Below are 143,019 nucleotides of genomic sequence, written 5' to 3' on the forward strand. Positions count from 1 at the left end.
CAATCTGAAAGCTTCTCTGACAGTTTAGCATCAATCTCTCTTTCCTTTGAGGTTTAATCCACTACATATAAACACTAGACACTTCATAAACTCCATCAGCACAGCTCAAAAAACATAAAATGCGTGACAGCGTGCTTTAAAATCTCTAGTATGTGCCTTTAAAAAGAAAAAGAGAACAAACATGAGAGCATACTTTCCTATTCGCCTTAGCCCAAAAGGAAACAAACAAATCTACGTGGAAACATCCTCCTCCTTTAGCCACAACATCATCAAGCTGATCCTTTAAGACAGGCTGCGAGGCCTCCGTATGGACCTGCTCGTAACATGTCCGGTCTCTGCCAAACTTCCACATCAATAATTTGAGAGAAAAGCACAGAAAATGTGCTTGGTGGTCCAGCTAAATGCATCAGGTGGGGCTTTTATTTTAGGGGATCGCATAAGATCTTATATTTAGAGATGGAGAGAGGCCTGATGTCCGTGTAGTTATAGTGCATTGCTGGAGCTCGAGACTCTGCTCGTCTCCAGTGTTGAATTTCGTAATGGAATGTGAACTGCTCATCCGGATCCGTCCTCTCCTCCCTGCCTTTAAAAAAAAAAGGCAGGAGGAAACTTCTTTATTTGCCATGACCCCAAAACTAGTTTTGGTCATCTAACGCGATTGGCTGATCGGTGCTGGGACCGTGCATTACTTGACCAAGTCCGCTCCAGACTGGAGTAGGTAAGCGGCGCGAAGTGGAAGCAGAGCATGGATTGGGTTTTTTTTGAAAGTCGGAGATGTTTCTCTGGAGGAGTGCACAATGGAAAACCTGGAGCGGAGCTGGAAACACGAGATTAAAGAAACTCCTTTTGCTCCGCGTTGCTCACAACACACCGTTCCAGAAAGGTCTGGATGCTTTGGCTTAACTTTATGCGTTTGGAAACTCTCTGAATAGTGCGTTCGTTATTACGACGCATCGAAATATCGTTCAAAAAGGAAACAGAACCTGGAAGAAATCTAAAATCAAAATACACACAAAAAACTATCGTGAACAATAACCCTAAATGATGAAATATACTACTTTCTACCAATTTATTTGCCCTCAACCAAATGTTAAGACTTGCTTTCCTCTTACAGATACTTATATTATCTACACACCTTTCAACATCACGACTTTGTAACTTAATCTAAGACGAAAATAAAAAAAATCCAAAATGACTTAATTCCTCACAATCATTTCCTCACATAAAGGACACAACAAATATATCCCAAAATAAGCCTATTCGTGAGTCACTCGATACAAGTCACGCAATATCATTCAGAAACGATGCTTAATTTTATCAATGATTCCCAGAGGCCTCGTGCCTATCCTCGCTTAAACACCAAGACGCTTTCGACCCCGGGAAGAGCATCTTAAAAGCGTGCAGACACCGTGATGCACAAAATGTGGGAGTGAATTGCCACGTTTACCTTCGTCTCTCCTAAGTTTCTGCCTCACCGAGGAGGGGCGGAAAAGAGACGGAACACAAAATGCCTAGCAACCATTATCTAATCCATCATCCATTCCTTCAGTTCACGACGACGGAGTTTTTAATAAACTCGGCGAAACACTTCTAAAAGAAAAGCAAACGACCCGTCGCCTCCACTTCACGATTCGCAAGCCAGCGATTAAACAACGTGACAGAATCACAAAACGCCTTCGACGATAAAAACCAACCGACGTTACTTTACTCGAATTACCTCAGCGACTACCTGAACGGTCTCGCGGCCGCAAACAGGCCATCTTTAAAGAGATAAACAAACTTTGTGACGCAACAGGTCGTTGTCGAAGTAGACCGAACCAACGAAAAAGCCGACAAAACGAGCCGAGCGCATCAAAAACGACGGCGACCGAAGCGTGGCGATCGAAGTGATGCTCCGCGGCGCGTTAGCTTAACGCTAGCTAACAGCAGCGGACTTTGAACCCCATCACCGCGCGAAACAACTTCCACGCCGCTTTAAAAAGTTGGTAAACATAACCGCAAAGTTGCGCGAGCGCCAACACGCCGATGTCTTTAAGAAACGGCGTCGTTCGGAGCAGGTTTGGGCATCAGGTCTCTCTCCTCGCGCAACGAGGAAGCTGAAGTTGGGTGAAAAAAAAAGCGTCCTCTTACTCCGCGTTAACTTTCCCACCGACTCCGACGCGAAGTTAACGTCAAATAAACGCACGAAACCAAAACAGCAGGCCCGAGAGAGAGCGTTTAGGAGAGCCGAGAGACTTACGTTTGACTTTGTTGGGGTTGGGTTGCTTTCGCCGAGACATGGTGATGATGGTGATGATGAGCTGAGGAGAGAGAGAGAAAAAAAAAAAACAGAAAGAAGCTGCAAAAGTTGTTCCGGAGAGGAATCAAAATGGCGTTTGCAAAAGATGTGCAAAGTTCGTTAACTTTGCGTTTGAGTTCCCCACTCTCCCGAGTTCCCCCCACGCCGAGATGCTTTAGGGAGGAGAGAGGAAAACGCTTATTTCGTTTTCCTCCCACCGCGTCTCTCTCTCTCCTCTAAAGCTGATAAGTAAGGCGGAGTATCACGTGTTGCTCCTGCTCTAGTCTCCAAGGGGACGTGTGTTACTGAAGCTGCAGACACACACAAGCATCCCACACACACACACACACACAAAAGTTAGCCTGCTCTTTCACGAGTGCTTCGAAAGCGATACTAAACACGTAAAAGCGCGTCTTGTCGGCTTCGACGTTATATCGTGCGCGTTAGGAGACGCAGGAAAGTGCATTAAAAATACGCAAAGTAACCAACAAAGAAAAAACTATTGGATGTCATTTTTTAGTATGCATATAAATATAAGCAAACTACCCGCACCCATATGACTAGGAAGGCTCACAAAAATAATTCAATTATCAGTAATATATATATACACACACACACACACACACACACACACACACATATATATATATATATATATATATATATATACACACAGTATTTAGTAAGTAAATAAAATAAAAATATTATTAATATTAATGAATGAATATAATAATCAAAAATGAATTAATTAGTTAATTAAATTAAAATAATAACCACAGTCAAAATATGGTAAGTCAAAATATTAGCAATTAAATTATTAGATTTTAATGCATATTTATAATGACAATATTATTATTAAAAAAAAAAAAACAACTGTCAGTAAATCTTGGCAAATTATCTGTATTAACATTATTTATAAAGCAAACAATGCAAATTATTATTTTGTTGTTGATGTGAAATTACAAAATTCGCTGAAAACCTGGAAATAAATAAAATATAAAGAATATTATCTATTATTATTATTATTATTAGATGACCTTGTATAAATGAATGTTTTATAGTTCCGTTTTTTTATTGGCGTGACAACTATATGCGTTCATATCCATCTTAGCTGCACACGAAATGCTAAGAAAACGGACGCAAAATACACAGGAAATGAAAAGTTAGTAAAACTTTAAGAACGCTGCATTGGGAAAGTTTTCGTTCTGGCATGCAACGGGCCGCACTGAGAAATAAACGCCAACTGACTCCAAACGGCAAAAGACGTACAGCACGATGCTCGCATTTCGCACGGTTTCGTTTTATCGTCGGCGAGGTTTTGTCTGCTGTCGGTGGTTGAAGCTGTGAATTCCTGGTGGTGCTGATAGCAGGATATTAGACCCTCCCCGTCCCGCTGCCCTTCCTCCAGCTCAGGCTGATTAGACCGGCCAAACCTGCCCCAGCGACACCCGCAGACAAGCATCTTTCCATTGTGATACTGGATATCATAATTGACCCGCTACCGAGAACGTTATCATTCTTCAATTCCGATCAATTACTGCACAAAACTCCAGCTGCGTTTGCTCCGCTGGCATTTCCGTAGTGGCTTTTTCCCCCCTAGCTTTGACTGGATGGGTTAAGGAGGTCTGGTGGTCTCTGTGCGGGTCAATGAATAACTTGTTTAGGGAGTTTATAGCTTCCTCCCAAAGTCTGCAAGGTAGTCGTGCGTCTTCGAAGAACTCCACCAAAACTTCAGTTTACACGATTTAATCGATTAGCAGTTTAAAGCGATGGTTTGCTTCTCCAGTTACGGGGTCATACGGCGGTTTAAAGGGCGTCTCTGAAAGGCCTTCAGCGCGCGGTTCACAAAGTAAGACAAGATGCAGCGAGACCTCCATCTCCAAACTAGCCGAAACTTGAGAGTGATGTTATTTATTGACCGTTACCTAGGCTTCCAAATGCAACCCTGTTGCTAGGGAACAACCTTTCACAGCAACAAAAGGTTTCCTTTATCCTCTGTGAACGAGCCTGAAAGAATACCTCGGCAGCGGCGTGGTCTGAGGACAGCGACTCTGAAGCGTCCCACGCCGCACCGCAGGCCGCTCCATCACAGGAGGCGCCGCGTTAGCCGTATGTGAGACGAAGTGGTGGCATTTGCACAACCTAAAAATGAAAACGTCTTAAAATCGGACCGTCTGGGAAGCTCCTGGACAAATGATGGAAGGCAGGACGAGGCCGGAGTGAACAACACGCTGCTCTTTTCGCGCTCGAGAATACAAAAGTGCTCGCTTTAAAGAGAATATTGCACACTAACTTTCCAAAACCAGAAAAGCTGCAGCCCTTTTTAAATAAGCCCACTACGTAGGTCGCATCTGCAGACTCTTTAGCTTCTTCGAAGATACGGGTGGTTGGAGAAGAAGTGAAAAAACAGGTTTGCCATGGTGATGGATGATTCTTGGCCAACAGTCGTTTGTCCCGCTGCTCCCTTTATGTTGCTGTGTTTGGTTACTGTGGGCCCGAGGAATTAATTCAGTTATCTGTTTATGAACAAACAACATTAATGACATCACGCCTGTGCATTCATCAGCCGCTCAAACATCATTGTCTTATTAAAACAAATAACCTTTGCTAAAACCGTTTAAAGCTTCATAAAGTTGTTGATCCTGTTAATATAGCAAACTATTGCTAAAAAAAACTAAACTAAACAATCTTACCAGTTGCTTGCTAAAAACTGTAAAGAAAATGTAGCGTAAGAATATTTTATTAAAGTTCCTGCTAAGTTATGAAAACATTCATTTAATGTTATCGCTTGGTTTTATGAATGTTAAGGATTTTAATTTTATAATTATGAGAACATAATGTTATTTTGAATGTTCTCTGAACAAGCAACATATGTGTGTGTGTGTGTAAAAATAAATAAATAAGTAAATATATATAAGTAAAATAATAATAAGTAAATATATATATATATATATATATATATATATATATATATATATATATATATATATATATATATATATAAATAAATATATAAGTAAAATAATAATAAGTAATATATATATATATATATATATATATATATATATATATATATATATATATATATATATACACACACATACATATACACACACACACACACATCAAATATAAACTACATACTTTTTTATCTTTAGGTGTCTTTAAATGGCTCTTATTTTCGAAGCTGTCTCTCTAAAGCTTTGACCACAGACAATAAAAGGCCCACTCTGTATCATGAAGCCAATTTCCCAAACCGGCCTACACTGACATTTTCATTTTCTCAGAAAGTGAACGGTTTACCGACGTACAGGCATGCGATGTATAGCTCAGAATGATTACGCCATGCTTCTTCTGGGCTTTCGTAATTGGTCAGGGTCAGGTCTATATGAAGCACAATGAGTGATGTATCTGAAATAAGGACGGAGGCAGACCTGATCTCCGAGGACGTGAGAAGACACTGGCATACGGACACTTCAACCAGACCTGCCCGTTTAATATTTCATGTGTGCATTAGGACTGTATGTCTCTAGATCATCAGCTCTCATCACTGCAGATGAATGGGAGCTATGTGATGAATGTAGGTGCTGTCAGCATGAACTGTGCATTTGTTCGCGTTGCTTGCAATTAAACATGTTGCGCAACTGAGAAAAGTTCATTTCATCATTCACTTCGAAAATTAACTTTCTATGCGTTCTTAGGAGAAAATCCAAAACAACGCAAGAAACAACAATGATTTAGAAGAGGATGCAGGGCAGTAGATTGATCCTCAGCAGTGCTGTGAGAGTTGATGGCTCCATCTACTGGTGACAGTCAGAACATCAGCTCAGATGGAGATCAGTGGGGAAAACCCTCACATTTAGTGTGTGTGAACTGAAGAGGAGCTTTCCTTTTTAACTATCACTGAGATACTAAAATACTTTGCATGCATATTTTGAAACATTCTCGACAATTTGAATGTCTTTTAATGTTTTTTTTAATTATAAGCAATTTAACAAGCGTTCCAGTTTTATTTGCATATTTGTATTGAAATACATGAAGTTAAACTAAATGAAAATAAAAATAAAATAGAACGTTTTATGATACACACACACACACACACATCTATACACATACACACACACACATATACACACACACACACTCACATACATATATATACACACACACACACATATATACACACTCACACATATATACACACACATCTATACACATACACACACACATATATATATATATATATACATATATACACACACACACACATCTATACACATACACAATATATATATATATATATATATATATATATATATATATGACACAATCTAGATTCTTGGGTGAATTAACCCTTTAAGATCATGTTAATTGTATTTCAAGTGATTTATGAATTAATTACCTTTAATTTTTACACAATTATAATAACCCTGATGCGAAGCGCTGACAAAATGACCCTTAAACTGTAAATATTAGATTGCATAAACAAATGAAGGCAAAGTGCAGCTGGGTTTATTAGTCTGACTGTAAAACAGAGGCAGTGGTGAGAGTTTGGGCCGCACGCATCACATCGGTTTCTTTTCTTACTGTTATCTTTCTGTAAAGTCAGTGTAATTTCCAGTCTAACTCCTACCGTGTGTTGTGTTTCTGTGAATTTTTTTTGGTCGTGGTTTCGCTAATTTCACAGCCGGGCATTTTAGGTCTCCCAAAATAATTAAATAAATGTTTTTGAGGAAATTGCAGCTTGTTTGAAAAATGAAACCTAATAAAGATGCGCTATGTGATACTAAAAATCACAGATACCGTCTCGTACTGTATTATAATCATGCCCTTCACTGAAAATGACCTTCGTAGTATTTTTTCCTTTTCAAACAATAAGTTTCGCAAAACAAATATTGAAATGAGCACTTCTTCATTCTTTTTGTATTCAGTTTTTAATGGATTTTAAAATAGCAAAGATCGGGAACCATGGCAAAACAATAAAATGAAAGACTACTGTACAAACACCAACTGATCTCTTTAAAAATGCAGCAATATAACAACAACCCCTCAGTTTAACGGGCGTCAATGAAAGCTGAGGGTTGCATTCACGCAGGCGATCAGGAAGCCATCTTGATTTACTGCACGAAGTTTGAGATCAAAGTTAGCCTGTGAAGAAATACACATCAGACATATTGCAAAAAAAGTCACACATCAAAGCCGTTGAGACGGAAAACACGAACCAAACCTTTAGAGAGAGATCTATTTTTGACTTAAATGATGAATCGATGGTGATGATTTCTGGAAAAATCAAAATCGATGGTTATTAATGGCGGACTGCAATCTGTTCATAAAACCTAAGCCTTTCTGCGCTCACTCACCTCCTCTCCTGCTTCCACAAAACTTGAAACGCGGGAAATGAGGAAGACAAAGGGGCTCGTCCCGTTTCAAGATTGCGTGACCATTTAGCCACAGCTCGTATGATGAATAGAGCTCGTCGACGGGCTGCCCTGCGGAAAACACGGGGTTACTCACACGAATCCCGTTCGGCCGAAGCGTGGCGTTCATGTGCAAAAACTCACTCAGAAACAAGGCCAGTCTGATCTTTATGAGGTCGGTCAATCTCTCAGGGCAAGGCAGGAAAGTGAAACCTACATCCTGCAAAGGATCTGAGACAATGACATGGAAAAATGAAAGCCGTTCACTATGAAATGAAAATAAAAGATAAAAGCGGAAAACACACACTACCATTAAAAAGCGGTGGTCAGTAAAAAAAAGGAAGTCTCTTTTGTTCACTAGGGCTGCATTTATTCCATCAAAAATACAGCAATAGCACTAATAATATTGTGAAATATTATTACAATTTACTATGTCAAATATAATTGATCAAAGCTGAATTTTGAATTTTCATCCTTCAGAAATCGTTCTAATATGCCGGTTTGCGACTCAAGAACCATTCCTGATTATTATCATCAAAGCTGAGAATTTGTAGATGCGTTTACATTTACGTTTTCAGGATTCCTGGCACAAACTAAGCTCCAAAGGGACAGCTTGCATTTAAAAGAGAAATCTTTTGTAATTCGTTTAATATAAATCACGGTGGATAAAAGCATTCTCCTCTCTTACTGCCCCCGAGCTGTTGAACGGTAGTGTGTGTGTGTCACGCTGATCTCACCGCAGCTCGTGTAGGTCACCGTGATTTTTCCGGAGTCGCAGATCGTGTGAAGCGGCCACCGAGGGTCCCGAGGGTCCTGAGAGCGAACCCCATTCATCTGAACCAGAATCAGGACCATCATCACACTGCCACGCAGTCGTGTCATCATAGACCCGCTTCAGAGGTGAAAGACGTGGAGGAACGAGACTTAACTTAACTTCTCATTTAGGTCAAACGCCACAGACAATGTCAACACGTCACGAGTTTCACTTCCCATCTTCATGTCAATACATCTTTTTAACGTTACAGCTACTTCCTAACATCCAACACAAAAAGATGCAATGTAAAATGCATTCGTGAAGAACAGCATCTCATACACCGCGACTTCTAGTTTGACCAAGTTTTAAAAAAAAAGCATCGCAATTAAATCATTCATCTAAAAAGGTCCAACCTCTCTTTTCAGTTTAGTACTTTCTGTAATTAATGTTTCAGAGTTTCCTTTTCCATGCCATTTTGATTGGTTGGTCTGTTTGAACTCAATTTTATTAGGTGGTTCACCTTTTGAGGAATAACTAATGGGTAGAAAAGTGAAGTCATTGTCTTCTTTTTCAGATACAGCATTTTTTAGCACCGTCTGAACACAGAGAATGATATTTTGGAGAAAGTTTGTAAGCAGGCCGTTTTGGGTCACCTTTGCCTTCCATGGTATTTTTCTTCCTACAAAGACATTCATCTAGATTTGGGATTCCTCGAGGTTGAGTACATGATGACAGAATTTTCATATTTGGGTGAACTGTTCGTTTAAGGGGCAATATTTGCCCCCTTAAATAGATTATTAAAGTATTTTTTTCTCGAACCATATCAATTATGATGATAATAAGACGATATACAGTTAACAATCAAATGATTTCAGCACAGAAGCAGCATTTGAAGCATTTACAAATTGTGTTTATACTAAAATTGCAATGAAGTTACGTCATCCAATAGAGACGTGCAGCAAACACGTCGGCAGTGTGAAGCATTTAAATCTGAAAATAAAAAACTGGAACAAAAACTCGTTTTCAGTGCATCCCTATTTTAAAAGTTAATTCACTTTTTCTTCATTGAAGCATTTACAATTATTATGACATCCAGGGGAATTTTGTCAAATTATGTTGAATTTTGGGGGCATTTGTGCATGCTGTGCTATTAGATTTAATAAGACATGAACATTATAAGTAGAGTACAGTTATGTAGACTGGAGTATAAGTATACTAAAATCTGTCTGCTGGGAGTAAGGTAAAAAACATACTAAACATGTTAAATGCATTCACATATACAGTAGGTCTATCTGCAATCATGTGAAATATTTCACATACTGTATATTCCAGTATTGTAACAAAATACTTCAAAAGAATCTTATACTAGAGCATATTTTTAAACAACACTTGCCTGATCAGTATCTGATGATGGAATTAGAAGTAATGTGTAATAAAAAACCTGCAAAATCTATATTTACTTTTTTATGATTATGTTTGCTCTGAAATGTCACAATCATTTGTTTTTCAACTGAATGAACGCTTAATGATTTCGGTTTAGATTATTATTATTTTCTTTATTCTTAATTAAATCTTAAAATTCATACTTTATCCTGCAGTAATGATTTAGTGGTCTTTGAAACATGAAGGGGTCGTTAAACTCACTTTATAACTTTAATACTGGAATTATTGTCATATGTTGTTGATGGTCTGATTCTTGATGATGGCGGCATATTTCAGAGATTAGTGTTAGACTGATCTGACCTTGGGATCGTTTTGACTTGCTCTGGTTCCATGGAGGTGTTTTTCTCAAGAGGAAGAGGAAGTCCTGAGCCTATATTAATCAGAATGGAGCTCCTCGTGGACACATCTGCCTGGATCTTCTCAGCAGACCATCTCCTCTACAGAGACAGTGAGTTCAGCATTTTAATGACACTTTCATAACTGTATGTCTAAACGATTTAACAAGGCAGTTTAGTTGCGGTTTACAATTTATGACCTATAGCAGACAGGCTTATATATCCCTGCTATGCCTTATATTCCGATGATTCTTCACTGTTGCTTCTCACTCCCGATTTCACTTAATAAAATTTTTTCTTTTATAAAACTGGAACTTTGGAAGAACATGTTCACCTTATCTCACTGTGACTACATGATATGATGAAATTAGTGAAAAGAATTAGTATTCAATGTTTCTAATCAGCTTATTTTATTTACCAAGGCACTTATGTGCACTGCATTACCACAAAATGCATTACGTGAAACTTGTCCAAATCATAGGCTAATTAATGTATGGCATTCGAATCAGACAGTGACTACAAACTTCATTGACTTTGGTTAACGAAAATGTATTCATCGTCAATACGCCTTCTCAAATGCTGAAACATTTTCAAACAAATGTTTGAACAATTATGTGAAAGCATAAAATATTGCTTTTTGAACGATTCATTAAACATTTGTCCAAAAGAACCGGATGGTGGTTAGCTCTACTAAACCTCTAAATCTCTTGCTTCCAAGGTGTTGAGAATCGAGAATACAGCTTAGAAGCAAGGAATCGATATCCAGACCTTGCAAAAAGACTGTCTGTACGGCTGAGGTTTTCTAAAATCTTTCATCCAGGATAACGTCAAGTGCACATCATGTCACATCAACACTCAGAGACTCAGAGCTTGCAACTCCAAAGCGGCCGTATTTCCATCGCCAAGTCAAACTTTTACGAGTCTAACCTACCCGAGTATGAGGCTTTTGATGCTCTGAGGCCAAGAGGACCGACAGATAAAGGTAAAGTCTTACCTATGTTTGCATTTATGCATGCCCTTCTGTACTTAAAACATTTAAACAGTTTGTAAAAGTAAGACTTCTTTTTTTAGAAACGCAAGCTTCAGGTCTCTCAGTATTGAGCGTTGACATGCTTGTAACGAAGAACGAAAAAGACCACACTACAGACAAGTACAAGTGTTCCACCCTCATTGTGCGCAGGAATAAAGAGTTCACCATCGTCATCAAACTTGACCGGGCTTTCAATGCAGAGCAGGACGATGTGCAGATTGAGTTTGTGATTGGTGAGCTTCTGCATTGAGTTGTAAATTGTAATAAGCAGCAAGCTACATAAAGCATCTGTAAGGAAGAAGGAGCCTGTCCTCCAACAAAAAATTACCCTATAGGTCATTTGTGCAAGCACCTTATTATGACCTATATTTACGATTTAGTTTAAGATAATCGCCCTCTAGTGGACGGAAAAATAATGACAGTGTTGTGTTTGCATCTGTCGTCATGAAATGACGTATGACTATGATTACCAATTAAAATGTATGTTTAGTTAAATGCAATGTGCGACTTACACCGCTCTCGTGTACATTTTACTAGGTGTAATTCATACGAATGACCACAGTCTTAAACCTACCCCTTACAGAAAACGTTTTGAGAGCATGTGCTTTCTCTGGGATCGAACCCATGATCACATGATCCCATATCAATGCCAATAAGTCAATGAGTTAAAAAACTGAGCTACACAAAACCTGAATTATGATGCACATAACAAAATATTAATACGAAACTGTCCTGGTGCCAGTAGGGGAGCAATTGTAGTATACGCTCTCGTATTTCAGGGATTTGGACAAACGACCCATACGGGCATGTTGGTTGGATGACAGGTCGGAAGAAGCATATATGAAATATCTCTGTTGCCTAGCACGGGAATATTCTGCTGATCTGCTCATCACAGGCAGTGCACCTGATGAAAACAAGGGCACCCACATCATTGTGTCCATTGGAAAAGAGAAACGCACTGCAAGCTGGAAGGGTCGTGTGGTGGAAACTCAGGGCAATGATGTGACAGTGGGCATAACACCTGACTCCAGCTGCATCGTTGGCCGTTTCCGCACCTTTGTAACAGTAGTGACTGAGTTGGGAAAACAGCGCACTCCGAGAAACCCTGACACTGACTTCTATGTGCTGTTCAACTCGTGGGACTCCGGTGAGTGCGACACAAAAAGTGTACTTTTGCTTGAGGCCATCACTGGACCTTTTTCAGCTTATTACACATATGATGATGCATGCATATTATGTTTTGCTACCCAGCGGATGAAGCATACATGGACAAAGAGGAAGACAGGCAGGAGTATGTGATGAATGACGTGGGGACCATCTACTATGGAGAATTCAACAACATAGTGTCCCGTTCATGGAACTTTGGGCAGGTTGGCAGTAATCACACCAGACATAATAAAATTCTCCCACAGAGCTCACATGTAGCATCATTTAACCTAGGGGTTCAGTCCTGCATCTGAAGGGCCACTTTCCTGCAGAGTTTAGCTCCAACCTGCTCAAATGCACCTGCTTGAACGTTTCTAGGGGTGTTTCTTAATCAAAAAAGCTGAATCCTAGTAAAGCTGCTTACCTCTGCTGCCACATCATCATGTGCCATCGAAGCTCAAATCAGTTTAAGTGATCTTTGAGAGCTGCATCAAGTGTATCCTTTGTGTCTTTCAATCACCCACAATTCTTCATACGCACATACACAATATAAAAAAATGAGTCGTCACTGAGCATGACTAGTTTCAAGGACACTGCTCCTTTTTCTGGACCCCCTGGACAGCATGTCCACTCTGGCTCCCCATTGCGATTACGATTTGGTAGAAATTGATAGAAATCGTGATTGCGTGTCGAAGCAATACAAATTGCATTCAGTGGTTCCCCCGTGGTAGAAATCATGACTGCATTCCCTCTGGTAAAAATCAGTGGATGAGGGAAGTTTATATGGATAGACACTCAACTCCTTGACTTTGACTGAGGGAGCAAGGCTACTCAAATGTACAAAAAATTCCATATACCATAATGCAGCATGAGCATAGCATATTATAGGTCAACAAAGGCTTGGGACATTGCAATTAAACTCATTGCATGGGATCCGCTAGTAGAGGACACTCATGGAACATGGACATGAAGGTACAATGAGAAGTTAACAGAAACACAGACAAGGCAATCCTGAGAACCTTAATTAGCTAAAGTGGTATTTTGTGCTGAGGCTCTGCAGGAAGGTGGCCGTCCAAGAACTGAATTGTACATCCTTGAATTAACTTCCTATGTGGTTTACTGTAGTTTGAAGAGGGGGTGCTGGATGCCTGCCTAATGTTACTGGATGCTGGGAAAGTACCATTACTGTTCCGTGGGAATGCCACTGAAGTAGTTCGGCAGGGATCAGCTCTGGTATGATTTCATAATGAGAATCAATGTATGGACAATTACATGAGCAAATAACCATTTTATATTTGGTGGTATATTTTCAGATAAATGCTCAAGATGATGATGGTCTCTTGGTTGGCAATTGGAGTGGTGACTACTCTGAAGGCACAGCACCCACTGCCTGGACAGGAAGTCCTGAAATCCTGCTCAAATATGCCAAACAAGGGTGTGTGCCTGTGCGCTTTGCTCAGTGCTGGGTGTTTGCCGGTGTGCTGAACACTTGTGAGTTTGTCGACACGTTCTATCTGGTGTCCAATTAAATTTTTTTCATGATAGTTTAAAACATTAGATGTCATTTTTTGCCACAACTATTCTACCCCCCACTTAGTAATGCGTTGTCTTGGGATCCCTGCACGGCTCATCACCAATTTCATCTCTGCTCATGACAACACGGGCAACTTGAAGACAGACATTGTGCTGGACGATGATGGGAAAGTGGACCGAAGCCGAACGAGAGATTCAGTCTGGTGAGATTCCCTAAAAAAGGCTACATTCAAATGCGCCACAATTGTGAACTGCACAAAATGTATTCCTTGGTTAATATAACGAGGTGTGTTTACACGACAAGGCTTAATGCACAGGCTTTTTCTCCTTTTCGACTTTTTTGTCTTATCTGTTCAAATTTGCTTAAATCTGCAGTCAGTTGGTGGATTGTTTATAGTCTTTTCTATATAGCCTTTTATAGCAGCTGTATTAATTAAATTGATCATTTTGATAATGGATTGTAATCTAGAAAAGGATTATGTTCAGTGACTGAAATTAGAATAGATATTCCAGTTTTATTGGAATATCTGGTTACAGATAACCGATGTAGGATTACGCAAGAACTAGTTTTAAAGGAAGAATCATTTTCTTTTTGGGTTTCTTTATATGAACAATTTGAGATTAGGTTGTAGAGAAACTGAAATGTTAATAACTGCATATAACATTAATACCCACAACATACACATAGTCAAACAATGCTGATGTTGTTAACATTAACAGTTTCAGTATAAGTATAACAACAATAATAATAATTTGCACGTTCTGATCTCCATTGGTATAGCATGATGTATTGTTATGCTTTTTGTAGGTTTTGTATGAGCACATGCAGGCAACTGAATTTGCTTCGTCATTTGAAAAAAGTAAAGTAGTAAAAGTAATTCTTTGTGGGGAAATGCGTCTCCCTCACCTTGTGATGGCTTGGAATTTCAATGGGATTCAGATTTTATGTTGGTCAGATTTCCAGATTCTGGATATGTATCATATTGGATCTCAGATATTTGATATTTGTGGCGCCACGTGCAATGATATCCAATCCATGTCACAAGTGAACAAAAAAAATCTGCCAGTGTAAACACAGACTTACACATTTTTAGTTTATAAATCATAAGGCCAGTATGATATTATTGTCGGGTTGGTTGGTAATATGCCTAGGTACAATTCTTTATTTCATAGGAACTACCACTGCTGGAATGAGGTCTACATAAAGAGGCTCGATCTGCCTGAAAAATACTCTGGCTGGCAGGTGATCGACAGCACCCCTCAGGAGACCAGTGACGGTATGATCGTTGCTACGACTCCTGCCACATCATAAAAGTACCACAGAAGTACCTTCTTTACCCAAGTTTATATATGAGCTTTTATAATTGCCCCATGCAGGTCTTTATCGATGTGGGCCAACATCTGTCAATGCCATCAAAGAGGGAGAGCTTAGCTATCCGTTCGATGCAAAGTTTGTCTTTGCAGAGGTAAGAAGCAAGCCATTGTTCTTGTAGGTTCAACTCACGTGCAAACAGACTTGGGAAAAAATATTTCTCCTGTCTTCAGATGAACAGTGATGTGATATTCCGTAAGTGTGATAAGTCTGGAAAAATTAAGATTATCTATGTAGACTCTTCGTATGTGGGAAAGCTCCTTGTGACTAAAAAGAAGGACAGCAGCGAATATGAGGACATCACGTCTAACTATAAATACCCAGAAGGTATGTTTCCATACAAGTCTACAGAATCAAAAAGCAACATGCCATTTAGATCAGGAGAGGTGCAGCCGATGTCGCAAAGCAATTCAAATGATTGACACTCTGTTTATTTATAATTTGATGTTATAAAAAAAAAACATATGCTGGTTTTGAAACATGGTAACTGGTTTGGGCTGGTATAAACTGGTCTATAGCTGGTCATCAACTGGTTGAAATTGGTCATGAGCTGGACCTAAGCAGCTAGCTCCTGCTCAGGACCAGCTCATATCCATCTTATAATCAGCTCAAGAACAGCTGACATGCTTCAAAACATACCTAACCAGTGCATTCAGTTGTTTTTCAACAGGGTAGAGGGCAGTCTAAACTGAACTGTGTTGTGTTCTGGATACTTAAAGCGACAGTTTAACCACATTTGGTTTCAATAACACAAGCTCCCTATTGACACTTGGGAGAGTCAGCAAAGCCCATCAATTATTTGATTATTCAACAGACATACGTGTGTACATGTATACCAAACAACAGCATTTTGATTCAATGGAAATGCCATTATTTTGCCTTCAACCTTCCTGACTCTAGGAAGTCTCAAGGAGAGAGAGTCCATGCAGATGGCTGAGCATCGAGGAGTTTCCAAGGACCACTTGCCACTCCCTGAAGCCGGTGTGGATCTTGAGCTTCAGGCCGACACCATCAAAATGGGTGACAACTTCAAGCTTAAGCTGAACATTAAGAACCAGATGAGCCAAACCTGCACCTTCAGTGCCATCATCACTGGCTGTGTAGTGTACTACACTGGTGTCACCAGCACAACTTTTAAGCTTGAAAACATGTCTGCAACTGTGGAAGCCTCAAAAAGTGAGTCAGACACAAGAGTTTCTATAAAACGGCTCATTATTAGCTTGAAGTTGAGTTTTAACGCTAAGGAATTTTACAAAATGTTACCAGATTAGGTCATAGTGTGATCATATTATCTTTACAGCTGAGTCCCTTACAATAGATGTCAACGCTTTGGAGTACATGCCCTACCTTGTGGAACAGTCCAACCTGCTCTTTGTGGCGTATGGGTACATTGAGGAAAAGGATGCATCTGTTTCCATAATGAGAGTTGTCACTCTTAGTCCTCCTGAACTCACAATAAAGGTAGCAACCATACTTATGGGGAACCCGTGTGCAGGGCTGGGTATTCAATCAGAGTTCACAACTCATATTAAAAGGGATAGTGTGAAGCTGATTGGTTGGTACTCCTCACATGACCTGCGGTGGGCTTGCAGCATTGTGAAAAGCAGAGATATTTTGATATCTTATCATATTTCCATGCAACATAAATCAACAACTATGAATTATGATGGTTTCTGCTGGCTTTGTCACATTGCTTGCGTCTAAATTTCAGTTGCTTTAGCAATAACTTAGAAACATCTTCTGGGAGCTGCCCTCCAAAAACATTTTGGTTTAGTTTAGTTTTATTTATTATTTCTTGTCTTGTTTTCCAAAATGACCTTTATAATTGCCCCCTTTATAAAAGACCTTTGTCTAAAGCAATAAACATTTGTTGCTGTTCTGCTTTATAATTTATCGACAGATGGTTGGAACTCCCCAGGTTGGCAAAGAAGTCTTGGTCAGTGTGATTTTCCAGAATCCCTATAACTTCATCCTAGAAAAGGTTCAGCTCCGCATTGAAGGACCTGGTCTGATAATTACCAAATTGAAAAAGTACAGGTAAACTTTATATTTATATCGCACTACTGCAACAAATATAGTATATGCACTATATCCATAATTTATTAATTCATTTATGTATTTTTGCATGTGACTCCTGTTTATGTTGTGGTCATGACTGTATTAGATACATAGAAAACTAAATACACCTTTTGGCTGAATTCTCTCAATGTTTAGTCTCTTTTGTGTGTGTTTCCACTTGCAGCCAGATATTACCTGGTGCATCAGTGAAGTATAAAGTGTCACTGTTTCCTCGATCTCCGGGGAAGAAGGTGCTGATGGCGTGCCTAGACTGCCCTCTACTGAGACAGGTCACAAATCAGCTGGAATTTGAAGTAGCAAATAACTAGAAAACACCATTTCAGAGTTCCCTATACCATTGCTTTGCTTTGCTTTGCTGCGCTGAGCAAGTATGTGTTTTGTTTAGGGTTTTTTTTGCAAGAATTAAATAATGTTGCATCTCAAATTCTTCCTGATCACCAAACTGAATTTAAAATAATAGTTTGCTCAAAAATGATGCAGACTTTCCCAAACCCTGACTTTCTTTGCTCCTAGGAACTCAACAGATATTTTGAAAAACAGAGCAAAAATGTATACAGGTTTGAATAGGGTGAATAAACGCTGACAGAATTATATTTTTTTGCAGAGCTATGCCATTAAATCAGCAAGCGTGAGAACTATAAACAAGCAAAGTAGCCAACTTGTGTTTTATTTTGGTAAATGTTTCATCTGGGTTCAAGCAATCTTAAAGGGGTCATCCGATGCTACATGCACTTTTAAAAATAGTTTGAACTGAAATGTTTTGGCAGTGTCTACACAACCACCATACAGTGATACAAATCCGTCCACTGTTTTTTTTTCCTCATTAAACCAGTTCCACTTTTTCAACAAAAGCTAATCTCAGATGCCGGTCTGTGTGACGTCACAAAGACAGGCCCCTCCCACTACAGTGTGATTGACACTAGTCTTTCATCACAGACTGGACTAAACGAGCAGATGTAGACAAGAATGACTCCTAATGGAGGTGTTCAGTTGTTGGATGTAATGAACGTAGCTGTTGTCATTCAATCCTGACATCTGAGCCGTTGAAGACGCAGTGCATTTGTTACTGACGGAAATGCGTCCCCGATATACCTAAATAGCAAGTTTCACAAAAAAATGCAGCTGCTCGAGAAAGAGGGGCGGGGTCAGCATAGCTAATTTGCATTTAAAGGAAAAGTCTATAAAACAGCTACAAAAGAGCTGTTTTTGATGCGTAAAAGGGTTTTGTTTTACACTACCACTCTAAATTTTAACTATGTTACAAACTTTTAATGAAGACCTTTAAGCGTCATAATCAACTTCTGATGACCCCTTTAACTAATTTACTGGATTAATCACAATGTATTGTTGTTTTACTGCTCTAATGTCATAGACAAGGTTGTACAAATGCAAATTAACAATAAATATGTAGCATGAAAGCTTTTTGATGGACTGAATTATTTATTGCCAATTTTTATTTCTCAAAATGGTTTTATTTGGTTAATAGTTGATGGTTTGTCATTTCTGTGAAACCATTTGAATTTCTGCAATGTTTTCTATTTTTCTTTTCTAGCAGGGTTTGGTGGTCAGTGTATTAATGTATGTTCTGACCAAATATTTGCACTTTTGATGTTATTAGCAAGAAATCAGTACTGCAGATAGCAATTAGAAACATTTGCTTAATCCTCACCAAATCTCTTTGTTTTTTGTTGTAGATCATTAAACCGTTACACTGTCTCCGAAGCATGTCCAAAACCAGTGTGTGCCATTGTAAGGACTGTTATGTCATTCATTTCATGTCATAAATTACAATCACCTTAATTCCGAGAAGACAACACATAATGCTTTAAAGAATGTAAAACACACTCACAATCATGCAAATTATTGTTATTACAGTTTATAGTCATTTCTTTACATGGATAGCTTAGATATCTAACCCTGTGCCGACTCCCACAATTCACAAGTTGCAATTAGGAGTTTTTGCTGGTTTATGATGGTCCTTTGCTGGTTTATGATGGTCCTTTGCTGGTTTATGATGGTCCTTTGCTCGGTAAACTGGCCATTTGCTGGTTTGTGATGGTCCTTTGCTAGTTTAAGCTGGTGTTTGCTGGTTTATATTAGTCCATTGCTAATTTAAGAGTTTTTTGTTGGTTTATGATGGTCCTTCTAAGGTTGGACCAGCGTAGAACCACTCTCTTGTTTTTCATTCATTTAATTTCATTGTTATTATTATTTTTTAATCTACTACATCTAATGGTACGTGGTTGTGTTCACTGACTGCTTATGCATACAAACCACAATGTTATTTATTAATCAGCATAGTTTTATGTGCTTTAGAAGCATATCCTTTCCGAATTTAAATAAATAAAAAAAGACAAAGAACAAGTCAACATAACTTTCACAGTATATGCAACTGTAATAATGAGTTAGGCCTAGCTTATAAATGTTTTGTAAAGCATTTTAATAGGTAATTCACAACAACAACAACAACAACAACAACAGTAGGCCTAGGATTATTTTGTTTGTCTGTAAATGTGAACAGAGGACAAATGGCCAGAAGGTGTTTAAACACATCCGATTTCATAATGGTAGTCTAATATACAGTCTTACTTTATATCATATTCATGGAACAAAGGCCGGTCCAGCCCAGCAGCATACTTTTGTAATTCATCCTACTTTCACAACCTTGAATCAAGCAATAAACCATTGTGTTAGAAAGACCTGAATTGATTCACTAGTAGGCATTAGTCATGCAAACTCCTCCCGTGGGTCACACGTCTGCTTAGAGCATTAGTGTTTTCAGTTACAGCTCTTAACGTCTCCGGCACTTCTGTGAAGTATGGAGTATGCAAAAACCTTGGTTCCCACATCTCTAATGAGGTAAGAGACTATTTCATAGCTTAACAGAATTTGTGGGGAGTCTTTTGGTTATTTGTGTAAATACACTTTATAGAACTGTTGTAATTTTGTTTTAAATTGCATTTAATCTCATAGCACTAAATAATAGTTGCTTTAACTTAAGCAAATGTTTTCCATTTTTTTAAGTTTTAAACAATTTCTTGATTTAAGCTACTCAAGGTTCAACTTGATTTTAAAGTCAGTTTTGATATAATTGAATGGAAATAATTATACTTACAAATTAATTTAAATGTTACACAGTAAGAACTAACAATAAGAAATACAGCATACATAAAATTTTCCTGTCTACATCTGCAAATACATTTTCTACATTTCAAATGAACATTAATGCATTTCTAAATTAGCATAAAGCTATATTGTTAACTGAATTTTAAGTTTAAAGCATTGCATTTAACCCCCTGTATATAAAAATGAAATAAAACTGTGAAAATGATTGCTTTTCTCTGTTATGAAAGCGTTTTATCAAGCACTGCATTATTGCAGCAACAGCAGACACAGTAAACAGTTCTCTTCCTGTTTACATAACCATAACTCATAACTCATACTTAACATACAAGCTCTTATTTCTGGAATTCAGACAAGCTGGAGTTTTAGATTTACCCTTGAATAGCGCCCACTAGACTAAATACACATATTAGCAGTTTAAAGAACATATCAAGGATATGGCCGCGTTTTTTTTTTCTTTTTTAATAATAAACTATCCTGAGACTGCGGTTCTAGTTTTGAAGCCACTGATGGCGTGTTGGTGTGGTGCTGCAGGTCTGTGTCGTCGGTGCAGACATCTCTGGCCCAGCGTATGCTGTCTCCTCCTCAGCCTCGTCCGTACAAGGTCTGCACGCAGAACCGGCGCAGGAGGAAAGGCTTCACTGCTCACTCTCTAGCAGACCTCACGGAGCAGGTCAGAGCATACTGTATCAGGTTATTATTAACAAGTTACACTAATATTCAGTGCTGCGCTTATGCAAAAAAGAACGCAATAATAACAGCATTGCTGTGAAGTGCATTACTGTTTCTATTATGTATTTATCGCCGTCATGGCAAAAGCTGAATTTTCAGCATTTATTTCCGACATTATATTTTAAGCGTATGCAACATAGCTGTCTCGATCTGGAAAATTTCAGCTAAGAATGCTTCGAAACTATTTTCACTAGGAAACCGCTAAATACAAAACTACTCAAAATTGGCAAGTAACAAAGTAGAAATTCTTGCAAAGGTGTACTCTAATAATGGTTGTTTTATTTACTCATAAAACCATTTTTTTGCATGGTTAAAACCGATCCAGAAAATCAGATTTTCTTTTATTTTGCGGTCATGAAAAGCATGCAGTGCCAAATAATTTAAAAACATGAAAGAGTCTTAGTAATGCTCAGTGCTAAGTCATGGAAATATGTCATGTGAAAATATGCATTTCTACAATATTTAGCTGCTCTCTGAGAGTTTGCTCATTGAGCTACATTCAGATCTTACTGGAGATTGGTACATGACATGCAAAGTTACGTGGAGTCTTATCTCTCTCTACAGGTGGCCAGTTCTTTTCTGATAACGTGTCAGTTCCTCACACTTGTGCTGGAGGATGATGGGACGGCGGTGGACTCGGAGGCCTTTTTTCAGTCTCTGCCTACTAATACAGCATTCATGGTCCTGGAGAAAGGGGAAGCTTGGACCCCCAATAAACTGGTACGCCATTAACGTACATGATCGAACAGATTCGGTGCATTTTTCTTAACCAAGTTACTTATTGTCCACAGAATGCTCATAAGGGGGCATCGAAATAAAGTGTTACCCTTTGCTCTTTCGGACGACTCTGGCTCTTAAAACGTTTATCACAGAAAAACACTCATGTTCAAAACGATGATCTCTAATGTTGAAAGTGATGATCGTGAAAACACAGAAGTATGAAAGAAGATGGTCAGAGGATTCAGATAAATGCCACAGGAGACTGGTTTTCCTTTGATGCTATATTTTGCGTTTGTTTTATGATGGACGGATGCACTTTTTTTGGCTTTCATAACCCCCCCCCTTATTTACTGCCCCACTAGGGCGCAGGCTTGCTTTCCCCTCTAAACGCTCCCGACATAATCTCTCGTTTCAATCCGCGGTTTGCCTCACAGACGTTTGTGTTTTGTCCTCAATCCATATTTCACAGGTCCTGCCAAGTTTCAGACGGCCAAGGAGAAGCGGAATTGCTAAATTGAGCTTCGACCTGTACAAACTGAACCCAAAGGACTTTCTGGGCTGCCTCACCGTTAAAGCCACGCTCTATGAAATATACACGCTCTCGTATGACCTCAGGTGCACCAGAGCCAAGTACTTTCTCAAGTAAGAGATTCACAAAGAGACCGACAATAAAAGCTCTCCAGTTGCCAGGCTGCAATGTGCATTAAATGAATGTTTGTCTGGGCAATCATAAGCAAGAAGGAGATGGATGAGTATTTTTTTACCTATGTTTTTACCTCTCTGTTTTCCTTCTTCAGGTCTTTACTGTGGTGTTTGGTGTACATGGCCAAACTGGCGGGTCAGGTTCTCCTGTGCGGATCTACGTATGTGTTGCGGTATATCGGTGATGAGGAATCTTCTAGCTAAACGCCACATCAGCTCGAAACAGTGGGGAAAAAATGAAAACCTCATGTTTAGTTCAAAAATCGATATATTTTGTCTTTGGTACGTCTTGTTTCGTGTGGCTTATTTCATAACTGCTTATTTCTAAGATTAAATGCATGTAAATGCACTGTTAATTAAAACAAAACGGTGTACTAAATATTTTCCATGTCATCTTTTATCAGGCTATCGTGCTAAAATGATCTGCAGCTGAACTTGTTGTGCGACTGCATTTTTAAAAGACTTTATCTGATTTACTTATCCATCACACTCTTAGAAACAAAAGGTACAAAAGCTGGGACACTTGTCACTGGGACAAAAAGGTACACTTTTGTACCTATTAGGTTCAAATAAGTACACTTTAAGTACTAATGTGTACCTTTTTGAAGTACCTAAATTGACTCTTTAGGTGCAAACGTGGTAACTTTTGAAAAGATCCTGCCCCAGTGATAGCTTTTGTACCTTTATTTCTTATTTATTAGACAATAAAACTTCCAAAAGTCAAAATGGTACAAAATTATGCAGGCACATTTCTACACTGGAACAACAACAACAACAACAACAACAACAACAAAATAAAATTTGGGTTTCTATCTCACACTTATGACTTTGACATAAATATAAATTGCCAGAAAGATGAGCCAAAATTGCTTTAAATTTTTTTTTAATATATTTTATATTCAGCAGTTATGTTTTTCCCCTGCAGTGGAATACAAATAAAGCTAAATGCAACGTTTTATCTCAGAATTCTGACTTTCTCACTATTCCACATTTTCTTCTCTGAATTGTGGGAAACAAAAAATATAAACTCCGGGGAAAAAAGTCCTAAAAAGAATTTTCGCCGTTATCTTTTTTAATGTATATTTTTAATGCATATTCTTTTGTTCTGCGTCAGAAAAGGCCGTCCATTAAGCAACAAAAATCCCAAAGATCAAGTTTCAGCATAAATATGAAGAAATCTCATACTTTCATAGACAGAAAGTGTCGTAAAGGAGAAATATAAGTAACCTGCCAAGTATGAATGTCTAGACTTTCTTTTAAAACATTGCATTTAGGTCGCACACGTTACTCCGGACCCTGGAGAGCAATATAGCCTGCATTACTGTAATGGTGGGCCAGAATACACTATTTTGCAAAGTAGTGCATACTCCTGGACAGTGACTAGAAATGACAGCACACTTGTGATTGTGCAGCTGGTATGTCATTCAACTCCCCACCAATCGAGTCCGAGTCCGAGTGAACGCTGAAGATCGTGAGAGAGAGAGAGAGAGAGAGAGAGAGAGAGAGAGAGACTGAACTCAGAGCAGAACCAGAGCCCGTTCAGAGGAGCATCTTCACACCTACAGCGATGAGGGAGATCGTCCACATTCAAGCCGGACAATGCGGCAATCAGATCGGAACAAAGGTTCGTTCTCTTCTTATCTCACTGTGCGTTTTCAAAAACGATTTACGTCAACTTTGATGAATGAAGTAGGTCGGCATACATTTTTTGGGGGGTCGGGGATACCCGAAGCTAAAGATCATAATTGTTTTCAGTCATGTTTTCACTAAAACATTATTTTTTTTTAGCGAAAGCAGAAGCAGTTTAGTTTCTCATTCAAACGACTCGTCCGATCCGGTTCTTTTCAGCGATTCAAAACGAACCAGAGCGGTTCGATTCTAAAGCAAACGATCCGAATCTTTTCAAAACCTTTGATTCCCGATCCTTTTTAGCGATTGAAAAACACTCCCACTCTTAACATTAAGAACTTATTTTTTGTAAAAAGTCATCTCAATATCCAAGAGGCATCTCAACCATAATTTGGTCCCATTAACACGCACTTAATATTGGCTTATATCTACACGCGCAGCTTCAGTAACACGTTAAGCGCGCATCAGCTGCATACGGGTGTGTCGAGATGCGCCCCGCTGAGGGCTAGCATGCTTCGGTTTGACTAAACTGACCCTAAACAACTGTGACACGTGCAGTTCTGGGAAGTGATCAGCGACGAGCACGGCATCGATCCGGCCGGCATCTACGTGGGTGACTCGGCCCTGCAGCTCGACAGAATCAACGTGTACTACAACGAGGCGTCCTGTAAGTATGAATCAGTGCTCTCCCCCTCACTAACTCACAGTGACCTTAAACGCCTGAACGGTGCAGTCAGCTCACAGGAATTTCCTGGACTGCTCCAGCATAACGTTTCATTCAACGACTCACATTTAGGAAATGATAGAGTGCTATTAGTTTCTATAATAAACTCATAAGCCGGTTAATTCACGCAACATCTGTTTGAGGGATAAAACTTCACTGAATACATTTAACGATTAAGGTTTACGGCCGTAATATTTTGTTGTGTGTGTGTTCAGCTCACAAGTATGTCCCCAGAGCGGTGCTGGTGGACCTGGAGCCCGGAACGATGGACAGCGTTCGCTCTGGGGCGTTCGGACAGCTCTTTCGACCGGACAACTTCATCTTTGGTACCGTGTCAAACTCATTTTTTTTCTCAACCAGCCTAGTTATTACTTGTGGGACTGTTATAGCTTTGAGCCAAAGGAACGTACAAAGAAAAAAAAAGTCTGGTACTAATTGACATTATCCTACAGTTCTTCAAAATGAATGATGACACTTATAAATAACATTTTCTACATTTTAGGTCTCCCAACACTTTCAGAGTGTATCTGAACTCAGATTCTGTTTGAAACCGATTTCACGCACATATAATATTAAGGGCACTACAGTTGTAGTTCATCGTTTCTTTGTCCGTAGACGTCAACCTAATTTCCCACAATGCTACTGGACAGAAAAATAGACTACGTTCGAGTATATAAGTAATATCTTCATCAGTTATACATAGCATGTGTCACGCTGTGGTCGAGGGAGACCGAGGAGATAACTTTTAACAGGTTTAATCTTACACAGACCGACAGAAACCACATCAAAGGAGATGAAGACTGAACAAACAGGAACTTATACTCACACAGTAATTGACTAATGAACTAGACACACCTGATGACAATAAGACAATCAAGTAAGTAGGTGACACAGAGCGCATGGAGCGTGAAAACAACAACAAAAGAGTCCAAACGTGTGACAGCATGTAATAATAATCAGTATGTTTTTTATTGTCACTATTTCTGCTGTTACTATACATTGTTATTTTCAATACTAGTAAATGACTTGAACTCAAAAATGTTGATTAAATCAAATCTTCCTTTTAGTAAAGTTTTTTTTTACTTCCTAAAAATAAGTGTGTATTTGTAATTAAACATTATCATTATTATTCATTAAAAATGCCTTCCCTTGTTTTATGAAATAATACAGTAAAAAAATAACAATAATAAATAAGAAATTATTAATCTCATTTCAAAATATTTCTTTTTATTATAATAAATGTGTATGTACAGTGTGTGTGTGCATATATATAATGCATTTGCATTTAAAATATATATATATATATATATATATATATATATATATATATATATATATATATATATATATATATATATATATATATATAAAAATAAATTTTATATGTATATATATATATATATATATATATATATATATATATATATATATATATATATATATATAAAACATCTGAATTCATCTGAATTCCCACTTATCTTGTTCCTTTTTAACCTGTAATGTAGATAATGAGGAACTATAAATATGTCGTCCATATAAATGGCTGGGTTTAGTGCTGGCTGCCTATTTTTTTTTAATTTTCAAATGAGAGAAACAGACAACGTTCAATTACGAAAATACTCCACAATGCGTCTGGAACACAGAGGTCGTTCTCCACGGTTCCAGCTCCATCAAAACATTACATTTTGTTTTGAACGCCAACCGATCTTCTTGTACTGCATTGCTTTCTCAGGACAGACAGGTGCGGGAAACAACTGGGCCAAGGGCCACTACACGGAGGGCGCCGAGCTGGTGGACTCCGTCCTGGACGTGGTCAGGAAGGAGTGTGAGCACTGCGACTGCCTGCAGGGCTTCCAGCTCACGCACTCCCTCGGCGGAGGAACCGGTTCGGGAATGGGAACCCTTCTGATCAGCAAGATCCGAGAGGAGTACCCCGACCGCATCATGAACACCTTCAGCGTCATGCCTTCGCCCAAAGTGTCCGACACGGTGGTGGAGCCCTACAACGCCACGCTCTCCGTGCACCAGCTGGTGGAAAACACTGACGAGACCTACTGCATCGATAACGAGGCGCTGTACGACATCTGCTTCCGCACGCTCAAGCTCACCACGCCGACGTACGGCGATCTCAATCACTTGGTGTCCGCGACGATGAGCGGCGTCACCACTTCGCTGCGGTTCCCCGGGCAGCTGAACGCAGACCTGCGCAAGCTAGCGGTCAACATGGTGCCTTTCCCCCGCCTTCACTTCTTCATGCCCGGCTTCGCTCCGTTGACCGCGAGAGGGAGCCAGCAGTATCGCGCGCTCACCGTGCCCGAGCTCACCCAGCAGATGTTCGACGCCAAGAACATGATGGCCGCTTGCGATCCGAGGCACGGCCGATACCTCACGGTGGCTACCGTTTTCCGCGGGCCCATGTCTATGAAGGAAGTGGACGAGCAGATGTTGGCCATCCAGAACAAGAACAGCAGCTATTTCGTCGAGTGGATCCCCAACAACGTTAAAGTGGCGGTGTGCGACATCCCGCCCAGGGGGCTGAAGATGGCCTCCACTTTTATCGGGAACAGCACCGCCATCCAGGAGCTCTTCAAGCGCATTTCCGAGCAGTTCTCGGCCATGTTCAAACGCAAGGCTTTCCTGCACTGGTTCACCGGCGAGGGAATGGACGAGATGGAGTTCACCGAGGCCGAGAGCAACATGAACGACCTGGTGTCGGAGTATCAGCAGTACCAGGAGGCTACGGCCAACGACGGCGAGGAAGCGTTTGAGGATGACGAGGAAGAGGTGAACGAGTGAACGGCTGGCGCATTTTTTCTGTCGTTTTTTTAAGCTGTGATTTTTACGTTTTGTATGCGGATGACTCAAGTCCCAGTAAACTAATTGAGCTTGCAATAAATGCTTTTGAGGACCACACACATCTGTACCGTCTAAGTGAATATTATTGTTTTATAATATTAATATTATTTTATACACTTGGACTTGATGCTACTAATAAAAAGTTTGAATTAATTTATTAAACACCATTTAAAAATCAAAGCGAACGCGTTTCATAACACTCAAATACTCTTAAAAACTTTTACTTTTAAAATGCATTTTAAACCATTCTCTTTTAATATCGTTTTTACTTGTTTGCTAAAAAATAATCTTATTTTCAACATACCGAAGCAATGTAAATTAAATTAAGTAAGTCTAAGTTACTCAAATATTTTACTATAGTGTCTTATTTGATATTACGATGGAAGTTAATATATTTTAGGTGTATTTGATTCTGTCTCATGGCAGAAACCTTGGTGCACTTTATAGCGAGACACTAAGTGCGTACGTTTCTAAAAGAAGTGAACACTAGAGGCAGTAAAACTCCCCTTCACACAAATATACAGACTTAAAAACAATATTAATATGCCGGGATATCTGAAAACTGATGCTTTTGAACGGAGTACAGATATTACTTCTGAATCGCCGCAATACGCACCTATATCAGTGTAATAAAAATGTGTTAGGGTTCATGTATTGAACCGGTGTTTTACAGAAAAACTGTGTTTTGAGACCTTTTTTATTACAACAGAAATGCTAGTTTCTTAAATACCTGTCATTACATTTGATTACATTTAAACCACAAGGCAATAGAATTAAGTCCTTCATTAAAGCACTCTGAAATTAGGCTATCAATTTAACACCTTTTCACTGAATTTCATTTAACATGTAATTGCGTCTGAAAACATTTATAACAAATAATATTATTTCCGTAACAGCCAAAAAGTGAGCTAAAGTGTGTTTCTTTCTCTTAAGCGTTGGAGCAAATAATGTTTAATATTATGCAATGTTGTTTTCCTTAAAAAAAGGTACGCAGTATGTTTTCAAAAAGTACACCTTTATACTCTAAGTGTGTGCATTTTGGTACATATCACTAGCTAAAGTGTGCATATTAGTACATTACATTTAAAAACAGATACCATCGCAGCAACAGCTGTTGTACCTGTTCTTCTGAGAACGTCGCCCAAAGCTAAGCCTACGGAGGATAGGTGATGTTAAGAGCCAGCGTTTCAGAACAACACATGCTTTGTTCATATCCGCTGGCGTCTCGTAACACACAGGCCCTTGTTCCAGCCTTGGACGTAAATCCTGCTCACTCGACCTTCTATTATTCTCAACAGCTGCTGAGCAAGCCGTTCTACACTTAGCAGCATGTAACTAACAATAGAGGAAGTCCAGTCTCGACACAACTATTTAGAGCGTCGCATTAACAGACACAAAGGCCTTTCAGCTGGATGTTGTGTACCATCAGACGTAAACTCTGAAATAGGTGGGATTTGCGAAAGCTATTCGAATCTGAATTTGAACCCCGATCCATTCACTCTGAGCGTGTGCTGGACCTGAAGCTGAGGAGCCATTCGGGCAATTGTTGAATAAATTAGTCTTCCATAAAAAAAAAAGAAGGTTAAATTAATAAATATTTTAATTAAATGATAATTTAAATAATATAATAAATGAAAAGGATCAAACAGAACATACTCATTCACAAAAAAAGTAAATAGATAAATAAAAATAATAATAAAATAAAAAAGCGCAATAAAATACCACGCTAAAAATAAAATGTTTGTATGTTTTGTCAGGTTGCAAATCAGCTTATTTTTCTTTATTTCAAAGTATTAAATAAGTACATTTTTAAATATAAAATAAATGATCAATGCGTACGTACTGTATTTTATTGTCAGTTTGTATTTTTCAAAGGATTCATTCACATCGCATTTTGGTGATTTCTCTTTGCTAAATAATAGTGACGTTTCACGCCGCATTAAAGTTAGAGTTACATAAAGATAAAAAAATTATTAATAAATAAATGAACGATCGCATGCGTGTATTTAATTGTCAAGTATTAAAGAAATAATTGCTTCACGTTAATATATCTCTCCTAGTTTCCCATAATTGTTCAGAAGGTTAAAGGAGCGAAACGGCGTCTTAACAAAAATACGCAAGAGGTCTGTGCGCGAGATATTTAGAAATATGAAATGCTTAGGATCACGAAAGGCCGGACGCTTACTTTGGTATGTTTAACAGCTGCGGTCGACTCGGCTGAGAGGAAAGTGGGTCAGAGTGTCTTGCTCACATTTCCGTAAGAACCGAAGCGCTAAAAGCTATGTGCTCTCTATTCCTTGTGCAAGTTTTCAGTCTGTCGCAGCATGCCCAATAAGGCTTCGAAAGCGTATCTGGAGTCGCATTTGTTTAAACCAACCGGTCATCCTCAGATATATTCGGCGTCGCTGCTTAGCCTGGAGATGGGTCCAAAATGCACGGTTAGAAAATATATATAGCTCCTGTGCCTAAACATTTATATAACATGTTGAGCGTGGCTCTGGACTGGGCACAGATTCATGTTTCCTTAAGAACTGCTGTCTGCAGACTTATTTGACTCGGGGTCATATTTATGGCTCTTTACAAATTGTTTATACAAAAGCAAACTGTATCGGTTAGATGATTCCTTATAGCAACTACAAGGCGGCGGTCCTCACACACACTCCATCTCATTGTTTTAAATACAGATGTGTTGCAATGGATTTTACATTAAAAAACAAAGCATTGGTCAAAATGATGAACGAAAAATACAAAGATCTCCACGCAAAATGTATAGAGTCGATAGCTGCATAATCAGCCTCTCGAAAAAACTCTGAAAAATGCATTACACAACACTGACCTCCTCTGGACAGCACCCGAACACGCGCCGGTCATCTTTATGCTCATTTTAGCTGGCCTTAGGGAGTTTGATGCGGTTGCTTAGTAAAAAATAGCCTGTAACACTTTACTTAAAGCCTTTATGTGTAATGCATTGTAAAAGTGGTTTTGATGCATTCAATGTAATGCATTGTAGAAAATATTTTAACACAATTCTGTTAAAAAGGATTTGTGAATAATTACCATGCAATACACCCTTTATAATGCATTACATAAAAGCTTTTAGTAAAGAGTTACCAAATAATCCAGCTTGAAGCTTTATTTATCTTTTATCGTATGAACAATTCAAGGGTGTGTGTGGTTTTTTTTATGCAAAAGATTATAATTGCAGATTCACTAAGCAATGTGCATATATAGGCCAACCCTAAACCTTTGCAATATAATATTTTTATAAGAATATTTGATTACGTTGATTACGCAAATACACATAACGTTGAAGATGTAAATTACCATACGCACAAGTTTATTTTTTTTTCATCATTTATTTATTTTTTATTCAACCGATACAGCAGTGCGGTTCAACGATTTTCACCGATAATATTTTCCTAGACCTAAAGCACTTGCATTTAAATGCATTTCAAACCACAGAATATTTCCCTGCTGTTTAAATCAATAGAAACCCGTGTAATGGTTGTGTAGTTATAATAGGAATTGTTTCTCTACCAGTATTTGACCTTGTATTGGTGGCATGTTAAATCCTAGTCATTTACAGGGTTGCCAGGTCTGTGTAACAAAACCAAACACCGATCAAATAGCCCAGAAATAAGCCAAATAGCCCTATGCTACTATCAAAACTCAACATGCATGCCTGTCAATTATGCATTATTTATTACAAATAAATCGCTAGCAGTATTCACACACAGCCTGTTTTTATTAAGGAGCTGGAAGACGCCTCCCTCACAAAAGTCATGATCCAGCACTCCACGGGAAAACTGCAAACTTGGCAACACTGCTACTTGAATTCATTAAGTGACGGTTTTATTGTTTAACAGCGGATGCTTTGCAACATTTGTAAAGGTATTCATACTTCTGTGATAGTTTCAACTCTTTTCAGCATGCTGTTTTTACACTGCATGCTTAGGTCTGTTTTCTTCCATTTTGTTACAGAAAGGTACCCTTTTATTTGGAGTTGACGATATCTTATATACATTTTCTTTATCTTATAAGCACCTCCTCATGTAACACACATTATTTGGTTGACTGGTTTAATTATACATTTGATTCAATTTTTATGTAAATACCGCATTCACAAATGCAAAGTTACACAATTCATTTTTTGGATGGGCAATACAAGTAAGACTTCAATGAGTGTCCCTAAGTGGTTATTAAAGATACATGGACCTGCCTCCATCTGGTAACGATGCTTTTTCTTGAATGAATATATTGTAATTTAAATTCTTAAAAAAATACAACAAAATCAGTTTGAAAAAAATACATGAAATACATTGAAACATGGCTTTACAGTAGTAATGATAAGCATATTTTTATATTATATGATTGATATCATTTTAAGTATACTTCGGTGATCATATCTAAATTAAGCATCCAACTTTATACGAATATATATTATTAACTAAGCCTTTTTTAATCGATGTCATGTCAAAGTCAGGCAGCTACTGTGTCTTTAGCCCCAACTGTGTTTTTTTTAACCCCAAAACGTAACATATTAATGCAAATTTAACCCTTTATCCCCGCTTTACCCCACCTGTGATTGTTAAAGGAAAGGTTTAAACAAAAAACACGTCCTGTCATCATTCACTCGTGTCAATACATTCATAAACACAAGTCTGCACCCGGGCTGCCGTCCTTCAAAAAATAGCCCATGAATGATTACCTTCCGGATAGGAAACACTCACCTATCTGGTATATCCCTTATTATTTTGTCATTTCTCGGCAGGAATGCTGTCCATGCCGATTATGTTCTCGCACGAGAAAACCGATATTCGTCTATGTGGTTTTTCAAGGAAACAAAGTGTGATCAGAAAGATCAGGACCATTCTTCGTGTGCTTGTGCTCAGCTGGCTAAACCAGTCAGACTGTAGAAGAAAGGGGAAAACGTCTAGTGGTTGTGTGCGTTCGCCGCAGTCCTCACGGAGTCCTTTCATCAGTCGCTATGGCACATGCTGCTCTGCTTCTCCTCGGCTTGAGCCTCTCCGTGGGTCCAGCCGTAGCTTTCTACGGGGCGTCTATGAGCTTCGTGCCTGGAAACAGATACCCAGACGGAGCAGTGGAGGTATGTGCAGGTCAAAAAAAGGTGTTTTGAATGCATTCTTTATGATCAAATGTCTGTTGCACGCGTACCTGGCAGATGCACTTTTACTACCGAGAGTCTGGAAGACTGCCCTGTGATCCTCAAGTCTCCTGGGTCTGTGACAGCGGTCACTGCGGTGATCTCTCGTACCCAGAGCCGGCCATAACGGACCAGGACCGCTCGGGTCAGATCCTCTGGTGCCAGTCTGAGCGTCACATGACCTCCAATGTTACTGGTGGTGAGCCTTTCACTCTGAGGTAAGTGCAATTAAATCATGTGGAAAAAATGACATTTTAGGAATATGAATACTTACTGACTTGCTTTATTAGATCTAAGTGTTTTTAGAAGCTTAACTGACATTGTAGAAAGTTATTGTGACCCAACCTTATTTTACCCATAACATGTAGTTTGGTTGTGTTTATAATGATTAGCTGACTATTTATTTGACTTGATATTAGATATCACTATTTTGTGTTAAAATGTTTGTCAGTGTGGTTGAAGAGCGGACATCAGTATGTCTTTATTTGTAATTCTAGTGTTTTAGAAATTTGGGTGAAGCTTTCTGCTGAAAAGACACAACTTAGTAATCTAAAAATGTACTTTAAAGTAATTTGTCATGCATTTAAATATATTTGCAATTACGAATTAATAACAGTGTTAAAGTGTTAGTAAAATATATTCACTTTGTGTGATATAGCACACTATGAATATAAATGCACGTTCAATCCAATACAGCACACTTTGTCTTTGGGAGTCACTTTTTCATGAATTTAAATTTATATTAGCAACATATTAAATGTTTGTGAATTATAATCATGTCCTTTAGTGTGATCGTTGTCTGAATTTTATCGTGAGTGTATCTTTTTAAGGTTGATTAATATGAGCACTATTTTAATTCTGTACCTGACCTGACCCATTTGACATAAAGAATGCAACCCAAACCACACCTGTATTAAATACATCAGTTAATCAACAAATAGCTCCTGTGCATCATGGCTATTATATTACACATATCACAGACACAAAGGCAACTTAAGCATACTATTTAACACTTAGCAGGTTCTGCCGCTTGCATTGAGCAATGTATCCAGTTACAGCTATATTACCTAGAGGACATGTATATCTAGATTTTCGGATGGCTGGTACCTTTCTCAAAGTAGTTGGCTTCAATAAATATCTTTGGGCACATGTTTGATAAGGCCGTTTTGAAATGACAACCCGTTTTGAATTTGGAAATGAATGAGTGTGCCTTTAAATGCAAATGAGCTGCTGCTCCCTACCCCCTTTTCCAGAATAGGCCTGGGCTTTTACAGCTTTTTCCTCACCTATTCTACCTAAAAATGTAACGGAATGCTCTAAACAAGAAGATGAAATCGCAGCTCCCAAAAAACAGTAACAAAAGCAGAAAAACCATTGGCTTTGGCCAAACTGCAGCCTTCGTGGGGGACCGGGGAGGTATCAGAAGACACCTCAGTGGAGCCGACAAGACAGATGAACCTCCAAGCGGCTCAGACAGGACCGTAAAGAAGAGCACAGAGAGGTTAATGATAGATTTGACGGATGTAACAGGACAGGCATACAGTCCAGCAATGTTCTTCTTGATGGTAACAGGGCAGGTCGACGGTCTCTATAGCCATGAAAATGCAGACTGAGAGTTCAGGAGTGGACGCCTCTGACTTGAGGGGAGCTGAAGCTCACTGCCTTTGGAGGTTCTTCAGTAGAAACCGCCACCTCGGGAGGAACTGGAGCAACTCGGCGTTGAACTTGTGGACCGAAATAAGCTCAGGAATGAACTCATAAACTTGAGTAAGCTCTGGAGAGGACTCTGAGGACTTCCGGACTGGAAAGAGTTCTCGTGTGGACCTTGCAACGGCTCATGCATGCAGAACAGCCAAAAGACGGCCTTCTTGACTACGGCAGCCGCAATGGCCCAGACCACGAGAGAGTAGTCCACCCACTGCCTGTCTCGCATCCTCACAAATCAAGGCTGGATATCACACTGCAGCTCCTCTACAGGCTGCTTCTTAAAGCTTGCAGATGCCCTTTTATAGTCTTGACAATGCACCGCGCTTCATCATATAACCATTGCTTAGCAAAAAAAAGTTGGCTTGTTTTCAAATGCGTTTCAGACACTGGTAACAGAAGGGGTTCCCCTGGCATCATCTCAAGTAACTGGCTTACATGCATAAGCTCAGATGTTTTGTTGGTATAAATTACACTTTTTTCATTTAATTTAGTTGTTACTATTTTTAGGCTGCCATTTGTTGACATACAGTACAAGTTATGCTCTACTTTACTTCCAGCTACTGACAAACTGTTTAAATAATAAATGGTGTGATAAAGAAATGATTTATCATTTAAACTCTTCCAGAGGGTCTGGTTGCTGCTGGGCAAATAATGTTCATGATGTCCGCGAATGGAGGCTTCAGAGTCTTGTTGACCCAAGACAACGTTCAGACACTCGCACTACAAACAGGTCGCCTGTTTCAGCAACAATACCAAACATAAGGTGTGTGCTTTTGAACATTGTTCCCTAGACTCTTTAGCCATTGCTATCTGGAATGCATTAGTGTTCGACTGCAGTCAAATATGTTTAGGACCTGTTTAGGATCGTCTGCAGCAACTTATTGTAGCTATTGGTTTCTTCAGCTATCAAGAAAGAAAATAACTGCATCCTTGATCTTTCTTTAGGGTTCCTCAGAACTGTTTTCAAAATCTTCACCTGCTGGTCCATGATCCAGATGGGGATGATGTGAGATGCAAGTGCCCATCGTGCAATAAACACCCTAAAATATACCTCGAGGAGGTAACATTTATGACCTAATCATACACGTCCATGGAAAAAGTCAGATTCAGATCGAAGAGGATTAAATATTATGGATCACATAAATGTTGCATATAAAAACATTACTATTTCATTTGTGAAAACTATAGATAAAAACAGATTTTAGCCTGTAGGTGTGTGTTCTGTGCCTTTTTTTGCTTATTGTAGTAACACATTGTTTATTTATACATGTTAACAGCAAAATTAGAAAATGCTACCAAACCAGCAACCAATTTTAATTCATGGCTGATTTAAAGGGTTAGTTCACTTTGTCGTACTTTACTTCATGTCATTCCAAACCCAAAATGAACACGATGCACAAATTTCTGAAGATCCCAGACCTCTCAGTCAGAACCTCCATAGACAGCAACACAACTGCAGTGTTGCCAGATCCAGAACCTTAGCAAGGACATTGGTAAAATAGTTCAAACTTAATTGATTTTAGCTATGAGACTATGTTTTGCGCGCAAAGAAAACAAAAATAACTATTTTATGTGTTGTTTACATGAACTGCAATATAGGACGAGGAGGAAAATAATTCTTTGCGCACAAAAAGCATTTTTGTGTCTTCGTAAAATGACGGTTGAATCCCTGATATCGATGTCACATGGACAGTTTTATTATTGTACCTGCTACGTTTCTGGAGCTGAGAACATTGCAGTTGTGTGGTCTATGCATGGAAAAAAATTCACAATTCATGTGCTCGCAAAAAAAAAAAATGTCATAAAATACGTAAGCTACGTATAAAAACGTAAAACACAGATGTGCAAATTTAAATTCATGAGTGTATCGGATTGCGAACAAGAAAATCTTTCATGTGTGTACTCTTTAGCCAATCAGATGCAAACTCCTTGACATCGTTGTTAATTAGGACTTAGATCACATGACTGACTGAATTGATATCATCTTTTTTAAATGCTTAATCCACTGTATTATACACATTTTGCATTTGCGAAACTTATTTTATGAAAATATTGGGATTGAATTGGGATATTCGCGCATGTATCGTGTCTTTTGTGTAAATTATTAATGAGACTAATCCACTTCCATATCTATGCAGGGTCTAAGAGCTCTAGGTCAATAAAAACGAAAATCTAACCCTTTACATATTTGTGTGCGGTGTGACTCAACTGTGAATGACCATTGACAGACCTGCTGTATGCATTGTTTCCCATATCTTTTAGTTTACTTTATTAGCCATGTTAACTTTTCAAAGCACAAAATGTGTCCTACTATATGTTTCTCCTAGGACTCTTGCACCCTGAGTAGTGATGGCACACTGGACGTGGGACTGCATGTTTTTGAGTTCACACTGGAGGACTATCCTGTATCAAACATCACCGTGATGAACGGGGATGGGATCTCCTCTGTCAGAAACCCTTATAATCAGACTGACGATGCTGACCCAACTCCACTCGGTCAAGTGCCTCTGCAGTTTGCGCTTGAAAGTGTGTGAGAATTCTGTAGATCAATAGTTCTCAGTCTTTTTAAGTTGTGTCCCCTATTGTCCAAAATAAGCAGTTTTTAAACCATTTAATTTGCACAAGCAATTGTCCACGATTTACTGGATGATAAAGATAAAAGTTCAAGAAGACTTGTCAAGATTATTTCACCTTTTTAAAACTAGGATTCCTCATATATATCCATCTGTGTCCGTTTATTAAAATAATGGATAGTTGGTTTATAAAGCTTGTTTTAGCTCAGCCTACTAGTTAAAAAACAAGAAAACAAAAGGAAATATTTTGAATGATACTCAGTGGGATCTAGTATTGTATGGGTGGAACTGGTTCAAACGTCTAACCAATGCACATTGGCATAACCTTCTGCCTGTTTCTTCATGAACCTGTTTTGTTTCATAAACAAACATCAGCACTGAAATTTAAAAAATATATATATGGCTTATATATATGGCAGGTCTTGTGGATGTGTCATCTGAAAAGTGCAGAAAATGTACCTGGAGCAATGCATTTCAGGTTCTGCAGAATTGTCAAGCATTTCCAAAAAGACACACCTCTTCTGTGTTCTGTGTTCTGCAAAAAAAAAAAAAAAAATCATATGACTTTTGAACATGAGATGACGCATGATACATGTTCTGTGCATTCACGACATTCCCATTTCCTGTTTTGTAGTCCAAGCACCAGTCCACAGTTGTGCACCCGGGGTGAGCAGGCCGACTTTACTGACACCAACTCCCCTACACGGAGATGTTCAGCATGCAGCTGTGGGACGTGTTCACACCATCACCCTCCGTGCAGAGAGCTCTGGCCACAGGTCTGAAACATGCACTGTCCAAAACTAAACTAAACAAAATTAGGCTCAATTTTACTGATCGGACGCCAACTTGTTATCAAATACAGGTGACTTTTGTTCAAGTTCAAGATATCTTTCGGATGCATGCCCAGTTCTGTGGGCCTCACTTGAAAATGTAGTAATAACATGAAAAAAAAGTTATTAAGCATGTGCACGCACAGATTTGATTTCGGAGGGATCCACGCCAGGCCTCATATTCATAAAAACTGTATTTTTACGGGTTTCTTTTAAATTTCTGTTTGTACTTTCATTCTATGAATCGCATGTATGCATATCTGAGAAATGAAATATTATAAATAAAGCCCCAGAACACCAACGAGCGCAACAGAAGCATATATAGTTAATATATAGTTAAAAAAATATTTTAATGCTGCCAATAATATCAGCTGCCATGTACGTGCTGCAAAGTTCAATCACATTTACAGTAGATGCAAACTTACAGTAAAACCATAACAATGGACAAGATCAAATTATCTCATGTCAAAATAGATATAATAGATTAAAATAAACACACACACATACATACACACATAAACACATATATATATATATATATATATATATATATATATATATATATATATGACTTAAATCTTGGAAAAATATATAGCTAGATAAAGCTGTTGAAATGCTTAGTATAACTTGATAAAGTTGGCTGGTATGCACCACTAACAGGTTTGCATGTTCCATTTACTTAGTAGATGTCATCTAATCTCTCTGTCACCCTCGTGTAGTATCGTGGATTTCCAGGTCAGTGGACCATGGAATATGTCAACAACCTTGAGAAATGAAAGTCAAGGAATTACCGAGGCAACACTGACCTGGACACCTCAGGAATCTGACCTGCATCATAATGTACCCGTGTGTTTTGCTGCAGAGACACTTCAGAGGTAAATTGAGGCCTGTCCTTAAGCTTATTTGGATTTATGATATAAATCGTTCCATTGCCTGTTATTTGTCTTTCTCTCCATAACTAGTCAGTCTGAGATGAGGTGCATCGTGATCATTGTTGCAAAATCAAGTGTTCTCTCAGGTAAAAAAAAACACAAATGTTTGCTGATTTGAACAGTTTCTGATACATGTTGTACTGTGATACGTGTAGCTCGGTCACGATCTAGGGCTGTATCTGAAATCCCTCATTCTCTATTCCCTACATTAATCCACCAATGAAATGATTGAGTGAATTCGGACACCAAGATCTTTTGCATGGATTGCTTGATGCTACATAATAATTTTAAACCGGTAGCTCCAGTAATAAGATTAATAATCATTGTACAATGACTTTGTTCCTGTGCTGTATTACGTTGTAAAATGAATAGATGGAGGATTCAGCCGCAGGCGAAACGCAATAATTCATTCAGTGCGCTACACACACACTGCATTATGGGAATTCTCTAGCTTTTGAGTGCACATCGGTTGTACTCTCGTTTTTGCAGTGCATTGTGGAATTGAATGAGTTCACTCTGGAGCATCCAATATGGTTTCGGACACCACTTAAAATGGCTTTCTCCAACAAGAGTGCCCTATTTGACGGTACAGGGGGCGTTTTACATACAATTAGTATCATATGTACAGCGATGGACAGTCCTGCAAAGTTCAGCGCCAACTCTAATCAAACAACCCGAAGCCACTAAATAAGGTTTTCAAGATCACTTGAAAATGAAAAGGCAGGTGTGTTTGAGTTGGAGTCGATTATCCTTCAGTTAAACCCCACTCCAATGTTAATGCTATTTTTATCATTGTTATCATATTTGACTAAGATCAATCATTAAATGACACACATCTCTCAAGGTGAAGCAGAGGTCTTCTGTCAGAATAACAGTATCAGCATCGCAGTAAGCAAAGCCTCTATGAAGGGGATTGACCAAAACTGGCTCCAACTGAGAGACCCCACCTGCTCTCTTACTTCCAATGACACCCATATCTTGGGCACCATGTCCCTAAACACCTGTGGTACCACGATGGAGGTACAAAAACCGATGTCGATGTTCTCGATTTAAATGCTATGACTGTAATTTTAACACTCGTTCATACGATATTTATCACCGTTTTCTTTTTCTGTCTGATCTTTTCACATGCTCGCTTCTTCAACACAAATCAGGACTCAGGAGACTTCTTGGTCTTCAAAAATGAGATCAATTCTTTTGAGAACCCCAATGAAGTGATCACCAGACGCAGTCAAGTTAAAATAAGCTTCTCCTGCCAGTACCCCAAAGTGGCCAGTGTTTCTAACCACTATATCAACAAGAAGTCTGACTACATTTTCACTGAATCCAGCTTCGGCTCTTTTAGTTACTCATTTGAAATTTTTACTAACGATAACTTCAGCAGTCGGGTAGATCCCAGTCTGTATCCGCTGGAGATAAATCTGATGGATATGCTCTACATGGGTATTTCAGCTCATTCTGCTCTCCCTGAGGTCCGGCTTTTTGTGGAGTCTTGCAGGGCCACTCCAGAAGACAACCCATATAGCTCCCTATTTTATGACATTATCAAAGAAGGGTGAGACTGCTAAAAATCGTACATACTTTCTATACGAGTTTGACATTAATCGTATTGTTTTGAAAAAAGATGTAGCCAATGTCTCTAGCATTGTGTTCAACATGTATTCACAGGTGTATTATTGATGGCACAGTACAGGTTTTTCAGAGCGATTCAAGAACGTATGACTTCGGGATCAAAGCTTTCAAGTTCACAGGCGGCTACACTGAGGTGTTATAGAATCACATAATAATGCTGTTAAAGCTGTACCTTCTGTTAAGCAGGAACATTTAACTGCAATGCGCTCAAATTTTATTGACAGGTGTACATCACCTGCTCTGTGATTCTGTGTGCGGAAGGAAGTTCAAGCTCAAGATGCGCCCAAGGCTGCCTCCAAGAACCCGCGCGCAAACGCAGACGAGATGTGAGCAAAGAAACCTCCAGGCATTACATCACACAGGGTCCTTTCCGTGTAGCGGGACAAACTCAGCATTCTGCAGCAGGTATGTCAGCAGCGTCTTAATCATGCATCATGATTGTTCCTATAATCACATTTTTTCTTTCTTCAGCTTCAGACAAAGGTGATTCTCTTCATATCAGCGTAGGCACCGGGGTCTTCGGGGGACTTTTTATAGTCTCCATTGTGGTGATGGTGGGATTGTTGGTACGTGCCAAAAAATCAAGAGCACCTGACCGCATGTATCTGATGTCCAACTTCTGAAATATATACATATATACTTCTTGTTAAATTTGATTTTGTTGGTAAAAATCTACATTACATTATGACACTGTACACATTGCACATACATCAAGTGTTTATGTTTAAGAAACTGTCATAGATTTTTCTGTGTGTCAGATTCTGCCCAAAGTAATGAACTTTATAGGTGCTTTACATGAGTAAACAGTATAAATATCTTTGAATATCACTTTTTTTTCTTTTTCTACCATTTTTCCTACACTTATGCAAGGTTAGAAATTGATGAAGTATCATTGAGTAACTTGTTTAAATGTTTGTGAGGTGAAACCTATATATAAACTATCACATACAACTCATCCCAGGGAAAATTGTACTGTATCAAAAGTAAAAGAATAAAGTAAAAAACTACACTCTGTAATAAAAAGATTTGCTTCAACAACAATTTTAATGGAGTCAGATATACTTTCAATAACTGGTTTAAATAAATAAGTGTTGACCCAATAATTATGGTGACCCCGACGTGATCTTATGACATAATTATAATTATGGCCTAAATCCAGCTAGTATTCAGACAAATGTGATTATAAATGTGATTAGACTTATTTATACTGGTTTCAGAACATATATTATGATGCATTTGTTTCTTAATGTTTTTTCTTATAACATATTAAATGATGTTAGTGCATTTATTACACAAGATGATGGCCTTTTAGTGATGATAAAGTGAGTGGGCTTTTCACACTTTCTATGCAATAATCCATTCCAAATTTGTATGAAACTTACATATTTACATATTTAAATATCAGTCATTGACAGAGTGCAAGCCAAAGACGGGACAGTAAATATATACCCTCTGTGATTTATTTCCGGAGCAGGCCCTGGCCAAACCTTCATGGTTAACCTTAAATTTGGAAAATTTCATTAAAAATCCATTTTTAACTATTTTCAAAAAACTATGTCTTTCATTGTGCATTCCAGCTAAGCTCAATCAAACTGGAGTTGGGTTATTTTGTAGTAAAAAGAAAAAACTAAAATGTACAGCTAACACAATAAAAACATGATGTATAAACAATGTGCTGTAACTTTAATTACATACTTTGCATTTCTCTAAAATTTGAATAAATCACATGACAAGCAACAACAGCACAATGAAATTTAACCAAAAGTTTACAGAAAGTTCACTCCTTCTTTCCACTGACTTTGTTGAAGGACGCATGACTCCGTCACATGACTGGAGTTTTCAGGACATTCAAGTTTCTCAGATCATTTACTGTAATCTACAGAAAGGTGATGATCTGTCATGTAGAGATTTTCAAGCCTACATTTCTGCATAGATAACACAGTGCACATTTGTGCTAAAAATATGAGTAACTTGTTTGTGTAATCTGTCTATCACTTTTTTGAATATTCATCTTCAATTTTCGAAATAGCTTTTGAAAAGTTATGTGTTGTTCAACGTTATTAGAGTGATTCAAGAACGAATGACTTTGGGATCCAAGCTTTTAAGTTCACAGACGACTACACTGTAAAAAAAACAATAGTTCTTTCAACTTGAAATAATACACCGCTGCCTAAAAATGATATTTTAGTAAATATTTTAGTTTCATTTACATTAACATTAGGTATCATGTTACTTAAAATATTTTAGTTTGCTCAACAACAAAAAATTAGGCAGCAGGGTAACAAGTTATTTAAAGTTGAAACAACTATTGTTTTTTACGGTGTACATAGAGGTATTATTAGAAACACGTGCAATGCTGTTAATGCTGGAAATTCTGTTAAGCAGGAACATTTAACTTCATTGAGTTCAAATTCTGTTGACAGGTGAACTCAAACTCAAGATGCGTTAAAATCCTCTAAAAACACCATGAAACATAACACAAATAAAACACAATTATAACATACATAAATAAAAAACACATAATTCCTGAAATACAACAAATTAGTAATAATAGCGAAGGTGTGGATCTATTCTGAAATAGCAGACTATTCCATAGTTTAGGTCCCACAATAGCAAAGATACAATGATGTCTGAGTCTTGGAAGAGATAAAAGTATTTTACCATCAATTTACAGTAAGAAACATTTGCTGAGATAGATGTGTTCCTGGGTCAACATATATAGTCAGGTCCATAAATATTGTGACATCGACATAATTTTTGGCCACAATGGGTTTGAAATGAAAGAAAAAAGATGTGCTTTAACTTGAGGGCATTTACATCCAAATCAGGTGAACGGTGTAGGAATGACAACAGTTTGCATATGTGCCTCTCACTTGTTAAGGGACCAAAAGTAATGGGACAGAATAATAATCATAAATCAAACTTTTTAATATTAGGTTGCAAATCCTTCGCATGAAGTTTGGCATGCATAGACATCACCAGACGCTGGGTTTTATCCCTGGTGATGCTCTGCCAGGCCTCTGTTGAAACTGTCTTCAGTTCCTGCCTGTTCTTGGGGCATTTTCCTTTCAGTTTTGTCTTCAGCAAGTGAAATGCATGCTCAGTCGAATTCAAGTCAGGTGAATGACTTGGCCATTGCATAACATTCCACTTGTTTCCCTTTAAACACTCTTTGGTTGCTTTTGCAGTATGCTTTGTATTGTCCATCTGCACTGTGAAGCGCCGTCCAATGAGTTCTGAAGCATCTGGCTGAATATGAGCAGATAATGTTGCCCAGAACATTTCAGAATTCATCCTGCTGCTTTTGTCAGCAGTCACGTCATCAATAAATACGAGAGAAGCAGTTCCATTGGCGGCCATACATGCCCACGCCATGACACTACCACCACCGTGCTGCACTGATGAGGTGGTATGCTTAGGATCATGAGCAGTTCCTGTCCTTCTCCACACTCTTCTCTTCCCATCACTCTGGGACAAGTTGATCTCGGCCTCTTCTGTCCATAGGATGTCGTTCGGCAAACTCTAAATCTGGCCTTCCTGTTTTTGAGGCTCACCAATGGTTTACTTGTGGTGAACCCTCTGTATTCTCTCCGGGTTTGTTCTGTTTTTTCCAATAGTGACAGCTCTTTGGATCTCATCTTTGGATCTCATCTCAAATGCAAATAACACACTTATCTGCTTCTTGTAATTGAGATAATGAGGGAATAACACACACCTGGCCATGAAACATCTGAGAAGTCAATTGTCCCATTACTTTGGGTCCCTTAACAAGTGGGAGGCACATGTGCAAACTAATTCCTACACCATTCATCTGATTTGGATGTAAATACCCAAATTAAAGCTGACAATCTGCAGTTAAAGCACATCTTGTTTGTTTCATTTCAAACCCATTGGCACAGCACTTATGAGAAAGCCTTCCTAGTTTATGAATTCATGCCGCAACAATGCTGTAGTAGCTGCAGGACTGGAAATCACAGTCACATTCTTTAAACCCAATTAAACTTTAATTAAAATGCCCTCAAAATAGACTTATGTTACAAGAAGTATCTACATCCTCATTACATACCTCATATGTCTAAACTATGCTAATAGATGCCATTCAAATAAGAACACTGACAACCAGGTTTAACCTATGAAAACATTACAAAATAATTACATTTAGTATGCTGTTAGCATAATAAGAAACAACACAGAGCTGTTGAATAAAAAATGTAATATTAAAATCGTTTATTAGGCAACTTTTCCAAAGGTTCCATGTGATTTTACCTTTGAACTTTTTTTATTCCTCTATAACATTGTCGTTTACAGTTTAGTGCAGCCTTCCCCATATAACTGTGGTCATGATGCCTTAAAAATAATGTTTAATATTCAGTTTTGGAACTGCTCTAATGTGTCAATCTCAGACATGTTTGTATGTCATTTTGTAGCGTGCGACTTGAGTGCAGAAATGTAACGCATCCAAGTGCAAATGAAAACCATAAAGAATGAAAACAAACGTGACAGACAGATTGGGATGCATAAAGGCCTGTCCATAACAGTGGCACACATAGACACATTCAGTCCTATGGACAAATTAATGTCTTCAATTCATCCATCCTGCATGTTTTTGGAATCAAGCTGAATCCTTTCTTAAGATATTTTCTCTTAAATGGTTATTAAAAAACGATCTGCTTATCGTTTCATGGTTCCACTGGTTTCATTGGCTATTGAGTGAGGTCACGACCCTATAAACCCAGGGCATGTTGCTCACATAGTCATGTTTCACATTTAAATATACTGTATTATAGAAAAACATACAAGCTTAAATGGGTTTTAAAAATAGAAAAAAGTTAGAAATAAGTTACATAAGTTAGGAAGAAATAAGTTAATGCAACATCATATACAGTAAACAGCACTTAATTAACGGCATACTTCACATAACAACTGTTTACTGTATTTAGGCAGGATTTTCCAGTAACAACAACATCATCATAATGAAGGGTATGTAACACTGGCAAGTTTCTCTAAAACATTTTAATAGCTTGACATTTTGTTAACGTCCTTCTGAATATTCCATCTCCTGCTGTTCCCATGTCTTCTCATGAGATTTACTGTACTATTCATTTCTTACACCATGCTGTACATGCTTTCTTACTACTGTACTACTTTACTGCTTTTCTGAAATATGTTTAATTCCTTTCTACCTACTAGTGTGTGGATAAAGATGTACTTTTTAACAATCCGATTCGAAACATCATTTTTTTGGATGCTAAATGTAGTATGTAAAGCCCAGTTCGATTTCAAAAATAATGAAATAAAATACATTAAAGGGTCATATGGTTGCGTTCATTGTTACGACCTGATAATATAGATAAGATTCATTAAGTCTCAAAGATTAAAGTCTTGAACCTAATGGATATTCTTTCTTAAAGTAGAGGGAATTTAAATCCCGGTGTGGTGCGGGAAGACGACGGATGATAATAAACCAGTCTTTAATAATCCACAGCAGGGTAAGGCCAGCCATACAATGTGCAATGTCTGTGCAATGTCTGTGCAATGTCTGTGCAATGTCTGTGCGAGCTCAGTAAAGTATCAGCGCACACTGTACGGGAAGATCCCATGCGATATAAAGCTAAAGCTCACGATATATGCTCACACTGTACGGTCAGATTGCGAGCGTGACTTGTATGCACACTATACGTGTTAAAATACACGGCTTGCACTTGCAATGAATATTCAACCAAAGACAATAAAACCTTTTAATGCAAACAAGCAAATTCCAAAAACATTGGAAATTGTATTTATTTACCTATTCTTTTTTGTTTTTAGAAAAGAAGACATACCAATACAACCCATAATTTCGCCTCCTTGGGTTTCGAGAACATGTGCTGTTAATGCGACTGACGGCCAGCTTTTACTTTCACTGTGAAAACGTCTCAGACTTTACACTCCTGCACTGTTTGTGTGGTAGATATGAACTGCCTCGCCTTCATGGTTTAAAACTGAAATCATTTTACTACGTGTAATTGCTAAATGGACAGCGATTCACATTTTCTTGTGATAACAGTATTTTATGTAAAGATCTTCCTATTTTAGTTTTATTTTCTTGTTGCAATAAAGTTTAAATAGTTTTGTATTCGCACGGCCGCAGTGAAAATAACATTCACCTCTTGGTGGAGATCTGGATACAGACTGAGAAACAGAATAAAAAAGAAACAGACTAATATTAGCATAGATGCCATTCTTTTTACGAGTTTAACAAGTACATTGTTTGTTATGGAGAGTGCTCCCGGTTCTGACTGATCTAATTAATGCAGCCTGAGTCTCAATAATAGAAGCATATTAGTGTATTATGTGCAATCCAGGTTAAAGCGACGTGTCTTTTATCTAGATTTATACTGACGGAGTGTGTCTGCTTCTCAAAACATGTTAGGGAGATTGTTCCAGAGTTTGGGTGCTAAATAAGAAAAGGATCTGCCATCTGTCGTCGAATTTGATATTCTAGGTATTATCAAACAGCCAGAGTTTTGAGAATGCCGCAGACATGCAGGTCTATAATGCGATAAGAGCTTCCTGGTTCTGGTACAGACTCTAGCTGCTGCGTTTTGGACCAGCTCAGAACAACCGGCCAATAAAGCATTACAATAGTCTAACTTTCAGGTTATAAATCAATCAATCACTTTTATTTATATACCGCTTTTAACAACACTGATGGCATCAAAGCGCTGAACAGAATAAAATAGGATAATACAATGAAAGGGATGAACAATAATGATATTGCACAATTATTTGTATCAAAATCGATGATAATCGCTAGAAATAAATGCATGAATTAACAACTCCCACTTTGTATACTGGAGTGCAAACAATTATTAGTCTTGTTTCCACTAATGTCCACATTTCAGTAACAAAAGTGACTATATTTGAAATGTGCACATTACTATGAAGTGCAAAAAGCTTGTTTACCACTGAGATGACAATTAAATTAACACACAACCTTAATGTTTGTCAAAACAGTGATGTAGCATAACCTGAAGAGCAGCTCATGCTTGATGAACTAGTCTTTCAGAGTTCTGACAGGAAAGAGTCGAGATGATCAGGAAGCAATGCAGAAAATTACTGTTTCTATCGCATAGATTGAATCTGTTAACTCATTTCCTTTATAGAACAACAAGTCACATAATGCAGTTTTTTAAGGTTTTCAAATTTCAACTTTTGCTCAAGGTACAATTCTGAGAGAAATGATCATTTTCTTCAGTTCATGCATCTTTATGGCTTGAGTCTCCTCAGACCAAACAATCACTGCCTCTAAATGCTATTTAGCGTCCAAAAAGAAAATTGTAAAATTGTGTAAAAATTATACAAATACATTTGCTAACCGCACACTGATCACTCAAGACTGTAGAGGTCTACAAAAACATCTTTTTTTCTTCTGAATTGCATTGTGTAAAAAGTGTATTAAAAACAGATGAGCAAGAGTGAGCAAGCATACGTTTCAACACATTGCTCTTTTGTTAGCCACTCTTCATTTATTACTTTTAAAAATAATTCAAACACGGGACTACAGGATCAGCTTTCTATTGTGCATGTGTTCAGCGCCTGTGTGCACTATAAAGGATACTTTGAAAGGCTATGTGTTACAATAATCATCTTTTGAATAACAAAGACGCTACACTGCAACATTTACCAGAACAAAAAGTGGTAAAGCCCATAAAGCCTCACCAAACCTGTTTCCCTGAGAGCAAAACTAAACGTTTACGTGGTGAGTGGCATTTAAACATTCATCAGAAACAAAATAAAAAATGAATCATGAGAACAATCTTGCATTCATGCAGTAAAACTCCCACATCACAGCGAAGTGAAATATTACAGGAGTTTGAAATGAAATATAATGCACTATGGCTGACTACTGCCTTATAATGGCTTTTATTTTAAGCTGCAGTCCTTTTTTTGTGTTTAAAATGTACAGAATTTGAACATTAAGCATGCCTACCGTGAATCCATTTTCCAAACCGGTTACACCTATAATAACCAGTAATATTCGGACTGTTTAGTTACATATTGCAGGTTTAAAATAAAATAAAATGCATTCATTTACAAGGCAGGCAGTTATATATGGAGGTATATGTCAAAAAGACACTTTTTAAACCGGTTTTCAAACAAAAGCAAAAGTGCTTTTGCTGTGACAGTTTTTTTTTCTTCTCAAAATAGTAGCAGAGCAGATATGTTTATAGTTTACAGTCTATTGTTGTAAAGCCTGTGATAAATCCGTGCTATCATTTTTCATTTTATCTTCAGTGTTTGTGATCTACCCACATTCCATTGAGCAGAAATGCCAGATTATGGGGTTCAAATATCACGTCATCTGATCCTGACATGTAACAGAGACACATCCAACAAGTCTGGATGAAAGTATCACGATCCTCATTACATACATCAACACCTTCAAAGACTTGCCAAGCCCAAAGTGATTGGCAGAAGTAGATGAGGAAACAAATATTTATGTATGATAGACAAACATTTTTGCTGTGATGGAAAAAGAAACAGAAATCAATCATACATGCCCACAAAAATTCTCTAACTTTGAATGTTTTGATTGGATTTGGCATCATTTGTTGAATCAACTGAGGATTTTTCTGGTCAGCTAGTAGTCATTCATTTTTAAGAATTATTTGCTTAATTCCATGTTCATTAATAAACCATCGTAATCATGTAATGAGCTTTTAATTGTCTACAAAGCCTAATAAGCACCGGCAGATGCTATGATTATGAATGTGTCAGGGATAAACAATAAGGAGGCTGCGTTAACATTTTAAGAATGAACCGATCAAGTGCTTGCTTTGTTTCTCCTCGTCTCCCCCGGTAGCATCTGTGTGCAGGTTTCACACGGGTTACACGATCTGAAAATATTCGTTTTCCGTTTGAATTGGTTCATTAGAAAGTAGACATTTCACTATAGATGTATTTTTAATGTCTGTAATGCAACGATACACACAGGGCTTTGCGCTCAAGTTCACAGACACGGATAAAACCGATTTCTTGTTTCCTTTCATCATTTTACAAAATTGCATTTTGTTGTTATTGGGAGTGCACACGAATAAACGTAAACGAGTGTTTACATATTAAAAAATATATATTGCACTTATCCGTATGACCAGAAATTACGTATTTTAGAAGTTAAAGGAACCCAAAAATGAAAATGATAGGATATTTTACTCACCCCCAAGCCATCCTAGGTGTATATGACTTTCTTCCTTCAGACAAACACAGTCAGAGTTAATGACATTTCTGGCTCTTTCAAGCTTGGCCAGATAGCTGCCAGTATTTTGAAGCTCTGTAAAAGGGATGTAAACCTAAATCTAACCTATAGGCCTTTGTGGCTAGGACAACTACTTTAGTCCTATCTCTGTGTTATTGTAATTTTTTTCATTTCGTTTCTGTTGTTTTTATCGCTACATGTAGCACCAGGGTCCTGGAGAAACGTCGTTTTATTCACGGTATACTGCATCAGCTACGTACGGATGAAATAACAATAAAAGCTTCTTGAATCTTTAGAGGGTTATCACATGATCTCTGAAGCACATCGATGGGTAGCTTCTGATTCGAAAAACGTTACGTAACGTAAAACGTCAAGTCACTGGTCAACCAAGAAGCCGAAACTCTGTAAAAAAAAAAAAAAAAAGAAAAAGTATGTCAGTCATTTACGTTACAACTTGAAAACTAGAAATATTTTTGATCTACTTCAGAGGACATGCGATAACCCCCTGAAGGCGTATAGGTCAGTTTTACGATGGAAATATCTGACTAACAGAGCTTCAAGAGACTCTGTCTGAAAGAAGAAATTCATATATATGCATATAAATGGCATGAGCATATGCCACAATCTATTCCTTTTTAAGGCTGATTTAGTTTATTCTTGTGTGTCGTCGTCGTCCGCTTGACTTGCAGTACACATGCGGGCCTATAGTGCTGGCGGTCCGTGTTGACGTTGGTGAAGAAGCATGGAGGTTAGGACGTCCTGTCCTGCCAGCAGTTAACTGGTGGTCTACAGTGTGGGTTTTTTTCCTGCAAACTACTGTAGTTTCACATTTGCAACATTTTTTTCTTAAAAAGATTGAGAAGATAGAACTTACTTTGCAAAACTGGACAGACAGCACTTATCAGTCTCTTATCAGTGTTTCCTGCTTGAATTTGACCAATAAGATGACTTCAACAGCAGTAATATTATGTAATAGAGGGCTCCACGTTTTCTACACTGTTATCCATTGTCACGGACCATAAAAATCACTACTACTATATCAAAAATACGATCCATCATGGGAAAATTTTACCTTTTCATACAAGACTTAACTTTAAAAAGTCATTTTAATTTAATTTAAGCAAATTAGATCACACTTTTAAGAGCAATTCAAACTGAAACCAAAAAAACATTTTAAGGAAACCTGATACTTGCTGTATTAATAAATTGTGCAACCCTTAAGCCCAGATGAATGATTGACATATTTTGTTATGTTTTGAGGGTTGAATAAAGAAACATAGATTAAAGATCTGTTTTAACAGCAAAATATTAATAAGTATATAAATAAAGTAAAATGCCAAAATCAATCAAAAAATAGATAAGTATAGACACAGATAAGTAAATGTGTCACGCGTGTGGTAAGCAAGGGAAAGCACACAATGAGTATAAATGAAAATAAAGCGTTTTAATCTACGCAGAGATGAAATAAACAATATAAATACAGGCAGGCAGATAGGACAACATCACACGCACATAAAGACGAGATCGGACAAACAGAACTGAAAACACAGGACTTAAATACTCTACAGAATTACTTAATACACAGGTGAAAACACTAAGACAATTAACTAAAAGTAGGTCAAACGGAACACATGGCACACGACAAAAACAATAAGATTATAGTGAGTCAGATTAAAATATAAAACTCTAAACATAAAAATAAAAGACCAACATTTAATTGCTATAATAGTAAACTATAATATGCTTAATTATAATAGTAAAGTGAAAGATCATACTAAAATAGCACTGCACTGTATAAGATCAAAATATGATTTCAAAATCAAAACTGTTTCTAGATGTAGAGAGATGCTATGGAACTGAAAAACTGCATGCCAATCATTCTTAGTGCAGGAGTGGATGAGGGAACTCATTTGTCTTTCCTTTACTGGAAGATTTCAATGTAATTTTTTGCAGACAACTTCCTTCATCTGGTCCTTTAAATAGTGCAGCGATCAGCGGTCAGATCTCATTCATGAGCATCATCATGTCTGTGTCTGTTCTGCTCTCAGCTCTGCTGCTGCTGGTCTCCACAGCCTCAGCTTCACACTACTATGGAGGAACAATGTCCTTCGACCCACGAAAGAATCCTGATGGATCCTATAGGGTGAGATCTTTATAACCATCAAAAGAAGCTTCTACAACTATGGGATCCTTTAGCTAGATTTTAAATGCCTTTTGTAGTGTATAGATTTGAATAATTTATGTACAAATAATGTACACTTTTTTTCCCAGGTGGATATCCGCTTCAAGGAGGCCTATCATAGCTGTGATATAGGTGATTACTGGTATTGCGGGTCTGGAAATTGTGGCAGTAAAAGCACTTATGTGAGCGGTCATGTGGACGACAGTCCTAACGGTGGTAGCTGGTGCCAGACTGAGGGAGTGATGAAAAGATCCGTCTCCAACAACAGCCCATTTCAGCTATAGTAAGCATAATTAGAGGAATCCAACTAATCTGACTATAATCTAATAGTGCTGTAAAAACTATACGTAAAACTAAATGATCCATTCTTGTGTCAACAGCAAAAGTAGCTGCTGCTGGATCTACAACAGGGTCTCAAATTCTGGAAACTGGAGACTTCTCACACATATTGACCTTGGAGAAAGATCTGACACCTCTAAACCCAACAGATCTCCAGTCGTCACCACACTTCCCATTGTTAGGTAAAACAAGTTTGTGGTTTTTCAAACAATTTAACCAAATTTGAATCCAGTTTTTGTGGTTTTAATTTTACAAAAATATTCTAACGAATTGGTTAAATTCTGATATCCCATTAAAGTTCTGCATTCATAATCTAACCAACATCTTACAATGCTGTCGTTGTAATCATTATTTTATTTATTCATTTTATATAGTTTTATTTACATTTTATATATTTTGTCCAGAATTTGTCAAGTTACCATCTCTATAATAATAATAATAATCATCATCATAAATACAGCTGTAAGAGGTCAGGCATGGCATTGAGTATCAGACTAATCATGACAATGAGTAATTAAAGCCATTTACTCAAAGATCATACATATAAATATAGCTGCAAGCAGAAATTCAGGTCCATGCATTTTAAGATCCTTGAGCAATTAGTAATTTTCATATTATTTTACAGAAAAATGCTAAGAAATCGCTAGAAATATTTCCTGATGCATCACTTTTGACTAAAAGGTGGCACTGACCCCAAATTAATGATGAGTGTTAACTAGGGATGACGATGACACACATACAGATTATTAGGTACAGCGCAGTGGTAGTTTAGAACTAATGCTATAATTTATGTGACGCAATAGCATTCATGCATTTCAAATGAATTTAATTTCATTGTTTTTGGATTGAATCTAGAGTTCCTCAAAACTGCGCCAGGGACTACAATCTTTTGTCCTGTGATCCAGATCATGACCAGGTCAGGTGTAGATATGGAGTTTTCTCTGCAAATGAGTGTGGAATGTGCAACCAACATGCTGGATTCAGTTTGGACCAGGTGAGGAATAATGAGCAACCCTGTATGTTTCCATGGAAAGCAGTAAAATAGACAGTTAACGATCACAGGCCATCATGCAAAAATAAAGTAATTTCTTTTTGCTTCCAGAGCACCTGTACTCTGTCATACTCTGCCAACACTACTCGTGGTGTTTATGCATTTGAGCTGGTCATGGAGGACTATCCCACCCAGAACATAACTCTAAACTACACTGCCCTGGCCTCGGCATTCAGGACTCCCTTTAATGCATCCTCCAATCCACCACTGAGCAAAATACCTCTCCAGTTTTCTTTAGAAGGTACCATTCAGTGCTGAAATTAGTCTTTAAATTGTGATGTTCGGCGACAAACTTTATAATATGTTTTGGTTTTAGTGGAGGCTCCTGCACCATCTTGCACTGAGGGTGAATATCTACCTCGGTTCATCCACCCAACACCTCAACACGGAGAACATCTACAGGCTCGGGTCAATCAAGAGCTAGAGATCAGAGTAAAGGCTACTGCAACCTTCTCAAGGTATGATGTCTAAAAGTATAATAATTGTAAACACTTTTCTCTGGATCAGGGGTGTTCAATCCAGCTCCTTAAGGGTCCACGTCCTGTAGAGATTATAACTGAGTATCTCCACCACATTTTTCTTGGACTAGACTGGACATAATCTTCAAACTACCCTTCTGCAGCAATTAGACTGAACTGGTTCATAGCTTTCCTCTGAGCACAGATTTGGTTAACATATCTCAGTTAGTCTATTAATCCTGCTCCTGAAGAACCAACAAACCACTTCCATTACAATTATCTGGAAGTTTAATGTTAAACTCTGCCAAACAGTGGCTCTCCAGCAACAGTTTGTACAATACTGAGCTAGGTCAAACTAGATTAATAACAACTGATTATTTTTAGTTCAGTTTCTAAACCAATACATGTACATCTCACTGGACATTATTTTATTTTATTTTATTATTTTTAGCATCACTGATGTGGTCTTTAGTGGACCTCTGAACAGCACAAAGGAGACCACCACCACCGGGGACTATGTGATCAACTGGACACCAACGTCAGAGAATTACGGCCAACATTTTCCAATCTGCTTCATTGCAGAGGGCCTATATGGGTATGTTAAAATAGATATATTATTTCAATAAAAACATGCCATATTAAATTAAGCTAACTAATTTTCTTAATATTTTAGGTCCAGGAACTATCAGTCTGAGATGAGGTGTGTAATTGTTGTGGTGGAGGCTGCAGGTAAATAGCAAAATAGCGATATTCATTGAGCTGGTTAGGTAATACAAATCATATATTATGGTAAAAGTTTCTGAGCTCATGGAGTATTGTGCAATGTGTAAATAGTAACAGACTTTGTTGCTGTTTTACTGACTCTACTATCCATTTCACATACAATGAAATGTATGTACAAATATACATGCGCAAATGTTGGCAGCATAAGATATTTCCAGTGAGACTGGGTTTTCAATTTCCTTAATTGTCCAAGTTTCCTTGACACAAATGGATTTTTATTCATCTGCATTCTTACAATTGTTCTGTATTTCTTCAAGGTCCAAGAGCACAAGTGACCTGCACTAGGGACACAATGTCTGTGTCAATAGAAAGAGCCACTATTTCAGGAATTCATGGAGATCACTTGCGGCTGAACAACAATGCTTCCTGTGCAGTTTCGTCTAATAACACGCATGTGTTTACAACGTTCTCTCTAAATGCATGCGGTACTCAGATTGAAGTAAGGAGTTCAATGAGTTTTAATAGATATAAATTACAATAAAATAATAATAATAATAATAATTATTATTAACTTAATAACTTTCCCTGTATCTAAGCTACTTTTATACTTGTTTCTCTTTAGGAGACTGATGAACATCTCCTCTTCAAGAACACAATAGTTACATTTGATAATCCAAACCTTATCATAACCAGGAAAAACGTATTTGAAATTGAAGTTGCGTGCAAGTACCAGAAAAAGAGCAGCATCACCACAAGGTTTGATGCTCACAGGCCAGCCGTCAACTTCAGCGAGAGAGGCTTCGGCTCATTCAGCTATCAGTTTGAATTCTATCAGTCTGGTAGTTTCAGAAATGTAAGAGATCCCAACACTTACCCACTGGAGTACACAGTTGGAGAAACAATCTACATGGAGATTGAACCTGTCAATTTAGTTCAAAACACTGAGGTCTTCCTTGAGTCCTGTGTAGCTACACCCTATGATAGTCCCAACTATCCCATCTCTTATCCCATCATCACAAATGGGTAAGAATCTAAAAACTCTCCAAATATATATATGTAGAATTTCTTGCAAAGTTTCAATTCAACAACAGAGAGTTTAAACATTGGATGCATCACAAATCTGATTACTCTCAGACCTCACTGGGAACATAGTTGTAATGGTTGATCAGATATACACTTTTCTGTTGTAGCTGATCTAATAAAAATGTTAATTGAAAAGTACTTAATTGCAGATAGTATAGCATATTAATTTGGTGGGCTAATCAATAAGCACGCCAAGTCAAGACATAAATATACGAAATATGTCTAATGTGTCCAGTAAAATGTTTTGACAGCAGTCCCGTTTTCCAACAAATTAATCTAATTTGTCAATGTGTGTCAGATGTGGGGTTGATGAAACGGTTAACATCTACACAAGTCACCAGTCCAATGTCAAGTTCAGTTTGGAGGCCTTCAAGTTTATCGGACAATATGACCAGGTAAGGATGGACAAAAACACACACGCTCTATTTTACTGGAATAGTGAAAGTGTTTTTTGAAGCGTCACTCTTTCTCTTTCTAGGTGTTCATCAGCTGCTCTATTATCATATGTCAAGCCAACAATCCCAGCACACGCTGTGCTCAGGGCTGCACCAACGGCACACAGATCACACCGTCCTCACATGTTCACAAAAGAGAAGCTGCCATCCAGACCGGAAGCCACTTTATCTCCCAGGGACCCCTGCGGCTGAGGAGGAGCGCATCACTTACCGGTACGTCCTTACTTGTGTGTTCACGCAGACTGTGAGATCAAAAGATGAGGTTTTAACTGTCCCTTCTTCGTTTTCAGACGCCATCAGCCCAAGCTTGAACCTGAACCTTGTTTTTGTGGCTGGATGCGTCGTAGCAGTAGTTGCCATGGTGTGTGGAATGATGGTCTATAAAGCCAGGGGATCAAAGGTCAACTACCAACTCCTGAAATCAGATGAGATTTGATCAGATCAGAGTACATCAGCTAATTAATATGCAGTGGTGGGATGTACTTTTTTGGGTTCTAGAAAGAAAATGTTTTATGTGTTTGATAAAATGTTACTATAATAAAAACATCTGTTCTGTCTGCATGAATAAAATCTGCTGTTTCTCGGCAATATTGTATGTTCTGCAGAAATTCTAATCCAGTACATGTTTTCTGTATCTAATAAAGTGTGGATGAGGGATGGATTGTATGCTGTTTAGTAATTGTCTTTTTGAGCCACTACTTGCTATCTCTATATGCATTCTAATGATAAAGATAACATATATATTTATATGCAATGTGCTAATGTCAATATATTGAAATGTGTTAAACATGCACTTAATTAAAACAGGGTTGCGAAAAATCTTTAATTAAATTCAACAAATGTGTAATATTCTAGTACTTAAGTACCATATATGGGTGTCATGCCATAAAATAGTTAAACACAATTAAACAATTTAGCTATTTAATGTGGATTTAATAAAAATCATTGTAATTGACAACTTTGTCATGTCACTGCGCAAAAAGAAAAGAACATTTACATTATTAAAGAACAGTGTTATTCAGCATGGCCCAAGGTTTAAGCACTCAGACGTTTACAGAATTCAGTCAGCGAGCACGCACAGTGACCAAAACACCAGCGTTTCAGCAATGACTCAATTGAATGTCTCTGATTGGTCGCTGCATTCATAAGCATATAAACAGTATTGTATATGACTGGTTATAATGTGCAGTGCTGTAGAAATCTGCCTTCTCTGGCTGGCGCTGATTTAGAGAATGCAGATTTGTCACACTGAATGTCCTAACCATGCAGGTGTGATCACTCGTTGAAAAAGAGGTGTGCTAAACTGTATTGAACGTTCATTTATAATGTACTTCAGCTTCCCCCAATGGCATTATTTTATTTAGTTGTAAATTAATCTGCTGTCATCTTGTGTGCTTCCAGATTACACCTCTCACAAAAAAACACACATTATGTCATCATTTACTTCCATTTACTACCATCTAATTTAAAAGCTTTAAACAGGGCTGTCAACCTTCAAAAATTAAAAGAAAGAAAAAAAGTCACAATTAAAATGCATTATCATCATCACATTTTTGAGTATGAATGAATGTCACACAACCATGTTGGCTCCCTCTTCCAATTATTAAACTTATTCCAAACCTCTTTGAAAGCATACGTACAATTGTACTATCTAATAACAGAGTTTAATTACATGTATGCTTTAAGTCAGGGTCTCATTAATTCAGCTGGTATTCCTATGCTTACTTTTTTTGGTTAGTTGTGACCTTAACAAGACAGATCCGGGACCCATTTTAGGGCTATGACCCACCAGGTTTAGAAGCACATATCTGGTATGTGACTTATTGTGATGTAATTTTCTTTTCTTGGCAGGAATGTTTATCATGTTGTCTAGGTAATCAATATCAGTATCATAATCACAGGAAACATGATATCTGTGTATGTGGCTTTTTAAGGAAATGATCAGAACCATGCTGGTTTTCAGCTGGCATAACCAGTCAGACTATAGACTGAAAACAAAGTGTCATTTCATCAGGTCACGTACAAGATGGCGGCCTCTGTCTTCTTTTAGACAAACACAGTTTTTTTTTTATCCTGGCTCTTCCAAGCTTTGTAATGCTGGTGTATAGTGGCCCTTATTTTGAAGGTCTATAAACCATATATATCCATCATGAAACTAACCTATAAGCTTCCGGCGGGTTAACATGAGTCTTCTGAAGCAGATAGATGGGTTTTTTATGACAAAAACATTCATATTTTTTCAATTACAGCTCAACTCACTGACTTCCAGCAATGGCTGTATTGCAGTGAATTTGGCCAAACGATGATATTTTAAAGCACCAAAACAAACACACTCATACCTCAATAGCACCTCTGATTCCAGGCCTTTTAGTGCACATTTTTTAGTACATATACAGTTGCATCTCAATAAATTGGAATATTGTGGAAAAGTATTTCAGTAATTCAATTAAAATTGTGAAACTTGTGTATAAATTCAATGCACACAGACTGTGCGCCAATCAGCTAATCAACTCAAAACACCTGCAAAAGTTTCCTGAGTTTGGTTCACTAGGCTACACAATCATGGGGAAGACTGCCACTAACTTTCATTGCCAAAGAAGCTGGCTGTTCACAGAGTGCTGTACCTAAGCATGTTAACAACAAACGTGTGGAATAAAAAATTGCACAACCAACCACTGCTGCAGTCTGAACTGAGGCTGGGGTCATATGACCTCTTGCCTGATTTAAATATTTGTATGTAAAAAGTTTAACGTGCAGAGTGCCAAAGTATGTACCAGATTGAAAGGCTCATGTCTATCTCAGGCGTGCAAAATTCCTGCACAGTTTAAATCCAACCCTACAACATGCATGTAGCTCTCAAATAAGCCCTTTGGATGGTCGGCATTCAACAGTGCAGCATCTGCAAAAAAAATCTTATCCTCAATGTGCTGAGTTGAGGAGACTTCTGATTACCAAAATAGCATCATGTGGAATATGGACAGCCAAAGTAAACATAATTAGGGTTAAAGCTGAACTCTGCAGGACTGTGGCCCACTGGGAACTGAGCAGGTCTCTGGATAAGAAATGCCCTGCCCTGGCTAAGGTAGCAGGAAATGTTGCAGAGTGTGTGAAAGTAATGGGTCGGACGGGTCGGACACCGAGCCCTGTCCGCTTTCACTGACAAGAGGAAAAAACTCTGGACTCTGTAGTCCACCAAGTTCCGAGCCCTCTCCCTGACAGCACGCCAAATACGCTTACTTTTACCGTTACTATGATTAATTATATGTAAGTGCGAACTCGTGAAATATAAAATAGTTCTAAGCTTTCGTTTTACCTCAATCCCTCCCTGCTTTAGCTTGTGCTATTCTAAACAATGTCTGAAGTTACGAGCACTTGTGTTCCTTCTTTATTACAAATTGCTTGTTGTATTCATCGTTTGTAAGTTGCTTTAGATTTTCCATGTTTTGCTAATTACAAACAAGACAGTAATGTCTAATTTTCCGAGTCATGAAGGGAACCTTTAATTTTTCTAAATAATAAAAGAGCAGTCGCTTTTTAAACAAAAGCAAAACTGTGATGTTCCCATTAACTCTTTTAGCCAGTTACTCTAGTATCTCTGAATTAAAATTTAAAGTTAAATTTTTATTAGATTTTATTTTAGATTATTTTATTTTATTTGCATATTTTATCAACAACTTTTTACAAACGCATGCATAAGTGTTGGATACCGTAAAATAATGACCGAATAAGCATTGTTAAACTTGCAGAAGAATTAAAAGGAAACTTATACAAACATTTTTGGAGTGCTTCATTATAGAAGAAACATGAGACATCAAGCAAAATTATAATATCAGTTTCTTCTTTTGACAAAACAAACATTCCTGCCACAGTGATACCCTATCAGTTATCCTTCTTTTACTGTGTGTATGTGTGATTTATACTTCAGTAATAGTAGTAGATGGAATGGTGCACTGCTAGGTTTACAGATCTAGACACTCATTCAAAGTTTTATTTTAACATCAGAGTTTATGCTTAGTTTAATTTTGGATGAAAGTATCAGCTAAATGATTAATGACTAATTTATTTGATGATACAATACACAAAGCAAATATATAAACTGGACAGGCATGTCTTCTAAAAAAGCAGAAGAACTGCATACACTTTCTATACAGAAGTACCTACTTTACAAGTCTAAACTTTCAGCACTTGTTAAATTTCTACATTGACATTAATAAAATCTGTTTGCTTGTTAAATTTGACCAATAAGAAGACCTCAGTATCAGTATTATTGTCTAACAAAATGCTGCATGTTTTCAACCCTACACCGTCATTAAGAACTATAACTTGATCACATAAAAAATATGATGAATGATCAAATCATGGCAACGTGTTTTTCATTACTTCAAGGCAAGGCAAGGCCAATTTTAGCATCACAGATAATTTAGTAGATAACATGTTTATATAATTTAAACTGAAATGACTTGTACAGTTGATGGAACTACAAAACAAATGCATTCTAGTCATTCTTAGGGCAGGAGTGGATGAGGGATATCATTTTCCTTTCCTTCACTGAAAAAATTAATTAATTAAAAATTAATACTTTTTTTTTTTTTTTTTTTTTGCAGACAACTTCCTTCATCTGGTCCTTTAAATAGTGCAGCGATCAGCGGTCAGATCTCATTCATGAGCATCATCATGTCTGTGTCTGTTCTGCTCTCAGCTCTGCTGCTGCTGGTCTCCACAGCCTCAGCTTCACACTACTATGGAGGAACAATGTCCTTCGACCCACGAAAGAATCCTGATGGATCCTATAGGGTGAGATCTTTATAACCATGAAAAGAAGCTTCTACAACTATGGGATCATTTAGCTAGATTTTAAATGCCTTTTGTAGTGTATAGATTTGAATAATTTATGTACAAATAATGTACACTTTTTTTCCCAGGTGGATATCCGCTTCAAGGAGGCCTATCATAGCTGTGATATAGGTGATTACTGGTATTGCGGGTCTGGAAATTGTGGCAGTAAAAGCACTTATGTGAGCGGTCATGTGGACGACAGTCCTAACGGTGGTAGCTGGTGCCAGACTGAGGGAGTGATGAAAAGATCCGTCTCCAACAACAGCCCATTTCAGCTATAGTAAGCATAATGATTCAGATAAATAAAACAATTTTTTTATAAGGCTGTATTCAATTAATTTATTACAAATTAAATGAAAATGTGTCATCAGCAAAAGTAGCTGCTGCTGGATCTTTAACACAATCACAACTAGTGGAAACTGGAGACTTCTCACACATATTGACCTTGGAGAAAGATCTGACACCTCTAAACCCAACAGATCTCCAGTCGTCACCACACTTCCCATTGTTAGGTAAAACAAGTTTGTGACTCAATGTTGTGGCATTTTAAATGTAATTGTAGGAGACTGTTTACAATAATTGACAAAAAAGTGAAAATGTCGAATTTCAAGATGACTGTTTTTGGATTGAATCTAGAGTTCCTCAAAACTGCGCCAGGGACTACAATCTTTTGTCCTGTGATCCAGATCATGACCAGGTCAGGTGTAGATATGGAGTTTTCTCTGCAAATGAGTGTGGAATGTGCAACCAACATGCTGGATTCAGTTTGGACCAGGTGAGGAATAATGAATGATGTCGTATGTAAAATTAAGACGTTTCCTTTAATTCTTCCACATGCTGTCAGCTGACATGGTTGCTACTGAATATGCAAAGGTTTATTCATTTGCCTGTTCACTAATTTCTTCTTTCCAGAGCACCTGTACTCTGTCATACTCTGCCAACACTACTCGTGGTGTTTATGCATTTGAGCTGGTCATGGAGGACTATCCCACCCAGAACATAACTCTTTTATTCATCTGCATTCTTACAATTGTTCTGTATTTCTTCAAGGTCCAAGAGCACAAGTGACCTGCACTAGGGACACAATGTCTGTGTCAATAGAAAGAGCCACTATTTCAGGAATTCATGGAGATCACTGGGGTGGGGTCTGAACAACAATGCTTCCTGTGCAGTTTCCTCAGTTCACACTAATTAGACTGAACTGGTTCATAGCTTTCCTCTGAGCACAGATAACATATCTGTTAACATATCTCATAAATAAGAACCAACAAACCACTTCCATTACAATTATCTGTGTTTACAACGTTCTCTCTAAATGCATGCGTTCAGTACTCAGATTGAAGTAAGGAGTTCAATGAGTTTTAATAGATATAAATTACAATAAAATAATAATAATAATAATAACTTTCACTGCATTTAAGCTACTTTTATACTTGTTTCTCTTTAGGAGACTGATGAACATCTCCTCTTCAAGAACACAATAGTTACATTTGATAATCCAAAACTTATCATAACCAGGAAAAATGTATTTGAAAATTTCCTTAATTGTCCAAGTTTCCTTGACACAAATGATTTTTATTCATCTGCATTCTTACAATTGTTCTGTATTTCTTCAAGTCCAAGAGCACAAGTGACCTGCAAAGAGCAGCAATCACCACATTTCAGGAATTTGATGCTCACAGGCCAATAACCATGTGTTTACAACTTCTAAATGCATGCGAGAGAAGGCTTCAATGAGTTTTAATAGATATAAATTACATTCAGCTATCAGTTTGAATTCTATACTTGTTTCTCTTTAGGAGACTGAGTCTGGTAGTTTCAGAAAAATGTAAGAGATCCCAACTCTTTGACCACACTGCGAGTATTCACATCAGTTGGAGAAGCAACTCTACATGTTGAGAAGCAATCTACATGGAGATTGAGCCTGTCAATTTAGTTCAAAACACTGAGGTCTTCCTTGAGTCTTGTGAAGCTACACCCTATGATAGTCCCAACTATCCCATCTCTTATCCCATCATCACAAATGGGTAAGAATCTAAAAACTCTCCACATCAGTTAAAAAGTCAAAGGTTCTATAAAATTATGTTTCCTACCTACAGCACAGTCTATTTACATATTACAAATTACATTTCATTACATTTCTTGCAAAGTTGCCATGTAACGACAAAGATTTTAGACATTTGATGTCATTCGATATCTGATTACTATCAAACCTCATTGGTTTGGATCTAATCCAAACATATCTGTACACCTTCTTGTTGTAGCTGATCTTATTAAGTTATTAAATTAAACAGTTGCATATAGCATATAGTATGTGCACTTGGCAGGCTAATCTATTAGAATGCTAACTCAAGACATAGAAATACTGTATACAAAATATGTATATTTTTAAGACATAGAAATACTGTATACATAATACATATAATACAAATTATACGTATAACAAATGTCTAATGAAATGCTTTGACAGCAGAGCTATTTTTAAAGTAATCCAATCTAATTTGTCAATGTGTGTCAGATGCGGGGTTGATGAAACGGTTAACATCTACACAAGTCACCAGTCCAATGTCAAGTTCAGTTTGGAGGCCTTCAAGTTTATCGGACAATATGACCAGGTAAGGATGGACAAAAACACACACGCTCTATTTTACTGGAATAGTGAAAGTGTTTTTTGAAGCGTCACTCTTTCTCTTTCTAGGTGTTCATCAGCTGCTCTATTATCATATGTCAAGCCAACAATCCCAGCACACGCTGTGCTCAGGGCTGCACCAACGGCACACAGATCACACCGTCCTCACATGTTCACAAAAGAGAAGCTGCCATCCAGACCGGAAGCCACTTTATCTCCCAGGGACCCCTGCGGCTGAGGAGGAGCGCATCACTTACCGGTACGTCCTTACTTGTGTGTTCACGCAGACTGTGAGATCAAAAGATGAGGTTTTAACTGTCCCTTCTTCGTTTTCAGACGCCATCAGCCCAAGCTTGAACCTGAACCTTGTTTTTGTGGCTGGATGCGTCGTAGCAGTAGTTGCCATGGTGTGTGGAATGATGGTCTATAAAGCCAGGGGATCAAAGGTCAACTACCAACTCCTGAAATCAGATGAGATTTGATCAGATGACTTCAAACTACAATGAATTGATAGCAACCAGCTTATTAACATATTTTTGTGGGATGTATTTCTTTTTGGCTTGGTAATACTATAACAAAACAATCTGTTGAATATAACCGCTGCTTCTAGGCATTGGTGCAGATTAATAACCAGTCTAAGATTTCTGTAATTGTTAAGTGTGGATGAGGGATGGATTTAATACTGTTATATTTCACTGTTTAATAAGTGACTCTTTGTGCCACTGCTTGACATGTTTACATGGATTCTAAGGTTTACTTTAGTTATCTTAACATTTACACATGCTAGAGTTATGATTGTAACATAAGCGTTAGTGTACTTGTCATCGAATGGAGTCAGATACATTTAAACCTCATGGCTAATTACTGCTAAACATATAAGACAGGCTTTAGGCTAAACATTTTCTGAATACCACCATGTCACACAACTTCCACACAAGGCTTCATACTTTCTGGCTTTTTGCTCCTTACTGCTTGACACTGTGCCTTGTATAAAGTGGGATTAATACTTTTATTACTCAATAATCACAATAAAGTTTAAAGAATGTTTAAGGTTGTTCATTTCAGATAATATGCTAACACTATACACTACACTACATTGTCAAAAGTATTGGGAAACCCCCTTCTAATGAACTGGAAATACAATTTTTAAATACATAAATTATGTTATCAGAGTTTTGGAAATGCCCTTTTCTGTAAAGAATGGGTGTCCCAGTACTTTTGGCTATATAGTGGTGTCTTCAGCATCCAAAAACATGCAATCTCCTCCTTGGAAGCGCTGAAGGTAATTAAAACACTAAAACAATGGTGTACAAACAAATAAGTGGTATAAATAACTTTATGGTTACCATGTCTCTTGCCTCGGATCATGATTGTAGCTAATCACTAGCATGTTGGTTTGGCAGATTGCAACATGCAGAGTGACGTTTTGCAGGCATCTAAACCACCAAAAAAAGAGAAAAAAATAGCAGCATTTCAAAAAAAGAAAAAACCAGCAGCATTCGACTATCTATCGAAACGCTTCTGAGAGTGTGCATTGTCTCTTTAAAGCAAACTGACAAATGATGGCAGAACCGGTGGTGATTATAAGAAAAAAAGTCCCAGCTGATTCAAGTTTTCTAGTCATAGCGGTTTAAAATAGTGTTTATGTTACACGTTACACAATGAACCACTCCAAAGAGCAGAATGAACACACACCTGGCCTTAAATCACAATAAGCATATTATAATGTTGTATAAAATCAGATTTTGCAATGTTAATGATATAATTCACATCTGGGGAATTGTTATCAAAACTAAGAAACCTGAAACTACAGAGAGCCTGCGGTCAGAAAGAGAAAACAGCAGAAGCCTGTGCTAAAAAGGCAGGCAGAACTGAGCTGACGCAGAACCGAACAGGTAAGACACTTCAGTGACTCAAGATCATTAAAGCGATTGTTTGCTTGATTCGTGATAGGTGTCGAGCGTAACCACAAATTAAACATGGTTTTATTACAGTAATCATAGTTTAACCGTGGTATTTGTGGTAATCAATGCACTGAAAAACAGATCTGATCTGACTATACAGTTCAATGCCAGTGAGGTGATTCATTTTTTAAGGCTTTACATTATTTGGTCAGAACAAAAGCAGCAGATTTGTTTACTTGTTCAAATAACATTTTCTCTGATTTATGGCTTGAGCATGTGGAAGTCCCATGACAGATTCATCATTCAAGCACAAAAAAAAAAAGTACATTGTGTTTTGGGATTTTTTGTTACATTTTCATTAAAAAATGTGTGTTTTCAAATATATTTAGAAACTAAAGACACAATTTTGAGTAGAAATGGCCCCGATGTGCGTTTTAGTTTACCATAAATGTCAGTACTTCACAGCAGTATATTTTAAAAACATTAGAAGTAATTATGATGCTGAAATCCTAACAATCTTAAGCCCTAACAATCACATAACTAGTCCACCACAGATACTATTGTATGCTAAGGACAACTAAAAAAATGTATTAGGTCAAATGAAAGAAATGGTTCAAATGTTTAGCGCTTTCACATATCCTTTGTGTTAAAAACCTAAACTATAAACTGGTAAAAGTGGTTTGGGCTCTTACCTATGTCTTCCGCCAAGGGGCGCTTGATGGCTGAGAAATTATGATCCATTGAGACTCTAAAGATCGAAGAATGAACACTATAGACAGTTTCAATTAATAAGAGAATACCACAACACAACACAACACAACAAAACTAATCATGAACAAAAGACATATCATTAAAGCTGCGCATAGTAAATATATTAGCCCTCTCTGGAGAAGCTCAAGCTTTTATAGTTTATATTCATAGAGGCATCTGTTGCTGTATCACTAATCCTCTCAGTTCTAATAACAGACTGAGCTATGTTCTTCAAACTAATATCTTGAAGATATTATTTAAGCTGCTTCCAAACACAGATAGCAATGTCAGCAACACGACAGTGACCTCATCATACATCCTGCACAAAAAAAAACATTATACACTATATTTTGTATTATACTATATTACCTAATAATACAGCGACTGTGAGAGTGATCATAAATTTGAAAATTCACTTATTTTTTCCCTCTTTTTTAAATGTTTAGATTTTTAATTTTGCTAACAATATATTACATGTAGTCTCTATCTCTATAGACGTTCACCCAACTATGAGCACATTCTCTTCTGAAAAAGTGTCCATCACTAAGAAGGGTAAGAATATATTTCTGATCATTTTAATACATAGAGTTAGGATTTTCCCCTCAAATTCATGAATAACATCCCTGTGTTTTATACTAAGGTAATTGTAACAGTGTGATAGGTCCACAAGATGGCAGGATTATACCTTCTTTGAAGACTGACTCAATGTGCTTCATCTTTGAACTTTTATACACTTCACAGAGCATAATTATCACTTTACATACAACGCTATATATAAATAAATGTTTTTTTATTCAGCAAGGATGCATTGAATTTATGCACGTAAATAAAAGCTGTTATTTCAAACTTTCTATCCATTGCAGAAAAAAAATAGTCATGGTTTCCACAAAAATGTGAAGCTGCATAAACGTTTTATCATTAATAATATTAATAATAATAAGCGTTTCTTGAGAATATTACAATGATTTCTGAAAGATCACGCGACGCTGAAGACTGAAGTAGTGCGCTTCACAGGAATAAACAACTTCTTTTCAAATAAAAAATGGTTATTGCAGCCTCGATGAACATTCAAAAGCAATAAAAAGCGTTTGAACGGCCAGCTGAACTATTGTATTTCCAAACGACCTCATGCGAGGCCTCAAGGTGAAAACAAATACAACTCCAGGAGCAAACAATGTGCTCATTCAGCACTCCACGGACTCTGAGAAAGCGCAGGAGATCTCGAGAGTATCGGTGATTTGCTGATAGCATTAATACGTTTGAAGACAGAAAACCTCTCAGGGTGCGCACGGCTGTCTAATTGGCAATTACGGTCAACCGAGACTGGTCTGCGACGCATCGGGGTTTAAAGAAACACACATAAAACAGCTGAACGATCCTCGCTCTTGGCCAGGAAGCGCTTTCTTTTAAGAGGCGAGCGATTAGGGATTCTGTTCACCTGCAGACTCTCGTAATCGAAGGGGGAAAAAAAACGACCGCTGAGATTCCCACCGCCGCCGTTAGCGGCAGAACTGCAAGCTCAGCCCTCGAGCAAATCAAATACTGGAGCATTATCACCGTGGGAGAGTCCGGCCCTGATCAAATAAGCAGTAACACTGCTACACGCCGGCCTCTTGTTTTGTTTGCGGTGCTTAGAATGCAAACAGATTTCGAGTGAAGTAATCCGAGGGTCCGTGTCTGGCACAGGAGACGTATCTGGCACTGTGCGCCGTCAGGAAAGGCCCGGCTGCCTTGGAAACAGAGAAGAAGGCGACCCAAAGGAGGAAAGCACTCAAGAAGGGGGCGGGAGGCAGAAGGAAAAAAGGTGGAGTGTTGTATGGAGAGAGAGAGAGAGAGAGAGAGAGAGGGAACGGAGAGCCAGAGGCAGAGTGAAAACACACTGGAGCCTAGAGAAAGAGCGAGTCCGGCCTCGACTCTGAGACGTTCTTCACACTCCGGCGCTCGCCTCGCTCATTCACAAAACAGACGCGGGAAGCCGAGAGAGGGATCAGCACCCGAGGAGACAGCAGGAGGAGGTTAACCGCAAGCGACAGATGCCACAGACTCCCACATCCTTGAGAGGAAAGCAGAGGGCTCCTGCCGAAGGGGGTCCCGACAGATGCGGCGGTCCCTGCGCGGGGCCCTCAGGTGTCTGGGGGTGAAGGTGTGCCGGAGGAGCGCTCTGCTGGTCGTCCTGCTGTGGTTGGCCTCCTGGCTCTTCCTCAACGGCCTGGTGTTCGTGCACAGGAACATGTTCTCGGACTTCTGCACTGACGACAAGAGCAAAGAGATCCTGCAGAGGGTGGTAAGGCTAACTTTTGTCATCGCTCAGAACGGTATTTTAAAGTTATGACCAAAAGGTCTGGATATCAACTTGTCTGGCTTGCCTAACTTAAAGGGAGAGGAAATAACTATATATATATATATATATATATATATATATATATATATATATATATATATGCACATTTGCAATTGTTTAGTGTAAACTAATTAATATCAACATGCTTTGCTTAGTTGATTAATCTGAAATGTTAAGGTATGGAAATGAGACTTCATCTAATGCACTTATTTGCATACATTTTTTGAATGTGAACGCCTTTTTTTATCATTTTGCTGACATGTTAAATGGTTTTAGATTCCTCTATTTATCATTGCTTAAGTTGAAAATACAAGGAACAGCCAGGGAAAAAAAAAATCACCATGTTTTAGTAATAAGATGTTGTATTAAAACTTTATTAACCAAAACTACACATTATTTCATTATTTGAAATAAATGTAAACTGAAAAAAATATCTTTCATTTTAAGTTTAACTTTATGTAGTAAAATAATTAAAACAAAGACTGGAATAAAAATAAAAAAATAAACTAAATTACTTGAAAACACAATAACTAAAGCTTCAATATAACATAGAAATAATACAATATAAAATAAAAAAATATAAAATGAAAGCTGATTCAACATATTAATACACGCTGCAATAGTTTCTCAACTGTACTAAAAAAAAAACCCTGGAATGAAATACTGTATAAATTATCTGTAAAACCTTCAGAATATTGATATGAATGAAACTGTAGGTTTTTAAGGAAGTGTACTGGCTTTAAAGATATGTATTATAATTGAAAACTAATAGATACAATGTAATAAAATAAACACTTGTGTGTGTGAATATGTCAGCTATTCTTCACACTAGAAGCAAAACAAACCTGCCTGAAAAACACCGTTTCAGATACACTTCTACAACAGATCAATGGGCTAATTCTTCAGAATAGAATTCAATACGCTCAGCGAATCAGCTGTCCTGTCACAGTTCTAGGGATGCCTTCGGGGATTTTGATGAATTTTCCACCAAATGACACACAAAGCATTTGGTGGGATTACGCCGTCCAGCATTGAATCGTGGGTACCAGCGGTAACGGGCCTCCATTAAAGGCTTAAGCTTTGTTCCTCGGGGGAAACCTAAAGCTCTTTTTGAGCCACTGGATTATGCGATGTCAAGTGAGCGCTGAAAGAACATTTTGTTTGTTGCCACATCGGGAACCGCAAAATCCCGGTGGCCTGTGAACGGGGGTCGGAAGACGATTACCGCCGTCAATTAGTGGGAAAGTTTTTGCACGCAAACTATCATTAACTAAACGAGCAGATTCATCCATTTCATTTCATTATCAGAATGCACTTAAAATACCGAAGAAAAAAAAACATTGTCAACTGGACAAAAAACGTTTGATATTAGCACGCAAATGTAAAAGTTAAGAATAAATGTACACTGTAAAAAATGTTTTCATAGTTAAATAACATGCCGGATTATGATTTACAGCAAAATTTCATTTCAAAGTAAATCCCACATCAAACTTTCTGTGCAGTATAAATATGTGGTCATATATATACGTAGTTTTATACATCAAAGTTAATAAATGTATCAGACTAGTTCATAAATCATGCTTTTGAAGCAACTTTGACTGATGCAATCATTTGATCTGTCATGAGAGTGAAACTGAGTGAATTTCATTTTTAGCTCTTGTAATATCTATCATGACACAAAAGTCATCTAATTCTTAATATTTGGGCAGGCTAAGATAAATATACTGAAATGAGGAAGCTGCAAGCCGATGAGAAAATAACAGACACGTTCTCAGGGATGTTTAATCCGAATATTTTGGTTACAGACAATGAGTCAAACTGATTTTATTTTTGCATGCTTTGCGTTATTTTCTTTAAATAGCTGATGTACCTGCTCTTCGCTCAATATTTTGAGTCCAAAAAGTCCAATGTAAAATGATTGTACAAAGTCATTTTTTGTAAATGGAAATAAAACAAATATTAAAATATAAAACAAATAAAACTATAAAAATGAAGATCAGCACACATCAAAATCTACACGCCTGAAGACGCACACACACACACATATATGTATATGTATATGTATTTTTTTTTCTTTTTTGTGGATGTATACAGGACTTTATTTCATAGAGTACAAGAAATTAATCTTAATTTTTTTTCTACCTTTTTAGATTTGCATGTTTATTTGCATGTAAATATTTCTGAAGATTGCAGATTGTAGATTTGGACTTTTATTACTCTATATATTTAGAATTACAATAAGATAACCATTTTATTTTTGGAATTTTTGGATCTCATTCATTTTTACATCATCCATTATTTTAAAAGTGGGAGAAAAGCTGTCAGCCGTAGGACTCCAAGATGTTATGTACACTCATTAATTGAGCAGATGATTTTATTCAGAGCGGCTTATGCATAAGAACAATACAAACTTTTCGAGTTTTGATTGGTTTATGCTGTACTCTGTCTTATTAGCGAGGTCCAAAAGCGAAGACGCGCTGCTCATAATTCACATTAGCGGTTTATTCGGAACTGCTGCAGAATCAAGTCGCACCTTGTCTTAAACGCTTACGTAAAACGTAAAATAGTGATGTTTATTTGCAACGAGAGTGACGATAGATAGGCGAATCAATAATTTAGCGCTCTAACGAAGACCAAAACCGTTCCTGGGGGTTTCAGTTACGATGACACGACGTCGCCATCATTCACGCCTAGTTTGTTCCGGTTCATCCCCAAATCACAAAAGCCTATTTCTCAGCTGATGAACTGTGAAAACAGTCTGATAATCCGCCATTTCTAAGGGTTTTCGGCGTTGCAATAAACAGCGCAGAGTGGTGCACGTTCACACAATAAACTGTTTATAGTTTCTAGCAGCATGTGGCTGAGAAGCTTTGGGCAGATACTCTTTGAACTACACGAGACCTTTTTTAATCAGCGGTACCATCTGTCACCTGTGCAACCAGCCCGATGTATAATAGAACTGTTGGCCCGGGTTCATGAAATGAACCTAACTGTTCTTTTAGTGGTGCTCCGCTGCAGGCTCTCGATACAGTTTCATGCTTTGTTTATACTCTAATGTGAAGGTTAAGCACAGATGGTCCTCTACGCGGTGGATAGACACGGTCCACCGACTTGACTTTCATGCACAGATCATTGTTTGGTGGTAGCTTTGGGATGTGGGATTTTGATAGTTTCAAGATATCGAATAGTGTTTGAAATATACAGCTCTGTTTAAGGGCCTTCTGCTCAACGTTTATGTAATCAGAAACATAGTGTTTGTGAAATACTATTACAGTTTTACTTCCCGTGATGCAAAGCTGAATTTTCTGTGTCGCTACTGCAGTCTCACGATCCCTCAGAAATCGTTTCAATATGCTAATTTGCTGCTCGTCTCACAGTTTCGGTAAATGATTCTTTATCACTATTATTTGATGAGTTCAAAGGAATAGCATTTGTTAGAAAGAAAGCGGTTATTTTTAATTTACTGCATCCTTGCCAAATAAAACTCTTAAAGAAGACTGTATACACATAACTATATCTGACCCCAAACCGTTGAATGGTATTATATGGTATTATAAGTGGTAAAATTGTATTGATTTTAAATGGAAAAAAACAAAAACGATTAAAAATGGCACACAAAAACATCACTTGAGGATTGATTTGTTTTGCAGATGCCAGCCGATTCAGTATTTTGTGTATAATAACATGTAATTCTGTTAAATGGAGCTTTTTGGGGGGCCACTATATGTTTATTGGCACGTAAGAGCACACTGGCAGACAATAGGCCCTTTTCTCGTTTTGTATCCCAGTTTTAGTGAGTTCCTAGTAAAAGTGGAAATGATGGAGTGACCCAGAGTGGCCTATGCAGACATTCTTGGCATGCCGGGACTGGCCAGGCTCAGGCCAGATGGCAGTACAGCCTGTGGCCAACAGAAATAGACTGTTATTCTCTGGGGCCTAATGTTTAATCATTACCTTACATGCTCAGAAGCATAAAGAAAATATTGTTTCCCTCTTATTTCGTGTCCACAGTCAGCACTGGGGTCGTTCTTGCTTACCGGTGCGACTCACGGGAGCCTTTCTGTTTTCTGCTCCATATTGTGCCTCCTCGACTGCGTTTTCTGTTTTTGCACCAGGTGAAAAAAGTAAGTGCGATTGCTTAGTAACAGCACGCTTCTCCTCGAGGATGACTTATCGCTAGGGTTTAATGCAGTACAAATCATGAGCTAGTGTTAGTGATGCTAAATATATAACTATCAGCAGCCCGATTGAATGGAGGATGCATATTTTCCAGACTGGAACTATAAATTTCACAATCTGTATGACATTGAGCCAAAAATACATGGTTATAGATTTTCCCATGGCAACAGCAACAAAATGAATTATGTTCAGAATGTGATGTGCATTCTATTCAGTCAATGCAACCAATAAATAAACAATCAACAATCGAATTAAAAGCATCATACATGACATGATGTGCCAAACCGAGCAATAGCACAAGAATGTCCTCCTAAATGTTCTCTTTACACATTTATGAACCTTTTATCCTTCTATTTTAGAATTTTGCAAACATTATGGGAATGTTACTCTAAAACATTCCATCAACATTCTGAAACCAGTAGCGACATCAAAAACCAACTATTTTAGAAGAAAAAAAACCTTATGAATGATGCATAAAGAACATTTTTGTGCTAATGTTTTGAGAACAGCCGCATACGTTTAAACTAACGTTCCCAACCAATCATAACTGGAAAACATGTGCTCGTAACTTGGAGAAAACATTGCCAGAACGACGAATTCAGCGCTTAATCTCATTTCTTGTACCAATTGAAAAAAGAAAAGAAAACGTTTTCTGCTGGATTACAAACACAGCCGTGATTTACAACACACGAGTCATTTTCTCCGAGCCGCGTCCCGCTGCTCTCTGCCTACACGCATTCATTCTTCGAATCTCTAAACATAGAGAGCGTGCTTCCTATCCCGAACGCACAAACATACATTGGATTTGGGCCTCACGGTGGGAAAGTTTACATGCAAACGGGAGCTGTTGTCCCGTCTGAAGAATTAAAACACATGTGGGGAATTTGGCTGGCACTTATAGCGTCGGAAAGAAACAGCAGAAGCCGCAGAGTGACCACGGAGCACAACAAGTGTGTTTGGCCCACATAAACACTGTGAGAGGCCCACGAGAGGGTCTGCAGGGAGGAAGCTCTTTCTATGTTTAGACTCAGTCAAGCTGATAACAGACCTCTGAGATTCAAGAGCTTTATTCAAGAGTGTTGTCATGGTAAAGCGACCTACTGGGAGTAATTCAGGTAATTACTGGTGCTGGCTATTATTGTTGCTTGTACGCGTCCGCTGGTGCAGAAGAAACACGCTCACATGCTAAAGAGAAAAGTGTACTGTAATTCAATTGTGTCCAGCATGCTTTTAAGGCACGCTCACAATCGCTATGAGGAACTGAATACACTGAATACACCCTTTCTTTATTGCACTGTGAAATTTTTGAAGTTGGGTTAACTTTAAAATTTCAAGGCAACAGCTTTTTTGAGTTTACTCAACTTTGGACTTGGTTTTGATCGGCTAACACACTTTATCATCTTGAATGTTGAAGTAACCTTAATAGATACATTGGTCTAAGTAGACAACGCTGTCTTTGTTTGTAAAACAACTCACACAACTAAGATATAGAAAAAGGACATGAGCGGTTGAACATAGTCTAGGCCTCAAAACTAGACACACTAACCTCGAGAACGGTGACAAACAACACATTTTAAAAAGATCAGCCCTTTACGTCAAAGTACGACGAATAACTAACAATAATGATAAAACAGCAAAAAGGTTTAAGTCAGCAAACAGCAAAACGGTAATCCTATAACAGTAACTGCATAATTGATTCGTGTTGCAATGCATGCTGGGAACTCACAAAGCCTTGACATTTCAACGACACAAAATTCTTCCACGTTTGACTAGTCAGGACAACATTTAGGTAAATTTCGTTGGACTGACAAGGGTTTTTATGTAGTTTAAAAAAATGCACTGCAAAAACTGGACACTGTGCAGTTCCATTTATTACAGCGTGGAACAGATTTAGAGACATGTAGCGTTCCATCACGTGCTCAGCGAATGGGTGCCGTCGGAATGAGAGTCTAAAACATCCCAATGATACACAGCACTTCACATCAGTTAATGTCTTAAGAAGCAAAAAGCTGCGTTTGTAAGAAACGCACACCGTACTGTATATTCATGGGTTGAAGTTAAAAACGTCTTGATGGATTTGTTTCTTGTAAACACACAGCTCTTTGCTTCTCAAGATGTTAACTGGAGTGCTGTGGATTATTGTAATGTTTTTATCAGATGTTTGGGCTCTCAATCCGACGGTACCCATTCACTGCAGAGCATCCAGTGGTGAACAAGCTATATTTCTCCAAATCTTATAAAGTAACTCATCTACATCTCGGATGGCTTGAGGGTGGATTGAGGGTCCACTTTTAATCCCACGATACTATTACTTTTCTATGTCTTTGAACTAATAAAACACACACACACACACAAATCACTGAGACAATTTGCACATCCACACGATGTTGGAATAGCGACAACCGCCAGAGAATGTAAAATCAAGCGTTATTACTGCCATTTTTAGCCAAGTGTAACGGTTTAACACGTTTAACACGTGCGGTTCAGTTTTATGGCACAACAGTAAAAAGCTTCAGCAGTCCTTTGTAACACAGAGGACATATTTAACGCAACGGGACAAGCAAGGGACGGGAGATCATCCACTAAACCATTATGATTGATAATGATAAGGAAAACATATCGCCAACGCGCCAAAGCCCATGCAGATACCGCAGGAGCCGGACTGAGCGTGGATAACAGCTGTTTACTCTGGAAGGTGACAGAGGACGATTCGCAGCGTAATCTCGGCGGAACACAAATCACCCGCCGCCCCGGAGCCCCGGAGCTGACATATATATGTGCAGACTACAGCAACAACCACTAATTACCTCGTTTTTCATGAGAGGGTCAAAGAGGAAAAATGCAAGAGCAAAAGCAGATCGGTTTTAACACCGTGCATAAAAATGATCATTAGACTGTTTTGCGAGATTAAATATGTGAGTTTCATGCATGGCAGTAAAATATGCTGACAGGTGGCATTAGCGCCGTATCTCAGCATAAGCACATTTTCAATAAGTGTGATACGAGATGGAATTAAGATTAAAAACAGCTTTAACGCTATGGAAATTAGTTTGACATGACACACTCCATCAAAATGTGGACTTTCTAGGAATATAAACAGTAAGCATAATAGTATATAAATAAAATTGTAAAGTTTTTATATATATATTAAGTGCAAGCAAGCAAGAAAGCGTCTGAAATGTTTCAAATAACTTTTGTACAAATAAAACAAAACGCCTATTCTGACCTCTACTTATTCAAATATATAAAACAATCTACTTTGATTACTGATCATACAGACTTAAAAAAAAAATGGGAAGAAGTATCTTTTAATGCCTTCAAAGGCAGCACTTGTTTGGTCAAAATTACAGTAATGTCCAATAACTCTGATAGAAAGGCATGTAATGAATTGAATACCTGTGAGATGTTAAATTTAAGAACACAAAGATAATTTAGCTCAACCAACTACAAGGCGACGCTTCATTTTGTTCAGTCTGTGAAAAAAAGTTGCATTAGCAATTTAATTAAAAAAGCTTAAACAAAATACAGTCGGGTCACAGTGTCTTAATTATTTTTTGTCACAGTTTAGTTTAAAAGTTTCTATTTTGTACTGGTAGTCCACTGTTTAAAGAATTTTTGGGTATAATATGTCAGTTTGCTTAATTTTACTATTGTCACTTACATAAAAAATAGCAATGAGTCATTTTGCTCACAAATGCGATGTACAAACCTGTGATTATGAGAAACGTCAGAATCTCAGGAGTCAGAATCGAGAGATATAAACTCTTAAAAGTTACGGGAATTGCAAGATGTAATATCAGTTGCGAAAAATAAAGCCACGGTTGCGATGTGAACTTTTATCTGCAAGAAATAAAATCTGAATTGTAAGAAATAAGATTGCTATTTTGAGAAACGAAGTTAGAATTGAGATATGAACGTGGAATTGCAAGAAAAAAGTTAGAATTGCGAGAAATACACACACACACACACACACACACACACACACACACACACACACACATATATAAATCTAAAATATATGATATAAGTGCTGTCAATCGTCATGCTGTATCTGTGTGTATTTATATATACACATTAAAATGAATAATACAACAATAACAAATAATAAAACACTCTTGTGTGTGTGTACGCCCTGGTGTTGTGAAAATGGTTTCTGAATAACTGCCACAGTGCACGCATTTCTCTTCTAACGTGAGGACCGACGGTCCTGTGTGTTTGTTTCAGTGTGCCGAGTATCAGCAGGGAGTTCTGACCGGTGACCTCTGCGAGGACCTCTGCGTGGCCGGCCGTGTGGAATACAAACGCTGCCTCTATTACGAGAATGGCAAGAAGGTCATGGCCGCCAGCTGGCGTGGGGTGCCTGTGGTGCTCAAGTCGAAGCTGGAGAACTTCTCCTCGTATGAGGCTTTAGCTCTGCTGGAGTACCAGGATGCGGCGGGAGGAACGGGAGGAGAGGAGGAGCTCTCGCCTCTGGATGTCGTCTTCTACGCCACGCTGGAGATCAAGAACTCTCTGGGCTTGGAGACGGGAACTAACTTGACGTTGCCCCGTTTGTGGGGCCAAAAGCTGAAGGAGAACGAGCGGACGTACTCGCGAGCGGAGCTGGCCTCGCTCTGGGCTCTCCTTCAGCAGGAGGAGTACACCTTCCTCAGGGTCCTGCAGGATTTAACGCACCACGTGGCCAAGATCCTGGGCTCCTGCGGTCACTTTTATGCCGTGGAGTACCTGGCGGCCGGACACGCGTGGGACCAGCACATATTCTCTCTGGAGCAGCTGACGCTGAGCCCCTCGCCGGGCCCCTGGAGCGGACAGGAGAAGACGATAACCGCCAGAGACATGGTGCCTCGAGTGGCCCTGAGCTTTCTAGAGATGGTGGAGCATTTCGAGAATGACTTTTCCCACAGCTTACACCTCTGCGATATCAAACCTGAGAACTTTGCTATCAGGAAGGACCTGACGGTGAGTAAACACTTAACAGAGGGGGTTATGAAGGTTCACTGAACACTTTTATTACCAAGCAAAGAAAATTGAAAGAATAAAAAAGAACAGAGAGAAGAATAAATAGAAGGTAACACTTATAATAGTTGTTAAGTTTAGATATCGGTTAAGATTGGGGATGTAGAAGAAGGCATTAATAGGTGCTTAATTAGCACTAATAAATGACTAATATACTCGTAGTATGCATACTAATAAGCAACTGTAAAATAAAGCGTTACCAAAAAGAATACAATATATCAATATACTCTACAAAAGTAAATGTATAGGAAGCGTAACACTGGTTATATTTTTAAAAATGTTTAATCTTTCTGATGTTAAATGCATGAAGATTCTTGAATCGAAATATATTTACTCGGGACATTTAGCTAAACTTAGTGCCATGACTATAAATGCAAGAGTTTCTGGCCTTAAATTGTGTGTGAAAAAATTAAGGCATATTAAGAAAAAAAGAAAGGGAACGCAATATGTAGAAATCGTTTAAAAAAATATCAATTACAATTTTTGCACTGGAATTTATGAGATTAAAGGCTTTAAATTGCGGTAGGCATTCATGTCAGGAACTTTTATAGACATCATTGTTTGCTTGGAGTTTTTAGCTGTCTTCACCAGCTGGTTATATAGACGCAGACAGAAGTGGCCAACCACACAAAAGATCTGTCAAAGAAAAGTATGAACTGAGGCAACATTTAATATATGAGAAAAGAAATGCATGCGGTTTACTGTTAATCTAATAAAAATATTTCTATGAAGGGCTTACATCCTTCGAGCATTAGATTGGAATATTATCATATCCTGCGATATTTATTATAGTTAACTGTTGTTATATGAAATATACCACAAGAAAGATGTGTTTCTAAAGATTTCTTTACAGAGTCGCTGCCCGAGGCTTATCATGGTCCAAATACTCCAAGTTATTGAGCTAAATATCAATTATAATGTATAATAATTATTATAGTAAAGGTATAAAATGTGTTTTCAAGACAAACAACCATACAAAATCGATTCAAAAATGCTGTTTTTCTGAGACGCAGCATAAAATAATTCTCTGGAAGATTTGTGAGTGTCTTTAGAAATATCCCAGACTGTCCTGTCTTGTTTATGTGGAAGGATATGGTAATTTTATTCACAAGTTCTCATTAATATTCAGATAAACAAAACGTTCAGCATGCGGCACCAGAAAAACAGCTTTGTCAATGCTTACATCCTTAGTAGTCTTAGGAGCTGACCGCAGACGTTATGTACTTTATCTATCTACCTATCCTGTAAAAATGATTTTCAAAGTTGAAAATAAAATATTAGCTACTAGAATGTTTTACAAGAACACACTACTTCAAAAAATGCTGATTATTTGTACAATTTTCAAAGTAAATCCTATGCCTTTTATTCAGTCATCTATCAGTTTGTTCTACATTTAAATGTCTCTTTTTAATTAATAGTGTTGCTTGCATCTAGTCTGAGACAACTATTGAAATACTGTGTATTTTGCATAATTTAACTTTTAAAATTGGTCTAATCTGGATTATTAGTGTTAGTATTTTTACAATTTATGCAGAAACATCTGACATAGGAGTTTGTATTTCATTAGCGTCCTAGAAATAATATAAAATATTAAATATATATATATATATATATATATATATATATATATATATTTTCTAGGCTTAAATTTGATCTTGAATACTATAGTACTTAAGTGATACATTTCTAAATAATTATTATTGTATTTTTCGCTGGTCAGGTGGTGGCTATAGATGTGGACATGGCTTTTTTTGAGCCCAAAATGAGAGACATACTTGAGCAGAACTGCACCAGTGACAATGACTGCAACTTCTTCGACTGCGTTTCCAAGTGCGACAAAACTAAAAGCAGATGTGGACCAAAACGCAAGAACAGCAACCTTCAGGTGAGTCCTACTCCGTCGTATGCTGTAACTCTTTAATAGTTCGCCTCAATTCTTCCATATTTCAACGTTCAGTAATGTGGTTAGCAATTATACGTGCGGTAAGGTGCTGAAAGTGAAAAGAAAATGACTTTGTTTTGGAAAACTGTCACAAAGGAATACCAGTAAAATAGCCGGAGGAGACAATCATTCTTCAGCGGTAAACATTGCCAAGAAAAATGCATGGAATGTTAATAGTTGGTGATAACGCTGAAGGGAATCAGATAGCGCCGTCATCACTGCTCCTAAACACAATGAGGGTTAACAGGAAGCACCTTTGATTACGGGCGAGTAACAGATCATCATCAGCTGTGGCTGCGCTCCACTACATACGCACAAGACAATCGTGGAATAAATGAGGCTGCACTCGCTGCAATAATTCCGCTTTTCTCGTTTTTGGAGAAAAGGCTAACAAACAATCATGTAATCCATAAACTATTAAAACTGCATCGAGTTAACTGCAACTTTTCACCCCACATTTATGGCATCGTCATATTTGACTCAAAACAGCAAGTCTGTATCTTACAGTTCAGATGTTTCGAAAAAAAAGTCGATGCAAACTCAGAACTGCAAAGTAAAAGATTCTGAGGCAAAAATAAGCTACTACACATCGCAGGAAAATACGTTGGAAAAGAGACGTATGAGCTTTTCATTTAATTACCTTTCTCTTACATGTACATGCAAGTTTAATTGCCACTTTACGACTCACTTTATAACAAAGCTTTTTTCGTTTTCTGGTATCTCACAATTTTATCAGAATTTTAAGTGCTATAAAGCTGCGATGACCATTTTACGTAATTGTTATTGTATTCCATGGTCTAAATAAGCTTCCGTAGACGCCGCAGATCTGTATCACCTATAAGATTCAAACGTACTCAACGGTGAGCGAAGTTAAAATGCTACGTGCGACGAACACTATTTTTTGAATGCCGCCGCGGGATTCATTTCTCCATTAGATCCTTTGCCACAGTCACGCAGCGTCTTTCATCTGTTCGTTGCGGTTCATTCGTAGTCAACACCTGCTGTCAGTGCCAACCCCCTTAAGGAGAACAAGCTAACAGACGAGCTGGCCTCATGAAACCAAGTCCAGCTCCGGGCCACAGGTGGCTGAGACAGAGCCCATCTCTCCGTTCCCGATCACTTAACGCAACCCTTGGTGACCTCTACCTTCCCATTGTATGGCCTGCCATTCAGAACAATGAGGGCTTTGTAACGTTCAGGCCACTGGGTCAAGGAGACCATCGCTTTCAAACGGCACACATAGCGAATATGGCTGATGATTGCTCCGGAGATGATGAAACGAGACCAGGACGGCGCTAATGGCCAATCCCCTCATCCATAGCCATGCTTTTCCCTTCGGGGTCGATAGCTGTCACGCTCCTTTCTTTCTGTCTCTCCGCAGGTGATCTGTGAGAAGATCTTCAGGCCTTGGTTTTCTCCCACGCTGCTCGGAGCTAAAGCGGGGCTCCCCCTGCAGGTGGAGCTTCAGAGGGCCGTGCAGGAGTGCGCTGAGATCGACAGCGGCGAGGACGCCAAGCGTACGCGGGCCGTGAGACTACAGCTGCAGGGTCTGATCGCGGAGCTCATTCTGGAGGACTCGGGAACCCAGGGAGAAGGCCAGGAACGCGAGACGAGACGCGTCCATACCGCGCTGAATTTCTAAACGAATTCTCGGAAACGGCTACGAAAGGACAAACCCAGTCACGTGCAATTCTGGAGAACGTCTCAGATGACGTTAGCATAGTCGTTTACTGCTAATATTGAAAACGTCTGTTACCCTCTGGTGCTGTTCGGTAATTTTTGAAAGAAAATATTTCTGTTTTATTTACCTCATTGGAATGGTACGAAACTTGGTAAAAAGGTTCGCTATGTGAACACACAGAAATTATGGACAAGTTAAATTAGGTTAAATTAAATCTAGTCAAGTGATGAATAATAATCATTAAAAAATAAAAAGTTTTTGTTTACATTAATTTATTATGTACATAATAATAAAAGCACACAAATATAGCTTATATTTTGAAAATAATTACATCTAAATATTTATATTTAGCTAATTTATATAATTTATTAATATATTTAAAATATAAACTTTACATATTTTTATTAAATATATACATGCTAGTGCTTTTATTTATATATAGAAAATAAACACGTTAAACACTTATATTATGTGAACCAAAACTTTTATTTTGAACGTGATTAATTGCGATTCGTTTAACGGAACTAGGTTAAATGGTACTGAAAAAATAGTTGTGGTTAAAAATGTCAAACAAACTTTGTGGCACATTTTTTGAGATATCAACCTCAAATTTAGAATATATCTTATAGCTTAGATTTTTCCATTTTAGAGTAAAATGTTGTTCTGGAAAATATATGGTTCATATAAAATTGTATTAATTTAAATTTTAAATTTGAATTTAAATTTAAACTTCAATAACATATTTTATATTATATATTTTTACATTTTTAGTTTTAGTTTTTCAGTGCAGCAATAATGTACCAGGTGTCTTTAAAAACCGTTCAGATGTAAATCTGTGCTCCAAAGCATTCTGGATTTCACTTTTCATTTTCAGGTGGATGTTTAAAAAAAATGGTTAATAGATAGTAAACAGATCATAACTATTCCATAAATATAATGTATCGCCTAAAAATACAAAACATCAAATAAAAACATTACTTAAATATAGTACATTCATTTAATGTAACATAAAATATAGTACATTCATTTAAAAAGCGAGCAGCACCAGAGGTTTAAAAGGTATACTTTAGTCAAAAGATTCGTTTTTTTCATGTTGTTCCAAACCTGTAGTTTTTTTATATTTGTTCCATAGAATGAAGAAATCAAAACAAATTTTTGAGAAAACTCTCTCTTTAAGAGTGTACACATGCCTCTTACCATAAAGGCCCGTTTACAGAAGTATCAATAATTATATCGATAATTATATGAGTGTCCACATCGACGTCCAATAACGTGGTTTCATCTTAAATAAAGTATGAATTCCGATTGGCTCTCAGTGTTTTTATGGTTCCAACTATATTTGGAATCATAAGAATGATAGAGGTTCCAACACTGTTCCAATATGTTGTGGACTTTTCAATCTGGAACTATTATTGTTATCGGTGTACTTATTGTCCTTGGTGTAACGGGCCTTAGAATAAAGAGAGTTCATGTTTAAGATTGTTCTGCTAATTGTTTCCTGGGAAAATCTAGTCATTTCAATACGAATCCACGTGATCGGCAATCTCGTATGAAAGAGAGAGAGAAATATTTCCCAATTTTACAACTCGTTCCAAAAAAAGCTGCTTGGTTTGATAGTGTTTTCTGTGTAAGCTGCTTCAAACATCTCTACACTACTGACAACGGACATTTTCCCCATGAAAATTTCGCTAATGTGACTGAAACTTAAAGCTGTTACAAGAAACCTGTGGATCATCTCAGCTAAAATTTGTCTACCTGTGATTTTGTATAAGCATTTCAATAAACCATGGCTCAGGCACAATCCTCACTTTTGGTTTCTTACCCGCAGCTGCACGCCGTCATGCCACATTATACTCTCTACGCACATCAACACTATGCAGAGAATCTAACCGAAAGCTCAAAGATCAAACCAACATTTGGTTTCTATTGACAGAAGAGGAACAATCTAGATTTGTTTGGATCTACCTTCAGCATTGTGGTCTTCACAGGAGATCAGATTCCAATCTGCCTCCGGATGTCTTTCAGGAAAAGGGGTTAGAAAGGCCAAGCACAAACTTTGGACTAAATGCACATTACATTTTTACTCCATAAAAAAGTAACTAATTACGCGACTATCTATTTTTGGCAAAAGTGAAATGAATACTGAAGGAAAAGCACATTTAGCTGTGCCGCCATTCTGGATTGCCTGAGGAACAGGACACAGGAGAAGCAATAAAACAACAACAAAAAAGGCCATTTTTGCTTATTAGTCTAATTGGATTGAAGGATTGGATCATTGAAGGTCAGCGGCAAAGACACTGATTACGGTGATTAAAAAATGGGATGTTAGGCATAAAGGTACGCATGATATTCAAAATTTGCATTTCACACTTTTTATGTAGTTTGTGAAATAATTAATCAGTGCAAGTGTGATGAGTAAATGCACAATGACATTTAGTCTAGACCAGGGATGAGCAACTTTGACCATAACGAGGGCCAGAACTTTTCTCCTTTATACCAAGCGGCCACCAATCCACGTCCACACATCTTTTCCACCGTCTCAATTTCCTTTTTATTGAAGGAAATTAAAGATTTTTTTACCTATAAAACTTGTGCAGTTATGCTAATTCAGAAGGAAAACTTTGCTGTTAGTGGACAGAAATATTATCTCAAAAAGCCAATGTGAACATCTCTATTGCAGCAAACAAATGTATAGACGTCCTTTTTTTAAGTAGCTTATAGGAAATTGTCAAAAAAACTTAAGAGGACAGGATTTATTGTTCTTACCATAAAATAATCTGGTATCTGCAGGATTTTTAAGACCTTTAATAACTTCACATTTCAGCCTTTAAACAATTAAACAATGTGCAGCGCTCAAGTTTATTCGTTGAAATCGTAGTTTAATCGTTATATTAATCCATATAGCAAGTCTTGTCATTTTGTCCCCAAAGACGACTTAATTTAGACGTTTTGCACCATTTGAGAGATGAAAAGATGGCCGTAAATGTGTGGCCAAGATGTTTTAAGAACCCGAAGAAACCCTAAAAACATATTTTGGTGCAAACATTTCTGGCATGCATTTGAAATTAGAAGCAAGTGCAACTCCGGCATCCCCGTTGTTTGCCAACTTTCGCCATTTTCCTGTTCGCATTCGCATCGACAGCAGGAACTCTTTCTTTATTCGGGCTCATTAACACCCCGATGAATGGAGGACGCCATAACCGGAGCTGTTTTTGTTTGTTGTGGGTTTCGTGATAGCAGAGACGGACTGCAAACGCACGATACACACGACTGACAGAGCGCGCAAATCTGGCTAAATATCCTCTGACAACTCACGGGAAAGAACACAACGCTGCAGACAACAAGCAAACGCCACTGTCTCCGTTTTATGTTCGTGGAGTAAAATTGAGTAAGGTTTAAAAAAATGCCGGGATTTGAATGCTAACATCAGAAGTTAAACAAAATAGATAATAATAGTAATAATACAATGGAGTTCCCAGGACCATCGCTAGCTCCTGCGGTAAGTACTCACCAAAAAGCGGGTACTCGAAAAGAGCTTTCAGTCAACACATGAGAAAACCAAGCGACTAACATTACTTGTTTGAAGAAGTAACTCTTGTACTTTTAATGCATTGCGTCCAACACTGGACGAGATATTGAATGTCGCGAAGACGGCCAGAGCCTATAGGAACTTGCTGGAGAACTTCACTGATTTATGTTCTTTTGCCTTGGTTGGACGCCAAACGTTTTCCAGCTTGGCTGACGGCGGTCATCAAATTATGCGTCTCCAAGGCAACGACAGGGTCTGGATTTGATCTGCTCAGACATGACTAACTGACGGCAATAAGGACATCAATTCACGTCGAGTGTTTGCAGAATAAAGCGCTCGAATGTAGTTAAACAACGATTAAACCAAAACAGAGCAGAAATCAAGAGGATTTGGTTGAAATTGTAGTTGTTTACCTTGATGTGGATTGGCAACGAATCCTGCATTTTTCAAGTGAGATTTCACTATTTCACACTAGCTGTGAAATAATGACGCACAGTGCCCATGGTTATCGAATGTTTACACCGCCGCTCCAGTGTTTAGAAGGCTGGAACAAACTGCATGTTTTATTATTAAACTGCTGAATAATTCTGTCTGCAAGCTTTGAGAAATGTTAGAGACTTCTTTTCATTTAGTACTTTACAACCTTGTCCAGTGAACGATGTTTTCCAAAGTGCAAAATAAAAGGAAATTAAAGATTTTTTTTACGTAAGTGAACAAATTATTCTACTGATTTTGCATAAATTTTTTTTTTTTTTTTTGCATAATATGATATATGATGCTTGTAAACAAATTCATAGTTTCACTGGTTTAATTTTTCATAACTGTGACTTTATACAGTAACTTTTTTAAAGTTAAAATTTTACACTTAATCTTATACTCAAGTACAATTTATATAAAAAATAAAGTATACATTTTTTAAGAGGTTTCTTATAATGTACATTATAAAACAGTTGATCGATTGTTCAAAACAGAAGCAAAATATGTGGAAACTCGACGTTTGCCAAAAGTTAATGGAAAATGTTCAAAGGTAATTCAAATGAGATAAATTAGAAAAAAGTATATACAATATTTATTTTAATATTTTGCCCAGTAATTATAATTAGCAAAAATATTTACAAAATTTCAGATTTTACTACCTCTAGCGTCTCTGTTTTGAAAACTGCAGCAAACTGTATAATTGTACGAATCATTTCTTAATATTTGCAAAAATGTTGGTACGGCAGATTTTCCAGATTTTCTTTATTTCACCTGAAGCTAAATTAAAGATTGCATACAGGTTGCCTTGAGTAAATGCCTTAATATCACTGAAATACAGCACAGGGAATTAAAACAGAGTTTTGTAAAAAATCATTATTATTTTTGAAGATTTATTTAAATGTTATTTTTCAATGTCATCACTTGGCTGTGACTTTTTAAAATCGATTTTTCATGTTTTTGTTGTTTTTTTTAGATGGCCAGGGTGAGTAAAGAGAGAGTTCTTTTATTCTTTATTCTTTAAAACTCTCTATGTTATTAAAATGTAACTTTCTGAATCTGAAAAACCTCCTTTCTGATAAAAGTATTGATCGGACATCCCAGCATTTATCCACAGATTCATCACGACAGATCGAAGCCATCTGAATAGCACTCTCATGCTGTGAAATTGCTCCCATATTTTCCTGGTTTTTGGTCTACTGAGAATCATCATCAAACCCCAGATGCTGAGGTCAAAGGGAACGCAACGCCACGTTTATTTCATGTTAGGAGTGACAATCTAATGACAGTACTCGCTGGATCACAATGGAGTGCAGATATCCTTTCATTTATGAAAAGCAGATACGGGGATCGTTTCAGACATGGAGGTCTGGAAGGAATTAGCTGCTTTGTAGACAAGCATCTTTGAGCTGAAATATCCAGTATTGGGGTATTGTGCAAAAAGGCAGTGCAGGCCCCGGGGGGCCACGATGTGCTGAATTCAAGACTATGAGGGTCGAAAGTTTGAGTAATTGCAGAGATTGTGTTACTACATCCTGAAACAGTGATGCAACGCTAATGGAATTCACAATAAACCCGCTACGACTTTCAGTACATAATATTTGCTAAATCATTTCGTTTTTTTTATCCATTTAAACATTTCAACTGTTTGCCGATTAAAGCTACTCAGAAATATGTATTGTGAAAAAACAGAATGTAAATTAATTACTTATTATGTGTGGTCTGGTCATTTATTTTATAGTTTTTTTTTCCAATTAATGTCCATAATAATAATCAAACATTGTGATGAAACATATTTTTGTATGCTTATATTATGTAATGAAAACAAAGCTGAGTTTCTGTCACAAAAAAATAGCTCATCCAAAAAAATCCATTAGTAATTTTAAAATAACAAGTCCATAATCCATACTATTGCTTTTTCCAGTTAAACGTCTTCTGGTCAGGAGAGAAATCAGTCACTGTTTAGAAGCAACAGCTCTAAACTAATCTATAGGTGGGGTTCTTTAAACAATGAAGTTATTGTGGCAAATAATGTATTCATTAAAACATGCAGCTTTTGGCCTCACAAGGCAGCAGCCGATGGACTGGAGTGCTGTGGATTACTTGTGATGCTTTTATCGGCTGTTTGGACTCTCATTCTGACGGCACCCATTCACTGCATTGATGAGAAAGCGATGGAACATTATTTCTCCAAATCTAAAGAAATGTTAACTTTTGGATGAACTACTGCTTTAAACTAAAACATGGAAACGTTCCACTAATTCAAGTACTTTAAAATGAGCAATATCATGGTGCCATCAACCTGGAATGATCTGCAAGCCTCTGCGAGACAACATTAACCAATTAGAGCCCTAACCTGTAATTTCATCCACTGAATACTCCCAGGTCGTTCATTCGTAGATTTTATGATGTTTGTGAATTCTTTGAACTATTTGTTTTGGCAAATGTTTAAACCTGGTGAATTGAAAATGCCATTTCTTGTAGGTGCTGTTTTATAACATTCTTTGCCACTAATGTTTCTGTAATGTCTTCTGTGACTTCTAAAACATGACTTCTGGGTTATGTTTATCACAGCCAAACAATGTCAGAAGGTATATTCAGGGTTAAACAAAACTGCAAGATAACACCAACAACAACAACAACCAAGCACATAATCCACAGTGTGAATTAAATGCTTTAAATGCTTACAATAAAACAGGGCTGGCAGAAGGTGGATAGCCCCTGCGGTGTTATGAGCTACTTTATGCCCCGAAACAGCGTAAAATATATTTGGATTAAAGCATCAAAAAATGATTCTTGTGGAATGAAAACAAAGGCATTCGTCTTAAAATCTAGTAATTCAATCTGGACAATTTATCAGTCAGCAGCCCTTTTATTAGCAACATTAGGCCTTGACAGAATAATGGGACGCAAAGGGGAAAACTCTGGAGCAGATAGTGAATGCAGCTTGCATCAGTCTTCTCCGGTGGGGCTGGTGATAAATTAGTGTTCGCTCTACAAGCACTGCCTGGGAAAACGGCAAGAAAAATGCACTGCAGCTGTTTTTGTGGGATGTTCCTCAAATTACAGAGATTCTCTTGAACAAAGCAAACAGCACTGTAAGTAGAGCGTTTAATCTCAAAGGTCAATGCAATTTACTGGGACTGACATTTAAAAAATAAAAAAAGCCTCATTAAGCATCTCCTGAAGTCATTATAAAGCCAAGGAACTATCACTATGTAGGAACTTTAGCATATTTTATCCTGCGCCACCAAAATGTTGACCTCAGCTTGAAGCAATTTGTGGGTTGTGCTTAAAATTTTTATTATTATTATTTTTTTATTATTTAAAATGATTTAGGAGCATTATTGTTTTTAATTAATTTTTTTTGGAGCCTAACAGTGTCTACTTTTATTATAAAGATAAGAGCAGCTTGGCTATTGTGAATAAAATAAAATAAAATAAAGATAAAATAGATAAAAAATCACCTGACTCTGAAAGTTGCCTGGAGCGAAATAAAATAAAATAAAAACACTTTACAGTTGTTTTGCTCTAATCAAAATAAGCATGAAGTAAAAATGAAGTTTATATATTCTAAATGTTATTTATATTGTGTAGAATTCAACAATGCGATTCATTTTTATCTGCAAGCTCACAAAACAGGAGAAAAAGATCTGTTTGAAGATGAAGGGAAATGGATTCTTACTCCGTGTTCAGAATTTAGTGAGCTGCTCTGAAAGTGGAAGGAATCATTAGGTCATGGAAAAAGGACCCATATTGGAAAGAAAGTGAATAAAAGGAAAGAAACTGCGTCTGTTTCCGTTTACTACTGCTATTTGACCTGGAACATGTATGGAGTCTCTAGCCAGAGGAAAATCACCTGACTCAAACTGACAGTTGCCTTGAGCAACCGAGGAAAATATACAAATATGCTGAAGAAAGATGATGCATAACTAGTACTGGCTAAACTATCAGAAGAAAGAAAGAGCCCTGAAGCAAAACCTGAGTGTAGTTATGCTTTTATGTGAGCTGATCTCGGGAGAACGCCGGAGGTGATCGGAAACATGATCTCTTTAAGCACATAATGGCTTATATTGCTTCCGGCCAAATTAAACACCTCCAACAAACACTTGAGTAAGGACAAAACACAAACACTGCACTATAACAATTCCTTATAAGTCTCTATATATTGTATTGGATTCAACCGTTTCTTCAACTTGTTTTCTTTGATTTAAAAATTTATGGACTAATCGTAGGCCTCGTTTTAGAGTGGCCATCTTTGTAGTGAAAAAAAAACATCATTTCTGAATAATTTTCACAATATTGGATAAAAATGGTCAAAATTTGCACCGTTTATCACACTGGTGAACTTGAATGTTTAATCAGAAATTTTGCTTTGAAGTGCTTTTATTTTGTACAAAATGACACATTTATTGTGTTCCCGGTCAAAAAATACCGGCCTACAAAAACATTGCATAGAAACTACCTGTATGCTATATTATCAGAAAATACTGGTATAAATCTTTTTTTCAACTTGATATCTTTCATTTAGGTCTCTTTTTTATAATGAGATTAATCTTAGGCCTGAGAGAGTATGGACATAATTTTTTGAGTAAAAAAAGCCTTTTTTTTTAATCATTTTCACAATATTAATTACAAAAAGATGTAAATTTGCACTATTTATCACACTAGTGTACTTTGTTTAATCAGGAATTTTGCTTTGAAATGCTTTTATTTTGTACAAAATGGCACTTACGGTAAACTGGGAAAGTAATATAAATAAATAAAACCTTGAAAATCCTGAGTTTGAAAACCAAACTAGAACTAGTGGGGCTTTAAATATTACTGTGAAAAAAGGGGTGCATTGGACTCATCCAGAAAATGCATAAATAAAACAACCTGACATTGCTGCAGAAAAAGAAAAGTAGCAGGGTAGAATGCTATTCTAAATTAAGCATCTCATTATTTATTATTTTTCTAAATTTCTAAATAAGCAGCTTTCTAAAGAATTTTTTTTTTCCAGCTGAGAACCATTGCAAAGCTGAAACATCTCAATTGGTGTTCTGGAGAAACGCTTTCATGTGAACTTGGACATTATTCAGTTATTATTCATTATGCAGCTAGTTCAGAATAATGCTGCTGGGCTCTTAACTAAGCTCTGAACGAAGAGGGACCGTTTATCACAGGTTATGTTTCTGAACTCGCTGACTTCCAACATACTCAGTGGTCTTTCAGATGAGCAAACAACCTTGATTATTTAATTTATTTATTTTGCTCTCATAGTTCATTAAAGATTGTATTGTAAGTATACTCAACTATTAAAGATGGTATTTTAACAGAAAATATTTTTTTGCAAACAAAACACATGAATGCAACCAGCAGAAAAAGAAAGTAAGCAGCATCTTTTGCAAACACAACACAGTGGGTGAAATAAGGATTAAAAACATCGCCATTTTTCTAAGCAAATATATTTCTAAAGGTGCTGTTGGCATGCAATTTTCTTCAGATGTCGGTAACAACCCAAACAATCCATACATGCAAGGAAAACAATACAAATCAGTTCTGCGTAATAAAATTGGCTTGCATTTCTGGTTGGACGCATTTGCATGCGTATGAATGGAAGCCAATGGAATGAAAAGTCTAGTGTGACCACAGCTTTAATCATCCAGCCCTATACTCAAGCAATTAAAAATCCAAGTCCAGTGTGGGAAGAATCAATAAAGATGGTCTAGCGAAGAACTGCAGTCTTGTACCACTGCAGATGTTTTCAAAATGCCAATGCTATTAGAAATCACAAAAGGCCGCTCTGCAAAACAAGAACGGATGCATTCATTGGAAAAGACGCTCCAGCTCGCAAACACGAAGCAAAGAAAATGTCCGGGACAACCTACTGAAGAGGAACACAAGAAATGTCACCAAACAAAACAAAGAGCCTGGCTCAAGGGCAGAGAAAGACTGTCGCCAGTTTCTTTTGTCCACTGACTTTCTAGGCCAGCCTTTCACTGACGCTCAACTGCGCTTTTGTCAAATCTAACAAAGATGAGTGATGCTCACTAAAACATATCAAGACCATTAATTAACTATGTTTGGCATGCTAACTACACGCTGCTGTAAATCTCTTGTGCCCTTTTGTACAATATGTAATATAAGCCTCAGGCATCTCCAGAACGTGTCTGTGAAGATTCATCTCAAAAGATCATTTATTATGTCATCATGAAAGTGTCTTTTGAGTGAAAGCAGAAAATGTTTTTTGCTTGTCTCTTTAAATGCAAATGAGCATTTTTTTTTCATTTATTCTGCAAGTGTCGTAATTGTTATAGCTGTAGTGTGGATTTCTCTATTCTCTAAAATGTAGCGTTAAGTGCAAGTGATTTACATTTTAATCAACGCAACAATGCGATCAGACATCCTGTGGTGACAAATCTGAATTTTGGCGAAAATTCACGCGGCATTAACCAATCAGGAGCTTGCTCTAGTGGTGACATGATTGCCACACAGCAAGCGGAGGCAGAAATCCGAAACAACAATCATTGTCTCTGTGTGAATACCACTATACGATACATCTTCGTACTTTCGTAGAAACAGGAAAAAAAAGGATCTTGAAAGAAAGTGATTGAGGAGGTCGTACAATCTGGGTACTCCTCTGAAGGATCTGACGGACGTTATTATGTGGTTTAGATATTGCGCGTACTCTGATTATCTTCACTCTAATAAAAGAAATATGACAAGCAACTCTACCTTTTTTGTTAAATATCAGTATTAATGAACAACAGTCATAATAAAAGCCTATTAGGAAATAAAGACAAAAGCAGTCAGAAGCTCCTCCCATGACGTGAATTTGAGCCTGATGTGAAGTGAATTTCACGTTGAATGCAGCGAGTAAACTCTAAATGTTTAAGCCTCTGACTACGAGCAAACAGCGTGATTTATTCATGTAAGTCACGTCTGGTGTGAACGCACTATTACAGGTATCATTCTTGGAGCAAGCACTCTTTATACTTAAACTGTGTGAAATACACCCGAAATACAACATACATCTGAATCACACTAAAATATAATGGTCTGCTGTTCTATTACTAACAATTAAACACTTTTTAACAACAATTCGGCTTGCTGGTTTATTTATCAATCAACCCATCTATAAGTTCAAAGTAACAAGCTTAAAAATGTGAAAGCGAATGATACTGGAAATGATACAACATTTCAGTTACGAATAGCATTGCCTGGTCTTGCGTTAAAAATAAGGTGGACAGTTTGGAACGAACATCGCTCTTATTTGAAGGCTTGAACCCACACCTTTGAATCCAAGCTCAAGTTAAATCAGGTGCAGGTCGAGCCTTGCCTCAAAATGCTCCGAGGAAGGATCAATTCACCTGTCATGCCTGCCTCCACCTGCTCTCCATATACATGACTCCAACGCTTCCCTTTGAACATATTGCATCTAATCTTCTGGAATTGCAACAGGGTCAGACGTTTCTTTCAGATTCAGCCAATGGATTACAAGGATTGTTATGTAATTAAATGTCTCTGTATTCCAGGTCAAACCAGAACAATGCATGCTTTGTGCCTTTATCAATGTAATCACAGTGTTTGGCACCTCCGTTCACTGCAGGGTTTGCATCAATGTCAAAGGGACTTTCTCAAACGCTAGTGAAACAACAGGAATTTAGAGGAATATACTCTTCATGTGAAGAGATATTTAACAGAATACAACAAAACTAGAAGGTCTGAACCTTCACAGCGTTCCAGATCTTTTGGTTTCTTTCAAATGTGAAACTGTGAAAATGTGATTTTACTTGGGGTGAACTATCCCTTTAAGGAATATAAAAGAGCTGCCAGTTTCTGCTTGTCTAGGTGTTAAATATGGATGAATACTTCCTTCTCTTTATATTGAAGGTCTAAGGGACAAGCATAGAAATAATCTCTATCTCTGTGGCCACAGTCCTGCTGCTGTGATTTCAAATTCTCCTCATTTTCTAAGAGCTCTGCACGGGGAGCGTCCAGGTCAGATGAAGTAGGTGTAGTAATTTATTTTCTCAGAGGAAATTGATTCATTTTGCTCTACACAAAGATCGTCCTTGATCTCTCGCATAAATTTAAGCTTTCACTTTCAAAACCGTACAAGCGGGTGGGACGTAGCACGGAAACAAAAATATGACAGGCACGTCCAGCAAGTCGAGAACAAAACAACACACGCTTAGAAAAGACATAAATAAACAATGAAGGAGGGCAATGTTTTCTTGGCTTGTAAAGAGATGGCAGATATTCTATGAGAAATGCTCTTTCTGGCCAGAAAATAAATAAAGTAAAAAGAGCGGGGAGAATCTGTTACGTTCATTTTGATTCTGGAAGGACATCTGCAGGGAATCTACTGACTCTGAATGAAGCTTCAGTCTGAACATTGATGAACTGGAGACTTTGAGCAAAGAACTGTGAACAAAAAGTGACTTTAGCTATTTATTACTAATTGTATAAATATATTCATATGTGTGTATTATATATATATATATATATATATATATATATATATATATATATATATATATAATATGTGTGTATATTCATTATGTATATATGTAAAGACACACAAATACAATATATATAGAAAATATCTAAATGTGTTTGCATGTATATATTTAATTCATATATATAATTATTATATAAATAACCTATTTTTCTATATATACATGTATATATCTTTTAATATATACATGCATATGTGTGTATTGATATACACACAATACACACACACGCGTATTATGCACACAAAAATGTTTAATTTATATGCGATTAACTGCGATAACAAACAACAAGTGAAAGAGGCTGCACTGAAAGCCTGGAAAAGCATCACAGCAGAAGAATGCAAAGGTTTTGTAATGTCAGTGAGTCACAGGGTGGATGCGGTTATTTAAAGCATAAGATATTGCAACTAAATAACTAATTCACATTGTGATTGTTAATTGTATCTGTTCCAATACTTTTGCTCACATGAAAAACGGGTGGGTTCAAATAAAAGGTGATATCTTCTACTAAGCTGTGTGTCAGATCCATTTGAAAAACTCTGGAAATAAAAGCCGGCATGTAAAGCCTCACTGTCCCAATACTTTTGGGAGTGCATATAAATAATTTGAGGAGAATCTCTTTCTGATCTATTAATAATACAAGACACCCAGAAGTCACATGTTCTGTTCTGGTGAACATACCTGTCATGCACACATACCTCCTCAGTGTCTGCTTTAAGTCAAGAACCGTGTTTCCACACCCTGATCCTGAGATTCACACAAGCTCTCACTCTAAAGTAACCTTTAACTTCTGGACGTGAGAGTGTTTGGCTCTACAGCGTGTCTCTTAAGGAGAAGTCTGTATTGAGGATTGACTACAGGCTTTTTATGCTTTGACAGTGTCCTAAAACAATTTGAGATCATGTCTAAGATACGCAAAAGAGAACAGAGCACAAAGTTGTAAAACAATTTGCTCTTTGGAGGACATAATTGATGGTGTGACTAAACTATGTGGCTTGGAGAACAGATGTGTGCTACTGTAAGATAAAAAATACATTGGACATACATGGCAAGAAAATGAAATTGATCAGGCATGTGCTCTTTTTGACTTGGGCCTAGCAACCATTCAGATCACCGGTCGTTCTAATGCAACCGATTTTTATTCTCATAATACAATAAGAAGTGTGTACTTTCTTTACCACTAGCAGAATAAAAACAAATTTCCTCAGACACTTCCACCAGCTCCATCACGGTTCAGTCAAACAGGAAGTCCCGCCCCAAACTCACACCAAAAGCGACATATTAAAGTGGCTATACTCTTCAGGAAGTGAACCTACCAATGCCTTACTCATAATACTCCCTGCATATTAAACTAGGAAAGGGGAAAACACACTTGTAGGCATTTGATTCAATTTCAAATTTTGGACTTCCTGGAGTGAAATGTTAACAGATACCCATATATCTCAGTGGCTGTAAACTAATGGGCATGAAATCCTGCTGAAAACATTTCTTTTTCTCGAGCCGCACAGTTCAGTGATTCAGAAACACAATGGAGGGTTTTTACACACTGACCTCCATAAACCAGTCCCTCCGTGAGAGCCAGACTGAAAGAGTGACATTGTGATATTTCATATAAAGGAGCAAAGTGAAGTTAATGGAAAGCATCAGCGTTTCTTCCACAGATTTTTTTTTCTGCTCTCAAAACCCTACAAAAATTCAGGCATGGGCTGTCAGCATTCTTGTGTGGAAATGGAAACCAGACACCAGGATAGTATGCAGATGCCTCAAGGGAAAACGCAAAAGCCCTCGAACCACAAACTCTGTAATTAGCTTATGACTGAGTTTACGAACATTAATTCTTGAAATCGGAACAAAAATGAAAGCCATTAATCTATGAATTACAGAGCCAAAATGCTGCCGTTATTCACGTTCTTTAGTTTGCGAGATGGATTTACAAACCAAACAAACAGTAAATGACTTTAACCGTTAACAGTTTTTGACCCAGAAGGCATTTTTAAATCTAAAAAGAAACTTTTACAGCTTAGTATCCACCTAATAAAACACGGAAACACTGCAGCTAAACTAAAACAATGCACTAAGCCTTTAAGCTTCATATTTATCTTGCAAGCAAAGACTTTTTTCAGTTCTGTAAGTAAACATGATGCCATATGGCCAGTTCTAAATGGGTTTGCAGACCTTCTTCGTGTAGGCCTGTATATACATTTACTGTATTGAGTTTTTATGATGCATTGCCCACTCCTGAGTGCTGTGTACTGATGCATACTCAAGTTGTGGGCTTTCTGTGCAAAGGGTCCCATGACTTTTACAGATGTTCCTGATTATCAAGATTTTATAAATCATTTTCTAGAGGGTGCAGGGCTGAGAAAATAACTAGAAGAACTTGCATTTTCTATAAAATATAAAAATTCACATATATTTTAATGAATGTATATATGTATATGTTACATTTTAAATATTTAAATTGTAAAACATTTCATTTGTTATATTCATTATATTGAAAAACTTTTATTTATTAAGTAAATACCTTAAAAGTATTTGAATGTGATTTTCTTTTATTTTTTATATTTAAATAAAACTAAATGTAATGTTTAATTACATTAATTTCCTATTTAATTATTTTATGATTTTTTTAACAGTAATTAATATTTGAATGTAATTATTTAATATTTAAAATTATGTACTTTTCCAATTTCCTTGTTGAGTTATCCCATTAATGTGTGTGTGTCACAGAACTTGTCATGCAATTGAGCACCATCTAAAACTAAAATACATGACCATCATTTTCGAATTTTAAAACATTATTATTTTAGGAGCACATGCCGTCTGCATCACCGCAGCGCTTCGTGTTACACTGGGGTTGTGAAGGGTTAAGAGCACATTTTTGAGCTGGGTGAAGACGACCAGCTGCCACCTGCTCCGCTCTGAGGCTCGGCACTGGGAACGTCCCTCTGGTATTTCATACATTAGGGCACATTAAGCACGGAGATCGCTCTCTGCTTGGCAGCAAAATGTAGCCATGTGTTGAGGCTGTGAGAGAGAACTACAGCGTGACAGAGCTGCATTTTATCACGACTCTGTGGGTGTTCATCTGTAAGACATTAACCTGCTCTCAGAAGCAGCGTTCCCAACTTTTTGTTATATCTAACCTCATGATCCTTAATATGGCTTCTACTTTTACATTTAAATGTATTAATGCAATCACTATTAATAAAACAGGACTATAATAATTTATTAGAACTAACTACAATACAAACTGACCTGCTCGTTCCATTTGATAATCGATTGTTTTAATTATATCGGATGTTTCTCCAGCTGCATAATAGTAGCTGGGAGAGATTGATTATGTGGAGCGACAGCATCTAGTGTATTGGCCTGAATGCCTGTAGTGTTCAACAATTTGCTTTAACTTCCATTTGACAATTTAATTTCAGGGGAAAATATGTGGATATTATGCATCCACATACATCTGTCAACTATGTCAGCATAGCTGGGGTGTTTAGCACATTGGAAATGTATGAAAACCTTTTTTTTACCTGCCTGAATGATTCAAAGTCAGATGTTTCTGTGTGTTTTTGCAATCGTTTTCTAGCGATCATAGCATCGTATTGTTCATATAAGTCATAGTTTGCCAATGACTTAAATGTAACTTTAAAATACACAAATGGGGGTCTGCAGGTAATCTAAATTAAATATATATATATCAATACGACTTGTCATAAATCAAAGGCTGCAATTTAATTTAAAAATACTGTAGACACAATTTGGGTACACTTAAATTTCTGTGGACAGAAATGTATGGCATTTTACAAATATTCTGTTCAAATTAAATGCTTGATTATTTAAAAGCTCGAGGGGAAGTTACTTGTATTATTTTATAAACATAATATATTATTTTTGTTTATTAATAATAATAACAGTAGATAAATAACTGACATGACTCCAGTCCATACATTAATGTCTTGTGAAGCTGAAAGCTGTGTTATGAACTAATTCATAACCAATGTGCATGTCGCTACTGGCCAAAATAAAAACCTTCTCCATTGAGTAAGTCTAGCTGCTGTTGTCTCTCACATCAAAATCCACCCACATATCTGTGTGAAACGGGACTGTTTCCATTTGTTAATGGTAAACTATAATCTATGCATATTTCTCTCTCTAATCAGAAGAGATAACGTTTCATTTGCGAAACCAATAATACAGATGGATTATGGCCGGAAGCAACAGTTTAAAGGTAAAACGTCTCAAAGGCCTTTTTTTTTTTTTTTTTTTTTACAAACATGCAACTTTTCTCTTCTCAAGACATTCACTTATGGACTGGAGTCATGTGGATTACTTGTGGATTAATGTGATGTTATTATCACGACTGAATCATAACACTGGGAATTGTGGAAGAATGAAAAAGTAAATACAGTCTTCCCACAGTTCTTGCTGACTGCTTGTCAAATGTTCCTTTTCATAGGTCAAGGAATTATATTTTAGAAATCTGCAAGTAATTTGGGTTATCTGCAAATAAATATCTCATGACAGGGCTGTACGGTGCAAATTTTTGGTGGTGGAGGATTAAAATGTCTTTTGATCTGCTTTTAAGAAAGATTGTGAAATCGTGCCGCATCGCACTTTCTATCAGCTGAGGTTCTGGCAATGCGAAATTCTGTACAATGTGACATGCATTCAAAGTTAAATGTTGTCTCTGCAGTAGAGTTGCACTTACGGGACACAGCACAGTGTTATTTGCCTGTTAAACAGTTAATACCTGTGCTGTTCTGACGTGCTTCTAAGTGCTACACACTTTCAAACAGCGCCTGATTACTACAGTCTTATAAGTTGTCTTTGGCGTCTTTGGTGTTTTGTGACTTTATCTGCCAGTCTTTTTACTTTCATACCTTAAAAGGCTAATAATAGGGAAATTTAATTTGCGAAACTTGCGAAATAAGTAAAGCCAACATGACAAAGAATCATGAATGTGATTTTCCTGAATAAAATAGTGATATGATATTTTTGCTAACTTGCACTATAACGGTCTGGCCTGTAAAACTTTCAACCTCTGTAACACCAGTGCTATGTGCAAAAAAAGTTAACGTGCAGCCATGCATCTCTGCTTAGTCAATCCAGCATTTAATACGGTGCTTTAATACTTCATTTGTAAAAGTCCATAAATTACAGCAGCAGACTCCTTGACTCTGTATATTAATCTGGTTGTAAGTATAGTCTGGCAGGTCAGAACTCAGGTAAACAGTCTAAATCAAAGCGGTCCTGAGGCCTGTGCTGTGAGATGAGAGCATGAACCGGCACGTACGAGCGGGAATTTTTACTGTGCCTTTTGGCGACTGGCACTTTAACAAAAGTGCATTCAAGGGTGCTCTGATGTCAGTAAATGAATGACAAATAACAGAAGAGCAACCGCATAGAAATATATATATATATATATATATATATATATATATATATATATATATATATTGTAGCCTCTGAGGTGGAATATGACAGACTGATTTAGATAGTGTATTAAAAACACCATCGATTGCAATAGATCAAACATATCATCTATCAATCGCTGCATGTGCTGATGCAGACCAAAAAAAGGTCTGATTCTGCAAAGCATGGGAAGCATTTTCAGGGAACATTTATCTTTATCTCTGACGTGAGGTTGAGACTTAAACCAAGAGTCGATAAATCAGCTAACCCCTGTATGCCACCATAAACAAGCCATGCGCCAATTAAACGTGCTGATATTAGAAGCCGTTACGGTAATGAATAACAGTCACCCTGTTAGTCACAGCGTTGCGGGTAGCAAGTCTGTTTCACATTCAAATCTTTGATGCACTGCACTTTTTCAAGCCTGACGATATTTGCCCTGCAGAAGTGCATTCTTGCTTCTGCATGACCTCCAAAGCTTTTCAAGTCAGATGCGCATGGGTCATTAAGCACTGTCAGTATAAAGGGCAGTAGAGACAAGAACGATCGTGCTCTTTTAAGATGCAGAAAGTGGCGTAATTTGGCCCCTATCATTAGCCATCAAAGTGGCTGGGCCTGATTTCCATCTCAGTCAAGAGCCTCTGACTCGACTTTGACTCTTCTTTGGAGTCTGCGGTATCATTAGGCTTGAGGGAAGTCACCTTGCATCACTGTTTTCTGCAGATCAGGCGTTCATTATTGCCAACTAAAATTCTGTATGTGAGACGAGATTGCTGAGAAAACATGTTAGAAACTAAATTAAAAATGGCTTTTTATCTCACATTGTTCATCTAGATCTTTTACCATTTTTTTCATGAGATTTCAACAAAACACCAATGTCTGCAATCAAAGGAAAGGAATTCAAGATAAACTCCCTCCATTTTGTCGTTAAATCCCTGAGCTGCTATTTTCATTAATTATATATCTCTTCTCAATGCATATCAAAAATTGTCTCAAGTTAATGCTTTACTCTGGTTCTTTTCCAAAGTCTTGAATAAAGTCAGAACTGAGTTTAACTAAACGTGACAGGTTAGGTTTGATGACAGACAAATGACCATCGAGTTAAGAAAAAAGGGCTATTATATAAAAAATTACATAATTTTTTAAAAAATCTGTAGCTCTTTCTAACTCTGGATCCAATTCAACAACAGATTTTAGCTTACAAGGTCTTGCTTGGAAAAAAAAATCCTGAAACCAAATCTCAAGTTCAAGGAATATTGTGTAATTAATGGCAAATGCATTGAACAGAGTTTGTCAATGGAAAAAACTAAAAGTCTCTACAGTGTGTGTTTTTAAGCTAGTAACAGAATCCAAAGAAAAACAGTTTTTTTTCTTTTATCTATCACTTTCCAAACTCTGGATTCGGTTAAACAACAGATTTTAGCTTACAAGGTCTTGCTTGAAAAAAAAATGGCTGAAACAAAATGTCATGTGCAAAAAAGTTGTGGCAAACACATTGAACTGTCAACAGAGTTCGTCAATGGAACAAACAAAACTTAGTAAGTCTTTATAGTGTGTTTTAAACGAGTAACTGAACCCAACACACCTAAGTTTCACTCAGACGTTTCATGACCTTTGACACCAGCTCCCCTTTCTTATCCTTTGAGAGCACATTGATCCCTCGACCCTTCAACCATGCCTGCAGAGTCACCGAGCTGATCTTAGAGAGCTGAAAACAGAAGAAAGAAATAACCTTACTGAGTTTTGTTTGCGGCTTGGAAAGAGTTGAGAATAATTATCTTTTTTGTGTGGATTTTACAAAACCGCATAAGCATATTGGAATTTTTTTATAAATATGCAGAATCTGTTTAGACCAGCATATACTTGACATATTGTAAAAAGTATTTTATTCCTGTGATGCAAAGCTGATTTTTTTAGCATCATTCAGTTTCACATCATCCTTCAAAAATGATTGTAATATTATGATTATTATTGGTGTTGAAAACACTTGTGCAGCCAGCTTTTGTGGAAACCATGATACTTTCAGGAGTCTTTGATGAACAGAAAAATTCAGAACTGCATCTACGTGGAATAAAAATCCTTTGCAACATTATAGTTTTCACTGTCAGTTTCAACTAACGTAATGGGTCCTTTTTATGCATAAAAGTAAAATTTATTTTAAAAAGAACCCAAACTTTTAAACGCTAGTTTATCTTTGTGTAAGCCTCTGCTGTACAGAGCTGTAGAAGAGCTGAAAGGCTGTACTCTTGTTATTGTTACGGTTCAAGGTCACCCATCAAGCCATAATCTGAATCAGCCATGGCATCATTACATATCACACAAATTAAGGATCTGATATGGGTTTATATATGGCTGCACCTGTTAGTAGCCTCCATCATAAAGAAAAAATATGAGCTTATCTTCTCTCTTAATGACATTTAATCAAGACCATGAACACATGCCAGACTTGTAATGGGTTTCATTTAGACTATGCGTGCCAATGAGCAGCCGCTCTGCTGGCCTCGGGACTATAGCAGACGATTCTGCCCTGCCATGCCAACTCTCCAACTACAGATTTGAAGTTTCTGAGTTAAAGAGAACACAACATTCTTATGAAGACTATGTCGGTGGTTTAAAAACCTGATAAAAACCGAGTGTAGGTAATACATCAAATGTACCTGGTTGCTCATCGCATACAAGTCCACATCCTGCATGCTCTGTTTGAGCCTCTTTCGTTTCGACTCGAACGTGTCTCCCTGAAAGATGTCGAGACAGGATCCATTAGAAGCAATAAACCAGATTTAATCATTCATGAAGGTTCATCAATTATTTTCAGGAAACTGCACCGATTAATTTGCCTAGTCTTGCAAAATCAGTGCCCTACTATCCCATGAGGAATACAGCAATTTGCAAACTAAATTTTTACATTTTCCAAGTCATAAAATCTAAGTGGTGCTTGTCTTTGCAAAACGTACTATACATTTGCTAAGAGATCTTTTTTGTAAGTTTAACTGCAGAAAAAGCTGACAGAATTAAAGAAACTGGTCATAAAAATGTATTTACTGTATGAAAAAAAAACTGTTTGTTTGATTAAATAAAAGAAAACTGTCTTTAGACATTCAGCTTTTTCAGTTTATATTTACCAAAAAGCTTTATGAAGCTTTAAGCTCTTTGTGATCCAGGGTCAGAAATGGCACACGGTTAATAATGAAATTTATTGTACATGCCTTTTGATTACTAAAATTGAATTGGGAGGGTGAATAAATCAATAAAATGCACAGCCTACTTACTCCTCTATTGCTGGGGATCTGAGGCATGATGTGGGGCTGCATCTGTACTAAAGGCAGAGGAGGGATAATCGCATCGACTCCGCTGTTGGTCTTCTCTTTACTTTTAGAAAAAGCTAAAGTCATCCGCTCCGGGGCTGGAGGCCCGGAGAACTGGTTAGAAGAGGCTGGTGGTGTGGAGTAGTGGGGTTTGGAAGATGATGACAGACAAGTAGATGACAGGGGCCTTATGACTGCCATTAGCTTCTGCCCTTCCAGGCCCTGCTGCCGTTTCGCTGCAGGCATCCCAGTCACGTTCCCGTGGTGGATGTGGGATTTGTTTTTGAAGACTGGCACAAGCTGTGGTCTTGGAAGTGCAGATTGTGACTGGATGTGAGTAAAATGAACATTAGTGGGAGAGGAAGAGGACTGACTTGCCAAATTGGAGGACGTCCAGCCTTTCCGGACAAGAGTTGAATCCAAACTGGATCCCTTCTTCTTTTCAGTCCGTTTTCCAGTTGAGTCACACCGACTGTCCCGTGGGCAGCTGCTGGGAAGCTGATTCTGTACAGCTCTGCTGTTGTTTTCTGCTGTCACGTTTGCAGGCAGTGGCCCAGAGCACTAAAAATGCAATAAAAAGAGGATTTTGCGAATAGGGAAGTATTTGCTATTTATATTTCCTGTGTATGTATGCAAATATGGTTGATTCTGTGCTACAAATCACCGATGCCTACAAAAATAACCTTTCGAAGGTCATTATCGCTACTCCAAAATGAAAGCGAAGATGCTACCAAAATTTACATGAAATATATCAAAAGTGTTTCAGAAAAATGTTAAAAACTATTAAAAGATCATTAAATAATACATTAATTTAATGTAATAAATCAAGCAATATGTTTTTAAGCAATATGTTATTTTTTTAAATAACTTTCAATATTTAATTTTACTGGTAAAATATAGGATTGCTCCACTTAAATAAGCCCAAAACATCCTGATATCTGGGAGCTTTCTCTTTCTTCAGAAAATACTTTCTCGATAGCGGCATCTTTAAGGTTCCTCTTAGTTAAGCAATTATTTATGCTGAACATGTATGTTGATAATGATGCTGGCGCTAGTAAGCTTTTGTACATCCAACATAAATTAACCAGTCATTTAATCATCGCTGCCTAATGCTGCCATTATCAATCATTACAGTCTATAAGAATAATGAAGGCCTCCTGTGTGCCAGCTTTCCGTCTGTGCTAACAAACAGTACACATAGCGTTTCAAATCACGTTTCACAACATTTGTCAAAGTTTAACAACCCTCAGCTCTGGCCAGTATAAATTAAACCTTAACCCATCTGGCTGACTGTTAGACTCGCCTCCACGCGCCAACAACAACTACCACCAGGAAGAAATGATCTAATGTAGTATCAGGTATTGTCCTTACTGGAAACTCTTACTTGCACGCTAAGCAAAAAACGTTAAGCGTCAATTATCCAGCAAACTCAAGAGTTGTTTGAATAGGCAGACAGCATCACAGCGCTTTGCTCACTGTCCATATAAACACTTCCCATATGTGTGTGTTGTCATCCGCTCCACTTTCACTCAGGGTCTAGTTATTATACATCTAGAGAAAGTTTAAGATACTGCAAATCATCTACTAAACAAGGGTCTTTATTCTTTAATGAAAGGACCATTTTTAAATGCTTACGATATAAAAAAGGATGCATTAATCAATGCAAAGATATTATAGCTGAGGCTGATGATGTCTCCTCAAGAACTACATTAAACAAAAAAAAAATTCTTATTTGTTTATTTGCTCACAAATGGAATGTTTCGCATTTTTTATAGACAATGCGCGTAAAGAAAGGAAGCTCTGAAGAAGAGGGGGATGAGGAAATGACATAAGCGTGATCTGGGTCGCTGATACTCCACTGTGCATCCTGTCAGAGTATGTGCGCCACCCTCAAGGCCACGTCTTTGACTAAATATTGCTGTTTGCTATTGAAGTGTATGGAAGCTGCAGTCATTAATAAGCATCGCATGTGCAGTGGAGTGTTTTGAGATGCGGTCTCTTTTGATCACGTACGTGGGCGGTTGATGTATTACGTGTCCAAGGACTTCAATCAGCATCAGCATTTCAGATTTATACGAGAGTAAAAGGGAAACATGCTGATCATTTCTCTGAAACTGGCCACAAGTTCTTTTAATTTGTTCATCACAATTGAGCACATTTGCTAGGTTCTTAATTTGGGCCATCGATGCTGCATGCATAATTAAGAAAATTAGCTTTACGATATATTTTTTTGATATAAATGAGGATTTAAATGTATGTAATAAATAAACTCCAAAAGTGTGGCTATACAGAATCAGCTTGTAATGCAGAAAGCTTTATCATACCCCCCTCCCAAGCCCATTAAAAGTTGAATACGTTTAAATATTTCATCTTTATTTTTAAAATATGGAATTTCTTTCTCCGACATAAATTGTAAAATAGAATGTGCATGTTATCTGCCTGTAACTGATTATTGAACTAACCATTACTTTAAATGTATTGGCCATATTTAATCAAGTTTTTTTTTTTAAATGGCTAATGGTGGTATGACAAATAAATTAAATCAGTCAATCAAAGCTGCATGCATAAAAGTTAAGAAAATCTGCTATACAATAAGTAATCTACTGCAGGTTAATTAATATTTTAATGATTTTATTTATTTATTTGTACATAAAATATGAAATTGCTCCAACATATCATCTGTCTGTAACCTTCGTTCTAAACCAGGCTATGAAACCTGCATAAATAATAATTGTAAAAAAAAAAAAAATGAGATGCGGTGTCAAATAATTTGTTTTGTATTAAGAGTAGCATGCCACACCAGTCGACATGTCTGCAAACCATGTTTCTAATTCCATTTAAAAGGGATTTCTACTGTCTGCTTAATCCGCTTGTTTGTAAAATCTGAATAACACAAGCATCTCAATAGTTTTGGGACGTCTATAAAGAAAACATCCAGTTGCATCTGTGCTGCAGATGAGCATATTCATAACAAACCGGGCAATGTCAGAAGTAATCCTAAGCAGCAGAGTGCAGTACTTGATGTCAGATCCAATTGATTGCTACTTTATGGCTATCGGCAGGAGAGTAAGCTGATAGCATGTGTCTGTTTATATGTGTGTGTGTGTGTGTGTGCAGTACCTGAGTGTCTGGTCTGTTCAGTTCATAGCTGAAGTAACAAGGCTTGCAGGTCATCTGCACTGGAAAACCACACACAGTCTCCACTCCGGCCTGCAGATCTGATACAAAGGTTCCCAGCACCCCCTGCAGGTCCACTCGAGGAAAGCGCTGCACTGCTTGAGTGCGGATGCAGCACAATGGATATCTGAGCAAGGATCGTCAAGGATATTTATTGCCATCTTAGAAAAAATAAGCAAAACAGTTACAGATAAATACAAGTAACATCAATGCATGGTTTGTTTATGATCTTTCATTTGTTCCTGCAACGTGTAATATATGTGCAGACCTGATTCATTATGTGCAGAGCTCTAACATGAGTGTAAAATGGATGTTATGTAATATTAATAATAATAAACATGTTTAGGAGTAGTGTTGAGTTCTGGGATGAAACACAGATGAAGGCTGCTCTGGCTATTACTTCACTATAGAGCAAGTGTACAGAGTATAATACGCAGATTAAAAAAAATTTATGACTGAATGAAAGAAAAATATTTTAAATCAGCAAAGATTAAAAAGGGATATTTGATTGCGATTTCACTTTTTTAAGGTTAGTTAGTGTGTCAGTTGTGTTGCTGTTTGAGCATAAACAATATCTGTAAACTTACAACACTGAAAGTTCGATGCAAATGACGAACATATCATCTTTTAAAATTATGGCCTACAAAAACTACAGGTAATAAACTACAACGAGTTACTTCCTGGGTTTGTTATGTCAAGAACCCAGAAACCCCCGAGAACATGCAAGAAAGGGGGCGGGGCCATGCTGCAGAAAACTAGCAGTGCGCAAAAAAAATCTATTTACATATGTATAGTGATTCTGTCTTTTACAAATAGCAGCCTATCACGAGAGACCAGCAAACAAAAAACACTTGCACAGGTTCTGTGCCGTCCTCTCTACTGATATCCTCTGCATCGCATTCGGTCTCAAACAACATCATTGTTTAGAATACAACAGGAGCACATGCGATGAGCTGAGGGGCGGGACGTTCAGACGCATTCGAGGGGTTTAGCCAATCACAACACACTGGGCAAACTGACCTCAGTCCACTGGATTTCTAAGGAAGGGGCTTCAAAAAACAGGAAATTATCAGATTAGGCAGAGGTCTTTTCTTGAAAAAAATATAAAACGAAGCATTAACACGTTTGTCTGCACCCCATAAACACAATCAGCCTAGAAAAAAAAACTAAACAAAAAACAGTCAACCATCCCTTTAAATAAACTGATATTGAATGACAGTAATGACAATTCAAATGTTACAAAATTTTCTAATTCTAATAAATGGTTTTCTTTTTCTATTCTATAACACCCCAAAATGTTCCTGGTTTCCACAAAAGCTAAAGTAGTTAAAGTAGTTTCTTGAGCAACAATTCAGTCACTGAAGACTGGAGTAATGATGATACAAATAAGCATTTACACCACTGGAATAAATTACATATTAAAATAGACCAGCATAGAAAACAGTTATTTTAAATGGGAAAATATTTCGCAATATTAGTGTTTATAATGTATCTTTGATATATTGTTGATTTTTTTTTTTAAATGCTCATCAGTGTCCTCATGTACATCAGTGATAAAATTAATGCAATGTAATGTAATAGAGTCACGTGGCAACAGTGCTGGAAATGTGGCGTAATGCAAACTTGTTGGCAGTGTTCGGTGTACATACTGTAGCACAGTAAGTGATGCAAGTTCTGCAGTCTGAACATTTTGAAGAGTACGACCCATCTCCTGTCCACTAGATGTCATTATCATGTTGCAAAAATGCCAATCAAAACAGTCTGCTGTACTACTTTTCACATTCAGTTTTTAATCCAGCAGCTGAATTTATGTCTAAAAAAACACTTCAGATTGATGATAAAATTGGAGCGGAGCGCAAGAAAATCACAAACTGGTGTTTTGAACGAGATTTTACTGAGAGCAAATGTTGTTCTATAAATAGCTGAAATCGATATCTTATGTGGGAAGAGATCATTAAATAAAACTGATAATAAAGGATACGTGAACAGCTTGTCACCTATCGGTTTAAAGTACACACTGCAATAGACGACTTCCTCTTCACTGACTGAGGGCAGCTGATATCCGTACTGAAACAAGAAAGAGAGACAGTTAAACACACTGACAGAAGAGCAGAGAGTTACAGTGAATTTACGTAAAAGAGTTTTTATGTGCAGATTATCTTTGTCTGTTTGTATGTATTTGTAAGCAAGCTTGCACTTTCAAACTAAAAACTTAGATGTGATTTAGGTTCAAACAGATGTTGTACACAATTTAAATGGGTAATCGTGCATGTTTGCACATACATACAAAATTAGTTTGATAAAGCCAAGCCTCACGACTGAGTTTGTTTGCGATCAAAGGTTACATTTTGACCTCTAAATCAAAAGACGTGGAGTGCTGAACACACACACACACACACACACACACACAGACATAGACAAACACACACACACACACACACACACACACACACACAGACAAACACACACACACACACACACACACACAAAACACACACACACAGACACACACAGACAAACACACACACACACATACACAAACAAACACACACATACACACATACACACACACACACACACACACACACACACACACACACACAAACAAACACACACAGACAAACACACACACACACAAACACACACACACACACACTCACACGCAGACAAACACACACATACACACACACACACACACACACAAACAAACACACACACATACACACTAATAGACTGGCAAAGTCTTAGCAATCTAGCATCAGAATAACAATTTACAAACTGCAAGCAACAAAAGCTGTGTCAGACACTGAGACAGCCCTGTGAATAAATAAAAACTCCTGAAACTCTCTAATTATCTGTAAATCACTTGCTCTAATTCAATAATGCAGTGAGAACTGTTCTGAATTTGTTGGGGATGAATTATGATGCAAAACAATCACAATAACTCACAAGTAACTCACACAGCTCCAGTTAGAAAATTAACATGTTGTCAAGTGAAAAGCTGGGTGTTCGGAATAAACAAATCAATCAAGACATTGTAAGTTCAAACTGCATTTTATAATATTGCTTCTCCAGAGAAAAGGTTTTCCTGTCAGGAAAAAAGCACTAATTACAGGCAAAAAAGCAGATATGTGCGTGAATGTTTATGTGAGATGACAACACATCAGATGTGGATTATTGTGATGTTTTTATCAGCTGTTTGGACTGACTTTCACTGCAGAGGATGCACTGCTAAGCAGGGGACCTAATGATAAATTTGCAAAAATCTGATGTTCTCATCTACATCTTGGATGCCCTAAGCAAATCTTTTTTGGGTGAACTATACCTTTAAACAAAATCCGAACACCACTTGTGCTACGGACATGAAACATGAAACTATAGGGCTTATTGAGGAGAAGTGTGCACTATTATTTGTCTACCACGCTGTTCCAGTGCTTCTCAAACTCCATGTAAGACTGGAAAGGGCTTTCCTGTGGAATCCTGCGACTGATGCTAATGATTTGGCCTTTCTTCATACTGGTCCCATCCACAAACACACACACAGAAAACAATGAAAAGAAAGTATTAATTAACTTGTCAAATCTGACATTGCCAACAAAGGAGATTATGATTCGGCCCTTTTCTCTCTATGATGCCCAGTGAAGCAAGAGTACGGCTCTAAAAAAAGCTGTTGTAAAAATAATAACAACACGGTTGAAGGCAGTCGCACACCCACACAAACACACACCTTGGCAGAACGTGGCACCAGTTATTTGGCATGACTGTATCCAGCACAGCATCATTAGTGTGGAGGAAGTTTTTCACCACAGGAGCAGGAACATCAAAATCCTGCAGCTTGTAGAAGACAGGTGAGCATGAATTAACACCACACCCTTAGACAGGAAAAAGAAACACTGCAATCCGATACCAACGCTGACTTTGACTAGTTCATGTCTTACTGTGGCCTCATTTATGGCAATTATTATTTCAATAATGTGTTAGCAGCTATTTGTTAAATTAAAACTATTCGACAAATTATTTTATGCAAATATATGACCCGCGTATCATAGCTATATATGCAGAAAGTAGAAATGCATTTTTAAAACATGAATATGTTGTATTATATATACTAAAATATATAATTCAGCACTGAAACTATTAAATATGATTTATATTTGATAGGATTATTTTTACATTTGTATGCAATTTTTTTTAAATTAACATTTAACTAAAATTACGGATATATGAGATGTATTTTAGTATATATTCATAACATTTGTGTAAATCGATTATGAATAAGGATTCCTTTTAATGCACATGTACTGTATATACTGTAATTTATATTTGCATGTATAGATATTGTTTATATACGGATATTATTAAATTGCTGAATAGTTTACAATGTTTAAATAGTCTTGTTGAATACAACAAAATGAATATAACAAACAAAAAAAGCTAGACATCCGAATGATAATGCTCTCCTTCTCCTGTCCACTCGGACAATCAGGATGAAGTAGATACTGAGTAAGGCGTGTGACATGAACTGAGGCAAAGGTGTAATGCATGACCACAGCAGTTCATAGGCCATAAAAAGCTGGCCTGGTGAAAGCACGCTGGAAGGGTTTGACATCTCACCACAGCAGGAGGAAGTCTGACCGTGTTGGCTTCCACAATGACACACAGTTGAGTCTCAGTGATACTCAGCTCAAGCACTGTGAACCAACATACAGCGGTACAGAGGTGAGCATGAGTCAGTAAGCATGAGAAAGCATCCGTCTCCGGCAGCATCGGTGACTGAGTGAACTGTGAAAGTCATCTAGGCTTTAGGGTAGAGTGCAATGCGATAAACTGTGGCTTTATATATGACTCTGAAAGCATAAACGATTCTGGGATGAAGCAAAAGAAGTAAATCATGGCCTAAGCGTGAGCAAAACAGCATGAAAAGAGCAGAAATGTATTGAAATGTTATTCTACACAAATATTCAACCACTCCTCGCCTGCCATCAAGAGAAATCACAGTCTAACAATGCAAACACAAACGGCATTGCCTCTTGCCAAAGTATACAGACACCTCCCACCTACCAACCGCACTGAGTTTTCCTGAGTCACTGAGGAAATCTTTTCCTGGGAAAGAAAGAAAGAATCACTGTCACTCCAAGATGATGAAACAAAATGCATTGATATTTCTGTGTTACTCATTAAATGCTATGTGATGGGGGAGTGTTGCAATCTGGTAAGATCATTAAGAGGAATTTTTGATGATGTGTTTTAAAAAACTTACATATTCACTGAGAAAGATGTAATTATAGTAAATTCTCTCTGACAGAGAACTCCAAATACTTTTAAGAGCCATGAACGCAGCTTTAGCTGAGCTCAAGGATGGCACCACGCACTTTTTCAAAAACACGGCCTCCAACACAAGGCCATCAAACTGCCAGATTATCTTATCATGTACTCATTTTCATTTATATCTATATATCTATCTATCTATCTATCTATCTATATATATATATATATATATATATATATATATATATATATATATATATATATATATATATATTTAATACCCATCATTCTTGGATGAGAAACAATTGTGAATGACCTTCTAACTGACTCTTGATTAAAAGCATCATTACTTGACCATTACTTTAATTGGTACCTGTAATTATGCCACGTTAAACAGGCACAGTGATAATTCACGACAACACTGTTAAACACCAACATTTCTATTAAACTGAGTTGAGCTGACACATGCTGACCTTGAGCCAAGGCAATAAAAATATTAGCTCAGCAAAGATGAAAGGTTCATCCAGTCTTGGACTTCATGAATTACTCATGCCTGCACTAGAAAGAAGGCTCAAGGTGAAGCGACAGTTAAGATTACACAACAGCCCCAAAGTGAACTTTACCCTCAGCCTACACTAGAGAAGCCTGCCTTCACATCCAGCGAGCAATAACTGTGAATTTTATTCCACGTACCATGCACAGGCCGAATGCAGCTTGATTTTTTTAAAACATGGAAATGTTTCAGGCTCTTGTAAGCAGGGCTTGACATTAGCACCCTCCAAAAATAAAAATGTATAAATAAACTTTTATATTTATAATATATAGCCTACTTAAGCAACTTGACATTAATATACATTTCGGTTCAGTATTTGAATTTGAAGTTATTGAAAGGACATATTGTTGAGCGTTTTTGTGCCATTTGGTTAATGAAAATAGTTCCAAAGATCACAGCAGAACAGTCGCGCACAACACACAGGGCAGCGGTGTTTTGTTAATCAATGATTCGCGTTTAAGTTTTGAATCATTTAAGTCAATGATTCAGTGGTCCACTTGTTTATTCTTGAATGAATCAGCTGTCTGAATGAATCGTTTGAAGCCTTCAATGACTCATTAATTAAGATGTCATTAAAGATGCTGCCATGTACTGGCATTTTAGTTTCAGAGTAGTGTGTGTGTGTGTGTGTGTGTGTATACATATATTGATTTTGTAGGTACTGATTTGATATGATTGGTAACAGCCCTATATTTTCTAACAAAATAGGTCAAATAGGTAACTTCCCAACAAGAAAATTGTGGCCAGTGAAAAATGCTGAGTGGCTAGCAAATTTGGAAAACCACTAGCCACAGTGACTGGTGAGCAAAAAAGTTAATGTCAAACCTTGCTTGTAAATACATTGCTCCTCACCTGCTATTAAATAATGGCCTGCTTTGTTCCATTTAGGGGTCAGTCTAGCCGTCAGGGAATAGGACAAACACGTCTGCAGAATGGCAGGAAATACCCTCTGAGAAGGGCTGAGCTACGAGACAAAAAGCAAGAGAACAAATGCTTGTGTTCACGCAAAATTGGCCCCAATCTAACTATTTTGGTTCGTTCTGTTTATTCATGACAGTGTAAAAATAGCACATGAAATCTTGCATGAAATCTGATCTTTTCTATTCTAGAATTTGTGGTCCTAAATCAGATACAGGAAAAACAACCTCAGTCTGAACAACTCATTCAATTCTGCAATCATTTATAGCTTCAGTATTTCAAACAATTATTTATCTATTGTAGAATATGACAGGATTTGCTCATTTACAGGAGGAAATCTTTCTGATCCCAGATTTTTGAAGTGTAGAGTAATGTTGCGATGCATTAAGGGCAGTTAAATATAGTAGGTTTAGACTGAACATTTGAGACATTTTCATGGACAAACAACATTCTCTTTCTTTAGCTTAAACTAACCTGTAGACCATGTTTCTGTGCAAAAGCCTGGATGATACCGCGCTTGTAAAATGCAATCTAAGGCAAAGTAAAGGGAACAAAGATGATCAAAATGGATATTTAAACAAAAACAGCATGTTTAGGCTACTGTACATCAAACAATGATTGAGTCGAGTCGATACAAAGGCATGTCGCCTTTCTCCTTTTGGCTACACATGTACAAAAGCCATGGACGTTACATAAGCACAACATAGTCAATTATTCACCAGTGCACCCACTGAAGTCTGACAGCACATTCACAACATTTGTAAAATTCAGATTCGAATCAAAGGTGTCATGGGCATCTTATTAGCTGCTTTTGACACACTGTGCGAAGTGCTGATTTAATTGGCCTTAGTTGAGAACGGGAAAGGAGATGACAGAGTGTGTGGAATGTGCTTCAAATATTTTGCTTCGCACGAGACATGCCTTCGCACGAGCTGTGCTGACATGCACACATGCACCCTCAGATGAAAAGTCACGCAAATGCAACCGTACAAAACTTCACCGACAGGTGCACATGCACGCAAGGTGATGCACATACCATGAACACTGAGGGAAAAAGAAGAAAAGTAACACGTTTGGACAAGAAAAGCAATATAAATCACAAATGCTCTGCATGACGTGGCCTTTTTTTAGATGATCCATTTTGGCCTTAATTCAAATCATCATTAAATATAATTATGCTACATTTTATTGAAAACTATTTTATGAGCAAGAGGACTTGCCCTTTGGGTACTCTATATAGGAACTGAGAGATGCAAAGAATTATGGCGCGGAATGGTTAAGGAATAAAAAAAAAAAAGGTAATTGAGACTTTTGTCACGCTTAACTCTTTCCCCACCATTGCGAGATCATACAGTCGTCATGCAGGTTACAACAGTTCTCGGCCAAAGACAAGTTTTACGGCAATCCCTGTTGTAGGTGTATCATGGTAGGGAAAGCCCGAGCACATGTCCTGAATGAGTTACAGGTCTACCGACAATACAGATCATAACATAGGTCATATATATATATATATATATATATATATATATATATATAGATCATGCATGTAGATCTTGTTTTGACCATTTTGAATCTGATCGGGACAAAGCAGGTTAGTCAGTGATTGAGATATGCTTTCACGGACACAAAAACATCTCTAGTTATGTCGTGGATAGATTGATAACCCCACAACATGAATATGAACATGTATGTATGTTTGTGATCTATATACAAATAGGGATGTGTGTATATATAGGTACATATGTATGTATGTAGCATAAATGTATGTGTGTGTGTAAACATGTGTATGTGTGTGTGTTGGTGTGCATTAACGTTTGTGTGCTTGTTCTGTTTACTAAATGAAATTTCAATTATTCGTGTAATTATTTTAGGTGAAAGAATATGGTTTCAGAATGTATTTTTGGTCCAAAATGTTGTATTTTTTTATGAAACCTATCGGCATTCAAGTTATGATAAAACATGAACACAAAGATAGAATAAAATAGATTTTTTTGGTTAAAATTGATTATTTCAATTTAGAATATTTTCACATAGACATAGTCAAATTTAGGTGAAAATCAACAAAAGTGACGGCAACTTAAAAAAAAAAACGCTGGCGGGGAAAGGGTTTGTTTATCTGGCAAAAACAGGCTGATCTACTTTCTAAGCGCACAGGAAAATCATAAATAATATTTTTTTAAAAATCTAATTAAAGCTGGAGGTAAGCATAAGCGATAACACAAAATATATCATACTTACAGTCATAATAACAGTGATGCCCCCAAAATGGCCCAACACAGGAGAAGCGACAATGTCTGAATGCTTGAGAACAAGCTCCCTAAAAGACAGAGGGAAAAGGCTTTGTGACACTCGGTGGTCAAGATAATGAAATATTACAGATATATTCTAGATTCAATTTAGAGAACTCACTGGTTTCCAGCAGTAGTGTAATGTTTTATATAATTAACCCTGTACTTTGTACCACTTTTGTGTTGAGGGTCAAAGTGAGCCCATTGGTTTCCAAAAATCAATATAAAAAGCACTAAAAAGACATGAAAATTACTTTGCAGCTTTTAAGAGATATAAAACATAAAATAAATTAATGATATTCTTTTGTTATGTTCAAAGTCTCTTTCTCCTTTTTTTAAAGTGCTGATTTTGGTGAACTCCTGGAAAAGTGAACATGTTTTTGTACAGCCTTTCCAAATCTGTATGTCTACACTTTCCGTTCACATTCACAGTCCATAAAATTCAAAAGGAAATAAATAGGTTAACTAATGTTTCAAGAAGTCAGAAAATTCGGTATGGGTCAACATGTTGTCAAGCAACACGACACGCAGTAGTTAATATACATTTTAGTTCAGTATTTGAAGTTAATGAAAGGGTGTATGGTTGACTGTTTCTGCTCCACAGTGCAGCTGCGTTTTGTTAATGAATGATTCGCGTTTTTGAATTTTGAATCATTTGAGTCAATGATTCAGTGGACCATTCATAAGAACAAGCACTCGCTTCATTCTTGAATGAATCAGCCATCTGAACGAATCGTTTGAATTGACTCATATTTTTTTCCAACATTTCATATTTATAATACAGATATGGATACACACACATATATATAGAGAAAGAAATTTTGTATATATCAAAAATGCTTAATAAAGATTGATATAAATCATATATATGGGTGTAATCACACTTCATTGCCTTTAAACACGTTTTTTTCACCTGCAGGTTTTCACTTGTTTGTTTCTCAATTCTGTTTCATCGTAACTGTTCGGAAAGAACAGATTTACACAACATAGATTCCTCAGGTCCGGAAGATCGAGAAAAAACAGAGACCGCGTCCCACTTCCACTCATCCTGAAAAGAAAACTACGAGGGTTAATTTGCTCACGCGGTCGAAACAGGCCATTATTGGTTAATCAGAGACTAGTTTGGTTACTCTGAAGAAGAAAATCTAACGTAGTAGGTACGTTTGGTTAGCCGAGAAAGAAAGAAAGAAGGGGATAGTTTTACCTCAGTTTGAGACTATAACGTTACAACAATAAGCGCTGCCTGAGGTAATGGAGCGCGAGCTTTTGGCGGCAAGAATGATTCGTCACTGGGGCTCGCGTGACAGTGCTTCAAGTGAACATACTCTTATCTGACAGAAACACCTAAACAAGATCAACAGCGGCGGATAAAAATGACTTTAAGGGCAACAAACTTCATCTCGACTAACGGACCTCGCTAGATTAACGTGATGGCGATAAAAGTCAACGCTTCCGTATCGCGTGAGAACCTCGCTCTCGTGAACTTTCGTGAACTTCTGCAGACCGCAGAGTAACTCCGCGAGCTTCACCGAAACCTATGACCCAGTGTTCTGATTGACAGGCCTCGGTCCAATCAAAACAGACACGCCAGGCTGCCCGAGCGTGATATCGTCCAATCAGACTCTGCCCTGCGCTGGAATGGGCGTCGCCCGGCGAGTTGGGAAATACAATTGTTGGTCAGTCGCGCCAGAGTACGTGAGGCGATCTAATCACAAGGGAACTCCGGAGAGTTTTGTGACGTTCCGAACAGACAGCATTAAAACAAACAAATGGAAAACAACGAAACAGACGAAAAGGGTGTTAAATATTATCGCCTGTCAGACGTGGAGGAGCGGAACTCCTTTAAAAGCACATGGATTATCATTCATAATAAAGTGTACGACGTCACAAAGTTTCTCGAGGAGGTGAGTTTTAAAGCAGAGCCTCAAACGTTGAGCTCGTTTACAGAAATATTCACATGAGGGTGTTTTCGTTGTGTATTGCACGCGTTACCTGTATACTGCATTGTGTAAACAACCAAAACACCGTTGCACTAGTATTGTGTAACGCTTAAATATAAAATATACGTGCATTACAATCCTTACAGTTAATATTTTTTAAAACACCTAGTGCGAAAGTTTGAAAAGTAAGTCCTGAATGGAGTGACCTTTGCCAAGTGCTCCTTAAAAAGTTGGACAGACAAGATTGCAACAGTTGGCAATTAATGTGTGAAGTGTGGAATTAGCATTAGTGCAGTGTTCATGTTGGATACAACTCGATTAAATCAAATTATTATTATTATAATAAAGTTATTTTTGATTGCTTTGGGTTTTATGTTAAAGGAAGTAGTAGTTGCATCACACTATCTTGCTGTAACTGATTATATAACCGCCCTAACCTAACTTTTCACCTCTTCCCTTACTATCTAGATCTAGAGAACTTCCCAATCTAGTGATATAGCTCTGGCTAGATCTAAAAAAAATGCACACAAGGTATTTTAAGTTGCATGCACTGTTAGGCGCTAAAATCGACAAAGGTAGTGTTTTCAGTGGTTTGATGACCTGATGTGTTCGCTGGGGCCCACAGCACCCGGGTGGAGAGGAGGTGCTGCGAGAGCAGGCCGGTGGAGACGCCACGGAGAGCTTCGAAGACGTCGGCCACTCCACAGATGCCCGTGAGATGGCCAGTTCTCTGCTCATAGGCGAGCTGCATCCAGTGAGTCTGTCAGAATGCATTGTTACTGTTGAGCAGTGGCGCTTTGACACGGCATTGATGCATTAAATGCTGTCAGACACAGCTGAGGGATACATTTGGTAACATTTTACATTACGGTTACACCTACTAGTTGCTTATTAGCATGTATATTACTAGAATATTAGCAATTTATCAATGCTAATTAAGCATATATTAATGCCTCATTCTAGATGGCCTTATTCTACATCCCTAAACAAATACCTTACGAACTATTAATAAGCAGCAAGTTAATAGTGTTACCATACATTCAAGCATATATTCACAATATGCTCTGTTTCTGAGCTTATTGAATGTAGAAAAATACTCAGAAGCTAAAAAGCTTTTTCTCGATCCGTCTGAGATATCTGGGAATGGTCCGACAAAAGTCTGAGATGTTTTCACAGACGTACAGGGGCTTGAGAGGCTATCGATAAAAGCCGTTTTTATTCCCGTTGGAGGATCTGTAATGCTGTCGGATTCAGCACAGATACTATCGGACGGTTTCTGTGAGAGGAAGGGAGCAGAACAGTTATTCAGAGTTAGAATTAGAATTAAAGGAATGGTTTATTCATTTACTCACCCTAGAGTGGATATTTTGAAGAAAGTTTGTTTTGGGTCACCATTGACTTCCATGGTAGAAAAAAAAGCTATGGAAGTCAATGGTGACCCAAAACTTTCTTCCAAATATCTTTCTTTGTGTTCAGCAGAACGATGAAGTTCACACAGGTTTGGAGCTCCTCGAGAGTGAGGAAATGATGACACAATTTTTATTTTTGGGGCAACTGTTCCTTTAAAAATTCATAGGGCTAAATGATTGTTTAAATACAATTTTTATAAATACAATTTTTTACAATTTTTATTAAATAACTTTTTTTGGTTGAATGACACCAATATGAATAATAATAAAAACAACAGTAATAATAATGCTTGAAATATAGCTATAGAAATATCAAAATGTAAACAGACATATTTAATTTAATATAAATAAAATCTGTATTTAGCAAAATGCTTTGAACTTTTTTTTGAAATAAAACACAATGTTTCTAAATAGTTCGTCAAATAAATACCGTTCTTTTTGAAGTTTCCTATTCATCAAAGTATCCAGAAAAAAACAGATCTGTTTTCAAGAAGGATCATGTGACACTAAATAGTGGAATAATGAAGCTGAAAATTCAGCTTTGATCACACAAATAAATGACATTTTTAAATATATTCACATGGAAAATAGTTATTATAAATTGTAATAATATATTTCACAATATTACAATAGTTGCTTTATTTGTGTTAGCACAAAAACATAAAATAGAATGAACAGTAATGTAAATATATAAAATACACCATTTTTCTCACATATTTTGAGAACGATAGGTTTTATTCACCGTGTGCTCGTTAAGACATGCTAATTAATTAGCTTTGTGGTTATTTTTATTCACGCCTCTCCTCTTCTGCATTTCTCTCAGGATGACAGGGACAAGCTCGCCAAACCACCAGTACGTAAATCATTTATTTATCTATATTTTTGATTTCAACGATCTCTGCGCTCTTTGCGTTGGACCAGCACCGGTTAAAAAAACCCCTAAACATGCGTTCGCTTTTCTCTTTAACAGGAATCGCTTGTAACAACCGTACAAGAAAGCACAAGGTAGGTTCGAACGCTATGCCTGGGAATAACCCGAAGCTCCAGTTTATTAAGTTCCGTCGCAGCACAGAAACGGCGATGTTCCAATTAATGTTCCAAATGTTCCAAAAAGTGCTTTGTTCCAAAACCGTTCCATGTGTTCTCTCGTTCCAGCTGGTGGTCAAACTGGTTGATACCTGCGGTCGCTGCAGTAATCGTCACGTTGATGTACCGTATATACACTGCGGAGGAGGCGTGAGGGGCTGTTTCGCTCACAACTACAATACCCATAATCCATTTCAGGGTTTCCCATTACCATATAAAGAGTCTACTAATGAAGGCAACTTTTGTGTTAGTTTCTATGTCTGTTGTCCCGCACCCCTTGAGATTTAAGCACCGCACTGATGCATGCAGATGATAAATGAAAGGATATTTTAGATCCAGCATTACGGACACGCGTGCTGAAGATGAAGTTTTGACCGTCTAATTGTTTCGTGTTATGTATTATTACGTGCCTGCCATTGATCCGGTTGAAATGTCCGTGCTGGAGTGGGGAACATCCTAAATATTATATGAGAAATAATATAGTTTCAGATGTTGTTAATCTTCATGTTATTGCCATGTGATTGTACTTGGACCAGAGAGAAAGGATACGAATGTAGAAATTCTTAACGAGAGAATTAATTCATGAAACGCGAGGTGTTACTGTTTATTGAAAAATAGGGCAATTCATTTAGTCATATATAATTGATTGATTGATTTTTGATCCCCAAAATCAAAAGATAAATAGATAAATTCATGCACACGTAGATATAAATAAGATTTTGCAGAAACAAAGTTTATTTGTAGGGTCATTGGTGCTTATTTCTTCATCGTAATAAAAAAAAAATAAAAATTTGTTCTATGCAAAAAAAAAAGTCATGTTTGTCTTTTGAATTTGGGGTGAAATATGTTTAACTCGTGATTGTACACAACCTAACCAAAAATACCATGATGTGCTTGATTAGACAGGGGGCTAGTGAAAAGCAACGCGGTTATAATTGTATTTTCGGAGCCGTTTAAAGGCATATCACGTGCCACCGTAAACAGTGCCGATACATTCCCTTTTTTCCTGTAACAAAAGCGAACGTAACGTACTTGATGTAAGATATAAAACACATGCAGCTTTCCTACAGAAACATCCTTTCAGGTGTTTACAGTGTGTGTGTGTGTGTGTCCAGTGCTGCTCCTAACTGATCCTCACCTGTTTTAGTGTTTGACTGAATGCAGCAGGCTTGTATGTCCCAATAAACAAAGAAAACGATTATTCGATTTTCTGGAAATTTATTTCGGGTACAAAATGATGAACGTGATTTTTTTTTTCATACAAACACACCCATGCACATGACCTAACGTACTGTACGCACAACTATTCAGCTTTCAGATGATGCAGACATGTATCGTTTCAAAAAACGGACACTTATGATTGGTTTTGTGGCCCAGGGTCACATATGTTTGATCTGTGCTCTTCTGATTCAGACCAGACGACTCTTTCACTGAGGAAGCGTTAGCAAGGATTACAGAGTCTTAGCAATAGTTTAAAATAAAACAAGCAAACGAACAAAAACGTCAGAATCAGGGATTTGTTTCCTACGCAGCTTTATGCTTCTCCAGACATCAAGTTGATGGATTATTGTGATGTTTTTATCAGCTGCTTGGACTCTCCTTCTGACGGCACCCATTCACTTGCTGGTATGCAAGTGGCGCATGCATATATTTCTCTAAATCTCTTTCTTTCAAAAGGCATAAATCATCTTTGTGTTGTTTGGCTGTAAGCATGAGTACATTTTCAGCTCATTTAAATATTTGAGTGAACTTCCCTTTAAGAGCAGAGGTCTAGTTTGATGTCTTGAGTGCCCTTCAGCAGTGAGAAATAGTTTTGATCTTACCATATATATGAAGAAATGTTAAAGCGCTGACATCTGCTGGTAAAGTACAGCTTCTACAGCCTCTCATATTACTTCTTTGGGTCTGATCTGTTCAAGTGTGGCACAGCTAAAATAGCTTTAAATGTAGAGCCAGAATAAATGTTCATATTCTATTTAATATTGTATTTGATGGAAAAATGGAAAAATTATTTTATCACTGCAAAAATACAAAACACTGCTTGATGACGTCATAAAAATGTGGCCTGTGATTGGTGCTTAGTAGTAAAGAAAGCTTTTGTTACTACTTTAAATCCAAATAATTAAAATTTTTCAAAATTCAAACTCCATAAAGATGCATTTCTGTGCGTCCAATGAGGAGACGGCGAGTCATTTAAATATAGAAATCGTCTAAAATATAGAAATAGGCCCGATTGTATTTAGCATTTTATTTTTAATTGTAAAGCTACAATTCTTTCTGATGTGTGAATTATTTATTATTTGTGACAAACGCTTTAAAATGACTTATTATTGTATTCCATATGCTTTTAAATAACTTTTCACTATACATTTTCACGGGTAGCTTGAATGTAAAATATGGTCATGAATTCTTCGTATCTTCACATTTCTAAAATAGACAATTAATTACAATTGTAGTTCAAATCTACAAATTACTGTTTCTGTTTGGCGTAATATTTATTGACTGGCATGCAAAAGACTAATAAATAAATTATAATATATATATAATTTTATAATTTTTTTAATTATATAAAATTATAATAAATTCATAATTAATGGAATGGTTGTTTAAATGGTTGCTTACTGCTAAAATGCTAAATCTCTGCACACGGCCTCCGCTTGTGTTTGGTGTTATATTTTAAAATACATTTTGATGCACTTTTGCTCAACCCTGCTTATCATATCATGCCCATAATAACATTGAAACTGCTGGACTATGGATTTACAAAGTGTTCAATAAATGTAAACATAAATAAAAAGCCATATTAGGTCAAGTGTAGCTGGACGGTAACGGTGTTGTAAGAGCGTGTTTGTTTAGTCTGTGATAACAGCGTGTTTTGAAGATCTCACTGACCTGTGGACATTAGATGGGACGGCGGCCAGGAGCTCACACAGAGACACTCACGGCCACTTTGTAGCCTGTTTACATTTTTGCCGGTTATCTGCGCAGAAGCCTGTCGCCCGTTTCCAGCAGCTGTTTAAATGTTTCCATTTTAAGCTCTGTTACTGGACGTCCGTTTTTCTCAGGAATCAAGAATCACATTCGGAGTAACTTAAAAAAGGGTCTGTTATCGTTTACCATGTTGTCGGCGCACCGAGTGTTAAATATGTCTACACACAGCTCTGGAACAGCATGCTCTGAGTGACCACACACACACACACACACACACACACACACACTCACACACACACACACACACACACACACACACACACACACACACACACACACACAGAGCAACAAGTGAAAGTGTGAGAAATCCCAGTGATACTATACTACATATAAAAACCCATGGAGTCTAAAGAAAAGAACTGATCTGCAGGTCATTTAAAAACTTTATTTATTTATTAAATATAAAGTACTTTAATGCTGCAGTGAGGTTTTTTTTATAATTGTTTATAAATAATAAATAAATTATTATTGTATTTATTTTAATATATTTTATTTACTTATAAATTAGGTTACACGTAAATATGAAAGTATTGTAATGCTGTTATATTTTAATAATGTTACATTACGTTATATACAAATAGGAACAATCATTTATGTCACAAAACAAAACAAACAAATAATAGTCTGTTAATCGAAAAAAAGAGGCTTAAAATTTCTTTAGATTTCAGGGTACCACTCACCCAATTTTATTTAATGCACTGTATATAGTATAAATGCTATTTAGGTTGTTTCTGAATGACAATCAGATATAGAAATATTTCATATCTAAATCTTGCATATTTATAGAGTTGGTCGGGAATCTACCTCGAGGAGATGTCTGTTTCTCTGTATAGAAACTTTATAGAGCTACAGAAGCAGTGTGTCTCTCTCTCTCTTTCCGACTCAATTCTCTCCATTTATCTGTCTTGTATACAGCAGCGGGGGGCGTAACCAGCATGTAACTGATTACTAGACAAACCAACAATATAGGAGCGCACATATACGCACCTCCGGAGTGATTTTCCTGGAATGACACGTTACAAACCCGGAACGATGGACATAATGAACGAGGAGCAGATGGAGAACGGACTGGACTCCGACGACGATCTTCAGCCCGAGGAGATACCCGAGTACCTAAAAGACAGGAGGAGAGCCAAGTCCTTACCTGCGTATCCGGAGCAGGCGAGCCTGTACCACCAGATCTCCCAGAACTGCAGGAAGCGCGTGAAGTTCGCCGACGCGCTCGGCTTGAATCTGGCGAGCGTCAAGCACTTCAGCACCAGCGACGACCCGCAGATTCCGGCCAAGGTCTTCACCAGGCTGAAGAGCTTCCCTCTCCACAAGGAGCGGGAGTTCATGGACGACTTGTGCGTGAACATCAAGTCCTCTCTGGCTCTGGACTATCTGGTCCCGGCGTTCAAGACGCCCGTGGACACCGTTGACCTGGAGACGCGGCTGACGCGCTGCGGCGTCGCGCTGGAAAGCGTCACGGTCACGCAGTTCGATGTCCGTGGGATCATACGGGCGGCGGGTGGGAGAGAGGTCGGGGTCAGGTATACTTTCAACGACTGGCTGTCGTTCGTGGACGCGCAAGCCATCCCTGCGCCCACAGAGCAGAAGACGCGCGGAGAGCGCTTCTCCTTCACCATGTACACGCCTCCTTTCTTGGGTCCGAGCGCTGCTGTGCATTTCGCCGTCTACATGAGGGAGGACGACTCCGAGTCCTGGGACAACAACGATGGGCTGAACTACTCCCTGAAGTACCACAGCTCGTCGTCCGGCGAGACCGCGGCTTTCCACGCGGTATGAAGCGATGCGCTTTCACGCAAACCTCCACCGTCGGAAAGGTTTCATCGCTCAAGGCCGAAGGATATATTCAGTGGATCTGATGTGTCCTGGAAAGGGTTTCCTTCATCATTTAGTCACCCTCGCGTTGTTCCGAACCCATTTGATGTATTTTTTTGGTGGAAAGATATTTTGCAGAATGTCCGAGCTGCTCACAAAAAGTGGCCGAGGGCCCCAAAACCACAGAAGTGCTATAAATGTGGTTCACACGTCCTGTCCTTTTGTGTAAGGCATATATATTTACAAAAAGTTATTATTATTTGCTGAAAGTCTAAAAATCGCAGCCTTTTTTACGTTAATAGCATCCATGGCGATATGCCTCCAGACACATAGAGCCAATGAAATTTCACACTTTAGACAATGCAATGCAGATATTGGAGCTACGGAGGAGGAGCCGATTTTCAGCGCGTAAATTAATTTGAGAACTCTCTTTGGGCTGCTATGCGTTTTTGCTGAACGGAAAAGAGCAGCGTGGACATTCTGATAAAATTCTAATTTTGTGTTCCGCAGAAGCAAGAAAATCATTGAATCGTTGAAACGACGGGATGAGTGAATGATGAAAGAATCATTTTTTTTGTATACCGAAATGATGCAGGGAATCACACACACGTTACTTTAAGCCGGCTTTCTTTCACAAACGAGTCAAGCCGTTTATTAATAATGCAAAATGTGCTGTATCTATCCTGGCTGGCCGCACAATTACTGACACCGAAGCCGTCTGGAACGAAGAGGCTCATCACGGAGAAAATAACACAGCGATGCGTTTATGGACAATCGGCATCTCCACTTGGGATCTGAGAGCGTTCACCAATAAACTCTGAATTATGACATAGAAATGTATTGTAACATTAACCGCAAGCGATGTGAGGCATTAAAGCAAAATGTTTAGAGTTCCCTCGGTGTGAGGACAGAGGCCAGCAGTCCGTTATACGTCTATATGTACACATATGAGATAAACCATGTCATTTTAACCAAAGTCCAGCTTTGCTGCAGGTTCTTCAAAGCGTTGTGTGCTCCGTGCATCTGTTTGTCTGCGAGCGACGCGGAGGGAAGAAGGTCTTCTGTTGCGCAATACGCAAATGTTTGTTTGAAAACATGCAAATATTCTTTACATTTAGCGGCTGGGATCACACTCAACACGTGATGCTTCACGACTGCAATGTTACTGCGTGTAACCGTTTCCTTTTTTCAGACACAACAGTGCCAGGATGAAATGACGGCCGCTGAGACGCACTTCGAATCTCTTCAGATCTATAGTGTGCATGTTTTCAATTTGTATTTGCACGTAGGAGATCTGCACAATGCAATAAACCAAAGCAAAACTGTCAGTGAAAAACACACGTTGTGGTCATGAAGTGGATATCAAGGCCGGCGGCACAGATTTGTTAATTAAACGACTCGAGTAAATAATTCTTCGATTGCAATACACATGAATAGCCTAATGGTTTCATCATTTATCATTTACAAGATGAAGGCATAACCTGGGAAAATGTGTTACGTCTTAAGGGTATTTTTAAGCTACTAAATGTAGCAAAACTAATAGTAAACCGGATGAAAACATGCTTAAACGTTGGTATATAATATATAATGACTACAAATTTTTATAGTGTTCTTTTATATGTTGCTTGAAAATACCAAGTCTAAATAAAATCCGACCTCCTCGTCTTCAAGATGCACATCTTTGAGATCAAAGTAGATCACCCGCAAGATTTGTGTGCAATGACAAAGTGTTTCTGGTAGTTTACAGCACCATTATTACCAGTTTATATGTGTCGTATTACAAACTTTAGCAGATCTATCAATATAATAAGAGACAGACAGCAAAAAAACCTCATGCACGCTGTAAATAAGACAATTTTATACCATTTTAAAAATGGTGCATTTGCCTCCTTGAGTCTTGTTTTAATTCTCTCTAATGCAGGTTTCTTCTGTTAACGGTATGAATGCATGCAGTTTCCTTCAGATCTCTGTTTACATGCATGGAGAGAACATAAGACTTTTACCAAAACCGCTTGCTGCTGCTATCCACACTGTGTTCGAAGGCGTTGGGTAATGTGATCTTTATACCTGTCAGCCTTTACTAGGCCATCGATGACTGAAAACTAACAGAATGGGCTATTTTTAACCGCTCGGCCTTGTCAGGCACCTTTACCCTCTGTGAAACCAACCTTTAAGGAACGGATCGATGGGAAAACCCACGCAAAATGTAACTGACATTTATTTATTGTAACGTTGACCGCAAAAGCATGAAAAATACTACATTATGTACAATTATATCTCATTTCGTGGCACGCAGAATCGTAAAGCCATCAAGACCGGCCTGATGCAGATGTTTGAAGACGAGACTCGAAGATAGACAGAAGACCCTCAACCCCCGAGAAGACACAGGAAATAAACACCCGGCCGTCGCTGCTACGCCACATCAGTCGCTCTTATTGTCCTCCTGTTCCACGACCGTCTTCTGGATCTCAAACATCTTCCCTATGCACACCTGTGGAGAAAAGGATTAGATACTTCATCGGTACAGCAGTAACCGAATAAATGTTTCTTTCTTGCCAGTAAATGTTGGAGAGAAAACCTTTCAATTCATTTAAAAAAAAAAAATCATCAGAAGCGCAATCATTTTCGTTTGATATTATTTGGTTCGCATAAAATTATTTGTTGTATATTTATGCATTCTGAAGCGCATTCTTCATCTTCATTGTATTCTATAAAAATTTAAATAATAAAAAAAAGTTGCACTGCCTGATAAATCACACTCATTGAAAAAAAAAAAAAAAAAAATATATATATATATATATATATATATATATATATATATATATTCAAAATAAAATAAAATAATTCACCCCTGGGTCATTCAGGATGTGGAGTTTCTTTCTTCTTCAGGACAGATTTGAAGAAATGTAGCAATCCGTCACTTGCTCACCGATGGATGCTTTGCAGTGAATGGGTGCCGTCAAGAGTCCAGCTAATAAAAACACATGCTTTTTTTAGTTTAGCAAAACTGGAAGCCAGACCCATAAAATGTAGAAATGGCTGAGCCCACTCTTACAGGAAGAAAAAGGTGGATAGCACTAGAAAATATTTTCTACCGTTAATAAACTTGGTATATTAGTCTGATTGGGGCTTAAATGGCACTCAAAACAATCACTGTCAGTAGAAAACTACTTTAAAAGGTGCCTTTAAAGAGAACATTAAAAAGAACAGTAATATATCTTCAACTTTAATCCTTTAGAAACTAGTTTTGGCTTGTGTTTGGTAAATGGTGCTTGATCAATGCTAATTTCTTGGTCTCTCAACTTTTATTATTAAATTTTTTTTCATGTTAAAAAAAAGTCTTGATGGATTAGTTCCTTAAAAATGCAGCTTTTCACTTCACAAGATGTAACTGATGGACCGGAGTGCTGTGGATTACTGAGATGTTTTTATCAGCTGTTTGGACTCTCTTTCTGACGGCACCCATTCGCTGCAGAAGATAAGTGATGGAATGATATATTTCTCTAAATCTGATGAAGAAACAAACCCATCTACAACTTGGATGGCTTTTACCTTGCCAACTCCTATATATATATATATATATATATATATATATAAAAACACAAACAATGTATTCAGCATCTATTACTTTTTGTACCTAAAAAACCCTATTTAACCTATTAACACCCCTCCAAACAGTTCTTCTGAACCTTCAGGACAACCGAGAGGAACTTCACAGCAATAGAGTTGAACAAGATGGTGCTGAATGGCAGAATGCACGTAATATCAGAGCAATTGTGTTAAAAAAGTGCACTAAAGTCCAAAGAATATGTTGTAATCTTTGTTTGTCCATGTTTTTCAGCAGTCCTGATAGAGGTCAGCAGCAGGCTAAATCAATACCGAACAGAGATGCGGTCTGAACAAGATGAACAAGGACACATCCATCACCGGCGCTGCAGGACGGTACAAACTGATCACACCGTCCGAGACTAAGCCTGATCAGTACCTGGGGAAGACATGCTGTTGGAAACGTCTTGTAGAAAGTAATGGTTGAACAATGAGAGTTTTTCCTTCTCTAACACTGGTACCAGTAACAGAGAGAGCGGATGAAGCCCGTCGTCAGGAATCAGACGAGGCATCGGATACCGATAATGAAGATACGAAGAATAACTAACAACAGAAATTGCAAAACTGAAATGCTGAAATTAAATCCCTTAAAATTCACAAAATAAACATTGAATATTGTGAACCAGTTTCTGCTTTCAGACCATTGTTGAATATGCTAAAAGTTAAATACTTAAAATTTAGCAATGGGGTCCAAAATTCAAAGAGAGGCAACATAAGAAAAAAAATTAAAATAAATAAGGAAGGTGTAAATATGTAAATGTAGTTAACAAAATATTTTTAGCAAATAACAAACATTTTTATTATTATTAATAATAGTAGTAATAAGTAGAAAAGTAAAAGTAAATATTTTCTAGATCATTAAAAAAATTATATATATATATATATATATATATATATATACACATATATATATATATATTGTATTTTCACACACATATATATAAATATATATATATATATATATATATATATTTATAATAATTATTTTCTATTTTTCCTCGCCCTGCATAAATATATATAAACATATATATAAATATATATATAAAATATGATAAAAAATTTTTTAAAATAAACTTTATTTTATCACGTAAAGATTTAGCCTACATATTGATCTGTAACACGTCAGTATGTTTATCATGTTGACTCTCACGCAGGTCGGTCTCAACTGATTCTGGCTGTACAGTATCTGTGACTCTCAGCAGGAGCGTAATCTTTCTCTAATTATCCCCTCGTGTTAAATTTGTCGACAGAGTGCAGAAAGAGTCTTCTCCAGAAAGACCGCAGGCCTCCTCCACCACGCTTCGTCTGAACGCACGGCTGCTCTGTTAGAGACGTCTCAAAAAGAGTCAGGAAAGTGGCTTATGAAGACCATGCGGCAAAAAGATGCAAGGTGGGCGAAGGAGCTGCACGTGTTCATTTTTCATAGCGATGGCTCAGCACAGAGGAACATTAAGATCCATCTGAGAGCGCGGGCGGCCCTCTGTGAACATCCCCGCGTCCCTGTGACACGCACCATCTGTCAACTTCAGCCGCTGTCCCGCTGTCTCCTGTCCATAACCTCTCTTTAAAGCAGAGGAGAGCGCTGGATCTCGAGGGAGCGCCGCCAGATGACTGATGGGATGACCGGGAGCCAGGGGCCAAGCGGACGAGTCAAGCGGACAGCTGCTTTAAATGAAGTCAAGTTTTAATAAGTACTACGTCAGACCGATGTTGGTGTGAACCACGCTAACACTAAACACTCTCAGAAAAAAAGGTACAATCAATGTAAAAAAGTCCTCATGTACCCTTACCTCATTGTACCCATTTACCCAACCTTAATAGTGCATATTAGCACCTAAAGTGTACATATACATCTATCAATCAATCTATATCCATCCATCCATCCATCTATATGTAGTTGGCTTTAGATTAAATTAGATTTCCCAGCGAAACACAACAGAACATTTATTAATTCATTTGTCAAATTGGGCTACAAATTCAAGTGCAAACTCCCATTTTCTTTCCTTTTCTTTTCTTTCTACTGTATATATATATATATATATATATATATATATATATATATATACACATACATACATACACACACACAGTATATATATATATATATATATATATATATATATATATATATATATAAAAAAATAAATAAATAAAATAATAATTTTTATTATTTAAATAATAATAAAAAAATTCTACAAATTAATTAAGACAAAAAAAACAAGACAAATCTATATTTAAATGATATCAATAAACAGCAAACATTTCTGGTATTTCTGAAGGGTGTGAGTGTAAAAGTGTGCAGAGGCTTTTCTCTAAGAAAATACATACTTACTACACTTACTACATTTAAGAATAATAATAATATTTAAATGCGTTCAGGACTCTGAACAGCCTTGCTTTCTTGATGAAGTGAAGAGGACAGCGTGACTTTCTTGTGTTTTGTCATCACAGCTCTTTCTGTTTGGCCTGACATCAGCAGGGCATGCTGGGTACATCACCCTCCAGAGAGACACCTGTGCAAGCTCATCCGGCTCAGACGTCATCAGGACCTGACCCACGGCTGACCTCCTAGCGGCTCACGGGATACACTGGATGTTTCACACATTTAATGTTTGATTTTTATTTGCTGAGATCCAAATTAAACAAAAAAAAGCCATAAAACCATAAAAATAACCCAAAAAGTTATTTCGTTTTGAGTATATAATAATAATATTCATTATTACATTTTACAGCTACATAAAAAAAAATCGTATTAAATAACATATTGTTGGCCTCCTGGTGCAATGCTTTTTAGATAATCAAAAATATAATTTTTTACAGCATTGCATACATTTTTTTGAACATATTGAATAAAATAATATTGTTTTATTATAAGTATAATGGTATTATTATTATTATATCACTATCTATTCTAATTCTATTTTATATGTCTTCTTTTAATTAATTAATTTAGATATATATAAAATTAAATTAATTTTATTTATATAAAAGCATCCGCTAAATTCCTAAAACGGACTCTTGTAGGGCGCCTGCTAGATGACGAAAAGTAATTATTATTATTATATTATAAAAATATGATCATTATTAATATAATTACAATTATGCCAGGTAAGATAACGTTATATTCTCCTTCAATCACCCTGCTTTTGAGATATATCAGTATAAATGCCACTGAAAAAGGTAACTAAAATAAAACTGTATTTTATAAAAATATATTTACATTCATATATAATAATTATGTATTAATATTACTAACAATAATAATTATATAAATATATATATATATATATATATATATATATATATATATATATATATATACACATACATACACACACACACCCATATATATGTACGACTATGGCCAATAGCTGATTATATACATATATATATAGAGAGAGAGAGAGAGAGAGAGAGAGATAGTCTTAACAACCTAATACTAATATATGGTCCAGTTGGCCGAGTTTGAGAAGGTCAAAGCTGAATAGTTTAATCTTGATTGTCACGTGTGCACTATTTTGCTGCTCATATTTGAATGTATTGAGAAATCTTGACGTGAGAGGAGAGCGTACGAGCATCCACACACACACGTCAATCAAGTCCTGACTCCTCGAGTCCATCCTAGACGACGGCTTCGGCTTCCTTCAACCAGCACACACTCTTGAAGGCTCCTCGGAGGAGGCCGGCGTCTATATTTGCGCTCCCGGTAGGTTTTGGCGGCAGATGTTTTCACAGAATTTCAAAGACAGCGCAACAGCTGCCTGTTTGTCAAAGATGGGGGATTCTGGGAGATTACAGCTGGCTGTCCTATACGTTTGAGAACCGAACCTAAATACGGCCAGATGGTGCTAATGCACGCAAAGCTTCGGGATGGATGCTACGCGCGGAGCCACAGGTGAGTGTTTTCATGACATTAAGGAGAGAGAGAGGTGCCAAAGCAAACATGCGGACGTTCATGAATGGGTCGTTTCTCAGAAAACAGAAATAAATCACGAAGAGCCTGACGCAGGGCTATCGAGGCTCTCTTGCTAATCAAACACACCTGAACCAGGAAGCAAAGGATAAACGTTCACTTCAAACGGCATGAGGATAAATCATATCAATATTTCACTTCACAGTAGGAGCAGAAGGGAAAAAATTGCTACCCGTCTCGGGTAAACACAGAATTATAGGAATTTTGACTAAAATTAACTAAAGTCGAGAATGGCATTATTCATTCACTCAGCTATTTTTAGCTTTTATGCATGTTGTCTATCTTTTTTTTTTTCCATAAAAGTCCATAAAATGCATGAGATGATATGGCTTCAATGCATTTCTCAGGAATACAGTTAAACATAAACATCTGATATTATAAATTAAATTGTATATGTCGGCTTGGCCCTTATCTACACGGATTAATGAAACCTTTGCCTTCCACTCTGGCACACTACCGTTTAAAACACGGAAGAAATGAATAAACTGCTTGTAAATGAGTGAACAGCGTGAGAGTGTGTTCTTCCAGAAGGATCCACTAGAGGGCAGCAGCAGCTAAACCTCGACTGCACACAGCAGCACATGCACAGGGGGCGTGTCCTCCACTAGCCGAGGGGGCGGGGCTTTCGAAAAGTGACATGGCGGCTCTCTCGGCCAATCGGAGCGCAGCAGCCACTGCCTCATGTTAATTGATGCGGCTGCAGCAGGCACCCCATTGTTGGGATGTCACACTGCAGAATCCCAGTCACACACACACACACGCACACTACAGAGGTGTCACACGGCTCTTTTTTCATTCTGTGGATCAACTGCAGACACTGCAGAAAAACTGTGGTCGCCGTACGCTGGAAATGACAATGAAACCCTTACACGGATAGCTAGTCCTTAAGGGAATGCAGATGTGCGGCGACTAGCCTGCGACTAGACCGGCCCGCGCACAGTTAACGCTGCAGATAATAAAACATCTCGCAGGGAAAGGTTAACGAGTGCAAAGACGGGACCGCGGGTTCAAATTAAACTTCTGCTGCAAACGTTAGATATTTCCCACCGTGCCCTTTAGCAAACAGAGCGTTAAAAAGGAAGCAAGGATGAGCCAGGATTTCAAAGTCGGGTCACAACGACCTCCAAAACGATTCCAGGATCAGATCTACTGCGATATTTCCAATCCACTCCCAACACGCGGGGTTGTCCGGAGATGCATCTGAGCACAGCGAATGACGAATTCTACCCCAGAGTGCACTGGGGTTTTCTAGTAAAGTAGACGGGGCACCTGAAGGGCATTTGAGTGACATCTGTTTGTGTGTTTAACCCTATAAAGCCCGTGTCGCATTCGATATGCACATTTCTAAGGTTCCTAAATGATCAACACGATCAAAACGCGGCAGTTAAACCTGCTGTTCACAATCTGATTGACAGTTTATCGTTTGCACTATTAGCATGTGTATATCACTGGTATACTGACTGTATATTAGTACTTAAAAAGCACAAATTAATGCCTTTTTCAGCATATTTTAGATCCCTTCATTCTAACGCAAACGCACACTTAACAACTAGCTAACTAACTATTAATAAATCAGGACTTTGTTTGAATTAGGTTAAAACTGTAGCGAGAATTGGTTCCCGCATGAAACTGGGAGCTTTTAGTCTACAGTAATTGTACTTTCCCTTTCAGCTTGTTTAATGTTTTTTCAACAAAAAAAAAATACTTTAATTAGAACTTTTGGTAACACTTTACTTTAAGGTGTCCATAATAATTAAACATTAATTACCTAGTAAATACTTAGTAGTAGCCATTGTACTTACATAAAACAAAATGTGCTTACCATGTAGCTTAGTTATGGAAGAGTTTGTACTTACAGTGTGTTATTATGTAGATGTAACAGGCTGTTACACATTTGTAACAGACTGAATCTGTTACGCAGCTACATATGTAACCAAATGATTGTCACATATGTGCTTAAATACATGTAACACCTTTCTAATTATATTAAAATTGCTTAGGTACATAAGTGTACATAAGTACACAGCCATGAGCTACTTAAAATAAAGCGTAACAAGACTGTACTTAAGCGTACTTTATGTGTATCAGTACTGTGCACCTTATCTAGCTGCACTTTAGTTTGAATTAACTTTAGCACACGGCTTAAATACATGCAACACCTTTCTAATTTCATTGAAATTGCATAGAAGTACACAGGCATAAGCTACTTAAAATAAAGTGTAACAAGACTGTACTTAAGCGTAATTCCTGTGTAACAGACTCAGTGTGTAACACGTGTAACAATATCTGACTGTTACATCTATATTATAACAAACTGTAATTACAGGCCGTTCTATAACTTAGTTACATGATAAGAACTTTTTATTTCACGACGACTAAGTGCCTAATTATTATGACAACTTAAAATAAAGTATTACTTAACTTCAATATTGTTATATGCTTTAAGATTTCCATATAAACACTTATTGGACGGAATTAGCTTGGCTTTACTTGATTATATTATTATAAAAAAAAAGTCTCTAATCTGATCAGGGTGTTTGAAGAACGTTTGTTTCCCGAAGTTTTACTTTCATCGTTTCTCAGCGGTTTAATGATCTTCCCAGGCCTTCAAAACATCTCACGTATTTTGAGAAACGCTTATATGAACGTTTCTCTCTGAATCATTATTGCACTGCAATGGACTGTACGTTTTAATCATCAAACAAAGTGTTGAAATGTCCTGATTGTTGAGAGATATAGGCCCGGTTTCACAGACAGGGCTTAGGTCACAGGTCAAATTAAACATTTAAGCAGCTTTTATGAATATGTATTTAATAATAATACTAACAACATCACTGGTGTGCATCACAGTTAATGCAAAACAATGTATCTGACATTTTAAGATCGCTCAAGTCCAAGTTTCTTTCAGTTGAAATAGCAGATATGAAATTTAGACTAGGCTTAAGCCTTCTCTGTGAAACCAGGGAATAGAGATACAGATATTAAAACGTCATACTTTTTTGCCAAATAATTATGAGCTTTTGCACAGTTTGGGCTCTGGATAAAAATGACTATTTTCCCTCCATATTTACATTATATGAGCCATAAACACGTTTTAGTCAACACAAAACAAACATGCTATCTGTTAAGTTTAGGCGTGTATTAATGGAGGTAAAATAGTGTCACGTCATGCAGTCAGCTAAGAGTGACAGCTGGTCCCTAAACTAAAGTGCGTCCCAATAACTACAGCATTTCTAAAAAAATGAGATTTCTCAGGCGTTACGGGTTAAGGAAGTTATTTTTATCGTACACTTATTATCAAACACCCTGCGAGAGACGTGATGGCGCGCGTTTGGCAGGTACGGGTTACTGTGGAAACGGCGGCGGCCAGGAATAAACCTGCGAATGTGGGAATGTGGAGTCTGTTCAAATCCTCTGGCTCTTCGAGCGAAAAACCCTGGCTCTCTCGACGGTGGGCGTTGGGTATGGCGCCGCCGGGACGCTCCTAGCAGACGCCTCCCCTGTCCTTGTTAGGCATTACCAGCCATTAATGAAGCGCTCAGAGCGCCGTACGAGCGGGACGCTGGAAATTAAGGGATGACAGACGTGAGGGGAGGGTGTTTGGCGTCAAGGACTCAACGAGCTTGAGTAAATTAAAGCAAACATTTTGCCTCCTACTGAAATTTTCAAAGGCATAAACAGACCCCGAAGTAAAAAAAACGAGCGAGAGAGACGGGGAGAAAGATTATATCCAGCTGTCTCCTCGTATCTTCTCCGTCTTTCTTCAGAAAGATCTTCCCCCTTTCACATTTGCATTTCGGTAGCGCTTCGTGTCAATTCTCTCGACCTCCATCACCTTCCGCATCACCGTGTTTCTGCACAGGCTGCTTGAAAATTCAGTTTGTTGAACAGAACTGTTCTCCCAAAAATTAAAATGATGCGATCATTCGTTGACCCTCGTGTCCTTTCAAACCCGTGAAGGAGACCGCTTTCTTTCTGTGCAGCTGCAGGGAATGGAAAATGAAGCTTTCGAGAAACCCAAAGGAAGGAAACCACCATAAAAGTATCACAAAAGTCACGCGTTTGAGAAACAGAACAGTGCTGTAATTGAAAAAAATTTTAATATTAGATATGGATATTAAAATTGTTGCCACGGCAACAAAAAAAAAAAAAAAAAGCTGAAATACAAAAGGTAAGACAAAAAAAAGACAAAAGCACAAAACATTGAAATTAATAGTAAAGCAAAAACAAAAGAAAAACAAATTAACCAATTTAAATGTTTTCATAATATTTAAAATGACTAAAACTAGCTAAATATAAATAAAATACAACTGGTTAAATATGAATAAACAATTAAGAAACAGCGGAAGCACATTACTGAAATTTACACAAAAAGACAACTGAGAATAAAAAGCAATTCAAAAAAATAAAAAAAAATCAGTTGTGTGTGAGTTAAAGTTAAAATAACTCGACAAAAGCACATCAAATACCAAAAAACTTAAAACATTAAAATAAAAGGCACTTTAAAATATTTCTAAATACTAAATAATCCTAAAATGACACTGCAGTGGACCAAGATTTAAGTTCAGAAAATCATAAATTGATCTGAATCATGCTCTAGTCCCTCATGAAGCTCTGGAAGGTGAACAAAGAGTCTTCAGGATTCTTCTATGTTGTTTAAAGCTCCATTCGTCATTATTTGAATGGAAAGTAATGACGAGCGCAGACGTCAAAGCATCTCGTTTTGAAAGTCATACAGGTTTGCGCCAATGTCAGGGTGAGTAAACGGACACGATTTTCATTTTTGAAATTCATTTGACCTCCGCTGCACAGGCGGCTTAATACGGCGAGTTTGATTAAGGTCGGCACGCGGTCGTTCCTCCTCTTCAAAGCTCTTTCGCACGTATCCGCAACCCGACACCTCCCTACAGTAACTGCAGTAACTCCTCAGAGGCTCCTGGGAGGGACGAGCAGACAATCAGCAGAAAAACTAGAGGAGAGGAGGACAGGAATCCACCCCTGAGTTTTGGCCGTTTGTCTCATCCTTCGAATATCTCGTCTAGGCATCTGTGCTCAGGGGGTCCCGGGACTGCTTCGATTACCCCCTCATCTTCAATTACAGCGGCGGTGCGGCACAGGAGGTCGTGCCCTTGAAAAAGAGATGGTGAGGGGCCGAAGGAGAAACCCTAGTCTCGGCTTCAGACGACGCAAACACAGATTTTCTTTCGCTTTTAAAAAGGTGCGAGCTCTGATGTGACTGGCTGGCTTCGCAAACGTAGTCCTGTAGCGCGGATTTTTCCTCGCGTGCGATATCGGCGTTAACGGACGTCGTTCTGGAAACTTGTCTCACACACACAAGTAGAGATCATCTGTAAACTAACAGATCCTCTTCAGTGAACGTTAGTCCAAATAGATGATAAAAACATCACTCAGTTAACATCTTGTGGAGCCAAAAGCTGTGTGTTTGTGAAAAAAAAACCCCAAATCCATCAATAAGGCATATTAACTTTAAACCATTGCTTCAGGCTAAAATATGAGTCTATGGTGCATAATGTTGACATCTAGTCTGAATCAGGTGAGAAAAATGAAGCTGTTTACAGAACAAAACTTTTGTAAATTTTGATGTTACTACAGGAGATGGGCTTTTTTACTGGAGGAAGTGTTTTGGTTTATGGAATTTTGGCCCGAAAGCAACAGTTAAAAACGAATTTGTTTTCTAAAAATGTGCATATTTTGGATTCTTAAGATATTGATTGACGGTCTTGGGTGTTGTGGATTACTGTGATGTTTTTATTTGGACTATTTGGATTCTGACGGCACCCATCCACCGCAGAGCATCCACCGATGAGACGCCGTCAGAACGCCGCGTTTCTCCAAATCTGTTGAAGAAACAAACTCATCTACATCTCGGATGGCCCGAGGGTCGAAGGCATTTTCAAACAAATAAAAATTTTAGTTTCTGTATCTCTGCGGTGTCGTTTTTTTTCTTGTTGCTTTGTTTACTTCTGTCGGTTGCATTCAGGCTTCCGAATGCACGAGCTTCAGCGTATCGCCAAGAACGAGTTTATTTTCTGCGATAATCCAAAAGCCGATAGAAAAAGAAAAGTGTTTATTGAGGGAACCGGGGCGATGCAGAAATCCGGCTGGCCTACAAAAACAACACTGCAACATCACTGTGGCGCTCCGTTTGACAATTCATCTCAGGTTAGTGCGTAATCTAGTAATTAGAGGATAACGGAGCTGAAATGCGGCTCATCAGCGAACGCCGCACGACCCCGATGCCGAAACTGCTCAAAGGTCAAATCTCGAAATCTCTCATGAAGTCGGTCTGTCTGTCAAGAAGAGGAGGATAAAGAGAGCTCATGACAGGCTGAGAGCCCCGGCGTCTCGGTGGGCCGACGCGCTCCCGTATGGCCTTCTTCACGGTTTTCTATGCGCGTGTACGTGCCTTCAGCGCTCATTACCATAGCAGTCGCTGCAGTTTAATGATGTGCCTCCACCAGCCGGCTCTCAGATGCACATCATATGAAAATGGGATTCGGAGAAACAATGCCAAAAGCCTTCGGGCTAAAAAGCCGCGTGTGGGATGAGAGCCGCCCACGCAGGCACTCTGCTGACACCCACGAGAGCACGCTCACACACACACACACACACTCATTCACAAACATATGGCAAAGAACACTTCATCACACACACAAACACACAGGCGGGTCAGAGGCTGGGAAAACTGACTTGAGTATAAAATATCCTTCTGCAGCACGACTTTTCGACTCTGCATGACCCGTTACTTTGCCAAGGCAAGCATCGCTTATAATGGTTGTTCGAACCAGGTTATGGGTCAACGTATTCCAAAATGTGTGAGTTTGAGGTCGGATACTTTTTTTTAAAATGACACTTCTATCAGGCGAGGATGCATTCAAAAAATATTAAAAGAGATGAACGATGTTACAAAGATTTCTATTTTAAATAAATCATGTTCCATTTAATTTTCCATTCATCAGAGAATCCAGAATTATAAAAAGTATCATGTTTTGCATTAAAACCGTTTTCAACATTGATAATACCTTCTTATATTATTAATAAGATATTAGATATTATATAGATTATTGTTATTAGTAGTAGTAATGCTACTGCTTCATTCATGCATGCAACATGTATTCAATCACAAACAAACAAATGAATAAATAAATACTTCTATATATAAAAACATAATATAATAAAAAAACAATGCATATGTACACACACACATACACAATATATAAATAATTTTATAGCAACAGTTTGGACAGGACCCTTTTATATTCTAACATAATAATGTGTATAAGGCATTGGTTGGGTCAATGTGGAAGAACTTGGAAGAACATATCAGCGCAGAACATTGCAACTTTTTATTTTCCGCCTGTCTTTGTACACAATATAACTATATAAATATCGAAAAATACAGAAACTCTTTGGTCGTTTTGATCACGAGATGCTACCGGTCTAATCAGATTCAATGATCTATGCTAAGCTATGCTAAAAGTGCAATCGTCAGACCCGGAGATCGGCTGAATGGATTCAAATACAGTAAAACTTAACTCATTAACTCTGGGGGAGTTAGAGAATGAGCCTATTTCCAAAAAAAGTGGAGTGTTCCTTTAAGGCCGAGACACACTAAGCCGACGCCAACCAACTAGCAGCTTCGGTAGTTTCGGACAAAAAATAACATATATATATATACGTGTGTGTGTGTGTGTGTGTGTATATATATATATATATATATATATATATATATATATATATATAATATAAAAACAGCTGTAACTCCAACATAAACTAGTCCTGATACTGCTGTGTAAACACACCAAGAAAGTCACATCAGGTCAAAACCACTCCGAGTTTACAGATTTTGCTCTCTGCTGTATAAAAAAAAGGCAGAACAGGACTACATTCTCCTCTTAACCTTCCTTTAGACATAATATACTGGGGAAAGGTCATTTGCGGGGCAGGAGTGTGTATACTGAAGCAGGTCAGTGGAAATAGGAGAGCGATTCTTCAGATCTATGAATTACTACATGTGTGTCTCTCTCAGGTCATCTGCAGGGCAAGGCCACTACTGAGGCAGAAAGCTCCTCGCGCCGGCCCCGAGGTGCGATGTGAGCGTTTCGGGAGGACACCGGCCTCATCCCATCATGCATTATGCAGTCCATGGGCTGCCTGCATTAAGCAGCCGTTTAATGCATACTGCATGAAGGCTCTGAACTGACATTCAGTAGATGTGTAGCCCTTCAGCAAGACGCCCCAAAAACTCAAACAAGACGCAATGCAAAGGAAACTAGAGGACTACAGGCTCCCTACATCACCCTAGGGCTCGTATTCCACAGCTCTGCACTGTATGTCGGGAATTGACCAATCACATTCAGACGCTTAATGAAAGCTATTATAATCTTTTAGAATAGATTATAATCTTTAATACTTAGTTATTCAAAAACAAACAAACATTTATATACTCTCAATTGTACTCTCAATTGTAAGTCGCTTTGGATAAAAGCGTCTGCAAAATGACTAAATATAAATGTAAATATACATTACACAAATAACCTCTTACGTTGGGTCTACCAAAAAGCTTTGACATTAGCATGTCACCGCAAAATAAATAAATAAATCAATAAAAAATGAGAATACTTATTTTTTATATACTTTTATTACTACTACTACTACTACTACTACTACTACTACTATTGCTGCATTTCACATAAATTAAACAATAAATGAATTTTTTTATACAGTATATTATAATACATAACTTATACATAAATATTCTATAATGTACAATATATAACAGCATATTATATAAATTGTATTACAACATACTACTACTAATATCAATATTATCATGTACATTACTTCTATTACTACACTTACCATAAAAAAATCTCAAATAAAATCATGTATTCATTTATAAACAAACTAACCAAAAAACTAGCTAACCAACCAAACAACAAACTAGCTAACCAACCAACCAACAAACTAGCTAACCAACCAACCAACTAGCTAACCAACCAACAAACCAGCAAGCCAGCCAACCAACCAACCAACTAGCTAACCAACCAACAAATCAGCCAACCAACAAACCAGCAAACCAGCCAACCAACCAAACAACTAGCTAACCAACCAACAAATCAGCCAACCAACCAACCAACCAACTACATCTTTAACTTAAATAAAACTATTTGCTATTACTACTAAGGTCTGGTCTACATTATTTCAGTTTATGCTCTGATAGTTTATAGTTTAAAAAAAGCATACTCAAATTATGTCTACATATACTAAAAGTGCCTAATTGCGGTTTCTCTGAAGCTGTCATACAGTACATTTCAGTCAAGCATCTACAGCAGCAGATGCACAAACTAACATTTGAGTGAAAACCTTCTTGTTAAGATCGTCCGTCCGTAACTGCACCACTTCAGCTGTCACGTGTTTCATTCAGACGTAATAGATGTTGTTTATATCATCCGGCCCGACTAAGCCTGTAAACTCCAAATTAAAGTCGGCCCTTCTTGCAGTGTTCTGATGAATAATGAATTATATATAAAAGCGTGCGGAAACGAGTCCCCCGTCAGCGGCTTTAACAAGCCTCTCACTCCTGCCGAGGCAGTTACCTTTAAAAGCCAACGGCATGCGGCAATGAGGCGACTGTATCAGAGACTCTCCGCAGGCCCTGCGGGACGGATGACCTTTAAAGCAGCTCCGCTTCCTTCTGTAGTCAAAGACACTCCGGCCACAGAGCAAATGACAGCAACTGGGATTTAGTGGCCTGCAAAGCTGCAACATGAAATGGAATGAAATCTGCATTGTTGCAAATTATTCTGAGGAGCATCATCTTCATGCCGGCGGGGTCTCAGTAGAACAGTACTGCTCTAATGTACCCATTATAATTGCAAATAAAAGTGTAGAGAAAGACCATTCACCCTTAGAAAATAGTACTGCAGTGATGTTATGGAACAGTGGCTATAAGTTGGAATAGTAATGAAGGGGAATCGTATTCATATACCACTGAACATAAAACACTAATAGATATTACCCATTTGAAGACCCCATGTGTAAAATATGAAATAACTTTGACACTTTTTAAAGTGAAGAAAGAAGCAGCGCATCTATCAAATAAAACATAGTTTCCAATTTTAGATATATCGATGGCTAAAGAGTGCGTAAAAGATTGTTGAATGCTTTAAAAACAATGTTCCTCGGCGTCAAATTACAAAGGCTTGGCGAATCTCATCATCCGCAGTGCATAACATCACCAAGGAGACCTTCTTTAGGTAACGGATGAGGCCGGAGACTCTCAGACGACACTCGTCATTTACCGGCACGATTTATTCTGTCATTGACATTACTAAATGGGCCCAGGAATACTTCCAGAAACCACTGTCGGTAAACACAATCCTCCGGGACATCTGCAGATGACGAGTAAAGCACTATCGTCCAAAAATGAAACCATGTAAACATGGTCTAGCAACATATGCTGCCATTCAGACGACATGTATTTCTGCAGGACAATACTGCAGATATTGAGTCCCGTGCTGAACTGGCCCGCTGCAGTCCAGATCTACAGGGAACATTTGCCACACAAGATGACGACAAACTCTTCAGCAGATGAGGTCTATATCAGGCAAGAGTGGGAGCAAATTCCAACACCAGAAACTCCAGAAACACATAACTTTGGTGCCCAGACGTCTTCAAACTGCTTTGAAAAGAAGAGGAGATGCTACCGTGGTAAACAGGCCCCCTTCCCAACTACATTGAGACCCGAAGCAGGCATCAAATCTCAGATTTTAAGCATAAAATTATAAACATTTCTCAGTTCGAAGGTGTTGTGTTCTCTGTGTTTTGCTGTGGACAGAACATTGGCTGTTTTAGTTTTAATTTTATTCAAATTTTTAAATTGTGCCAACATTTCCGGAACTATATTTGGCAAAAAAAATACAAACTTTGACGCTATGAAGTGTCTTTTGCCCCAAAATGAACATTCTGTCACAATTTCTTTCATTTCTGTTTTTTCCCCTATGGTTACTGAAGCTCCAAAAATAAAAATAATAATAATAATAATGAAGGTTTATAGTAATAAAGACAGTTTTTGTAAATTATTTAATTAAAAATACAGCGAAAAGGGCAATATTGTGAAATATTATTCCAGTTAAATGAACATAATTAAAAAAAAATATATTTTTCAGCATCATTGCTCCAATCTTCAGTGTCACGTGATCCTTCAGAAATCATTCTAAT

At 37.6% G+C, this 143,019-nt stretch overlaps 14 protein-coding genes across 24 annotated transcripts in view; 10 read left to right on the forward strand and 4 right to left on the reverse strand.

Annotated features, from left to right (window-relative positions):
- The window catches only part of rreb1a (ras responsive element binding protein 1a), a 46,155-nt gene extending 43,527 nt beyond the window's left edge, over positions 1–2,628 (reverse strand). For all 6 annotated transcript variants that reach the window (XM_043226941.1, XM_043226935.1, XM_043226940.1 and 3 more), the window contains exon 1: positions 2,240–2,628. Coding sequence is in view for 1 of the 6 variants with exons in the window: in XM_043226935.1 (XP_043082870.1) it covers positions 2,240–2,279 (40 nt within the window). In the remaining 5 variants the exon portion in view is untranslated. The remainder of the gene's footprint in view (positions 1–2,239) is intronic.
- A 4,573-nt stretch (positions 2,629–7,201) lies between these two features.
- Positions 7,202–8,641, reverse strand: ly86 (lymphocyte antigen 86). Its single transcript, XM_043226789.1, has 5 exons — positions 8,433–8,641; positions 7,840–7,926; positions 7,639–7,767; positions 7,506–7,558; positions 7,202–7,426 (listed from the first exon to the last, which is right to left on the reverse strand). The coding sequence occupies exons 1-5, from the start codon at positions 8,578–8,580 to the stop codon at positions 7,343–7,345; spliced, it is 501 nt and encodes a 166-aa protein (XP_043082724.1). The 5' UTR covers positions 8,581–8,641; the 3' UTR covers positions 7,202–7,342.
- Positions 8,642–10,288: 1,647 nt separating this feature from the next.
- Positions 10,289–18,805, forward strand: LOC122329544 (coagulation factor XIII A chain). Its single transcript, XM_043225832.1, has 15 exons — positions 10,289–10,340; positions 10,946–11,209; positions 11,299–11,490; positions 12,153–12,404; positions 12,509–12,627; positions 13,529–13,636; positions 13,717–13,894; positions 14,001–14,139; positions 15,110–15,213; positions 15,314–15,402; positions 15,482–15,635; positions 16,209–16,484; positions 16,609–16,769; positions 17,209–17,345; positions 17,551–18,805. The coding sequence occupies exons 2-15, from the start codon at positions 11,068–11,070 to the stop codon at positions 17,693–17,695; spliced, it is 2,196 nt and encodes a 731-aa protein (XP_043081767.1). The 5' UTR covers positions 10,289–10,340; positions 10,946–11,067; the 3' UTR covers positions 17,696–18,805.
- A 1,394-nt stretch (positions 18,806–20,199) lies between these two features.
- On the forward strand, positions 20,200–23,059 carry cidea (cell death inducing DFFA like effector a). Its single transcript, XM_043225833.1, has 5 exons — positions 20,200–20,246; positions 21,045–21,183; positions 21,807–21,962; positions 22,432–22,604; positions 22,760–23,059. The coding sequence occupies exons 1-5, from the start codon at positions 20,206–20,208 to the stop codon at positions 22,866–22,868; spliced, it is 618 nt and encodes a 205-aa protein (XP_043081768.1). The 5' UTR covers positions 20,200–20,205; the 3' UTR covers positions 22,869–23,059.
- Positions 23,060–24,160: 1,101 nt separating this feature from the next.
- On the forward strand, positions 24,161–27,930 carry tubb6 (tubulin, beta 6 class V). The gene is made up of 4 exons (XM_043225665.1): positions 24,161–24,288; positions 24,852–24,960; positions 25,233–25,343; positions 26,750–27,930. Exons 1-4 carry the CDS (start codon positions 24,232–24,234, stop codon positions 27,811–27,813), a joined length of 1,341 nt encoding a protein of 446 aa, XP_043081600.1. The 5' UTR covers positions 24,161–24,231; the 3' UTR covers positions 27,814–27,930.
- Positions 27,931–32,844: 4,914 nt separating this feature from the next.
- Positions 32,845–41,752, forward strand: LOC122329392. Its single transcript, XM_043225585.1, has 13 exons — positions 32,845–32,980; positions 33,056–33,255; positions 35,370–35,507; positions 35,690–35,804; positions 37,072–37,270; positions 37,952–38,093; positions 38,867–39,022; positions 39,110–39,165; positions 39,924–40,099; positions 40,234–40,634; positions 40,748–40,844; positions 40,936–41,116; positions 41,183–41,752. The coding sequence occupies exons 1-13, from the start codon at positions 32,861–32,863 to the stop codon at positions 41,332–41,334; spliced, it is 2,133 nt and encodes a 710-aa protein (XP_043081520.1). The 5' UTR covers positions 32,845–32,860; the 3' UTR covers positions 41,335–41,752.
- Positions 41,753–51,937: 10,185 nt separating this feature from the next.
- LOC122330125 (deleted in malignant brain tumors 1 protein-like) lies at positions 51,938–56,906 on the forward strand. Its single transcript, XM_043226954.1, has 13 exons — positions 51,938–52,092; positions 52,221–52,414; positions 52,512–52,652; positions 53,326–53,464; positions 53,573–53,762; positions 53,838–53,979; positions 54,431–54,574; positions 54,653–54,708; positions 55,020–55,201; positions 55,325–55,725; positions 56,084–56,180; positions 56,264–56,453; positions 56,531–56,906. The coding sequence occupies exons 1-13, from the start codon at positions 51,961–51,963 to the stop codon at positions 56,674–56,676; spliced, it is 2,154 nt and encodes a 717-aa protein (XP_043082889.1). The 5' UTR covers positions 51,938–51,960; the 3' UTR covers positions 56,677–56,906.
- Positions 56,907–60,879: 3,973 nt separating this feature from the next.
- LOC122330126 lies at positions 60,880–62,207 on the forward strand. Its single transcript, XM_043226955.1, has 5 exons — positions 60,880–61,034; positions 61,163–61,356; positions 61,448–61,588; positions 61,713–61,851; positions 61,989–62,207. The coding sequence occupies exons 1-5, from the start codon at positions 60,903–60,905 to the stop codon at positions 62,142–62,144; spliced, it is 762 nt and encodes a 253-aa protein (XP_043082890.1). The 5' UTR covers positions 60,880–60,902; the 3' UTR covers positions 62,145–62,207.
- Positions 62,208–62,391: 184 nt separating this feature from the next.
- LOC122330198 (CUB and zona pellucida-like domain-containing protein 1) lies at positions 62,392–64,202 on the forward strand. The gene is made up of 7 exons (XM_043227062.1): positions 62,392–62,418; positions 62,524–62,601; positions 62,876–62,888; positions 62,980–63,103; positions 63,595–63,691; positions 63,775–63,964; positions 64,042–64,202. Exons 1-7 carry the CDS (start codon positions 62,392–62,394, stop codon positions 64,185–64,187), a joined length of 675 nt encoding a protein of 224 aa, XP_043082997.1. The 3' UTR covers positions 64,188–64,202.
- Positions 64,203–67,294: 3,092 nt separating this feature from the next.
- On the forward strand, positions 67,295–81,840 carry dipk1c (divergent protein kinase domain 1C). Its single transcript, XM_043226981.1, has 4 exons — positions 67,295–68,643; positions 77,104–77,838; positions 79,616–79,780; positions 81,219–81,840. Exons 1-4 carry the CDS (start codon positions 68,458–68,460, stop codon positions 81,477–81,479), a joined length of 1,347 nt encoding a protein of 448 aa, XP_043082916.1. The 5' UTR covers positions 67,295–68,457; the 3' UTR covers positions 81,480–81,840.
- LOC122330133 (uncharacterized protein C18orf63-like) lies at positions 68,473–116,474 on the reverse strand. 4 transcript variants are annotated; one of them, XM_043226975.1, is made up of 15 exons: positions 116,151–116,474; positions 115,860–115,994; positions 114,897–114,975; positions 113,133–113,189; positions 112,593–112,704; positions 110,981–111,022; positions 110,534–110,610; positions 109,647–109,753; positions 109,339–109,435; positions 107,901–107,986; positions 105,863–106,046; positions 102,707–103,303; positions 102,095–102,172; positions 101,023–101,145; positions 68,473–68,603 (listed from the first exon to the last, which is right to left on the reverse strand). In XM_043226975.1, the coding sequence occupies exons 2-14, from the start codon at positions 115,991–115,993 to the stop codon at positions 101,023–101,025; spliced, it is 1,773 nt and encodes a 590-aa protein (XP_043082910.1). In that variant the 5' UTR covers position 115,994; positions 116,151–116,474; the 3' UTR covers positions 68,473–68,603. The 4 variants fall into 4 exon arrangements, with proteins under 4 accessions (XP_043082910.1, XP_043082912.1, XP_043082913.1 ...); XM_043226976.1 differs by lacking the exon at positions 68,473–68,603 and having other exon boundaries at positions 100,659–101,145; positions 116,151–116,277; positions 116,360–116,474; XM_043226977.1 differs by lacking the exon at positions 68,473–68,603 and having other exon boundaries at positions 100,657–101,145; positions 109,647–109,747.
- A 140-nt stretch (positions 116,475–116,614) lies between these two features.
- On the forward strand, positions 116,615–120,580 carry LOC122330138 (cytochrome b5). The gene is made up of 5 exons (XM_043226986.1): positions 116,615–116,850; positions 117,512–117,640; positions 119,119–119,148; positions 119,266–119,300; positions 119,451–120,580. The coding sequence occupies exons 1-5, from the start codon at positions 116,716–116,718 to the stop codon at positions 119,533–119,535; spliced, it is 414 nt and encodes a 137-aa protein (XP_043082921.1). The 5' UTR covers positions 116,615–116,715; the 3' UTR covers positions 119,536–120,580.
- A 2,302-nt stretch (positions 120,581–122,882) lies between these two features.
- Positions 122,883–128,535, forward strand: ppp1r3g (protein phosphatase 1 regulatory subunit 3G). 3 transcript variants are annotated; one of them, XM_043226984.1, is made up of 2 exons: positions 122,883–124,154; positions 128,038–128,535. In XM_043226984.1, exons 1-2 carry the CDS (start codon positions 123,381–123,383, stop codon positions 128,044–128,046), a joined length of 783 nt encoding a protein of 260 aa, XP_043082919.1. In that variant the 5' UTR covers positions 122,883–123,380; the 3' UTR covers positions 128,047–128,535. The 3 variants fall into 3 exon arrangements, with proteins under 3 accessions (XP_043082919.1, XP_043082920.1, XP_043082917.1); XM_043226985.1 differs by having other exon boundaries at positions 128,041–128,535; XM_043226982.1 differs by lacking the exon at positions 128,038–128,535 and adding an exon at positions 126,493–126,622.
- The window catches only part of LOC122330139 (LYR motif-containing protein 4B), a 44,184-nt gene continuing 27,561 nt past the window's right edge, over positions 126,397–143,019 (reverse strand). The window contains exon 3 of the mRNA XM_043226987.1: positions 126,397–126,687. Coding sequence (XP_043082922.1) covers positions 126,619–126,687 — 69 coding nt within the window. The 3' untranslated portion in view covers positions 126,397–126,618. The remainder of the gene's footprint in view (positions 126,688–143,019) is intronic.

This window comes from Puntigrus tetrazona, chromosome 24, assembly GCF_018831695.1.
Source record: "Puntigrus tetrazona isolate hp1 chromosome 24, ASM1883169v1, whole genome shotgun sequence".
NCBI lineage: Eukaryota > Metazoa > Chordata > Actinopteri > Cypriniformes > Cyprinidae > Puntigrus > Puntigrus tetrazona.

Excerpts from the sequence above, each read along its gene's own strand:
- ly86 (XM_043226789.1), bottom strand. The coding sequence starts at position 8,580 with ATGATGACACGACTGCGTGGCAGTGTGATGATGGTCCTGATTCTGGTT. Across the intron at positions 7,768-7,839 it reads CAGACTGGCCTTGTTTCTGA|GGCAGCCCGTCGACGAGCTC; the intron begins GTGAGTTTTTGC and ends TGTTTTCCGCAG. Across the intron at positions 7,559-7,638 it reads TTGTGGAAGCAGGAGAGGAG|AAATCATCACCATCGATTCA; the intron begins GTGAGTGAGCGC and ends TGATTTTTCCAG.
- LOC122329544 (XM_043225832.1), top strand. The coding sequence starts at position 11,068 with ATGTCACATCAACACTCAGAGACTCAGAGCTTGCAACTCCAAAGCGGC. Across the intron at positions 13,895-14,000 it reads TGCCGGTGTGCTGAACACTT|TAATGCGTTGTCTTGGGATC; the intron begins GTGAGTTTGTCG and ends CCCCCCACTTAG. Across the intron at positions 15,214-15,313 it reads CCCTCAGGAGACCAGTGACG|GTCTTTATCGATGTGGGCCA; the intron begins GTATGATCGTTG and ends TGCCCCATGCAG.
- cidea (XM_043225833.1), top strand. The coding sequence starts at position 20,206 with ATGGAGTATGCAAAAACCTTGGTTCCCACATCTCTAATGAG. Across the intron at positions 21,184-21,806 it reads TAGCAGACCTCACGGAGCAG|GTGGCCAGTTCTTTTCTGAT; the intron begins GTCAGAGCATAC and ends CTCTCTCTACAG. Across the intron at positions 22,605-22,759 it reads AGAGCCAAGTACTTTCTCAA|GTCTTTACTGTGGTGTTTGG; the intron begins GTAAGAGATTCA and ends TTCCTTCTTCAG.
- tubb6 (XM_043225665.1), top strand. The coding sequence starts at position 24,232 with ATGAGGGAGATCGTCCACATTCAAGCCGGACAATGCGGCAATCAGATC. Across the intron at positions 24,961-25,232 it reads GTACTACAACGAGGCGTCCT|CTCACAAGTATGTCCCCAGA; the intron begins GTAAGTATGAAT and ends GTGTGTGTTCAG. Across the intron at positions 25,344-26,749 it reads ACCGGACAACTTCATCTTTG|GACAGACAGGTGCGGGAAAC; the intron begins GTACCGTGTCAA and ends TTGCTTTCTCAG.
- LOC122329392 (XM_043225585.1), top strand. The coding sequence starts at position 32,861 with ATGGCACATGCTGCTCTGCTTCTCCTCGGCTTGAGCCTCTCCGTGGGT. Across the intron at positions 39,166-39,923 it reads AAAATCAAGTGTTCTCTCAG|GTGAAGCAGAGGTCTTCTGT; the intron begins GTAAAAAAAAAC and ends ACATCTCTCAAG. Across the intron at positions 40,100-40,233 it reads CCTGTGGTACCACGATGGAG|GACTCAGGAGACTTCTTGGT; the intron begins GTACAAAAACCG and ends AACACAAATCAG.
- LOC122330125 (XM_043226954.1), top strand. The coding sequence starts at position 51,961 with ATGAGCATCATCATGTCTGTGTCTGTTCTGCTCTCAGCTCTGCTGCTG. Across the intron at positions 52,093-52,220 it reads ATCCTGATGGATCCTATAGG|GTGGATATCCGCTTCAAGGA; the intron begins GTGAGATCTTTA and ends TTTTTTTCCCAG. Across the intron at positions 53,980-54,430 it reads GCTACTGCAACCTTCTCAAG|CATCACTGATGTGGTCTTTA; the intron begins GTATGATGTCTA and ends TATTATTTTTAG.
- LOC122330126 (XM_043226955.1), top strand. The coding sequence starts at position 60,903 with ATGAGCATCATCATGTCTGTGTCTGTTCTGCTCTCAGCTCTGCTGCTG. Across the intron at positions 61,357-61,447 it reads AACAGCCCATTTCAGCTATA|CAAAAGTAGCTGCTGCTGGA; the intron begins GTAAGCATAATG and ends ATGTGTCATCAG. Across the intron at positions 61,589-61,712 it reads ACCACACTTCCCATTGTTAG|AGTTCCTCAAAACTGCGCCA; the intron begins GTAAAACAAGTT and ends GATTGAATCTAG.
- LOC122330198 (XM_043227062.1), top strand. The coding sequence starts at position 62,392 with ATGCATGCGTTCAGTACTCAGATTGAA. Across the intron at positions 62,419-62,523 it reads CGTTCAGTACTCAGATTGAA|GAGACTGATGAACATCTCCT; the intron begins GTAAGGAGTTCA and ends GTTTCTCTTTAG. Across the intron at positions 63,965-64,041 it reads GAGGAGCGCATCACTTACCG|ACGCCATCAGCCCAAGCTTG; the intron begins GTACGTCCTTAC and ends CTTCGTTTTCAG.
- dipk1c (XM_043226981.1), top strand. The coding sequence starts at position 68,458 with ATGCGGCGGTCCCTGCGCGGGGCCCTCAGGTGTCTGGGGGTGAAGGTG. Across the intron at positions 68,644-77,103 it reads AAGAGATCCTGCAGAGGGTG|TGTGCCGAGTATCAGCAGGG; the intron begins GTAAGGCTAACT and ends TGTTTGTTTCAG. Across the intron at positions 77,839-79,615 it reads CTATCAGGAAGGACCTGACG|GTGGTGGCTATAGATGTGGA; the intron begins GTGAGTAAACAC and ends TTCGCTGGTCAG.
- LOC122330133 (XM_043226975.1), bottom strand. The coding sequence starts at position 115,993 with ATGAGTGGAAGTGGGACGCGGTCTCTGTTTTTTCTCGATCTTCCGGAC. Across the intron at positions 109,754-110,533 it reads TCAGACTTCCTCCTGCTGTG|CTGCAGGATTTTGATGTTCC; the intron begins GTGAGATGTCAA and ends GTCTTCTACAAG. Across the intron at positions 106,047-107,900 it reads ATAGGTGACAAGCTGTTCAC|ATATCCATTGTGCTGCATCC; the intron begins GTATCCTTTATT and ends ATCCTTGCTCAG.
- LOC122330138 (XM_043226986.1), top strand. The coding sequence starts at position 116,716 with ATGGAAAACAACGAAACAGACGAAAAGGGTGTTAAATATTATCGCCTG. Across the intron at positions 116,851-117,511 it reads TCACAAAGTTTCTCGAGGAG|CACCCGGGTGGAGAGGAGGT; the intron begins GTGAGTTTTAAA and ends TGGGGCCCACAG. Across the intron at positions 117,641-119,118 it reads TCATAGGCGAGCTGCATCCA|GATGACAGGGACAAGCTCGC; the intron begins GTGAGTCTGTCA and ends CATTTCTCTCAG.
- ppp1r3g (XM_043226982.1), top strand. The coding sequence starts at position 123,381 with ATGACACGTTACAAACCCGGAACGATGGACATAATGAACGAGGAGCAG. Across the intron at positions 124,155-126,492 it reads AGACCGCGGCTTTCCACGCG|AATCGTAAAGCCATCAAGAC; the intron begins GTATGAAGCGAT and ends CGTGGCACGCAG.